The 144,179-nt window shown below is 35.7% G+C and overlaps 1 protein-coding gene across 2 annotated transcripts; it reads left to right on the top strand.

The window, feature by feature from the left end:
* Positions 1 to 21,948: 21,948 nt before the first annotated feature.
* Positions 21,949 to 109,707, top strand: SNX7 (sorting nexin 7). 2 transcript variants are annotated; one of them, XM_079117702.1, is made up of 9 exons: positions 21,951 to 22,186; positions 42,651 to 42,833; positions 47,199 to 47,309; positions 47,653 to 47,817; positions 49,611 to 49,809; positions 53,452 to 53,651; positions 55,936 to 56,022; positions 88,610 to 88,762; positions 106,419 to 109,707. In XM_079117702.1, the coding sequence occupies exons 1-9, from the start codon at positions 22,007 to 22,009 to the stop codon at positions 106,494 to 106,496; spliced, it is 1,356 nt and encodes a 451-aa protein (XP_078973828.1). In that variant the 5' UTR covers positions 21,951 to 22,006; the 3' UTR covers positions 106,497 to 109,707. The 2 variants fall into 2 exon arrangements, with proteins under 2 accessions (XP_078973829.1, XP_078973828.1); XM_079117703.1 differs by lacking the exon at positions 47,199 to 47,309 and having other exon boundaries at positions 21,949 to 22,186.
* The last annotated feature ends 34,472 nt before the right edge of the window (positions 109,708 to 144,179 follow it).

Genomic DNA, 144,179 nt, shown 5'->3' on the forward strand with positions numbered 1-144,179 from the left:
GCAGAAAATCATGAGTTTTCATGTCTATTTCATGTACATACGTACTTACCCACAGAAAATATATGTCATTGGTTTGTGTGTGTATACAAGGATAAGTAGATGTATATTTGATGTTTATAAATCATTGTGCCACTTGATTTTTCTCGTTTTGTAATATTTTATTTAATAAAATATATTTTATTTAATATATATTTTATATATTAATATAAATATATAAATATATATTTTATATATTAATATATATATTATATATAATATATAATATATATTTTATATATATTATATATAATATATATTATATATATTATAATCAGATATATATGATTATATCTGATGCTCTTGGATATGTGTAACAGTTGTTCATTTGTTAATTAACTAGATCATTTCATCACATGAATATCTGACATTTAATTTAGTTTTTTCCCTTTTTGGAGGTGTATCAATCAGGGTTCAATGAAAGAAACCAAGTAACTGTATGTATATTAAGTACATAGAGATAGAATAGGTCTTAGAAAATAATTGCAGAGGTTAAGGATGGAGGATTCTCAGCAGGTTCTTGAGAACGTCTTCCAAAACAATATGGAATTAACCAATGAAAGCATCTACTACTTCTGAGACCATCTTTAAAGCTGTGAAAAATCAAAACAATAATGTTCCTACTGCTTCCACCAAAACTGCCTCTCAACTCTGGGGAAACTGGAGATTGGATCCTGGCATGCTACTTCTGTGGGAAACATTCAATCAAATGATAGTAGTAGCAAAATCTGTACATTTCTACCACTTCACTTACCATATAAAAGCAGAAAGATTGTGTCCAATTCATTTTTGCACTATGAATTTTAAATTAATGCATGTGATTAATTCACCCTAATTTTACCTATAACCCTTTCTGCAATAGCCTCTGGGAAAATGAAGTTTTAACTTTCTAACTTCTAAGCATAGGAGGTAATATGAAATTTTGAGTGAGCTGATCTATAGTATCCAAAACCAAGTGAGGACATTTGCATTATTCCAAATTCTTTGCAATTACAAATATGTTGTAATGGGGATTCCCGTATGTGTTTATGAATCTGTCTTGCCTTCTGAAGAATTTTACCAAATTAAAACCTACATAACAAAATTTGGAAAAATTAACCTTGGCTTTTTGATTATTATATAGATAAAATGCTTGAATAAAATATATAGATAAATATATAGATAGAATGCTTTGAACTTTATGTTTTTGTATGTGTTTCAGAATTTTTTAACATACTTAAAATTCACTTACATTTATTTATTTTTTTTCTAACAGTATAAATGCCTGGCTGAGTTGAAGTAGTTAAGAAAGCAGAGTTAAAGAAAATAAGGAAAGTTGAGGTCATGATGATGAGTAGTTTCACTCAGAATGAGTGCAGGGTTTTGAGTTGAGGAACAGTGAACCTGATTACAAAAACATCAAATGTTAAGAAGGGTTACAGAGAGGTAATGAGATGGGGTACCAAGAACACGGAGCATATGCTATATGCAAATGAACTATGCCTCGAGGGGTTGTAGATATGTAAGTTCACACAATCAAGGAATTCCATCCGGGAAGGCAGTATGTGCTACCTTTGGGGGACACAAGGTCAGATGTTCATCAGCATTGTCATTAAGTCATTCTCTTCATAATGCCAATTTAAAAAGAAAGAAAAATCATTTTACCTATAAAATCCTTCCTGATATCTTTTAAGAAGAAAACAATAAAGTTCTACCTTGTAATATCAAACTTTTTTATGACATGCTTGTAGCAATAATCAATTCTGTGATAAGAACTATTATTCTTCCAAAAGCATAAAGTCAAGGTTAAAATTGATGTTGATTACCTATAAACATTCAAACTGCTGTCTCTCTTTTCAAAGTATGTTAATTTACTACAAATTTTGTCTTTTTTCAAGGATGTTTTGAATGTAGGAGTTTTAATATACTTACTTATCTCTCTTAGAGTTTTATTTTGAATCATCATTATTTACAGTCCAGAAGGAAATTTAGAAGTTGGTTTTCCAGAACTTTCCAATTTTCTTAAGCTATATCTAACATAAATTCTTTAAAATATTCCTACAGGCTGAAGTGTTGATACTGTTGGTAAGTTTTCTATTACTGTGACAAAATACCCAAGCTAAGAAACTTATAAGGAAAAAAGGTTTATTTTGGTTCACAGCTTTAGAGTTTTCAATCCATGGTCATTTGGATCTTTTGCTTAGGCCTATGGTAGCATAGCACATCATAGTGAGAACATTTGGTAGAGGAGGCTTGTCTTACATGTGACAGGCAGCAATACCATTGCCCAGATCACCCTCATGCTGCTCAGGCATGGGGCAGAATTTTTATACCACGAGGATAAAACCCTCATGATCAGGTCAATCCACAATAGGAAAAAATATTTTTTGAGAAAATCCCAATGATTTAAATAATCAGTAAACAATCTCAACCTTTTAAAGATATTCACGAATACCAACACAACTAACATTAAACTTAAAAGTGAAAATTAAAAGCTTACTGGGTAGAATCAAGATAGAGGTCCTAGTTACAAAGGGAGGAATGTCTCCACCAGGGAACACAAACGTCATTCCAGGACTCTGCCTCCTGCCTCCCCTGAGGCCACGGAGAGAGAAGGGTGCTCCTGTGTAGCCAGGTGACTGACGCTAAGGACAACCCATGTGGAACCCTCCGTTAATAGTCTTTATTTGACCATTACACTGTCATAGTAAACCATGGGCATATCAAAGAGGTTGTGGCAAGGGAACGTTTTTAAAAACAAAAATGAAGAGAGTTACAGCACATATTTTGAAATGATAATTTTTGGCCACAGTGATTAATAACAATAGTGGTGTGGATCTGAGGCTAGACAGTTGCAGGACAGATTGTCTTTGCAGTAGTCCTTTTTAGATAAGGTCCTGGTGGCCTCTGTGCAAGCTTGAGTTGCTGGCAGTCTTTGTGACAGTTGTTACCAGGCGATCATGTGTAAGTAAATGTCCTTCATAAAATCCTGGCTTGATTTACTACTTTTTGTTGTTGTTAGCATTGACACAAGTGACTCCATCTTGATGCTAACAGTTTTCACATTTTTTCACAACAACTACCAAGGGGAAATTAGGCTTCTGCTCCACAAGGAAAGTAAGGAAGAATAAGTCTGGAAGAGGAGAGACTCCCAGGGCCTGTATTGTTATTACTATGGCCAATGACTAGAGTCAATGCAAAACTGTAACAATTCAAACCAGATAAGAGCAGCAAGGGCCCAAAACCTTCATAAGTGAAGGATTCATTACCCCACCAGGCAAAGAACCACAACCAGCTGAGGTGCTTGCTTAAGGAAAACCAATACAAAACAGGAAGTGGAAGAGGGTAGTATAAATGTCAGCTTCAGCACTAGACCAGCTTCATAAATGTGGACTATATTATCATGAGATCTTTTTTACTCTTTATTTTGTGATGGAGTGTGTGTGTGTGTGTGTGTGTGTGTGTGTGTGTGTGTATCAAATATATTGGTTTTATTTCTCACACTTTTTTTCTTCATTTTTCTTTCTTTTAAAAAATCTATTCTAATTAGTTATACATGACCATATAACTGAATTCTGACACATCATACATAAATGGAGTATAACTTATCATTCTTCTGGTTGTACATGATGTACGATCACACCAGTCACACTGTCATGTATGCACATAGGGTATTAATGTACACTTCATCCTACTATGCTTCCTACTCCCAGATCCCCTCCCCTACCTTTAGTTCCCTCTGCCTAATCCAAAGTTCTTCTATTCTTCCCTAGCCCTGCCCCTTATTGTGAATTAGCATCGGCATATCAGAGAAAACATTTGGCATTTGATTTGGGGGGATTGACTTATTTCACTTAGCATATGTTCTCCAGCACCATTAATTTACCTGCAAATGCATAATTTCATTCTTCAAAGCTGAGTAATATTCCATTGTGTATATATATCACAGTTTCTTTATTCATTCATCTGTTGAAGAACACCTAGGTTGATTCCATAGTTAGCCATTGTGATTTGAGCTGCTATAAACATTAACGTGGCTGAGTTTAAGTCCTTTGTGTATAAACTGAGGTGTGGGATAGCTGAGTCAAATCGTGGTTCCATTTAAGTTTTCTTAGGGATCTCCATACTGCTTTCCATAATGGTTGCACCAATTTTCTGTACCACCAGCAATGTATGAGTGTATATTTTTCCCCACATCCTCACTAACATTTATTGTTGCTTGTATTCTTGATAATTACCATTCTGACTAGAGCAAGTGGAATCAGAGTAGTTTTGATTTTCATTTCCTTAATTGCTAGGAATGTTGAACAGTTTTTCTCATATATTTGTTGATGGATTGTATTTCTTCTTCTGTGAAGTGTCTGTTCAGATTCTTATCCCATTTATTGATTGGGTTATTTGCTTTTCTGGTGTTAAGTTTTTTGAGCTCTTTTTCAATCCTGGAGATTGATACTCTATCTGAGGTGTATTTAGTAAAGATTTTCTCCCTTTCTGTAGGCTCTCTCTTCATGTTATTGTTTCCTTTGTTGAAAAGAAACTTTTTAGTTTGATCCTTGATTTACTTTTTGCACTTTAGGAGTCTTGTTAAGGAAGTCAGTTCCTAAGTTGATATAAAGAGTTGGGTCTACTTTTTCCCCTATTAGGCGCTAGGTCTCTGTTCTAGTACCTAAATCTTTGATCTACTTTGGGTAGAGTTTCATGCAGGGGGAGAGATAGAAGTCTAATTTTATTTTGCTACATATGGATTTGCAGTTTTCCCAGCAAAATTTGTTGAAGAGGCTATCTTTTCTCCAGTGAATGTTTTTGCCTTCTTTGTCTAGTATGAGATAACTGTACGTATGTGGGTTTTTCTCTTTGTCTTTTATTCTGTACCATTGGTCTATGTGTCTGTTTTTGTGCTAATACCATGCCATTTTTGTTACTATGGCTCTGTAGAATAGTTTAAGATCTGGTATTGTGATGCCTTCTGCTTCACTCTTCCTGCCAAGGATTGCTTTGACTATTCTAGGTCTCTTTTTTTTCCAAATAAATTTCATGGTTGTTTTTTCTACTTCTGTGAGGAATGTAATTGGGATTTTAATGGGAATTGCATTGCATTATATCTGTATAATGTTTTTGGTAATATGACCATTTTGACAATATTAATTCTGCCTATACAAGAGCATGGGAGATCTTTCCATCTTCTAAGGTCTTCTTTAATTTCTTTCTTTAGTGTTTTGTAGTTTTTATTGTAAAAGTCTTTCACCTGATTGATTGTTAGATTGATTCCCAAGTATTTCATTTTTTTTTTTTTTTTTGAGGCTATTAAGAATGGGGTAGTTTTCCTGATTTCTCTTTTGGTGGATTCATCACTAATGTATAAGAATGTGTTAGATTTATGAGTGTTGATGTTATATCCTGATACTTTGCTGAATTATTTATTAGTTCTAGAAGTTTTCCAGTGGAGTTGATTGGACCTTCTAAATAAAGAATCATGTCATTGGCAAATAGTGATAGTTTGATTTCTTCTTTTCCTATTTGAATCCCTTTAATTTCTTTCTTCCATCTAATTGCTCTGTCTAGAGTTTTAAGGATGATGTTGAATAGAAATGGTGAAAGAGAACATCCTTGTTCCAGGTTTTAGAGGGAATGCTTTCAATTTCTTCTGATGATATTGGCCTGGGGTTTAGTATATATAGCTTTTACAATGTTGAGGTATGTTTTTACTATCACTAGTTTTTCTAGTGTCTTAAACATGAAGGGTGCTGTATTTTGTCAAGCACTTGTTCTGAATCTATTAAGATGATCATATGATCTTTGTCTTTAAGTCTACTGATGTGATAATTATGTTTATTGATTTCCTTATGTTGAACCAACCTTGCATTCCTGGGAACCCCACTTGATCATGGTGCACTATCTTTTTAATATGTTTTGTATGCAATTGCCAGAATTTATTGAGAATTTTTTTTTATCTCTGTTCATCAAGGATATTGGTCTGAAGTTTTCTTTCCTTGATGTGTCTTTGTCTGGTTTTGGTATCAGAGTGATACTAGCCCATAGAATGAATTTGGGAGGGTTCCCTCCTTCTCTATTTCATGGAATAAATTGAGGAGTATTGGTGTTATTTCTTCTCCTAAGATCTTGTAGAATCTGACTGAGAATCTGTCTGGTCCTGAACTTTTCTTAGTTGGTAGGCTTTTGATGGTATCTTCTATTTCATTGCTTGAAATTGATCTGTTCAAATTGTGTATGTCCTTCTGATTCAGTTTGCATAGGTCATATGTCTCTAGAATTTGTCCATGTCTTCAAGATTTTCTATTTATTTGAGTATAAATTTTCAAAATAGTTTCTAATTATCTTCTGTATTTCAGAAATGTATGTCTTGATGATATGTCTCATCAAAATTTTAGTAATTTGAATTTTCTCTCTCTTCATTAGCATGACTAAGGGTTTGTCAATTTTATTAATTTTACCAAAGAATTAACTTTTTCTTTTGTCAATTTTTTGAATTGTTTCTTTTGTTTCAATGTCATTGATTTCAGCTCTGATTTTAATTATTTCCTGTCTTTTATTGCTTTTGTTGTTGTTATGCTCTTCTTTTTTGAGGGCTTTGAGAGATAATGTTAGGTCATTTATTCCTTGAATTTCTGTTATTTAATGAATGAACTCAATGCAGTGAACTTTCCTCTTAGCACCACCTTCATAGTTTCCCAGAGGTTTTAATGCCTTGTGTCACTCTTCTCATTTACCTCTACTGCTATCCATTCATCATTCAATAATATATTATTTAGTCTCCACTGCTAGTTTCTATTTTTTATTGTATTATTGATTTCTAATTTCATTCCATTATGATCTGATACAATGCAATGTATTATTTCTATTTTTTTGTATTTGCTAAGACTTGCTTTGTGGCATAAGATATGGTCTATTTTAGAGAAGGATCCATGTGCTGCTGAGAAGAAAGTGTGTTCACTCATTGATGGATGAAATATTCTTTCAGTGTTCATTAAGTCTAAATTATTGATTGTATTGTGTAGTTTTATAGTTTTTAAAGTTAGCTTTAATTTGGAAGATCTATCCAAGAGTGAGAGAGGTATGTTCGTGTCACCCTGTATTTTTGTGTTGTGATCTATTTGATTGTTAAGAAGGTTTGTTTGATGCACATAGATGCTCCATTATTTTGGGCATAAATAGTTATGATTGTTATGTTTTGCTGATGTATCTTTCCCTTAAGCAATATGAAATGCCCTTCTTTGTCCCATCTGATTAGCTTTGGCTCCAAGTCCACTTTATCTGATATGAGGGTGGAAACCCCTGCTTGTTTAAGTGATCCATATGAATGATATGTTTTTTTCCATCCTTTCACCCTCAGTCTGTAGATTGTGTGGATGTCTTTATCTATGAGGTAAGTCTCTTGGAGACAGCATATTGTTGGGTCTTGTTTGTTAACCCAATCTGCCAGTCTATGCCTTTTGATTGATGAATTAGGCCACTGACATTCAGGATTATTACTGAGATGTGATTTTGTATTCCCAGTCATTTTGATTTATTTCTGATTTTTAATTGGACTTGGTTTCTCCTTTGATTGACTATTCCTTTAGTATAGTTTCTCCCTTTGCTGGTTTTCACCTTCTTTTTTTTTTTTTTCATTTTATACTCATGGAATATTTTGTTGAGAAAGTTCTGTAGTGCAGACTTTCTAGTTGTGAATTCTTTTAACTTTTGCTTATCATGGAAAGTTTTTATATCATTTTCAAATCTGAAGCTAAATTTTGCTAGATTTACTGGCATCCATTTTCTTCCGGAGTTGTTATATATTATTCTAGGACCCCCTAGGTTTGAGGGTCTGGGTTGAGAAATCAGCTGAGATCCAAATTGGTTTCCCTCTATATGTAATTTTATTTTATTTTTCTCTCTTATCCTTTAAAATTCTATCCTTATTCTGTATGTTAGTAGTACTCATTATAATGTGCCTTGGTGTGGATCTGCTGTAATTTTGTACATTTTGGATCCTATAAGCCTCTTATATTTGATTTTCCATTTCATTCTTTAGGTTCAATGATATTATTTCATTCAAAAGATTGTGCATTACTTTGGTTTTTATCCCCACACCTTCCTCTTTCCCAATGAATTTTAAATTTGATCTTTTCGTGTTATCCCATACCTCTTAGAAGTTCTGTTTATGTTTTTTTACCATCTTCTTTGCATGCTTTATCTTCAAGATTATATATTTTATCTTCATTGCCTGAGGTTCTGTCTTCTGAGTGGTCTAGCCTGTTGGTGATACTTTCCACTGAATTTTTAATTTGCTTTATTGATTCCTTCATTTCACGGATTTCTGCCTGATTTCTTTTCAAAATCTCTGTCTCTTTTATCAAAGTGATCTTTTACCCTCCTGAAAATTTATCTCTGATTTCACTCCTTACATGGTTCTTTATGTTGCTGACCAGTTTAACTATGGACATTCTAAACTTCTTCTCTGACATTACTTCTACTGTATTGTCAATGGATTCTGTTATTGGAACATCTTGATTTGCTTGGGGCACTTTTTTCCCTTGTTTCTTCATGTTGTTTGTGTGTCTTCCCATCTTGCAGTGTAAATCTGAAGCAGTACCATTTCTACACTATAGATCTATACTGTCCCTGTAGGTTTCTAGTAGCTTGCCTTTAAGGGGAAACCAATATTAACAGGACCCAGTGCAAACAGTATATAGCCTTAAACCAAATAAATTCTATTAAAATATCTACAGTTTTGTCACAATAAAAAGAAATGATGTGTTCAATTATTACCTACAACCTCAACAGTAAGTTTTCAATAGGGTTTACAACTTCTAATCATGGTCAAAAAGAGAACAGAAATGATATAGGATGTGATGTTTATGAAGAAAGAAGACAGAAATAAAAGATTATAGGAAGAGTAAAAGAGGAATCAAAAGTGGTTGGCTATTAGCAGGAGAAAAGAGAGAAAGAGAACCCATGGAAATGGATAAGTGAGAGGAATACATGTATATAAAATAAGAAGAGAAAAAAAAATTTTTAAAAAGTAAAAATAAGAGAATACACAACAAAATTGTAATATAACATTGAGACGTCCAAGTCCTCAATAAACTGATGCATGAAAAATATTTGGTTTCAAAAATGGTAGAGACATCAGTGACAGAAAAGAGAAAAAGGAAAAAAAAAAAAAGATGGAAAGTTGTACAATTGTTTCCATTGGGGTTCAAGAGTTCATCAGCTTCACTTCTCTGGTGTTGTCTGGAGTTTGATGGTAGCTCCACCCTCAGGATGGTGAGGGTTGGTATCATGGGAGGGTTAGTCCTGGAGGCAGAACTCCTGAAGGTGGGGTGTAGTAATTGCTGGTTCACATTGGAAGGCTGCACTCTGGGAATCTCCTTTGGATTCCATTCCCGTGATATAGGAACCTGAACTTAGCTCCTTACTTCACTTGCAGACTCCACAATTCCTGGTCTCTGATTTAGTCTCCAAACTGGATCTCTTCCCCCAAACCTTTCGAATTCCTGGTCAGGCACTTCTCTCCTAGGTTGTCCTAAAGGCTGAGTGCTGGGACCTGTGTGCCTGTCAAGAAGAGCTGTTTTGTATCAGGCAGATCAAAACCAGGGGTTGAGAGCTGTGGGCCCACCACATAGCTGCAAGTGCTGGACCTAGTTGGTGGCCAGGGAGGGGTTGAGAGACTGGAGATTGGGGAGCCTCAGGGCCCTGTTTGGGTGCCCAGACCTGGTGAGACAAGGGGCTAGGTGGGTGCTGGACTGGGGAGGAGGTTGGGGACCAGGCTAGTGCCAGGGCCCAGTAAATGCTGGCCAGAGTGGGCCTGGGGAACCCAGTGGATGTTAGACTGGCTAGCTGGGCAAGACTGAGAGCAAGATGCCCTCACACTTTCTTCCAACCTTCTGACCCACTGTAGCCAGCCCCATCTGTCTCCAGGCAATTCAGAACTCACAGAGCTGGGGAGAGCCGGACTCTCTCCATCCTCTCTAACCTGTGTTCTCCTGGGTAAAATGCTCCCAGTTTCTGATTTCCCACAGGATTGCTATGCTCAGATAGGCCCACGTAGACCTAGACAAACTTATGCATCTGGGTTTCAGTTTCCACAAGCTCCGGCATTTACAGGTCCAAGATTGCAATGTTGTTTTAATTCGCAATTAGAGAGACTACTAGGGATACGTTCACAAAAAGGAGTGACCATGTGAAGAAGTGGCAAGATGGTGGCTACTAGCACACCTAGCAGGAAGACCTCAGGTGTAAACAAACCTGTAGGCACCTGGCTAATGGACTTCTAGGCCCTGTCTTGTGTTCCAAGATAGAGACAGCCGTGTGGCGAGGGTGGCAGTGGTGGCAAACCAGCAGACACCTTGATATTGGACTTCCAGGCCCTGGCTAGTGTCTCAAGGTAGAGGCTGCCACCTCTTGAGATGGCAATTGTGGCAATGGTGGCAGTGTACCTCTGACACACTCTTAATCTGTGGCATAGATGTATTGAGTTTATATAAGAGCATTTAAAATTTGGTAATTTTATATCATACAGTTTATGCCATGGATTATTGCTATGGTTTGGATAAGTGGACCCCTAAAGCCTGTGAGTTAAAAACCTAGTGGCCTGGAGCACTGTTGGGAAGTGGTAGAACTCTTAAGAAGTAGAGCCTTGTGGGAGAAAGTTAGGACACTCTAGATATGCACTTAATGAGAGACTTGGGGATGTCAGCCCATTCCTGGCTCTCTTTTGCTTCCTGGCTGTCATGAAGTGAACAGCTTTTTCTACCATGTGTTCCCTGCCATGATATTCTGCCTGGTCACAGACCTGAAGGCAATGGGACCAAGAGAACATAGTTTGAAACCTTGAAACTGTGAGTCAAAACAAGCCTTTCTTCCTTGTAAGTCAATTATCTCAGGCTTTTTTGTCACGTGGTGGAAAGCTAGCACAGTTATCAAGGAGAATAGTAATGATCACCTGAGGAATTTTCTTCATCATCTGGAAAAGGATTATTACATTGACAGTTGTATTCAGGACAGTTGTAGCACATTCGGTAGAATTATGACCTTGTTATTGACTTTGTTTGTAGATTAAGCATAGTTTAAGGCGAAATAATGGATGTTAAAGGGAAAACCTCTCTGATTTCTTCAATACTTTCATGGCATGGTCAATACTTCTAACATAAAAAAAAAAAGAGTTGCATATACCCCACAGTTCAATTCAATTCAATTCTTAGATACCATCTCGCTGTCCTACACTTCAATTCTATTCTGATTCTACCCAGAGTTAGGATCAGACCCAGAGGTCAAGGGCTCAATCTCACAAGACTTTTCCCATCACTTCAGATGCCATTTGCAAGTAGTACATCTTAAGATTACTCAGAACATTTGCCAAACTTTGCTACAAATCTGAAGTTCCCATGACCCCTTCCTTAGTTTTGATAAGCTAAAAAGGCTCAGAGAAGTAAGGAAGTTTTTAACTTATTAGGTTATCAAGTTTACTATAAAATATACAACTCAGAAACATCCAGAGGGAAGGGGTGCCTAGGTAAGTGTATGGGGGAAGGAGTACAGAGCTTCCACACCCTACCCAGGAGTGGCATGCACACGACCCCTTGGCATGTTTACCAACCCAGAAACTCTCTGAATCTCAGCTTTTGTGGCTTTAATAGAGGTGTCATTATGTAAACATGGTCCCTTAAATCATTGGTTATTGGTAATTATGTTGATCTCTGGTTCCCACTTCCCTTCCTGGAGGTTAGGGAGTAGTGCTAAAAGTTTCAACTCTAATCATATCATTGATTTTTCAGGTAACCTTTCCCCCATCTTTAGGGGTTTTCCAAATTTACCTTATCAACATAAACTCAGGTGTGATTGAAAGGGGTTTATCTTTATCACCATTCTCATTCAGGAAATTAAAAGTGTTTTTAATTTCTGGAGGTCTAGCCAGAAATCATAAATGAAGAACAAATACACATTTATTTTTATATCACAATATCATGGATATCAAGTTGACAAGGATTTGCTTCTGATGGTTAATTATATGTATCAATTTGACTGAGACATAAAGTGCCTAGATACTGGGTCAGTCATACTAGGCATGTTTGTGAGGGTGTCTCTGGATAAGAATAACATTTGAATTGGTAGTCTGAGCAAACTGACTTGCTTTCTTTTTTTTGTGAGTGAGTCTTGTCACATCAGTTGAAGGTCTGAATAAAACCAAAAGGCTGCTAAATAAGAGAGAACTCTTTCTGCCTCTGAACTGGGAAATTGTCTTTTATTCTTGTTTTTTCCTATCTTTGGACTCAAAAGAAACATCAACTGCTACTGAGTGAAGAGACTGCAGTCCATCAGACAGGGATGACACCGTTGACTTTCCTTGTCTCTAACTTGTGAATATTGGGACTTGTAAATCTGTATAATCTTGTGGAGTCCATGTCTTAAAATTAATCTATTTACATATGTAGATAGATAGATTATATTTCTTCAAAGCACTCTCACTGATATAGCAAGAAAATAGAACAGAAATCACTTATTCTAATATAAGAGAAGATGGGAAAATATTACTGTTTTAAATTTAGTTGATTTTGTATATTTAAAATTCTAAAGAATCTTAAAAATACTATTAGAACTAATAATCAAGGGAAACAAGTCTAGAGGATACACTATTTTGAAAAATCATATTTCTATACATTAACCACAATTTGAAGATAAAATTAAGTATGTAACTATTTACGTGGCCTCAGAAAGAATAAAAACTCTCAGAATAAATTTAATAAAATAACTGAAAATTTATATGCTGCAAACCACTAGAAAATTTTAAAAGAAATTGAAGACCTAAATAAATTTAAAGATATTCAATTTTAATGGATAGAAAACAATTTTATTAAGATTTTTCCCCACAAGTTGAACAAAGGAGTCAATGAAATCTCTATCAAAATCTCAGATCTTTTTTTTGTTTTTAGAAATTGACAAGTTCTTTCTATACTTCATAGGGAAAACGTAAGCTTTTAAACCACAGCATTTCAACCCCATTCTCCCCAAATTTATGTTTTTCTTACATAAAAAAATGCATTAATTCCATCCAAATTGCCCCCAAAGTCTTAACTTGTTCCAGCAGTGACTCAAAAGCCTAAATTACAAAGACTCATATAAATCAGGTTTGGGGGTAGAATTATGGTATGATTCATTCTGAGGCAAAGTTCCTTCCAGTGATCAGCCTGTAGAGTCTTACAAATTGTATGCTTCTAAAATAAAATGGTGGGACAGGAAAATAACATGACAGACTTTCCCATTCCAAGAGGGAGAAATCTGAAGGAGTGAAAAACCTCAAGCAAGTACAAAATTTAACACAGCAAACAATATTAACTCCTAACATTTTACCTTATACTCTGCCCACCAGGTTCCACAGTTCTGGACAGCCCCACACCCATGGCTCTGCCCGTACCACAGCTCTCTTTAGTTGAAGTAAGGTTCCTGTTTTTATTTAAGCTATAGTGACAGGCTGGTAGTTATACCAGTTTGGGATCATGAAGTTGGCCAAGCTTTCAAGGCTCCACTTGACATTGTTTCAACTGTAGTCCTCTGTAGTGGCCTCATCCCTCTAGTGATTCTCTGTATGGGCCCAGTGGCTTTTGGAGGCATCCTTTGAAAATTAAGGTAGTCACTTTTTTGGGCATAAGTAGTCTGCACTTATCCTGACAGAGTTGCCCCTAAGGTGACTGCAGAGTGAGACCACAGAAGGCAGAGAACAGACCCTTCAATGTGGGGTAGACCCTTCAATGTGGTAGTAGTGGGAATCCCCCCTTTACAACAGTACTGCCCCTCATGGAGCTCTTAAACTCTGGCCTGATGTAGGGGGTCCAGCCCTCTTTGATCTCTAAAATGGCTTCAGGGTTTTCTATCATTGTCTTGGAGAATAGGTTCTGACTTTTGTTTAAATTACCAGCTAATTTCATTATTGTTTAAATGAATCACATCTAGTTTCCACTGAGGTGGCGAGTCCACACTAATATTATCAAATTGACCACATTCCTTTTATTTTTCTGGAATAGTCTTTCTAACTTTTTACTATATTGATAGGAATTTTCTAAATATTTAAGTGCAGTTTCCCTTTTGATTATTCCATCGTTCAGTCATCTTTCTTCTTACATTCCAGAGAAACCATATTGCTCTTTCACACTTTATTTGAAAACTGCTCCTGACAAATCTTCAAGTCCATTGCTTGCAAGCTTTGCCTTCCATAAAGAACTAGTGCATGAACATAATTTGGCCAAGACCTTTGCTACTTTTTAATTAAAATGACTTTTTCTCCTTTGTCCAATAATACGTTTCACATTTCTGTTTGAGATCTTATGAGACCAGACTTTAACATCCAAATTTCTACCTAGGTTCTGTTCACAGCGTGGGGTAATCTCTAAGAAGATGGAGGCCCTATCTATAGCTTTCCTCTTTGAGCCCGCACTAGGATCACTTCACCAGTATGTTCACAGCAATGTAGGCCTTTTCTAACTTGAACATAAAACTCTTCCAGTTTCTATCCATTACTTAATTTCAAAGCCACTTCCACATTTTTAAGTATTTGTTATAGCAGTACTCCCTCTTAGCAGTATGAATTTTTTGTTTTAGTCTATTCAGACTGCTATAACAAAATACCACTGACTGGAGACTAATAAGCAAAAATTTGTTATTCATAGTTCTGGGGCCTAGGAAGTCCAAGATCAAGGTGCTGGCTGTTTGGATATCTTAAAAAAAGCCTCTTACTAGTTCATAGACAACTGTCCTTTCACCATAAGATCACACTGCAGAAAAAATAAATCAGTAGTTTTCTGAGATCTGTTTTATAAGGCTACCAATCCTATTTTTAAGACTGTACCAGAATGATTCAGTCACCTATCAAAAGGCCCCAACTTCTAATACCATCACCTTGTGGGTTATGATTTCCACATGTCATTTTGGGGGAGGGGCCGCAAACATTTAGTTATAGCAATAATCAAGTACTAGGCAAAAACCTTACTATATATGACACAAAAATACAAGAGAGATGAAAACAAGTGAATTGAACTTCATCAAAATTAAACTGCTTCTTGATTCCAAGGATGTCATCAAGAAAGTGGGAAGAAACCTGCAGAATGTGAGACATATTTTCACATAATATATTTCATCAAAGACTTGCATTTAGAAATTTTAAGAACACTTACTACAGTAAAAGAGAGATAATTCAAAAATTAGGAAAAGGACCTGAATAGAGACCTGCATAGCAAAAAAATGGTCAACAATTGCATGAAAAGATAAATATCATTAACCATCAAAGTAATGCAAATCAAGGCTTCAGTGACATAAACCACTTTATACCATCTAATACCCAAAAAGAAAAAACTAAATTTTGTCAAGGATGTGGATAAGCTGAGAACTTCAGAAAAACTTGCATGTAATTGTACATAGCAACATTATTAATAATATCCTCAAAGTGGAAATGACTTATATGTCCACAAACTTATGATGAAAAAATAAAATATGGTATATCCACAAAATGGCATATTATTTGGTGGTAAAAAGAATGAAGTACTGATACACACTACAGAATGGATGAACCTTGAAAACATTTTGCTAAGTGAAAGAAGTCAGTCACAAAAGATCACATATCACATGATTCTGTTTATGTGCAGAATAGACAAATCTGTTGATATGAGATTTGTTATATCAGGGACTGGAGGCTGGGATTAAATGGGAGTGACAATGGGGTACAACTTCTTTTTGGGGTGATGAAATATTCTATGATTGATTTTGTCGATAGTTGCAATGTTCTGTGGATAGAATTGCATAGTATATGAATTATATCTCACTAAAGCTTTTTTTTTTCCTTTAGCAAAAAGGAAAGAAAACAAGCAGTAGAGTCTTTCTTTCATAATATGGTTTCTTTATATTCCATACTACCTTCATTTAAGACATGTATAATTTATGGGAACTAAACTTTCCTTAAAGAAAACATCTTCAAAAGAATTGCAGATAAATTCCACTTATACTGCACACCTAAAGTGAATTCCGTGATAGCAATTATTTGTTCAGTGGGTCTGATGATAGGATTGTAGGTCTGAGCAGCTTTAACAAATATCTGAAAGTTTGTTCAGTTAAAAACATCAAGAGTTTAGAAACAAGTTTGGTAATATTAAGCTGTTTTAAATCAATCCATTCATATAATTAACTAGGTAATATTTACTGAACAATGATCATATTGTGTGTTATGGTTTGGATCTGGAATGTCCCCAAAGGCTCATGTGAAGGAGGCTTAGTCTCCACTGCAACAATATCAGAGGTGGGGCATTTGGAATGTGATTGGATCATGAGAACTTCAAACTCATTGGTGGATTAATTCATTCTTGGATTAATAATTTGAGGAGTTTTGAGGAGACAGTGAAAACTGTAGGAGATGGGGCCTGTTTATAGGAAGTATGTCACTGGGGGCATGCCTTGGAAGAATCTGTATTGTCCTCTGGTCCTTCTTCTGTGTCTTTCTTCTTCCTGATTGCCATGAAGGGAGATTCTTTGCTCCACAATGCCCTCTCCACCATGATGCTCTGCCTCAACCAGGTCCATTGCAATGGAACCAGCCGAGTGTGGGCTGAACTTCTTATTGAGCCAGAATAAATCTCTAAGCTGTTTATGTTGGGCATTTTGGCCATACTGATGAAAAGCTGACTTACACAGTATGTCTAGAATTTACTTCTTTATTTCCAGTTATGTTAGATAATAAATTTGCCTCTTGTTTTGACTAATGATTATTCCTGAGTTCTTGCCTTGAAACAGGATTATTATATTGTGTTAAAGAGAAGAGGCCATTTTAGTTCTTGGAATTGCATGCATAGTCTCTTGTTCTTTGGGTTTTGCTGAGAGAAAGGTGTTTACAATCATGTCGCCTTATTATTCTAACACATTTATTTATTTGTGTGTACAATAAGTATCAGAAGACTTGAAATGGCCAGTGACCTATATAAGTGAGGGAAACCTTTTTAAAAACATATATTTTAGTTAAAACTGCAAGCATTACATTGCATTACAAGAACTAACCCCATCATTACTGTTTGGGAGTCTGAATGAAATTATGGGACAAATACGGCAAACGTAATTTAACTTAAATTAATAATATTAACAGTCATAGTAATAAAATGATTAAGATTTATATAGCTATTTAGTTCACAGATGAGTTCATGTATATTACTTTCTTTGATCCTCATAACCTTTGAAGTATCTGCTATTAATTACCCCAACTTTGTTGATGAGAAAATTGAAGCTAATAATTTGAAATACATGCCTGAGTTCTCAAAGCCAGAAAGAAATTTCATGTTAAAAAAACTGTACACTTGAAGATAATTGGGTATTAATCACAGGCTTGAGGTTATGGCCCTTCCATTAGCTCATCTTCGCTTCATGTTAATCACCTAGAATTAACTGTTTAAAGGTTACAACTGTCATTTGTACTATTCAAGTACTTTTGACCCTTTGTCTACTGAACACATGGTATGATTTTACTTCATGACCCCTGTTAGGTTGAGTGGAACCACACGATCAGTTCTGGGCGAACAATTAAGAGAAAAAAAAAAAAAAAAAGCAAAACAAGACAAAAACAAAAACAAATGATGAGTCACTTCTGGGACAGAGAGATGGGATAGAAAGCAAAAATTTTCCAAGTGAACTATTAGAGGTAACAGAGAGAGGTGTCACTCTCACTTCCACACCTTGATTCCTGGGACCATGTTTTCTGCTGATGGGGGATGCAAACTATATAATGGACTCTGATGCAAAGTATGTACTCTGAGACAGAACCCCATTATTTCAGTATGTTTTCTACCAAATGGCACTGTAACAGTCTTAGGTAAGCCATTCCATATTTCAGTTAAGCCAGTTATTTCCAAGTTACTAATATTTCATAAGAAGAGTTTATTCATGCACACGAGTCCACAATGACTTGCTTTGTTGTAAACTATATCTTTATCAGATGTAATACTAAGGAAACCCATGATTGTGAATAAGACATTCTGTGAATCTACTGATAGTGGTGTTGACAGGAAAGGTAAATTCATATCCAGCATACACACATTTCAATGAAGAGGAATCTCTACCCAGTTCATGTGCACAGAGGATTAGTGTAATTGGTCTGACACCAGATGGCTGGCTTGCCCCACATACACCAGGAATATTACTATATGAGTGCTCATTGTTGTTCTGTGCTATCGGTAGATTAGGTGCACAACAGGAGCACTAGTCAGGTCAACTTTGGTGAAAGAATATCATGTCATTGAGCCAATGTCTAGACTCTATTCCTGCCATCACAACCACTTAGTTCATGGATCCAGTAAACAATGGATTTGATGGGTAAAGAGAAAGACTATCATCCCAGAGTGCATGTTATGGTTTGAATATGAGGTGTCCCCCAAAAGCTCACGTGTGAGGCAATGCAAGAATGTTTAGAGGACAAATGATTGGGTTATTAGAGCCTTAACCCAATCCGTGAAATAATCCCCTGATGGGATTAACTGAGTGGTTACTGAAGGCAGGTAGAGATGGCTGGAGGAGGTGGGTCATTGGGGGCATGCCTTTGGGGAACATATTTTGTACAAGGTGAGAGGAGTCTCCCTTTCTGCTTCCTGATCATCATGTGAGCCCCTTCCATCCACCACACTCTGCCACCATGATGTTCTGCCTCACCTTAAGCCCTGAGGAATGGAGCCAGCCTTCTGTGGACTAAATCAACTTTTCCTCCTCTAAAATTGCTCTTATTAGTTCTTTTAGTCACAGAAGCAAAAAAACTGACTAAAACAGTGCATAATTCTGCCTACATACGTGATCATTAAGAGTCACCTCTGCAGTATTTGTCCTACAGTGGGTGTTTCACATTCATAAATATCTTAGTCTGTGATCATTATGAAAAATTCATCCATATACTTCTTTCAGTTCCCTTTTCATCAATTACCCAACACTATTCCTTCCAAGTGCTTGACCATCCAACCCAACCATATGTAACTTCTCATGAATTAATCCAGATCTGTATTTTTGACCATTTCTCTCCAGATGCTATGAATTAGATTTGGAAATGTCTCCTGCAACCAGAAGTTTGAGAAGTTATACTCCACTTATGTATGTGTCAAAAATAAATTCTACTGTCATGTATAGCTAATTAGAACAAATTTTTAAGAAAGTAAGAAGTATCTTCCAATAAGCTTATTTTTTGAAAGCATTATACCCAGCACAGAAAGATTCAGAGGTGGGTCCTTCAGGCATTGATGAGAGTTGTAATCTCTTGGTGGATTGATCATTTGAATTAACGATTGGTTAGTAACTGTAGGCAGGTGGAGTATGACTGGAGAAGTAGGTCACTGGAAGTGTGCCCTAGAGGACTGTCTTGTTTGTCCCTGACTTCTTTCTTTCACTCTCTGCTTTCTGGCTACCATGAGCTGAGCAGCTTTACTCCACCATGCCCTTCCTCCATGATGTTCTGCCTCACGTCTGTTTGGGGTCAGCTGAGAATGGACTGAACTACTGCAACTATGAGCCCCACATAAACTTTTCCTCTTCCAGGTTGTTTTTTGTCAGGCATTTTGTTAACAGTGATGAAGCTGACTAATACATAGGGTGTATAACAAATGTCATGCTGAAAATTTGGGGCACTGGGAGGATTTTTCCTTCATCAATGTCCTTCAGGTCTACCCTAGATTGTGATTGTATTGCTGTAGCTGCTTACTTTCAGAGGGTACTAGCATATGGTGAATAATGATTAGAATTAGAGTCCAGGAAACTTATACCTGCATTTGAAGTTTTGGACCTTACCTGTTTTTAAACTTCAGTTTATGAACAAGAATTCTTCCACTAATCCAGTGATAATCCTACTTAATGTGAAGCTAAGACTGCAGGAGTTATGCATATTAGAGTTGGAGTTGTACCAATTATGAATAGATTTGGGGTTTTCTTCCTTTAGGGTTCCGTGGACTGCAGTACCCAGATGCTTGAGGTTTAACCATACTACATGTACAGGGAGTGGCAGGGCACTGGGAGGTATGTGTAGAAAGGTTAGACTGCCAAAGGGGTGAATTTTAAGTAGGTACGTTTTTTCTCTTCTCCTCCTCCCCTTCCTCCTTCTCCTATTCATCCGTCTTATCTGTCTAGCATCAATATGCCCTTACTGTTTACGGAATTCTCTGCCTTTGGAATGTTCATGATACCTGGCCAAGTGGGCCAAGCCTACAAAACCTCCAGGCTTTTAAAACTAGGATTATCAACACAGAGAAATAAAACTGTGGGGACATTTTTTTTTTTTTTTTTTTTAAATGGCAGTAATAATGCAGCAGTTCTCAGAAATAGTGCAGTCCTGTAGTCAGAGACAGCACAGACTCCGGAGACATCAGGGTCAGTGGTAGTATGTGAAGTGGTATGGTATTTTGTGTAAGACAGTGGTGGCAACAGTGTCTTTCAGGAGTGGTTCTGTGCATGGTTTTGGCTGTGATCCAAGCTGTGTGGCCTTGGTTTGTTCTGCCTATTTTCTGAGCCTGTTCTCTATGCTCCCTGGGCAATTCTGGTGAGTCACAGTATCATTAAGAATTTCCTGGTTCAGAGATTGCAATTAGGAAACGTTGAATTTTCCTCACTAACCACAATGAATTTAGAGAAGGACAGTTAAAGTCTTATATTCCTTGTGGACTTTAGCAGAGAGACTTTTCTAGTGAGTACATCTGAGTAGGCATATCATGATTTCTATTCTAAAAATGTTATTGTTTTCTAAGGAATGTAAAACACTGTACATGAAAAAAATACAATCTATACAGTGGAATAAAATTAAAGGAGACATTTGGAACAGACTGTCATTTGGAAAGCTCGAAAGAGATGAGACTATAGCTATTCCTGAAAGATGAGCAGGGGATAGCATTTTGGGTACAGGAATCATAAACTCAGAAAGCTTACCTGTCAGTGACTAATCTGACTGAAATCAGTGGAAGGTATATTTGATTGGTTAAGAGGGGATTATTGAGGCTAACATCAGAAACAAAAATCAGACATAAAAATATTCCCTATTTCCATTTTTCTATAAATACAAAATGCTTACATATATCTTTGATTTACTTAAAAATTTAAACAGGGCCTACAGAGAAAAAGACTTCAGGCTTAGGGGAATAAAATAAAATCTGAAGGTCATACCAATTTGCTTTCAATTTCCATGATTTCTTGGAATTTTAAAAACTAATAAGCAGTGAACAAGTATCTAAATAATTACTGCTTTGCACTGGCAGCGCAAAGACTGAAGATAATTTCTGTCTAGTTCTGCTAGTTGTCCTTGGCACTAATATTCTTGCTCATTAACTTCAGGAAGACTTCCAGGAGTAAAGATACATTGGAAAGCGGCTGAAAATAGCTTTTAAATCTCAACTTCCTTGGTTTGACAGTGAAATAACCACAAAGTCCTGTTACTGGGTCAAAAATCAATGACAAAAACAGGGGAAGTTTTCACGTCTTCTATTTTTGCACCAGCCTTAGTAAAGATGGACTCAAAAATCACACCAAGAAAGGCAACCATTAAGGGCAGGAAATACAGTATTGGTTTTTGTTTCTCGGCGGGCTGGGTCGGCTGCCTTCCAGCCCGCTGAGGATCCCGCGAAGCCGACGGTTCCCTCCGAGGCTTCTTCCCAGACCCGGTCACCTTAGAAACCTTTCCTCAGTGGTCCCTGAGCTGCGTCAGCGCCCGCCGCTACTCTCGAGTCCCCCTTCTCCAGCGGGCAGCGGTCCTTCCCCCACCCGCTTGCCGGGTTCCGGGCGCCCCACTCCCGCGCCTCCAGCCGGCCCCAGGCCAGGTGGGGATGCGCCCCAGGCCGCGGCGGCCCTTCCCGGCTCGGCGCTTGTCCCGGCAGTTCCGCGTCTGCGCAGCGGGCGAGGGGCTGGAGCGGGGCCGGTCGGGGAGGTGCAGGATGCGCGGGAGCCAATGGGCACGCTCGGGGGAGCCGGGCAGGCGGCGGCGGCCCGTCGGGCGCGCACTCTCGGGATGGAGGGCGAGCACCGGGCATCTCAGGCGTGCTCCTCGCAACTCCCGTCCGGGGGCGCGGGTGGGGAGAGCCCGGGGGGCGGCGCCCCCTTCGCAGGCAGCAGCGGATCCTCCACCTTGCTGCAGGCCGACGTGCTCGATTTGGACGAGGACGAGGACGACCTGGAGGTGTTCAGTAAGGTGAGGGCGCGGCGGCGGCGGCGCGTCCCGGGAAAGTTCCAAAGCAACTCTGGGAGTTGCCACCGTTGATCCGGCGGCCGCCTGGAGCGCGCCTGCCCTCTCCGGTCAGAGGCTTGGAGCTGGAGGCGGGGAGGTCTCCCTACGCCGCTGGACCCCGGCGGCAGCTGTCCCGGCACTCTGGGCTGTGCCCTGGCGGGGTTCCGAACCGTTGCCGCTCCCTGCTCCGCACTTTGACCTTCCACTGGGCAGGGCCTTGGCTTCACGGAGTCTGAACAAAGTTGTGATCCGCCCCCCGCCTTTTATCTTTCTCTGCCACTGACATCTCCTCCAGTGTCTGAACCTCGGAGGCGGGTGGCCTGAAACTGGCCCTGCTCCTGCCAGCTGCTTTTCGGGCGCGGCCAGCTCTGAACTCGGGGAGGGAGATCACTTGAGTTTAGGGACATTATTTGTGATTCATTGTTGATGGTTGTGGATTTGAGAGTTGAGTGACACCCAAACCGAGTCTCGAATCCAGTGGGAATAGGTGCGAGGAAATCCCCTCAACGGGAGAAAACGGTCGTGTGTCTAACAGGAAGCTCCTCCGCTGCGGAGCTAAGAATATTTCAGAGTCAGCTACTGCCATCCAACCCACAGCCAGGAGCTTTCGTTTTTCCATTCCTCTTCCCTCTGGAAGAAATTTAGGACTAAAGGGTTTTTCTAATTTGTAATGTAATTGGAGGAAATTCTTGTGGGGGTCAGTAGTAGACTTTTGGTGCGTGTAGACTAGTACTTGATATTTCTTAAAGGTTTTGGAAAAGAAAAGAACTTTCTTTTAGAGCGATTGAAAGCCATTCTGGTTTCTCAAGTTGCTGCCAGTAGAAGGCTTGAGTTCAGATCAGAACCTTGTATTAATTACTAGGAAGCAATAGTTACATGTTACCATGAGATGTTCGTTAAAGCACCCAACCTACTTAACCATTGTCTTTATTCTGGGAGAGTAAACAGTAGTTAGAAAGTGAACCAGCATACTCTGACTCCAAAGAGGAATTTGCAAAATTCAGTTTTTTCTTGGTGTTAAATGGTGTGCTAGGCCCAGTTATATTCTAGATATTCAGACACAGAATCACAGTTTTGTGCTCTTTTCTTTTTGAATTGCAAGACAATGGAATTGTTTAGTTGTAAAAGGTTAATATTGTCTTTTTATTCAATTCAATCCCCAGTACAAAAATAAATAAATAAAATAAGGTATCCCTATAAACTGCATGAGCTTCAGGTCTGTGCACCTGGATCTGCTGTTTGTTAGAGTTGTGTATCTGCATTAAGTGCTTAGAGAGCGTTAAGAACCAAGCACTTCTGGAGAAACTGGCCACGTAGATTGAAGTGAAGGTATAAGATTGGTTAAAGTATAAACGAATCTATACTTGGAAAAATTTGAAATTAGCCACTGTGTTACATTTCATAAAGTTAAAAAAATTAACCATTAATTATAATTAGGCAAGCAAATTTAAGAAAGTCTCCATTTGGCTTACTCTTTCAACTACCCCTGTTAGCCTACTTCACTGCAGAGATCTACTATTATCTAACCTACCCTAGGATAGTATCTCCTAATTACTTATGAAGCAGGCTATCATTGCCCTTTAATATGTTAAGATTGGCTACAGTCACATCTGTAGTCTCCCAATTCCCTTAGATTGTTTGTGAATATAGCTCAGTGGTAGAGCACTTGCCTAGCATGTGTGAGGCCCTGGGTTTGATCCCTAGCATAGGATGTGGCAGGTTAGGTTTGGAAAAGGAATAGATTAGGAGGCTTAATTCCAGTCCCCAGCAAAGCTTTAAAGTGAACTATTTAGTGTTTTTAATAAATACATTGAAAAGAAAGAGGTGCTTAATAGAGGCTAACATGTTTTATAAGGGTAATGTAAAATTTAAGATTATTCTAGTAAATTAGAAATATAACAGACTATTTGAGCAGAGTTTTGAAAATAATTCATATTTTCATAGAAAAAGATACATTTGAAAGAATGATAGGTTATCATTATTGGGACATTCAGTTTTCCCATTACTTTAACAGTTCTAGAAGTTCAAGGGCATGGTGCTGGCATCAGCCCAGCTCTAAAGACCTCATGGGCGAGGGCATCGCAGTGGCAAGAGTGCACATGAGAGGAAACCATCCCATAGCCAGACAGGAAACCAGATTGGCTATGGAATGGCCAGGTTTGCTCTTTAATAACAGCCCTCTTGCAAGAACTAACTCATTGTGCCATGAGAACTCTTAATCCTTTCAGAGGTTAGTACCCCAGTGTCCTAAGAACCTCCCACTGGAGCCACCATGTAATGATCTACCACCTACCACTGTGGACATGTGAACCCTTGGAGGGCAATCTCACACCATATCTGACCATAGCAATCCAAACCATAGTGTCGGAGGGACATAACTATGCTCTTCAAAAATTCTGTCATGTTTTCAGAAGAAGATATGAGAAATCTACAGATTAATTTTTCACATTTGATTTCTCAGTGTTTCATTTTTATGATATATGTTTATCAGTCATCACTCTGATAAAAATCAGAATTCTCTCCAATGAGAAAATTTAAGTGAAGTTTTAATGCCTTCTTATAGAATTGTGGCCAGACTGAAGGAACAAGTAAGGGATATTGAGGCACTTAGCATTTTTTAGTAACAAAAAACCGTTAGCCCTAAAGGGACAAAGAATGCAAATAGTGTTGCTTGAACTCAGCGGGAGCTGGAGCTACAGAGAAGAGGCCCTTCTGCAGGAACTGTACTTACAGAGGGATATGGCTCCTGCCAGCAGTGTGGCATTGAAACCTTGAGTGAATAGGCAGCATGTTCTCAGAGCTTTTCTCCTCCTTCCCTCTCTCCCCCTGTCTGTGCCCTGCACTGATTGAGCTGCTAAGGATACATCTTCCTCAGGGATCAGACTCCTGGATGAGGGGGCTGAGGTGAAAACAAAGCATAACTAGCTTAGGACATGATACCAAAGGGTGAAGACTAGCTTTGGGTAAAGAAGACCACACTGGTATCTCCCATTCCACATGCTTTTCTGAAATGTAACCTCCTTCCCTCCTATACTGCAGTAGTGCAACCACATCAATGTTTATAACAGCTCAGTTCACAATAGCTAGATTGTGGAACCAACCTAGATGCCCTTCAACAGATGAATGGATAAAGAAACTGTAGTATATATACACAATGGAATATTATTCAGCCACAAAGAAGAATAATATTATGGCATTTGCAAATAAATGGATGGAATTGGAGATTATCATGCTATGTGAAGTAAGCCAATCCCAAAAAACCAAAGCCCAAATGTTTTCCCTGATATATAGTGGGGGTGGGAGGGTGGGGGTGAGAGAAGAATGGAGGAACTTTAGATTATGTAGAAGAAAATGAGATGGAGGGGGGTATGAAAAATGTTGGAATGAGGCAGACATAATTACCCTATGTATGTGTATGAGTACACGAATGGTATGAATTTACATTGTGCACAACCATAGAAACGAAATAATGTACCCCATTTGTGTACAATGAATCAAAATACAGTCTGTAAAAAATAAAAAAGTAAATAATTTTAAAAAAGACATACATAGATTAGAGTTAAATTCTGGCTAATCTTCAGTGATTCTGTTAGAAACATGTATGAAATATCTGCTGTTTGGGGGGCAATTTAGAACTTGGCTAAAATGTAAGAGATTCATGATCCTGTTAGGTAGTTGGATTTATGTGCAACATTTATATCCCATTCAATTGCTACTGAAAATGAATAGAAGCAGAAAAAAGAATGTATCCTGGTTGTGTATTTGACAAGGTCTGAAAGCATCCAAAATCTGTGTTTGAAAAAGCTTTTTCACATATTGAATAAAATTGACTTACCAAAAAAAAAAAAAAAAGAGGAGGTAGGATCTCCTTGAACCTCGGGTGGGATGGAGGGCCTTTGAGAGGTTAGGGAGTGGGCTTTAACTGTTTCTATTTATAAGGATTGTTGGAAATGATGCTGTGCAACCTCCAAGCCTAGATCCTTAAAGAAAATGTAGAATCCACTTTGTTCAATAGGACACTGCATTCTGAAGCTGCCATAGGAGAAATGCAACCAAAGGCCTTCATGCTGTGAAATTACTTTGAGATCATCTGTAAATGCTCCACCAGCAGCTCCATTCAAAGTCCCAGGCCTTATCTGTCATTAAGTTGAAGTCTGGAAGATGTCTATGATTTCAGTCCCCAGCATCTAGGTACCTCAGCCATCAAATCTTCACAGTGTAGGCCTCACATATGGTGGAGAAAAACCAAGCCGTTTCTGCTGTGTGCTATCAGAATTCCCAACTCAGAAAACCAGGAACTGTAATAAAATATAAAACACTGAAGTTGTTCTCTACCACTAAGTTTTGGGATGGTTTGCAGCATAGCAATAGTAACTATATAGCAATAGCTAGTAGTCTGTATGACTTAACCAGCCTCCCAAATCTTTTGATCAGTAAGAATAGTGGGTTGAGGGGAAGACTGAAATTTAATTGGGATAAATGTTAACTTCTGAAGAAATCAGTTAGTTGTTATAAATAAAAATACAACAAAGTTATAAGCTTAGTGGTTAGCAGAGATTCTGTAGCTACATTGTCAATATTTGAAATCCTGGTTCTATTGCTTGGTAACTTTGTTTTTTGGGCAAGTTATTCCATATGAATGCCTCATATTTTTCATTTGTAAAATGAGAATAAACAGTAAATATGAGGATTGAATGACTTACAAGATGTGTTCCCCTTTTCCTGAAATTTACATCTTGATTCTGGCTCAGTGGCTTTTATCATTTTGATTAAAACAAAACAGGCCTGAGCTAAGACCATTTATATTACACCTCCTGTGGAAATTCCACTCACTGGGATCATAGCTCTCTTAATATTAAGTACTCTTATGTTCCTTCCTATGTGAAATAGAGAAAAGATAAAAAATCCTCATGTTTTCTCTCTGAATTAGCATATGTAATCAATGATAAAATTAAAACATATGGAAATTCAGAATAAGTTTGAGGAGACGCTTCATAGGATCATATTATGTTTAAATATTCCTTGTGGTTTTTAGTACATGAAAAATGAAGATGTACAAATACATGATATTGAATCTAAACAAATGCTACTATTTTCAAGGTCACATGGTATAATAATTGTATTGTAATCTGACCTGTCCATGCTACTTCTAAAGATCCATTGGACCCTCTTTTTTAAAGGGAGTTGATAGTCTGTGTCAGAAATAGCAAAGAAAGAACTCATCTGGAGATGCCAGTGCTTTGTTATTGATTCTTTGGAACACTGTGTTCAGATGGAACCTGAGATGTTATCTGGGTGTATCTCGAATCCATTAGCATTGCCCTCCATTGCCAAAAGAAGGAGTAACACTTTTATTACACATTTCCTATCCATGAAGAAAAATACAGGGATTTATGTGATGGTATGTTTTGGTACCATGGCCTGGGAAGAAGTCAGGGGAAGAACCAAAGTGGTTCAGCTTGGAAAAGACTTGTATTAATTATTTTAACAACTCTTTATGAAGAATCATTGTAATTGAGGTGGACTTTAAATGTTTGTAGTTTTTGAAGGGCCAAAGGGGAAAACTAGGACCACCGGGTCAAAATTTTTTTTTCTTTTTTCTGAGTGCTGGGGATGGAACCTGTGGTCTTGTGCATGCTAGGCAGGAACTCTACCACTGACCTGAACTGGGTAAAAAGTATATGGAGACATTTCAAGTCAATTTTAAGAGAAGTTTTCTAATTGAAATTTCCAAAATGAAGAAGATTACCTTGTACAGTCATGAATTATGTCACTAAAAATGTATTAAAAAGCTGAATGACTAATTGTCCCAGAGGAGAAGATGATGTGACAGTTGAACTGTCCTTTTCCATAATTAAGAGGTAGTTACAATGGAATTTCAACTTACTAAATTTAACTGTAAGAGCAGTGGAAAATCTTAATTAGATGACCCTACTTATCCTTTCAACTTAATTCCCAAACTGAACTTATTCCACCATTTCCCAATTCTTAATATTTCCCATCCCAATCCTGTTGTCTTTTCCTTTTAATTTTCTGCTAATGATGTCATAATTCCTTAAGTGTCAAGGATGAAATGCTTAATGTTTCACTCACTCACTCTCCATGTCTGCCCACATATCTGAATGTTCCATCAGTTTTACCTTCTTGATATCTCTGGAATTGGTGCCGCCTTTATATGCTATAGCTGTAGTCAGAGCACATAGATGGTCACCTCTGAGCACCATTCGTATCGCCTCATGGACTTCAGTCTCCTGATCTCCTGCCTCTGGTCTATCCCATGTGCTCTTAGATCTCTGCTTAGATTCCTCTTCAAAGCTCTTGGTGATCAGACGCCACCCTGGCTCTTCTGTCTTCTCCCTCACTACTCTTTTTCCCTCTTCTAGAGCCTCACTGCTTAGTGTCCCATGACTCTATGATGTTACTACTTAGGAGCTGGTTAGAATGCAGTGTCAGAACCCACTCCAGACACAGTAAATCAGAGCAGGATTCCCTGGTGGGCGGTTTATTTTCACCTTACAATTTGCCAAGTGCTGGTCCAGAAGTTCTGATCTGGTGTGGTTTGTTTGCCACTGCATGAGTTTACTCCGTATTTGTCTATGTTTGTAATTATTGCTGGGTCAACAAAGCAAAGTCTTTTCTGTTATTTATGGCCCAGTATAAAACTACCTCTTCCCTGAAAACCTTCTTTCCTCCACAGACAGAATTAATTTCTTTCTATTCTGTGCTCTCCACAATAATGTTTTGAATATCATAATACATTTTGCCTTTTAAGTCAATATTTATTTTTCTTTAGTAAAACCATGATTGTCTAGTTCCAACAGACTAAACTCCTTGAAGGTAGGAAAGTGGGGACATTACATAATTATGGGATATTTAGATTGCATATTTATTATGTATTTACATTATTGAATGACACGGCCTCTGGCTTTTTTTTTTAGATTTATAGACCTAATTGTTATGGTAATTTGTCAATGATCTCAGAAAATGCAGTTTGTATTGTATATGTCTTTCCTATCAGGATACTATACTGAACAGAATTAAATTCTTAAGTGGTGAGTATGTTATTGCTAGATGGTGCAGAGCTATTTGGAGCCTCTACTCTGAAGAAGATCTCCTGCTTATATATATGAGAAGAAACAAACACAAATCATGTAAAGCCCAGGAAAATCATTCAGGAATATTTTTTACTTAGAACAATAAATTACTTTAAGCTAACAGCATCTGACTCAGGACCAAGCCATGGAAACCAACTTTGGCAGGAAAGGAGTGAATTGGTATTAGGCAGCTCATGGACTAGATCAAAAGGCTGGAAATGGAGGTGCAGAAAGGAACAGGGAACCTATAGGAAAGGCAACTACAGTGCTTTCTTGTAGAAACAACAGTGTTTTATTTGTTTTTTATATTTGTTAGGGGCCATGGAGGAAATTATTATGAATATTTTGGAATGATGTCAAAAGACTCCAGATTTAAATTTAATATACTCTATATGTAATATTTTATCCTATGAGCTTTAAAAATTGAGTTTCATATTTATACATAACCTTGAGGGTCCAAGCACAACTCTAATAGCCTTCTATAGTTTTATAAACAGCTAGTAAAAGAAACACATTTGATAGTTAATGAAGTTACAGTGTTAAAATCAATTTCATTCCTGTGCTTATTTATTTGTATTCCACACTTTCCAAAGAAGATATAAAACTAAAAGTTAAATATTCACAGTTAACCATCTTAAGTATATATTTTTAAGGTTTTTCTTATAGATAAGTGAAGAATTATGTGATTAAAAAGTTTTATTTATTTTTAAATAGAATGTTTGATTAACTCTGGGTTTATTTATATATTCTATATATAATATATATATATATATAATCAATCATACTTCAGAACAGTTACCTATAGCATTGACAAAGAGGGCAGTAAATATCACTAGCAAATATTGACATAAAAAATCATAAAACCCACTTAGAAGATGAAGCCAGTTCTTTTAAAACTTAAAACAGATAATTTTATTATAATTATTATTTTACTTGAGAAGTGTTTTTTATGGCATGTTTTCTGTTTATTTCTTTTTGAAGACAGCTTTGTGGAGGTATATTTTATATAACTTAAAATCCACCTATTTGGGTGAATGATTTAAGTAAGTAATCAAGTTATATGGTCATCATTGTAAGCCTGTTTTAAAACATTCTCATCTCCCTAGTAAGATCCATCATTGCCCTTTACAGTTAATCACTGTTTTCTACCCCACCATAGATACCCATTATTCTACTCTTTTCCACCCATCTGCATAGATTTTCTTCCTCACATCATTTCATATAAATAGAATTATTCAATATGTGACCTTTATGTCTGCTTTCTTTTGGTTAGCATTACATTTTTGAGGTTCATTTTTATTGTAATTTTTATTATAATTTTTAATTTTTTTATATAAGAAGGAAGAATTCTTATTTTTTTTAAATTGCTATATTGGGGATTGAACCCAGGGCCTTGCACATGCAAGGCAGTTACTCTGCCACTGAACTATGTCCCTAGCCCAAGAGTTCTTGTTTAAAAATGAGAAGTAGCTTTGTTAAAAATGAAATATGAAGGATAACAAGCCTGTTTAGAGTCAAATGAAAACCTTACTATGTGTGACATACATGTTAAATTATTGTCATATGAATTTTGAAAATTGGAAGAAAAAAATCCTGAATTTGTTCTATTCTACTATATCTGAGAAATCTTTTTAATTTGTTTAAACATTGAATAGTATCTTCATCAGCTTCGACTAAATTATCCAGCAGTATAACACCTGAAGATCTGGTGGCTTACCTTCAATAAAGATTGACTTCTTGGTTGTATGCCTTTTAGAACCATAATTCTGTTTGGACTTTAAGTCTGTTCCCCTTAGTCATCTACATTTCAGGAGCCAGACTAAGCAGTGACCCCTAACTAGTTCACCATTTCTATGGCAGAGGGAAAAGAATGCACTTGCTGGTGGAAACAGGCAGTGGCTCTCACATCTCCTACCGGATGCATGCATTCTCTAGAGCAAGTCACTGGCCAAACCTATTGGAGTCGGGGACTATTTTCATTCCCTTGGGAAGCACTGAAAATTGCCTGGCAATTAGCCAGCAGGTGTAATTCTCTCAAAAGAAGAACAATCTTGCTACCTCCAGCAATGGTTTTGAGACAAAGTTATAGGCAAATGGCTTGTTAGAGCTTTTTGAATAAAGAAAAGCACATTTTTAATAGAGTGTTAAACATAAAAAAGGAAATTTTCCATTAGGTAAGAGATTATCCAAGCGTAATTGGATAAGTGGAATTGTGTTAGTTATGATTAATAACCTCTAATAGGCTAATGCTCATAAATAGTCTGAATAAGACCATACAGATGCTGAGCAAGTTCTGGCTGGGCATGAAAGAAATATCTTCTTTTGGATGTTCAGGTGCAACATTCATCATGGAGTTCTTCCCTCACTCCTTGAAATACCTACCAGATAAAGACATGAATACTTGAAATTCTGACACAGTAAGTGTGACAATTAAGCTTTGTTGGTTATTCCCTCATCAAAGCCCATGTTGGAGCCCTGGGTCTTTTTTTCTTTCCTTGAGCATTTCAGTCCTTTTCTGCCATAGGGCTTGCTGGACTTGGACTGGGTTTCTCTTCCCTCAGTGTTTTACATAGCTGGCTGTTTCTCACATTACCTCCTTAAAGCCGCCCTGAATGGAGCTACCAACAGCATTCTTCCTGCTCCCAGTCTTAACCCTTTGCCCCAGTAAGGGCTCTCTGGAACTTACCCCCTTGTGTATCAACACTTAATCTCTAGTCTTACATTTTTATCTGGAATTATCTTGTTTATTGAGGTGTTGACTTGTTTACTGTCTATACCTTCTTTTTGTCAGTTTTTCATCCCTGTGAGTGTAATACCTGACATGAACAACTTAGAAGAGGAAAAGTTCATTTTGGCTCACAGTTTCTGAGATCTCAGTTCATGGTCAGCTGACTCCATCACTCTGGGCCTGAGATGAGGCAAAGCATCATGGCAGAAGGGCTTGGTGGAGGAAAGCTGCTCACCTCATGGTAGCTAGGAAGCAGAGAGAAAGCTGGAGGAGCCAGGGATCAAAATATATAATCCCTAAGGCACACCCTAGTGACCCACTTCCTCCAGCCATGCCTCATCTGCCTATAGTTTCTACTCAGTAATCCATTCAAATTCTTAACCCATTAAGAAAATTAATCCACTGATAAAGTTCTCTCTCATAATCTAATCCTCTCACCTCCTGCATTAACACAGAAGCTTTGGGAGACACCTCATATAAAAACTGTAACTCTTCTTCCCTCCCAACTCAAAGTATAAGCTTCACAAAAACAGGACCTCTGCCATACTTGGCTACTGTTTTGTCCCCTGCCCAGGGCCTTTGACATGACTGATCTTCAGGGAACATTTGCTAAAGGAAGCAAAATTACTATTTCAGGTGCTTTGTATGTGTGTTTATGAGTGGTGGTGATGGTCTAGTTGTAACTCTATAAATTAAAAGATTCGTGATTTTGTAAAAAATTATTAGCATCCCTAAATCACAAGTTTATTTAACTGTAAAATATGGATGATACAATCATACTTACTTTCATTGGGTTGTTCAAAGATTAAATAAAATAATGTACATGTTTACTGTTGCTAAGGCACAATTGCTTAGGGAACTGAGTATTCACGTATATGTTGAGTAAGATCAATGGTTTTGATTTAGGTAAGCTCCCACTTTGAATTTGTAGTGAGATCTTCAGAGGAACACAAAAATATATTTGTTTCTATCTTTGTATTTGTTTAAGTCAAATCAAGGGCTTGTATTTGTTTAAGTCAAATCAAGGGCTTGTATTTGTTTAAGTCAAGACATTGTGGTACTATATTGGTAGTCTCAATGGAGCTATATATATATTACAGCTTCTTAGATACATACAGAAAATATACAAAAGCCTTTCAGGTAGTCAGAGAAGACTCCATTGGGATAAAATTTAGGAGAACTCTTACTTTTTATTGAAGTAATTAGAGTGTGTTTTTCCATTTTTGAGAGTAACACCAAAATTCTGGTAATTGCTTCTTAAATGTATGTATGTAATTCCTTCTTGAATGAGTCATTGCCTGTATTTTCTGCTTGTCAATTTAGAATTACTAGGGTATAAGAGTATTTGATGCATCTGTTTTAATCACCAACTGGTTTTTTAGATATATATGTAAAATGTATAAGTACATATTAAGACTCTTCAGGAATTCCTAGTACATTTGTTACTGGAGATAGATATCAACGCAGTTCAACCTTTTCCTGGGGAATGTCTATAAAAGCCACCTTTTGGTTGAAGGGACTACTTTTAGTTTAATGCAGGCCAGGATCAGTTTTAGCCACATCTATTAAGTGCACAGATGACTGACTTTGCCCCTTAGGAACTTTTTCTAGGCACACTCCTGAGTCGAGTCTGTTGTGTTGTCTGTCTACAGCACACACCTTCAAGCTCTTCAGCAGTTCTGGTTAGAATATTTTTCCTGGCTTATTCTGCTCCATTCTGTCATTTCTGAATCCACTGTTGGCTGATTTTACATTTCCTGTGTGTATCCAGTACCCCAGGCTTGCTTTAAGGAAGGTTCTACCTTTTCCTTGGTAGACTCAACATTTATGGCTTTAAGGATCTTTGACTGGCAGCAGTGTGACCAACTGCTGAGGCACATGTGTGAGTACATCAGTGTGTTTGTGTACATACTTAGTGAGGGACTCTCACTTTCAGCCCTAAGGTTTTAGTTGTTCTTTATCTTTGCTTATATGTGTAGTAATCTTTATTGAAGTGAATAAAAACATTGATTTCTGAATATGTGTGTATGTGTGTGTACACTTGTGCATGTGTGTCTAAGTATAAAAAAGAAGAAAGAAAGAAAGAAGGAAAGAAAGAAAGAAAGAAAGAAAGAAAGAAAGAAAGAAAGAAAGAAAGAAAGAAAGAAAGAAAGAAAGACAGAACCTTAACAGAAATGCAAAGGCTAAAAGTTTGGAATTTACCTTCTGCCAACTTGCCAAGCATTAAACGACTTATATTTCTAAGTTCCATAAGAAAACTGGGCAAAGAAAATTAATGAATACTTTTTAGTAGTCAAGATCGTATCTTTGCTGGTGTGGTGGTGCACACCTATGACCCTAGCTGCTTGGGAGCCTCAGGCAGGAGGATTGCAAGTTCAAGGCCAGCCTAGGCAACTTAGGGAGACTTTGTCCCAAAATAAAAAAATAAAAAGCACTGAGTCTGTAACTCAGTGGTAGAGTATCCCTGGAGTCAATCCCCAGTATTGAAAAAAAAAAATTATTATTATCCTACTTAAAAATACCCTTTTTAAGCTTTCAAAATAATTCTTATTATGGACTATTCTGATGGTACATATAAAAGCATATAAATATCTGTATACATATTTTATAGTTATTTATATAGTATCTGTAGTATAAAGCAAGGGCAAACAACCTGTGGACCAAATGTGGTTGGACTCATTTGTAAACATTTTAAACATTTTCTTAGCACATAGCCACACCCATTCTTTTCTATTTTATATTAGGTACCAGGGATTTCACTCAGGGGCAATTTACCTGAGCTATGTCCCTAGCCCCTTTTCTAAAATCTTTTATTTTGAGACAGCGTCTTAGTAAGTTGCTCAAGGTCTTTCTGTGTACCCATTTGTGTACAATGAATCAAAATGCAGTCTGTAAAAATAAAAAAATAAAAAACATTCAAATATTTTAACATCTCTGTACAACCTCCCCCAAATGATTCTATTTAGTTAAACAACAACAAACAAACAAACAAACAAAAAAACCCCAGTAGTCTGAATTCCTTATTTGTCATTGATTTGTAATTGTATGTATCTTGAAGCAGTATATACAATATATCTTTTAAAAGATTTGTGTACTTTTGTATTTTGCATGTTTCAGAACTTTTAAAAATGATACTCTCCTGTGTGAAATCTTTTTTATGATTTACTATTCTTTTCTTTTCTCCTAATGCTTACTTTATGAGATTAATCCCTCTTGTTGCATGAGATTGTAGTTAATTTTCATTGTAGTGTAGTACACATACCCTTGTATGCATATACCACAATTTATATATCCATTTTTCTGTTTCTAGAATTTTTTTCTAGTTGCCAACAGTGCTTCCTTGAATGTACTTGTACTTCCTCAGATTTTGTATGCTACATAGATATATATGAATCATAGACATTGATTTACTTGTTTTAGATTACTATTTAATTTCATCAGAAACTGAAGCATAAATTCAGTGATGACTCCCAGGGATCAGTATATTTTGATGTAAGTTTGAAGGCCAAATCCTGGTTTTTTCACTTATTAGCAGTTAGAATTTGAAAAAGTAATTTAACCTATTTCTTCATCTGAAAACAAGGGGTCAAAAAGTTCTTGCCAACAGTATTTCTATCTGGTTAAGAAGGGAGAATAATGCTAAGTGTGGAAGTACCCACCGATAATCCAAGGTACTCAGGAGGCTGAGATAGGAGGATCTCAATGTTGAGGTGAGCCTTTGCAATTTAATGAGATCCTGTCTCAAAATAAAAACTAAAAAAAATAAAAAGGGCTGGAGATGTATCTCATTGATAGAGTGCCCTGGTTTCAATATCCAGTATCAAGGGACAGGGAGTGAAGTATAAAGGAAAGAAAAATGGGGGAAATATATTCCCTGGGATTGTGGTATGGTTTACATAATTCACATAAAGTTTTTAAGCAGGCATTGTGCACATCACTTTCATTATTCATTATTGTGCTCATTTTAATCTTCCTTAATCCAAGGCAAAGTATGACCTTTCTAAGGGGTTGAAAGTGTGAATCTGAACCTCAGAAAAGAAAAGTGACTTGGAGGGCTGGGGAGATAGCTCAGTTGGTAGAGTGCTTGCCTTGCCAGCATAAGGCCCTGGGTTAAATACCCACCACTGCAAAAAAAAAAAAAGTGACTTGGCCAAGTTCACACAACTGGTACATAATCTAAACTTAGATTAAAGTTAGCTCTTTCTCTCTTTCTCTTTTTTTTTTTTTTAATATACCATGCTTTACTTTGCTTTCTCTTGCTATAATAGAACACCTGAGAATGGCCAATTTATAGAGAAGAGATTTATTTTGGCTCATGGTTCTGGAGGCTGTAAAGTCCAACATTGACCACATCTGGTGAAGACTTCTTGCTACTTTAACTCAGTGGAGTGGGGCAGGACAAGTGGGCATGTTTAAAGAAAGGATGTGGGGAGCTGACCTGCTTTACAGCAACCCACTGTGGAGAAAAGTAACCAAGTCCTGTGGTTATTACACAAATCCTTTCATGTGGGCAATGCCTCCATGACCTAATCAACTTTTAAAGAACCCACTTCCATTCAATATTATTACACTGGCATGATAGTGGGGACAAAGCATAATCAAATCATAGTATGCCAGTTTTTATTTTATTTAATTGATTTTTTTTGTCAGAAGGAAAAATGATGTGCAAAATATTTTTGGTCAGGTATAGTTCTGTAGTGCATGAAACCAAAGAAAGCACAAGTATATTAAGTTAGTTAGCACTGTTAGAATGTTGAAGAAATAAGAAACTGAAGAATGGATAAAGAAACTGTGGTATGTGCATGCAAGGGTGTATATGCTACATGGCAATGGAAATTATGTCAAACAAGATTAGAGTGTTGTATCCCCTTTATAGAACATGACAGGCTGGCTTTTCCCCCAATCACATTTTCAGCAGTGTTCCACAGAAGGTCTTTCTCATTTATTATTATTATTATAAGCAGGCAGATTGGAAGGATTTGTAAACCAAAACACAGCTGGTAGGTCTAAATTTAGGCCTATCAAGATGAGTGTCCCTCTTCACAACATGGTTTCTCAAACTCCTTCCACTTTAAGTTGCTGTTTTACCAGATGTCTCTTGGTGTGCATGTTTCTTGTGCATCAGCAATTTTATTTGCATGGCCTTTTCATGCCAGTATTCTGATTTATCACACTTCTCACATTGATTTTTTTTCCCCCTTCTACTTGTAAAAAGAAAATAGCTGTTTGTGCACAGATGGTGGATGCAATTTAGTATTATCAGAGTAATTCATGTTATATTTATGAGATGTTCCTGAGTAACATTTTAGTGAGGGATGTTAAGGAAGAACATCTCTTGTAGAGGTCATATCTCACCTTTTAACCTGACTCTTTTGATGTTTATCTCCTGAGTGTTCAGATATTGACTAAATGTCATTTATCTTAAATTTCAGCTGTATCTTATTTATTTCAGTTGTAAAACTTTGGAAACATCTAATAGCATAAAACATGGGTGGCAAAAACCCTGTTTTAGAAATAGCTATAGTTGATTATTAGTCTGTAAAAATAAATGAATGAATAGAGCAAAGATGATATGTTTTAGGTGTGGTATCTCTCTTCCTTTCTACCCTTACCTCCATCTTCAGGTTTTGATTATGTACAGCTTCAGGTGCAGATATGTTGTTTTAGTTTGCTATAGCTGCTGTAAGGAAGTGCCAGAGACTGAGTACCTTAAACAACAAAAGTTAATTGACTTGCTCTTCTGGAGATTGGAAGTCCAAGATCAGAATGTCAGCAGGGTGGCTCCTCCTTTGAACTGTGAGGGAAGGATCTGTTCTGGGCCTCTCAACTTGGCTTGTATGTAGATGACTTTCTTCTCCCTGGTTTTCTTCACATCCTCATTCCTCTGTGCATGTTTCTGCATCCACATTTCCCCTTTTTGCAAAGATACCAGTTATAAAAAACTAGGGACCCCTTTAATGACCTCATTTTAATTTAATCTTATCTCTAAAGACCTTATTTCCAAATAAGGTCACATTCTGAGGTACAGTTGATTAGGACTTCAACATGAATTTTAGGGGAACACAATTTGGTCTGTAATAAGTGCTTATAATAAACCAAGAGTAACAACAGGAAAACTTACGCTTAATTTGTAAATCATTTTGCCAATAAATTCCAGTAGCACTATTCTAATCCATTTATTTCAGTAAGTTACTGAAATCGTTTCCCTTACAATGGATGTGTTGTGTTGGAGTAAGGATAAAAACAATGAATTCTTGCAACATACAGAGCTTTTTTCCTCTACTTTGCACATTCAGATCTCAGCCTGAAAGCATCCCAAGGTTTTCTTGGTTGTGTGTGTGTGCGTTTTCATGATAGTAGCTATAGGAACAGTATTAAATGGGATTTAAAAGGTAGAAATTTGTCATACAGATAATTTCCCTTTTGTGCCCATCTCTTGAAGAAAAAAATGAAAAGTTATGTTTTCATCATTTAAAAGACTCTAAGATAATGGGCATGTATCCAAATGTTGGAGGCGGTAGAAGCTGGGAGAGAGACAGAGAGTGATTGTGGAGGTGAGACCTGTGTTTAGAAAGAACAAATTTTGATGATCCATTTCTCCTGAAAAGAATCTACCACAAAAGGTTAAAAACAGCTCTTTTTGGTTAATTTCTTCTTTGCATCATCTCACACACTTATTTTCTTCGTTTATTCATGTCCAAATGTAAATTTTAAAAGTATTGTCTGTGTATTTTCTTTCCTTTTTTTTTTTCAGAGTGAACATAAAATACTTTGGATCGTCAGTTTTATTGAGGTTTTAGGAATGTTTGAGTGATTCATAGTAATTTAAATCCTTCTACTGAAATCTTAGATGTTGCTAAATTTCAGCCTGTAATTTTCCTCCTTTGCCAGATATCGAAGCATATTTTTGTGATACCACACTACACTCATTGGAATCGTGAGCCTTTGAAAATTCATGCAGATCTTTCCCACTCTACAAAAGGGTGCATTTTAAGCAGAAGAAATGGAATGCTAAATTATGTAGTAGGTAAAAGAAGTGGGCTGTGGTGAGTTGGGAGGGTGAGTGCAAAAAAATGCCAGAGCACATGGCAACATCAGTGAAATTGAAAGTACATGTGCCCATCAATTTGAAATATGTCAGCTTGAAAAAACTCCTGTTTTTTATGAAATAGTTTTTGAGAGAGTTTTTTGAACATGCTGATTGAACATTTATTTGGAAGTTCTGAATTCTGTTAATGGTTGCTTGTATTCCATTATGTTAGCATCCCATATGTTTATTGGGACAGTTTTATTTTCATTGGATTCTGATGTATTTTTGCATTTTGTTTAACTGTGCAACCTTGAGGAGTTAAGGAAGAATAATCAGATGTAATATGAAGTCTTCTGCCCCATTCAGCTCTTCTAACCTGTCACCATGGTTCTTCCTGTCTCTGAACACATCACAGGCAATGTTGACTCTAACAATTTTAACATTTTTTCTGATTACAAAATAATAAATGTTTGTTTTAGAATATTTGGAAAATGCAAAAAGTTGCATAGAAAAAATATTAAAATCAACAGCAGTCCTAGCATCTGGAATAACTTCTGTTAACATGTTAACATTTTTTTTTTCTGTATAGCTTCTAAGATCAACCCCTCTTTCCCTCCCTCTTCTCTCTCCCTTCTTCTTTCCCTCAGTCATACACATACTAATATGTATTGAAACCTGTGCTGTGCACAGATTTTTATCACCTGTTTTTGTTTAGTAGCATACAGTTGAGACAGGAGAGTTGGAATGGTTCTATAATCCCAGTGATTCAGGAGACTGAGGCAAAAGGATCACAAGTTCAAAGCCAGCCTCATCAAGTTAGTGAGGTCTTAAGCAACTTAGTGAGACCCTGTCTCCGAATAAAATATAAAAGGTGCCGCGGATGTGACTCCGCAGTGGTTAGGTGCCCCTGGGTTCAATCCCCAGTTCCCCCCAAACAAAAAACAATATATTATGAAACTTTTCTCAAGTTATTGTATTATTATTCTGAACATTACTTTTAATCACTTTATTATATTCTATCATATAGGTAGAATTTATTATATCCTGTCACCAGGATATAAAATGATATATTTCCTTAAACTTTAGTTGCAAACCATTTGTTGCCTCTGTATTTTTGTGTGTCTGATTAACCCAACTGAAATTTGTCCTCTACTCCTTGGCACAAATTATGACTAGATGTTTACCTTTCACTGATTTTTTTGATGATCACAACATCTTGAACCCTCTTATTCTTAGGGACACTTTAGTCTTGTCCCTTTGGTGTTCCATATTAATATATCTTCTGTTATTCCGCCAAAGAGCTCCCTAATTCACCACATTGGAGTTTGCATAGCTGAACTTTTTGTTGCAAGAGCCTTTAGAACAGCACTCTGGATATTACTGATGCCTCAAAAGCGTTTTTATTGATTTGGTTTGAGGGGAAAACAAATATATATTACGACTTTACTCTTTTTTTTCCACTCACAGTTCCACAAAAGTGCCTTTTCTTCAATTACCAAAATTTATTACGTTTTATTACTTTAGTGCATTTGTGGCTATGAAGAATTTTGGAGATCAAGTCCAACTTTATAATTTAGTGTAACCTAGAAAGGCTGCATTAATGGTTCAAGATTACCTACTTAGTCAGTGGCAGGTTTAGCAGCCATTTTTTACCTCTTTACTCAGAATTGACTAGTTTAGTTGCTAAACTGGTGGTTGTGTTGCAGATTTAATCTCTAGTTGTATCAGATAACTAGATTCTTTTTCATAACAGTATGCAAAACTTTTATTTCTAGCATCTATATTCTTACTTTTTGGGTAAATATATGTAATAGGATAGAGTTTAAGAACAAGTCATTATTTCTACTGCAGAAATAACTCAGGTATCCTGGTGAGAGTTAGCTTTATTTTTACCCATGAATGAGGTATTATTTGAATTTAAGATTGTATAGTACCTTTTGTTTCATTTAAAAATTTTTCATAAAAGATAACCTGTAGCCCTTCCTTACCCTTTCCTTGCCTTTCCTGTATTTAAATAAAATAAAAACAATTGAAGGCAAATGAGCAGAAGACCAGTGGACCAAATAGGACTGTGGTAGAGGAGGCATTCAACAAGTTTGGGATTGAAAACAAGGCTACCTTAGCCTGTGTGGTCAGAGCTAAGGGGCAACTGGTGTGTGTATGTGTGTGTGTGTGTGTGAGGTGGTGTAGAGGGACTGAGCAAATAAATTTATGCAGGATACTGGGAGCCAGGCTTTTTACTGCTGGGGAAAAGAGTTACAAATAGAGAAGGAAGAAGGCCAGAATAAACCATGTGGTATCAAGTTAGAATTGGAGATATCATTGTGAACTCCTAGAATTTCACTTCTATTTCTATTTATCTGTAGGTCCATATCTAAATGAAATGTGTGTGTGGTATACTATACATTTTATTTCTTAGCACTCATGCTTTATTTTATAAATACCGGTCTACTTTAAAAGGAATCAGAGCTCTTGGAAAAAAAGCAGCCCGAATGGATTAAAATAGTGGAGTTTCACATTTTCCTGCCAACATCCATGGGATCAACTAAAGAAAGGGGGGCAGATGTCTTTCTTCTGGTATGCAGGACTTTCATTTAATCTCTGCATTTTCATGGGCCGCTCCCCTTATTCTGATAACCTGAAGTTAGAGACCTTCCATAAAGTAATTCTGCAAAATTAGGTTAGGAAGGTCACTTGATTAAATGGGGTAGGAGAGGGAATCTCAAGTTCTAACTTTTGTTTGTTTGATTTGATTTTAGACCAATGTTCTCATTTGAACTCTACCACTGCCTCAGTGTCCACAAACTTTCCATGGCTCCAGTCCCTGAGCCCTTTTGGAATTCTGATTCATAAATATGCTTGCATCTTTCTAATTTACTTTTTTTTTTTTTTCTAGGTCACTTTTCATCTTTGCATTGATTAATCAGTTTCCCAATTTCTAAAACGTGGTCGATATATCTTGTTTGCTATAGGTTTTTATTTTAATCCTTTTCTTGGTCTTTCTGTGGTTTTATGAAAAATACCAGAGGATGGATAATTTACAAATAATAGGAGTTTATTTCTTATTGTTCCAGAGGCTGGGAAGTTCAAGAGCAAGGTTTGGTGTCTGGTGAGGGCTGCTCTCTGGTTCCAAGATGGAGCCTTGTTGCTGTGTCTTCACATGGTGGAAGGTAGAAGGGCAAAAAATTATCTAGTTTCTGCCCATTTATTAGGTCACCACTGCCATTTATGAAGTCTTCATGCTTGTGACTTAATCACCTTGGGAAGACCCTACCTTTTAGTGTCATTGCATTGAGCATTAAGTTTCTACTTGAATTTTGGAGGAAACACAAACATTTAAACCTTAGGGATCCTTGAGGGTGTGTGCATTTTATTTATTCCTATCATTTGGTTCAGGTGGGAGTTTTGGGGGTGCAGAAATAAAAAGAAGTGTTTAACATATCATGCACAATCAGATCTTCAATAGTACTTTTCGTTCTTAACTTATTTAGGTAATATTGTCTGCCTTTAAGAAATAGAGAATTTTAACTATTTTTCTTTCTTCCAATGTTCATGTTTGAATGTTCTGTTCCTTAGGATGCCTCATTAATGGACATGAACTCCTTCAGCCCTATGATGCCAACATCCCCTCTCTCAATGATAAACCAGATCAAGTTTGAAGATGAAGCAGATTTAAAGGATCTCTTCATTACGGTTGATGCACCTGAAAGCCATGTTACCACCATTGAAACTTTCATTACTTACAGGATTATAACTAAGGTACACATTGAATGAACATTTTCTTGAATGTCGCTGCTCTCTGAATATTTTGGCAGTGCTTCTTGGTTGTTATAACTCTTAATATGCAGAATATTATTCAAATTGACTTTTACTTTTTCAGTCATTTTGGGTAAGACATGATGTCTTATCTGCCCTTTACTTGTTCTGAATGAAGTTTGAAATTTGAATTGACTTAATAACTAGTCATGAATTTGGTTGTACCTCTTAGAATAAACACATTTAGGTTTTTACTTTAAAAATTTTAAAGAAATGCCTTTGGAAAAGAAAAGTCTAAGGTTGCTAATGAACATACTAAATGGTTAAAAACATGACATAAGATTTTGTCTTTACATTTCTTCTGAAGATTACAAAATGTAATATGCTGTTTTTCAGTAGCAGGTGGCCACTTTATATGTGAATTACTTTTACTTCTTCAATAATGCAAGGGCAGAAGTAGATTCAAAACCCAAGCCTTCTTTATCTTCTGCAAAAAAAGACAGTTTACCTCAACCAAATGGTATAATCTGTGTTTCATTAAGTCCTTTATTTAGAGCAGTCTTTGAGAATTCTATTTATAAGATAAATAATCTTGTTTATAAAGCCTCACCTTAGAACTGTGTGGTTCATAAATAACAAAAGATTCATCTCTTTTTTTTAGCTGAAAATGTTCTGAACTGTGTTCCTAATGATTATGTCTCCTAATGCAACTTTGAGTCTATAAACTTCTCAAGAGACTTGACTATATCTAAAGTTGTCAATAATTCCAAACACAATTTTTAGAATATAGTAAGTAAGTAATTTTTTGGTGAACTAGTGAAGGAATTTATAGTATCTTAGTTATATCAAAGGTGATAGGGCAAGATAACATGGAGTTAAATCTTGATTTTTCCCTTTCCTTATTATGTGTCTTGGGCAATTCAATTAACCTCTGTTTATTAGTATCCTCATTTGTTAATAGGGTAACAGTACTAATTATTTCATAGGGTCTTTATGAAAATTGAATATGTTAGTATAGACATGTTGCTAGGAGTAGAAGCAGGGTTCTCCTGTTACTACTGTTAAAATTATAAACTTTTGTTGTCATCATCCTTCCAAGCAGAAAATTTATGAAACAATTATTTTCCTATCATTCACATCTCTTAGAAAGGTACTCTTCGTAAGCCACCCAGTGGATTAAATTATGATCATAGTCATACAATGAGTTACTCATATTCCTATCACACTTTTAATGGACTGATTTTGTAGCAGTAGTAATAATAGTATTAAAATAAACCAGCTGACATTAATTGTGACTACTTTTATGTCAAGTAATGATCTAACCATTTTCTAAATGTTAACTTGTTTGTTTGTAAGAGTTCTAGGGCTTAGCTATTATGATTTAACTTCATTTCATTCTTGAGGACACCAAAACTTGGTAATTTGCTAAAGATTACACAGTGTAATAATTATCTGAGCTGGATTTAAACTCAGTTTACTTTCATACTATACATTTTTTCTATTATATATCTGTATATGATATGACAATCTTTCATTGTAACTATTATAAACTAAGTTTTTTTAAATTTTCCATTACTTTTACCAACATCTTAGTACATAGACTAAAACACTTTACAGATAAAAATTTATAAACATCTAGTGGATGTGTTACATTATCAAAGAATCTCTTCTTTATTTTTTACTTTATTCATTAAATAATTTATTCCATAAAGTTTATTGAGGGCCAATTGTGTCCCAGGTTACTGTGCTTGTATATTAAGACTATATCAGTCATCAGGACAGACCTGACAGAAAGAGCCTTCTGCCTTCCATGGATATTTTAGCCTGCAAGATGAATGGTGGAAAGGGTATGATATTAAATAATTAGATACTTATTTAATCATAGTTGTGTTATGAAGGAAAAATACAAGATATGAGCATTGAGTACCCCATCTAATAAGCACTCAGAGATACCTTCCCTGAGAAAGTTTTAGTTTTATAAGCACTTGTATTCATAGACTCTAAGGTTTAAGGATAAATGCACATGTACATATGTACATGAAACACTGATCATCTCCTGCTTAAGAATGCTTATGATCTTACTGTAAATAGTGAACACCAGGATGCCCATGTTCTTGGCATTAGTTCTCTTTATTGGAAATTACCCTTTCTTCTTCCATGTAGTATATCTGAGGTGACTGTTCTCAAGGAGTACTTTCTTGTTTGGAAAATTTAGGGATTACTTTCCCTTAGTACTTGTAGAAGCAAGGACTAAGAGATTCAACAATTGACTTTCTCCCACATCCTTATCATGAAGAAAAACCTAGAAATGCCTACCAGTGTACAGATAGGAGTTAAATTATATTGTTTATGGGATACATTTATTATTAGGATCATTTTATGTCAAAACAGTTTTCTAAATCTTCAGAGCTTAGTATAACTGTTGACACATGACTAAAGGTCAGCATTAGTTGAAGGAATGTGTTTTGGTTATAAGCTACATGAGTCTGTTGGTACGAAACTTCATATTCCTGAGCTAAAAACTCAGGCATAACAGGTCAGGCATAAAAAAAAACAAAACAAAAAAAAAACAAAAAAAACTGCCACCATTTAAGAGTTTAATAATGTATACCAATTTAACAATGCTGATTAGAGCTGATTGTCTTGTCATATTCCTTTCTGGAGTAGAATAACGTCTTATATTAGAATAAAAAAACATACTCTCCTTGATACTTGCTCTGTTTTCTCCCTCTGCATTTTCTTAGAGGATTCAAATCAATGACAAAGTGATGAAGACAGAATCAACCAATTATTTAACTTGATTTTTGCATCCTCTGCTAGTTGGAATTTATATCAGATTGCTTCATGTTGAGCTTAAGAGTTTCCAACGCAATGTACAACTCAATCTTATCTTGACTGCCCATTTTTAGAATGCATTCATTATTATTTATGGCAATTTATTTTCTTGGAAATTGGAAGTGAACCTGTATGTATATGCCTGGCACAGGGGATTCTCATTCTCATTAAGTGTTCCTTAATGAGTGACTCTGGACCATGTTTGTGTGTGTGTATGTATGTATGTATGCATGTGTATTTGCATATGTATGCACACATACCAACTAGTATGTATACATTGTTAAAGTTGTTTCTACTAGATTTAGTTTACCTATTTTTACCATTTTTATATATTTCACCATTTTGCAAAACAGTTAAGATTTTGTAGTGTTTCTTGAACGTTGAATTTCTTAGACTTCTGCTTCTCATTTACCCCCACTTTTTAAAAAGTGACTGTTTTACCAAGATATAGCATATGATATTCTAAACATTCTTTTTAAAAGAATAAACTTCGGAAAGCATAGCTTTCACATACTTTATTTCATGACAAGATTGCATCTTATTAAACCACTATATTTACAATTGGTTCATCTGAGAGGATGACTAATATTTTTGGTGAGAGTGGAATATATTTGAAATATGTTATTTGATTTTTACTCCCCCAGAAAATCTCAACCTAAATATTACTGAATTAATTTTTAATATGTAAAATTTAGTTAAATAAGGTATCAGTGGAATTGACTCCTATCTTATGAAAGATGAGTATGCCTTTGGAAGCCACAGTTTTGTTTTGACCTGGGATTCAGGTAATGGATGTCAGGTTAAAACTGGACCCATGTTCCTCTTGTCCTGTGTATTGGGCATAGATTCTTGGTTTGCTGGAAACAGATATTTTAATGTATTTGCTTAATTTTCAGGAGTTTAGGCTTGTAATTCAAAATAAAACTCCTTGAGAAATGACAGAAAATTTTCTTTTCATTGCAAATACCCATTAATTACATTTTCTTAAAACAGTAGTAAAAAATCACTCTGTAAAATGTTAGAATTTTTATATACTAAAAGCAAATTTTAGCAAAGCAATTCATTTGAGCAAATTCCAAGAAAACATTTTTCTCAGTTATATTCAGGTTATTTTCCAAATTGCAAAAATAGGACTTTCCTCAAATTCTGAATTAAAATCATCTTGAAAAAAGAAATATATTTGAAACCTAAATTCACAACACACTTTCTTCTTAAGCGAGAAAGTCTTGCCAAAGATAATAGTAGTTAAAATCTTGTGGAAGGCAGATGGTTGTTGTAAGACAGATTTTTCAGTTTGGACTTTAAATTTAAGCATGATGTTTGCTTTCTTTTTGGAAATACCGGAAAGTTTGCTTTATTTCATCTGCTACATGAATAGATGACTTAAAAAAATATAGGCTGACAAACACTGAATAATTAGGATTTGTTAATTTTTCGTAGAGCCCCATTTATTTCAGAATATCTGAAATCACATTAGGCAAATGTCTCCTGGCTTCTCTTGCATGTGCTGTTATTTTATCCTACTTTGTTCAGACGTCTCGTGGGGAATTTGACTCCAGTGAATTTGAAGTTAGGAGACGTTATCAAGATTTCCTTTGGTTGAAGGGAAAACTTGAAGAAGTACACCCTACTCTGATTATTCCAGTAAGTTTGCAAGTTTTTTCATGCTACTTTTTTCTTATTGAGTCTTTAGAATGCTTAAAACTTAACATCAGATCTTAAATTCATTGCAATCATTTATCTTAGAAACATTTATTTCTAAAGTTTTGAGTCTGAGTATAGGTTTTTAAAACAACTACTGTAATATGTAATGATTCTGTATTTTTTGGTTTTAGTGTTATGAATTTTTAAAAATCATTTTTATGAGAATCAGATATTCAACTAATCTTCCAAAAATAAAAAAAAAAAGTATATGCAGAATTCCTGGTAAACCTTTGCCACATAATTCTCAGATAGCTTTTTTCTGTTCGTTTTTTTTTGGTCTTAGCCATTGCCAGAAAAGTTCATAGTGAAAGGAATGGTGGACCGTTTTAACGATGACTTCATTGAGACCCGTAGGAAGGCATTGCATAAATTTTTGAATAGAATTGCTGATCATCCAACTTTAACATTTAATGAAGACTTCAAGATTTTTCTCACTGCACAAGCTTGGGTAAACAATTTTGATTTATACTCATATAATCATTTAGCTTTTATATGCTGCCTCTTATTTACCTATATACATCCAACAGTGGTATCCTTGAATTCAGATGGAGCTTCTTAAAAACACTTGAAGGTTATGCTTGAATGAAGTACATCCCTGTGTCAGATCTACATGTGATCATTGCAGAGATCTTTTATCTTCCGTACATTAATCCACTGTTATTTCATTTGGTTGTTGACTTGGTTTTCAAATGCCAGTGTGTCCATTGCACATATAGTTAATACTGAATATATAGAAATATACTTTTTTGACACTGTTTTGAGTAATAATGGGTCAGGATTTTTTAAGTTAGGATAAAATACATTATTAAATTCATAGATAGAGAAACACTCTCTTTTCCTTCAAATATCTACTTGGGGAAGTAACCTAATTTTTAATGTAGAAATCTTTATGCATTGTATAGACTGCATTTTGATTCATTGTACACAAATGAGGTACAACTTTTCATTTCCATGGTTGTACACAATGTAGATTCTCACCATTCATGTAATCGTACATGTACATAGGGTAATTATGGCTGTCTCAGTCCACTATCTTTCCTTCCCCCACCCCTTCCTGCCCATTTTCTGTCTACACAAAATCCAAAGTTTCTCCATTCTTCTCTTGTCTCCCCTGCCACCCCTGCCTCATTATGTATCATCATCCACTTAATAGAGAAAACATTTGACCTTCGGTGTTTTGGGCTTGGCTTATTTCACTTAGCATGATATTCTCCAACTCCATCCATTTACCAGCAAATGCCATAATTTTATTCTTTATGGCTGAGTAATATTCCATGTGTATATGTACAACAATTTCTTTATCCATTCATTTGTTGAATGGCATCTAGGTTGGTTCCACTATCTAGCTATTGTGAATTGAGCAGCTATGAACATTGATGTGGCTGCATCACTGTAGTATGCTGATTTTAAGTCCTTTTGGTATAAACTGAGGAGTGGCATAGCTGGGTCAAATGGTAGTTCCATTCCAAGTTTTCTCCATACTGCTTTCCAGAGTGGGTACACCAATTTTCAACTCCACTGGCAATGTAAAAATGTGCCCTTTCCCCACATCCATGCCAACACTAATTATTGCTTGTGTTCTTAATAATAGCCATTCTAATTGGAGTTAGATGAAATCTTAGGATGGTTTTAATTTGCATTTCTCTAATTACTAGGGATGAAGAGCACTTTTTCATATATTTGTTGATCACCTGTGTATCTTCTGTGACGTGTCCGCCCAGTTCTTTAGCCCACTTTTTGTTTGGGTTCTTTGTATTTTTGGTGTAAAGTTTTTTAAGTTCTGTATAAATTTATATACCAAAGAATTAAGGAAGTTTCCCATTTTTTTTTTTTCAGAAAGTAATGTAGGTCCTGAGAAATCTCTCAATCATTTTACCATTAAATACATATTATAAAACACAAATGGCATAGCATATCATCCTGTTATCTTCTGTGGTATCTCCTTGAGTACTATTCCCTGTTGCATTTTGTTCTTTTAAAGATTTACACTTTGAGAAAAGACTACATACCTGTTTTACATGAGTTCTTTGAAAATGAGCATTATCTAGGGGACTGAGACTTAGAGGAGAAACTGTACCATAATGAAACTAATCTGCTTCAGAGTAACATTAGGAAAAAAAAGAAGATGTATAAGAATTTTATTATTTTTATCTCATTCTGCTAATTAGGTTTTCTTTTTTATTGAGTCTTCGAATGCTACTACTGTTTCACCACAAATTTTTTTTTTTTTTTTTGTTCTAGGAACTCTCTTCTCATAAGAAGCAAGGGCCTGGATTGCTGAGCAGAATGGGCCAAACGGTTAGAGCTGTTGCATCCTCCATGAGAGGAGTTAAAAACCGCCCAGATGAATTCATGGAAATGAATAACTTTATTGAAATATTTAGCCAGAAAATTAACTTAATAGATAAAATATCTCAGAGGATTTACAAGGAAGAAAGGGGTAAGTAGAATCACTGCAGTGTGATTTCAAAGTTGTTTACTTTCTTTTTGGATCTTCACATTTGCTGATGTAGTAAGGTGATATTATATTAGATTTTATTATCACTTTCAAAGAGTGGCTTATGCACAGCAATGTAAGGAAAATTCTAGTTCCTAAATGATTTTGTAGGTAGTCGTGACTAGTCCCTATTTGCTTTATCAATCATGGGCCATTCCACTCCTATTTAGAGATAACAGTGGTAAAATGAGTCCTAAGCCTGAGATTTTGGATGTGGTTCTCTGAAGTTGCTATCAAATATTCAACATGGACCATACCTTAAAACCAAAAGAGTGATGTTTCATAAAATAGGTGTTTTTAGTTCCCTGTATATTTTCTAGTTACTTTTTGGTGATGGTTATATAGTATTATGTATTATGCCTATCCAAGTATAGTTGAAAGAATTATATTTTGGAAAATAGATCCTTTCCTTTTTTCTATCACTGTTCCTTTTCCTATTTTCTACTTTTTAATTTTATAAATTAGACTTGATTATATGATGATCTTCTGTAATTCCAGAATGACTTTTTTTCTAATTTTCTAATTACATTTACCTACATGAAAAATAAATGGCCAAGTCAACAAACTTATTTCCTAATGTTAGTCGATTTTAGAGATGAGAAACTGCGTACAGATAGAAGTCCCTATGTTGAAAGCTTATTTGTTGATTGTCCATATCCATCATTAAGTTATAAGATCTGTTAAGATAAGCATGGAAACGATTTATTTTTTAGAGTCTAATATCTAGATAGTACTCAGCACATAATGCTTGCCCAGTTAAAATTTTCTTAGTGTTTGAAAATAAATGACTGAATGTAGGATTGGAATAGTGACAGGAAATTTTGCTTTATCAAAAGTTAGTTGGTGAAACCAGGCACAATGGTGTACACTTGTGATCCCAGCAGCTTGGGAGATTTGGAAAAGAGGATAGTAAGTTCAAGGCCAGCCTCAGCAACTTAGCGGGACTTATTTCAAAATAAAAAACAAAAGAACCTACAGATGTAACTCAGTGGTAAAGTGCCCCTGAGTTCAATTCCTAATACTGGGGGGAAAAGGGAGATTGAATTGACTTTTAAAAGAAACATAGAAAAATCTCTTATTTAACTTAATGTACTTTGCCCTCTGTTTCCTTCTCTTCATGCACTTGATGAGATTATTGTGGTGACCGAATGCAGGTTTTTTTTTTTCTTAATATTTTTTGGTTGTCAATGGACCTTTTATTTATTTATTTATTTATTTATTTATTTATTTATTTATTTTTATGTGGTGCTGAGGATCAAACCCAGTGCCTCACACATGGCAGCAAGCGCTCTACCACTGAGCCATGACCCCAGCCCCCCGAATGCAGGTTAATAATTTGTTTTCATTCTTCTTGATTTGCTCTTGTTTTTACCATTTGCCATTTTTCTTAATCTCAAAAAGCTAATTCTTTTAACTGGGTTCTGTGATTCCACAACTGTTAAGCAGATTATGGATGCATAGTTAGGTTGGATAGCAATTCAAAGAAACCTCAGGAAACTTATCAACAGTTAAGAGCTTTATAGGATATCAGTATACTTTGTATTTGCTAGTGCAAGGACATAGTTTTAAAATCTTTGATAGACTCCAGGGTTTGTGAAATGTTCAGTGAGAAAGCTAGATTTTGATAGGTTTATAAATCTGAATTTGCATATTTTCAGTAGTGCTCTAGTCCCAAACTCGAGGAATTTCTTGGTCTTTAGAATGTGAAGCCTCCTTATCAAGGTTCCAAGCACAATAACGTAATGTTTTCTTCTGAAACTTTGTACATATGTATGGTGATTCATTCATACTCACATGATGAATAATTTGATAATCATAACTAGTGATTTCTCTTTTGAGATTTTTTGGTGTTTTTTTTTTGGTACTCAATTTTTTTCTTTTCATATTTTGTGTTTCCCGCTTTATTCAGATGAATCGTATTGACCATTTGTTGTATTGCTTCTCTGTGCTGGAGTTTAAAGATGGTACATATCCTTGAGCTGATATTAATTTTGGAAATAGACGTACTAACAGTATATTACAGTGTAAATCATTAAATGCTTGCATATAGCTGTGATTTGAGTCCTGTGTAATTTTAGGGAAGCTCTGTATGTAGAAATATTTACTAATTAAATGACACACATTGACATAGAGAAAACAAATGCAGAAAATTTTCTAGAATTCCAAGTTTAGTGTGGTCACTAACATAAACGATAGCCTAAAGCTCAGGAGAGTGGAGTCAGGAAAATCTTTAGAGGTCATTAATCCTTATATTTTCATTAGGTAACAACTAGTATTTCTATTATTTTTAAATTTAACTTTCTTCATTTTACTTGATTATATAGACTTATGAAGTCCCAGTAGTTTAATTTTACTAATATAATAGATTTCAGTGAATTATGATGAGAAGTAAGATGATTCAATATAGAGAACTTAAAAACAAGCTTTGTTTAGGATCTGTTGCCAATGAGGCCACTCAGATGTGGTGGGTGGTGGGCAGAAATTAATAAAAAACATATGAGGATCATATAACTTGTTTTCCAAGCTGGACACTTTAAAAAAAAGTTCTGATTAGTTATACATGATGGTAAAAAACATTTTGACACATTGTACACAAACGGAACACAAGTCCTCATTCCTCTGACTGTACATGGTACAGTCATACCAGTAGTGTAATCGTACATGTATATAGGGTAATAATGTCCATCTCATTCTACTGTCCCTTTGGTTTTTCGAGTTTACCTTATTTCACTTAGCATGATATTTATTCCCCAGCTCCATCCATTTAACTGCAAATGCCATAATTTCATTCTTCTTTAAGGCTGAATGATATTCCATTGTGTATATGTCCCACCTTTTTTTTATCCATCTGGCAAAGGTCATCTAGGTTGGTTCCACGATCTAGCTATTGTGAATTGAGCTGCTATAAACATTGATGTGGCTGCATCACTGTAGTATGCTGATTTTATGTCCTTTGGGTATAAACCAAGGAGTGGGATAGCTGGGTCAAATGGTGGGTTCATTCCAAGTTTTCTGCGGACTCTCCATACTGTCTTCTAGAGTGGCTAAACCAATTTGCAGTCACACCAGCAATATATGAGTGTACCTTTTTCCCCATATACTCGCCAACACTAATTATTGCTTGTATTGATAATTGCCATTCTGACTGGAGCAAGATGAAATCTTAGTGTTGATTTGCATTTCTTTAATTGCTAGAGATGATGAACACTTTTTTCCTATGTTTGTTGATTGATTATATTTCTTCTTCTCTAAAGTGTCTGTTCAGTTCCTTAGCCCATTTATTGATTGGGTTATTTGGTTTTTTTGGTGTTAAGTTTTTTGAGTTCTTTATATATCCTGGAGATTAGTCCAAGCAGGACACTTTTAATGGTGAAAAGGATGCTGTTATTCACTATACTTGGACAGTAGTCTTTCAAAGACCGACTTGAGCATACTGGGATGGCTGTTCAATTTAGTGAAGGAAGCTATCCTCCTTATATTCATATGTCAGAACATGTGGACGTGAGAGAAATCAAGTCTTTCCCCACTATGTATGATATAGAGATCTTAGAAATGGAAATTCAACAATTATGTCATTTTTTTTAGATTATTTTGATGAGATGAAGGAATATGGCCCAATTCATATTCTGTGGTCGGATTCAGAAGAAGATCTGGTTGATACCCTGAGAGGTGTTGCCAGCTGCATTGACAAATGTTGTAAGGCCACTGAAAAGCGCATGTCTGGACTCTCTGAGGCCTTGCTTCCTGTTGTACACGAATATGTGCTTTATAGTGAGATGTTAATGGTAAGAACACCTAATTATAATTTTACCACAGTCCCTTACCTGATTCTAAGCTCTATAAAGGCAATTGCTGTTTGTTTTTCACTACTTTTTTCCTGTCCTAGCAGGATTTTTTGCATATAGATTCTTCTAATAAATATTTGTTCACTGTGAACAGGAGTAGATGAATGGAAGAACTTTTAGAAGACAGGACTACTCAATAGCAACCCCAGCCATTTAGAAGATTAACAGATTCAAAACATCCCCAATTAACATTTACTTAGAAAATGATTGGTTTTTGTAACTTTTTTTTTGGGTGGTGCTGGGGATTGAACCCAGGGTCTTGTGCTTGCAAGGCAAGCACTCTACCAACTGAGCTATCATCACAGCCCCCAGTTTCTCTAACCTTTTAAAAATTTTACTTAAAAAAAATTTTAGTGCATTGGGAATTTCTTTTCATGACAGTTGGTTACCTGCTTCTGGGTACATTCATTTTAACAGTTACTCGGCACTATTACGTAGAAAGTACATGGTAAGATTTTGATGTTTTCTTTTGCCACTGGTTTCTTCTAAAAAGCAGTCCTTCAAGTTAAAATGGTTTTCTCCTACTATTTGTAAAGGATTTTATGCCTATTATATCTAAGTTTTGCATTTTGCCTCCTTGGTTCAAGTGAAGATTACTAGATATTTGGAATTTAACAGTGTTGTCTGCAAAGTTATGTTTTTCATCCAGTATTATTCTCTGCCTCCAGTACTTTGCAGTCAAACTGGCACCATCTCATCTCTATTTTTTTAGGGTGATGGTAGAGAAAGGAGTTCTCTTCCATTCTGACATTGTTCCTTCTACCATTTATGATTGGAACCTTGTCTGGTTTCTGGTGTTGTGTACCTTTGATTGCTAGGATTTGAGCTTTGCTAGGATTTTTAGCTTTGTCTCTGTCTTAATTAGAGAAGTTGTTTTGCCTTTCAGCATGAAATTGCTTTCCCCCATTTATCATATTTAATCTTCTTTTGAGAGAGTCATTAGCTGTTGCATGGACACTCCAGGTTTCTGCTGTTATCTGACTTTATTGTGGCCTTCTTATAAACAAACCTGGTTTCCCAAAGGCCTCTAATGCTTCCCTGCTGAGGAATCTCCTGTTTCTGAGTCAGTTTCCTTTTCCACATTTGGTTTTACTTCATTATTGATCATTCCGTTTGTGGCTCTGCAGAGAGAACCAATTTGTATATTCACTTCCGTTAATTAGTCTTCACTTATACTACGTCAAGATGGAAATTATGCAGGTGAAATCTTACGTTTTTAAAGGTGTAGAAAATCAAAGTAGTAACTGGAAATAATTATTTTATAAGTCCTTAATTAATAGAATTATTTTATAGACTACTATGATATAATCAGTATTGTTTATTTTTGCATTTCTGGTTCTGTTTTATATCAAAATATTTCCTTCGCTCCAAGCTTAAATAATGAACAATAATGCCTTGATAAAATGATTAAAGTTGTTTAATGTTTTTCACTAGTTAGAAGCAACCTCTTACAACATATCTGTGCATAGGAAGCCCAATACTTTATATTTATAGAAACAGACCTTAAATATATGGAACTAAATTATAGTTTGGGTCATTGGATTACAGAAAGGAAGGGGTTTCTTTACATTAATGATCTCTTAAGCACTGAAGTTAAAACACTGAAACATGGAATTAGGGTTATTCAAGGAGACAAGATGGAATTATCAACTTAGGGACCATGATTTCTCATCAGAAATTTTAATAATCAATAAATATTTATACATTTTGAGCTACAATGAAATGCTTAAGATAAGAATGCACCATTCAGTTTTCTGATTCCCACTGTGATTTCCTGTCTTTGTTAACTGCCCTTTTGAGGTCAGGTAAGGGGGCTTCCACTGATTTCCAGGTGAATGGCCCATGTGACTCCCGCTATACCTTGTATATCTATTGATTTTGTTTGTTTGTTTTATTATTTGCTCTTTTTGAAGAATGCTCCATCAAATGTTGGACATACATATAATGCTTTAATTTATAAAATGCATATTGGGAAAACTAATAAAATAATTATAATAAAATAATTTTCTTAAATACTTGTTTACAGTTAAGACTTGAAACATTAAAGAAATCAACTTTTTGAATGTATTATATCCTCAAACGAATGACAGCATGGGGAATATATTCCTGAGGGCTACTTATGTTCTGAATTGTATACTATTGTTGTAAAAAAATTATTAAAACCAAAAAAAAAATTATTAAAACCAAGTGCAAGTTATTTGTATCCTTATGTTTCAATATGAAGGGTGTTATGAAGAGAAGAGACCAAATACAAGCAGAACTGGATTCCAAAGTTGAAGCTTTGACCTATAAAAAGGGAGATACTGATCTGGTATGTTTTTAAGTTTCTTGATATGTTCATGTGGAATTCATTGTCTAAACTTTTTATTTGCCATGTAGAGCTTCATTTCATGATTGTTTCTAAGTATTCAACAAGTGATACTAAAATTTCTTCCAACATTGTTTTATATTAAGTACATGTGAGTCATCAAGCTTAATAAGGATGCTTTTCTGTCTTTCTTATATTGACTCGTTCTCTAAAGGAAGTATGAAGTTAATGTTTTAACAAGGACATTGATGTGTTAGAAGAAGGGGTGGTAAGTACCTGTCTTTGTTCCAGGTTCAGAAGTATTCAATAAATAAATTCACATTTTCCTCATTTTATAAGGTAGTTATTCAAAATAAGTTAATGTTGCTATATCTTTTTTCTAGTTAGTACAAAAATCTTCTTGAAAGTCTTTTTTTCAAATTTAATCCCTTCTTCAAAATTCTCTGATATGGAAAATATACAAAATTTACAAAAAATATACAAAATGTATAAATATTTTATATTCTTTCAAATATAAAATGAGATTGAATAATATAATGAGTTCTCATATACCCATCACAGGACTGTATTAATTCTGAGTGTTTTGCCCAATTTTTCATCTGTTCTTTTCCCATTTTTATGTTATTTTTTACGGAAGTATTTTAAAGCAAATTCCAGACAATACTTTGATCCACAGCATTTCAGTGCTTATGTTTTACTTGTGTGTAAATATTTCAGAGTAATGTTATCAGATCGGATTTGTTTATCAATGTGAAGTTGAGGAAGAGACATGGGGAGTGGAGAAATTTGCCTAACTCCACATTGCCCTTGAGACACAGACGTAGGACTGGAGGTGGTGGTGTCTCTTGGCTGCTGTAGACTGCTGCTTCTCACACAGCAAGCATAGAGGTGCAAGAGTTATCTTTCAGTCTAGTTAACATCTATTGCATACTCTCTGCAGGATGCTTTTTATATTTTTCTTAAGGATTTAGATTAGCATTAGGTATGCTTACATTAGGTGAGTGGGGAGTCCTTGAATCCTCAGACCCCTGCATTCACTTGTATTATTGGAGCCTCCCTCACCTTGATCTGCTCAGGAATTTTCATCCTTCCTGCCTTAATTTTCTCCCTAGCTTTAATCATTTTGTAATATATGATTTCCTAATTGATTTTCTTTACATTTCTCTTTCTCTGTCTCCCTGATCTAAACACTTTAGCAGCAGGAATCATTGATTTGTTCATTGAAGTATTCCCAGCTCCTAGACCACTGCCTGACGTGTGGTTCTCACTGAGTAGGCACTTAGTGAAGAAATGAAAATTGCAGCGACTCCTCCGTTTCAGGAGAACATATTGAAGGCTTGAAGCAAGATGTCTCAGTAAAACCAACTTTGTGCAAAGCACTGAGACTTCACTGAAAATTGACTATGAATTATACTCTTGTTTCTTGCTGCATTTTCCAAAGTGAGATTCTATTCTGCTAAGTGAAACGTGAGTGGGGAGTAGTGGGCTGCTATGGGCAGAGTAAGACATAGGAATCTCTGAGAGAGAAAAGCAGATAACCTAATACAGTATGGAGTAAATAGTACTCAAGGTAAAAATCATATTTATTTTTTTACCTTAAGATGAGAAAGAAGGACCCCAAGAAAAATAATTAACTTTTTTCGTGCAAGAGAAAACTTATGTATGTATATGGTGCTTTTTTATTTGATCAATTAGAAGGAAGAGTGTATATTTTTAACTTTCAGATTTGTTTTTTGTTAAAAAATTTAAAGAATTTGAAATTAGTGGTTAGATAAAAATTTGCTATTAGTGAAATACTAGAGAAAGTATTATAAAGTTTCAGAAGAATAATAATATGACTTAAAAACCAAGCATCTATTCAAAATGGCCTATGTTTATAGTTTTTAAATGAAATGAAAATAAGTTGGGATTGCTCCTACAAGAAAAGCACAGAAAAAATAACTTAGGTCCATATATAGATAGGTTTTCCCCACTCAATTAAAACAAAACAAACAAAACAAAACAAAAATATGTGTATTTTTTTTCATTTGGCTTGCAAAGATGTTTCTTTTTTGCCATATAAATTTTCCTTGATATCTCAATATATCCTACTGATCACTCTGTATGACTTTGTGTGTGCCTGTCGTGTCCACTGTGTTTACTATCTAAATAGCTACTATTGTAATGTGACATTTAAGGTAGAGGTGTTCAATATATAGCAGCTCTATTGTAAGACTGGAGGTTGGAAACTTGATTATCTGCATTATAGTCTACAAGATACTTTTCAGTAAATAAGGATTTGAAGCAGACACATTTAACAAAATCATTGCAATTATTTTTTGTTACCCATCAAAACAGATCCTTCCTAAAACATATAGGGACTGATTTAATGATTTGTGAATGTCACTGTTTACATTTTCAAATAGTTAATTTGTTTTCAAGCCTTGTCACTTACAAATCCCTATGTGATATGATGGTGTCTTTGGAAGAAACCTTCCAGAGTTAATATAAAAATGAACCTGCCATGAATGGTCACAGAACAACCAAAGGGAAGTTGCTTAGAAATATGCAGGATAGGGTCACCATGGAAACCCGCCCTTGTGAGGTCCTTCTAAGGAGCAGTCCTTTGCAATCACCATGGCGACCCTGGCAGAGAACTGAATATAGCAATCTGCCTGGTTGTTTACCATGGCAACTCAGACAGGGCCACTTTGGAGACAACCCTGAGGCCATTTCTAAGGAGATCTGCCAGGACTGCCTCCAGAGACTCCATCAAAGTCACCTTTGGGTGGGATGCAAAGCTAGTAAAGCAATTCATAATGAAAAAGTGAAATGAAGTTCTATCCTGAGGGACAAAGATTAGGAAGGCTATAATGATTGGGTAGAATGATTGTAGTGACAGAACATTCCAGAGGTTATGTTGAATGTATCAATTGACCCCTATGTGGGTTTCATGGTATGCAAATACAAGGCTCTTTTTTCCTTGCCTGTAACTTGGTATATTCCATAAATGAGCAATAATGGTATTTTGGTTACTTTTACTCATCATACAAATCTGACCACAGAAGTTACACGTTTTTTTACAAAAATGATGTTCACTAATGATTTCCTTGATTCTTTTCCTGGCTATTTAGAAGTGTCTGCTTCTTAGAGTTTGTGGTTTATAGTTCTTATCTCACAGCATAAAATTAATGGTTTTCAAATGACCTCTACTCAGTAAAGACATTTAAAATATTCTTTTGAAGGTCAGTTCAGCTGTTTATGTAGAGTTTTAGGTAGACTTTTGATTTAGATAGATCTAGGATTAAATCCTAGTTCTATCCTGGCTTATCTACTTATTAACTCTGTGACCCAGGAAAAGTTTCCTAAGTTCTTTTAGCCTCTTTTTATCTTCTTCCATTTGGGGAAGTTATCAGGTTCTTCCTAATAAGCTTTTTTAAGGATTACATGATAGAATGCAAAATAAATCACTTGGATTATAATAAGCACTCAGCAGTTGTTAGTGGCTATATTTTGATGACTATATAAAACTGATATTTGAGGTGAGTCTTGTAAGATGATTAAGAATTGTTAATTGAAGAGGGGAAAAGATATTTTAGGAGGATGGATATTATTAAAAGTAGTAGAAGTTCAGAAGCATGTTAAATTGGGGCAAAAAGATTGGTGTATGGGGAACAGGATACATGTGAGATGAGTTTGAGAGAGGAGTAGGTGGAAGATATCGACTTCTGTCTTTTAGAGAATGAGAGGCAGCACTAGTGACTGACATTTCTAGCTTGGAAGGTGGCAAATAGTGACTCCTCTAAACTGAACTATAGAATAAGAAAGGAAGAAAAAATTTGGAGATGTGCAACTTCATGTCATCATAATATGACATTTAAGGCAGAAGTTTTCGATGAAAACTTTAGAACAAAATTTATTGAATGCCTAGCATGAGAATCACTATTATAAGCCATGGGGTAACAGTTTTCAAGAATGTAGGTCTTTTTGAGGTTTCATTCTAGAGGGTGGAACAAAAACCAAAAAAGAATAAGTAATTAACTAAAATTTGTACTATATTGTTATATGATAAATATGGAGATTTGGTTGTGTAAAATTGGTGTGCCTACCAGATCTCCAGATGGAGACTTTAGAGAATTATATGCAAAACCTATGGGTTAGGGGAAGGATCCAGCTAGAGATGTACATTTGGACATTGTTAGTAATGTATGGTATTTAAATCCATGAGAGTAGTTGAGGTCAGTAAAGGAAGAATAAAAAGAGAAGAAGAAAGAAGTCCTAGATTTGTTGGCGTATTCCAACATTAAGAAGTTAATGATAATAGAAGAATCAGAGGAGAGGCTGATGAGAAGGAAAAGAAATTTATATAGCTGTGGCTACTGGTAGTTAATGAGTCAGTAAGGTGAATTAAGCAAATCTCATTAGGGTCATTCATTAGTTTATGATGCATTTAACAAAAACAATCTGATGCAGAATAATTAGCATGAATATAGATAAAAGATTTCCAGAGATTTCAAGAGTTGTATTATGTAATGGTAAACTAGTAAAGATGAAGATAGTCAATGAAACAGATATTGTTCATTGAAAGTAAGAGAATTTCTCCCTTGCAATAAAGGTATAACAACAACTGAGATTATGAGGAGAACTAAAATATTTGGAGGAACTTGTGGGTTTTGCAGTTTGGTTGTAAGTTTTCAGTCAGGGCTTCTGTTTGAAAATGCTTATTCATTTCACTACTTAACTGTAAAATAAATAAGGTTCATCTGTGGTGCTAAATAATACTGCATATCCATTTTATTTTTATTTTTATTTTTGAATGGATGATTTATAGTTTCCTACTCAAAGCAGCATTCAAATATAAATGAATATGAATACATTTGACATTTAGCAATATGTGCATAGATTCTGAAATTTGAATCTAGATATAATGCCATAGCTGTTTAGCAGTATATTTATGTGAGCAAAAAATGCATTTTCATAAGATCATTATAATGTGGATTTGCATATAGCCACATTCAGTAGATGCAAACAGACACCAAATTTATTCAGGCTGATCCTTGTTCTCTCTCTGATTTGCTATTTTTGAACCAGTGTTTTATTCTCAGCCTCAAATGGTGGTTATTAATTTTCAAATGATCTTGGTAGTACACTAAATACTGTGCAGAGCAAGGTTGCTTTCTTTCCAAGTCTAGGAAGTTTAAAGAAGGATAATACTGATTGATATAGGAAGCTTTTATCATGGTGGGAAGTGGAGGTTGTCTCTCTTAGATATTTGCTGGCTCAGCTCTCTTCCCTGACCTTTTTATGAAGTTATGATTTTTATTTGCCTCATTTTCTAATAAGGTCTGTTTTTCTCTCTTTTGGTGTATGCATGTATATGTGTCTCACACAGATATGTGGCCATGTACACATGTAAACATACACATGTTCACATGACTGTGAAGAATATGATGGTTCTTCTGGAAGGAGAAGAGGCTTTTTTTTGTCTATTTGCTTTCATCAGGTTAGCTTAAGGAGCATCCAGTAAACTTTTTCTCAGGTCTCTGGTCAGGATTATGAAAAGTCACAATCAAACCAGTCACTAGGAGTGGTAATGTTGTCATTGGAATTGACTTAGGTTAGCTACAATACATCCCCCATTTCAGACACCTGAAAACAAACAAATAAATAAACAAATAACAAATAGCTTTACCTTCAGAAAGTAAGAAGGGGAGTAGATGATTGATTTTGGTCTTAAAACAAAAAAGCAAATACCATACCCCCCACCCCTACACACACAACATGTAGCAGCATTTTGGATTCACATGCACACAGCTGGATGGGTATTTAGGATGGGTGGATGAGTGATTCCGTAATCCAGAAGACTCACAGTAGCATTCTTCCCCCCAGAGGAAAGTACCAGAGAGTGCTAGACTTCCTCCCCATCTGTGCCTTCTCTGGCTAGCCTGTCATTCAGGGCTTCAGGGCTTGTTTCATGGGGAAAATCCATGTGCTCCTATTTATATAAATTTGTAAACAATTAATTGTAATAAAAGGTAATAATAAGTGCTTGACTGAATAATGAAAAAGCCCTGTCTACCCAATGAACAATAATCTGTTGAGCCAGTAATCTCTAGCTGGAATTTCAGTATTCTGACTTTTTCTATTTGTTGTTTTTTCTGCCTATGGCATTTCCAAGTAGAGCAGTCCTTGAAAAAGGTATTTAATATAAGGTCTTAATTCCAATTGAAGGATTTTGCATGATTTAAACCACATCAGTATGTGGCAGAAAGGTCAATATTGCCTTTGTAGTTTTGAGCAAGTTAAAGTCTTCTTAATTTCCTCAGCTATGAAAGAGGTGGGTAAGATCTTCCTAGAGTGTTATTAAACCTGCATATGGAAACCCTGAGCCTAGTGCTTCAGCAAAGTTAGGTCATAAGTAATTTTTAAACAATCTTAAAGAAACTTTCTTTGGAGTATATATTGTGCATTTTCTTTTTCCAGATCAAAATTTGGAAAGTGGTAGCTGCAAAGTGGTAGTCCTCCTTTTTAGAACTTCATACTGTTTTAAGAAAGGAAGGAAACAAGAAAGGGTGAAAGGGAGGGAAGAAGGTAAGGAAGGAGGGGAGGGAGGAAGGGAGAGAAGCATCCCAAAAAGAAGGGAGGGAGCAATTTGCTTGAGCTACATGGGGTCCACCCCACCTGCCCTACTCCTCTCTCTAGGCCATTCACCAAATCCTTTAATGTATCTGAAATTATATATAGACTATCAAAACTTTGTGTTTTGGACTCCTTTGGAATTGTTTAAACTAAATTATGTTGGGTATTGTATCATTGATGTATAATGAAGAACATTTTTTTTTCAACCAATAGTTTACATTTATTTTAGATATAATATATATGTGTATATATATACATATTTACATAGATATAGATAGAGGGAGAGAGAGAGAGGCAAAGAGAGAGACAGAGATATTTTTGCAGGGGTTTGAGGTTTCATCTACAGCAGAAAGAAAAAGATATATAAAAAAATTGAACCTTATTGCAAGCACCAAGCAACTGTTGACATGTATCAAGCATTATCATCACTGTGCATGAAGCACATTTTAAGAAGAACCATAAATCCATTTATGAAAAGCATCAACCAGCACTGAATACTTTATACTTTTCCTCTATGAGGATTCATGAGAAAGGTTTTGTTTACATCTCAGCACCAGCAATGGAATTTTGTCTCTCTTGAGTAGTGGGTTCTCAGCTTGTTCATACCTAGGTTTGACACCCAATCCAATTCCACTTTGTAGCCCACTCCTCATAGCCATTCCAGTTCACATTAGTTGTTTCTTTTTGAATCTACAAACACTAACTTGTCTGTTGTGTACATAGACTTGAGGGTGGAATGAATCCTGTTAACTGTTACCCAGAAAACTATCAGGAGATATTTGAAAGTGATTCTACTTTGAAAATTTAACCAATGCAGTCTGATCAGAGAAGGAGCTGCTGATTAAGGTATACATTTAGAAAGAAGACTACATCATTGTACAGTCTTGAAGACAGCCTTTGTGTTGTGGTGGGAGAGTGTGGAAGAAGAGAGAAGACAAGCAATGACTAAGCAATGACTGTGGGGAGAGGTAGTGTAACATTGTTGTAAAAAAGTTCTAAAAAAGATTGGAAACTGTATCTTTCCCTGGAAACATTATTTTTTCTTCATTGTCTTCAGTGGAAAAGAACAAGAAACAGAGGGATAAGTAAAAGGAGTAGTTTAGAATCTTTGTCATTCTTTATCTGGATTTCAAGAAATTATACTTCTGGTGTCCTTTGGATTTGTGGTTTGCTTTGGGGGTTTGCCCACCATGAGTATAGTAGTTTTAACAGCTGTCCTATGTAGAAATCAAAATAGATTCTATTTCTTTTTAATTCAAACATTTTGTTAATAAGAATTGTGTCCTGAGGGTCTGTCTTACGTATCTTTTTCACTCTGGGCCCTGCCTGGGCACTCAATAAATATTTCATTATGCTTGGAGTAAGAACACACTGAGAGCCAGAAACCTGAAAAGGGCTCTGATTTGCTTTTATTTAACTTGTGACTTTAATCAGACATTAATTATACTTTATCCATGAACTTGAAGAAATAATACTTAAAGTTTTTCAAAGATGGAACATATGCTACTGATAATATTAGTTTGTTACAGTATGAAAATGTGAAATATTAAACAATACATAATGGCATCCTAAAACATAATTTTAAAGTATGAATAGTTTAAATAGTATTGAAAAATAAAAAAAATTATATTACTATGAAGAATAGAATCAGTAGTCTTATTTATTTTTTGCTAGTGTAGTGCCATATCACTACATTGAGTACATTGTGATTTATTTTTAGATTTCTAGACCTTGGAGACTCAGCTGTCTCTCTCTATTGAGTCTTTGCCATTTGGGGAGTCAAGGAAGAAAATGCACCAATCACATAACCATTCAATGTTTAAAGAAGCTCTAGGCCCAAACTAGTGCTTTCTTCTGTAGCCATATTTAACATCTTTTGACTCTTGCCAGGCAGTGTGCTAATTATTTGCCTATACCCTCTGGTAAGCAATCCTGTGAGGTAGATAGAAACTTACTCCTATTTTCATAGATGAGAAAATTGATATCTAGCAAGTCAGTCAGTGTTACTGGTTCCTTTAATGTCCAAGCATTGGGGGGAGGGAAGCAGCAGTGAGCCTGTAGGCCAGTGGGAGGAGACTGAAAATGAGCAGGAAAAATGTTAAACAAATATAATTTTAGATAGTGATTAGTGCTACCTTGAAGATAAAACAGGATAATGTGAGAGAGTACCAGGAGGGGAGGGGAACTTTAGCTAAAGTGATCAGGGAAGGCCTCTGCAGGTAGGCAACATTGACCATAAGGGGCAGCTGATGCCGATTCTGGAGCAGTACTGGAAATGATGAAGGATGCATGATAGAAATGAGAATAAGCTCAACCTGCTCTGGGAGCCTGGTTATATCCTGTGGTAGAGACAGAGGGGTCAGGGCTGCAGCAGGAACACTGAAAACAGTCAGAGGAATATGTAGGCTTTGGGTTTGGCACTGGTTGCAGTGGAAGGTTCCTGAGCAGTTTTAAATAGGGAAAGTTATGATTTGATATGCTATATGCTTTTGAAGTTCACATTGGAGTGACAGACTTCAAGTGCAGCTCAAAGATTATTTTCCGTGAACAACTGGAGATGATTTTAAACCTTATGCCGAGAACCCCCAAATGGTGTGCATTTCTCATTAACCAGGACAAACTCCTGTATAACCATAATACAGTCATCAACATCAGAAAGTTATCATTGATCCATTCCTTATATGTAATGCTCAGATCCCAATCAGGTTTTGCCAGGGTTCTGTATGTAATGCTCTTGACTGCATTTAGTTAGATGTCTTCTTTAGTCTAGACCAGTTTCTTTGTCTTTCCTTGATTTTCATGAACATTACAGCTTTGAAGATTATAGATGGATGATTTTGTATAATGCCTGCAATTTTAATTTGTTTGATATTTTCTTGTGATTAGATTTAAATTGTCAATCTTTGGGATCTGTTAAGCAATGCTGGAATCTTTTCATTGACTCCTGATAGACTATGGTGTTTAATTGCTCCGTGAATAATGGTATATTCTTTGGTCACTGATTAAGGTGATGTCTGCCAAGCTCTCTGTCATAAAATCATTCCTTTCCTTTGTTCTTAGCAAAGATTTTGTTGGGAGCAATTTTGAGACCTGGCAACTTTTCCATATCTTATCATACTTTTAAGCTTCCAATGTATTTGTGTTTGTGTATATTTGTGTTTACTTATTTCAGTAAGTAGATTTTAGTTCATTATTATCATTAATGATTTGCATACATGAATTGTCTCTAGTGTGGGCAGTGGGACCATCTTCAAGTTGGCTTCTAGCACCTTTTGACATGTTTCAGCATTTTGAACTCCTCTTTGCTTCTTAAATATTGTGGGCTCTTGTATTTACCTACATCAGCCATGAGATCAGCCATTCTCTAGTGAGCCCTGGTTCCTTTCAGTGAAAACATTCCATTTAGACTACAGTGCCTTGGCATTAGATGTCTTCATTGCTATTGAGGTAGCACCATCCAAGACCTGAGTAGACAGAGCCAGGGAATGTATTCACATGTAGTCACAGCTCCCCTATTTTTATATCTATGTTTGTTTTTCTGTTTATATGAACTCATCCCTTGTGTCTTCAGGGCATTGGTTCCAGGATCCTCCTTGGATACCCAAATCTTCAGATGCTCAAGTTTCTACTATAAAATGGTGTAGTATTTGAAGATAACCTACATACAACCTCCTATATAATTTAAATCATCTCTAGATTACTAGTAATACTTAATACAATTTAAATAATGTGTAACCAGTTGTTATACCATGTTGTTTTGGGGAATAACAACAAGAAAAATGTCTGCACATATTCAGTACAGATACAATTTAGCTTTATTTACAAACATTTTTGATCTGTGGTTGGTTGAATTCAATGTGGTAGAACCCCATGGATACAAGGGACTGTGTATTTAAAAAGGGAGTTTACACCAGTGCCTTCTGTTTTAATGCAGTGATGAGGAGTAATCTAGATTTCTTTTCCATTTGTAGTTCTCTTCCTGATTGAGAAGTAGGGTTCCATTTTCCTTTATGTGTCTGATTATCTTATCAGTTCCCCAAAATATAAACTGTCTTGTGTCATCTCCTTTCCTAAGTAGAGGCACTCCTCATTCCACTTGGCCTTTATTACCCTGAACTGGGTCACACCCATCTGAGAGTCTCCACCTTACCACTCTGGGGTTCTGTTTCCCCAGTCAGTGTTGCTGCCCCTACCCCACCCCCACCGCCATGCAGTCCCTTCCCCACCCCTAGGCCCCTTCTGCAAGTACTGTCTCCTTATCTTGCCGCTTTGCCTCCTGCTTGAGGCCGTCACAAGGTTGCCTCCCTTCTTTACTAATAGGGACACCATCCTTGCTTTGCACCCCCTGAATTGTGTTAGGACTAAGTTGTTCAGAAAGGGAAAAGGAAGAGCTGATACTTGTTTTCAAATGCTCAGTGTGTTTCTTGATTGAGAAATGGAAACTTGTGTTCAGAGTCCAGTGCAATGGGAAGAAGGTGATGCTAGCTCAAACATGGGAGGCAGTAGTAGATATTTTCAGAAGAAAGATTAAGTGCTTGGCCCAGCTATGTAGCTAGTTAAAAGGCAAACCTAGAACTATGATCTAATCTTGTACTCCCTGATCACTTATAAATGCTTTCTTTTCCCCTGGTGGATAGTTTCAAGTGAAGGAACAAGAAGAATTGAAGGCAAGTGACATTTAACTGTTACTAAAATCAAAACAAAAAGAAATTTTAAGGATTTAATGTTTTCTTCTTTTGTCGCTCTGATCCCCCCAAAAGTGAAAAACTTGGAATTCATAATAAATTGGAAATTACAACTTGGGAACCTGTAGAGTTATGATGACCTCAGGAAGTAGAAACACTTTTTTTTTCTTTCAAGGAATTATTAATACTTTAAATTTAACAGTTTAATCGAGTAAGAAAAGGTTTATGAATTTGGTAGCACTGAGGACAAAACTGGTTCAAAGTACTCCCTCAAGGAATTATCATAAGAGCTGTATTCTAACCAGGTCAACAAGTCATGCTAAAATTAATGATAATAATAGCTCACGTTTCTGAACAATTATTATATGCCAAGAAAAGTTTGAATCTACATGTATTGTGTCATTTACAGCTCACAAAATATAAAGCACTGTTATTTTTATTTTATAAATGTGTTAATTGAGTCATGGAGAAATAGTTACTGGGTCAGCATTGTACTTGTAGGAATTACTCTGGAAATTGTGCTGTTAACTGTATTTGAAAACAGTCCACCTCAACTTTTGTGAGTAGGCTGCTGCCCTTCTACCCATGGCAGAAACCACAGATCCATCATAGCACTTTATAACTGAGCCCAGAAAGATCCTCAAAAATATGTATCCGTGTTCTTCAGCTAACTGATGCCAATTAGCATTTGCATATGTGATAAAATCTGCTTGCCATTCTTGTTGCAGAGCATTATTGGTTACTTCAAATATTCTCTCACAACACAATGGCATTTTTAATGAGTACAATTGTACTTAGTGTCCATGGAATTGGTTCAAGGACCCCTGCACATGCCAAAATGTGCAGATGCTCAAGTTCCTTATATAAAATAGCATATCATATGCTAATAACCTAAACATCTCTGCCCATGTACTTTTAAATAATCTCTGGATCACTTACAATTCCTAATATAATGAAAATATTATGTGAAGAGTGGTTACACTATATTGCTTAGTCAATAATGGCAAAGAAATGTCTGTACATGTTCAGTATGAATCCAATTTCTTTTTCTTGAATATTTTCAGTCCTTGGTTGAACACCGGACTCTTGGATAAGGTGGGGTGACTCTATTTACTTTAGATTAAATTGACTCTGCATTTTTCTTCCTCATTCAAAAAGAGGACTGGAAATGAGTTTGGGAGATCCAGTATTTTTCTCTTAATATATCAGTGGTTGTCATAAACTATGTCTTGTAAGAGATACTTTCAAATACAAACTCACAAAGATTCTGTTCTTCCCAGGAGGCCCTCTGATTTAGAAACTTTTAATCTAAAATTAGTTAGCAGGTGGGCAGAGATATCAAGGAAATTCATTTAAAATAAAATCTTAACATAGTAAAGAACTTGTGGCAGAGTCTTACACCAGAAAATGCTGTGCGTATTATGGGTATTATGTAAATGAGGGAATGAAAGGGGCATATACATAAAATAGATAGCAGGAAAAGTGGCAGGTGTGATAATCACCTATCATACATAAAAGTGTAAATACAAGGCTACCCTGACACAAGTTTTACAAGATTCTATGTCAAAGGTGTGTGTGTTGTCCAATCTCCAATTTTTAATTATAGTTTTTGTATTAGCTTAATTATGCATATTTAAGATCACACATATGAACACATCACTATTTAATGTACATCACCCCAATTAGAATGGCGATTATCAAGAATACGAGCAACAACAGGTGTTGGCGAGGATGTGGGGAGAAAGGTACTCTCATACATTGCTGGTGGGGCTGCAAATTAGTGCAGCCACTCTGGAAAGCAGTGTGGAGATTCCTTAGAAAACTTGGAATGAACCCTCCATTTGACCCAGCTATCCCACTCCTTGGCCTATACCCAAAGGACTTAAAATTAGCATTCTACAGAGATACAGCCACATCAATGTTCATAGCTGCTCAATTCACAATAACCAGACTGTGGAACCAACCTAGATGCCCTTCAATTGATGAGTGGATAAAGAAACTGTGGTATATATGTACAATGGAATATTACTCAGCCATAAAGAATGATAAAATTATGGCATTTGCAGGCAAATGGATGAAATTGGAGAATATCATGCTAAGTGAGATAAGCCAATCTCAAAAAGCCAAAGGACGAATGATATCGCTAATAAGTGGAGGATGACACATAATGGGGGGGAGGGAAGGGTTAGTGTTAGGGTTAGAGTTAGGGTTAGGGAGGGGGGCAAGTATGGAGGAAGGAAGTACTGTATAGAGGGTAAAGAGGGGTGGGAGGGGTGGGGGGAAGGGAAAAAATAACAGAATGAATCAAACAACATTACTCTATGTAAATTTATGATTACACAAATGGTATGCCTTTACGCCATGTACAAACAGAGAAACAACATGTATCCCATTTGTTTACAATAAAAAAATATATTAATGTAAAAATATCATCTTTCTCAAGTCTCATGTGTATTCTCAACACTTCTTTTGGGTCATTTAACATTCTCTTATACTGGAAGAGGAAATACACACAGGCAGTTCAACAATCAGGAAAAAGGAGCTCAGAATCTCTCTTTCTGTACCTCATATTTTGAGTCCAGATGTAATGTGTCCCAACAGGTTTACCCCCAGCCACCACTACTCATTTTTATAATATTAGGAACTTTAGCATTTTATTTGTCCCATGAGATATTTACTCTCTTTTTTTTTTTTGCAGTGCTAAGGATTTGAACCCAGGGCCTTGTGCTTGCAAGGCAAGCACTTTATCAACTGAGCTATCTCCCCAGCCTGAGATATTTACTCTTGATCCCTAACATAACTAATAGGTATTATTTTTGCTTAAAAAAATATTTGAATAGGTAATATATTCACATGGTTGAGAATTCTTAAATTTAAAAATATTCATTTGATGGTATTTCCTCCCTGTCTTCATAGCCTTCACTGCTCCTGCTCCAATCACATTGCCAGTTGCTTCTGTAAGCCTTCCAGGTTCTTTACAGATATACAACAAATACAAATGCATGCTCTAATTTGTCTTGTCCTATGCATGTGGTAATATGCTATAATGATTCTGCATTTGACTTTTTAAATATAATAACATACCTTGGAGATTATCCCATTTATTTGGCCTGTTACAGTTACATGATAACTTCATTATATGGATGTTCTACAATTCATTTAAACCTGATTCCTGCTAGTAAATATTTATTTCCAATCTTTTCTTCTATAAACAGTGCTTCAGTGAAGAACCAATCTTGTACATATATTATTTTGTAAATGTACCAGTAAATCTGAAAAATGAATGCCTAATGAAATTTCTGAGACAAAGGATATTTAACTGTGATAGCACTTTTACTAAATGTATTTTCTTGGCCAAGTTAACTTCTCAATTACTGGATTTCTTAATTTGTGGAATAGAAATAATAGTACCTAGCTTGTACGTTAATCCATATAAGGTGCTTGGAATAGTGTCTGGCCCTTGGGAAGAGCTAAAATAATTAACTGTTGTTACCACCAAATTGTTCTCCAAAGGCAGAGCTATTTACATTCTCCACTGCTTGCTTATTTTTGCACCCAGCCTTGTCACTGCTTATCAGACTGTAGATTTGTTACCATCTGAAATGTGAAAAATGTCATTCCATTGTAGGTTTTGTTTGCGTGTCTCTTATGAAGAGTAGCATAAGGATTGTTTTTCATGTCAAGTAAAATTTGTATTTCTCATTTTCTGATTGTTTTTGCTCATGAGATCCTATGAATTCTTGCTCCTGCTTTATTTTTAAGGGCTTCTTTTTAGGGAAATTAGTTTTTTTGTCATTCATATTTTAATTTTTATACTGATTTTTGCCATGAAGATTCCTAAGTTTCATAAAGTCATATTCATATTAAGTCATATTCATATACATATTTTGTTTTAAGACTGAGTTAGCAAGTAGATAGGAAGTCTTCTACTTCACATGAGAAACTTGTTTCATGGTTTCTTACATTAACTTTTTGGGTTTCCTTTTTTATATTTGAAACTTCGAGTCATTGGGAATTAATTCTAGCTATAAATATGAGGTTTTGATTTAAGTATAATACATATTTAAAGGTAACTATCTAGTTTTGCCAAAGCTAGTTATTGAATAATGGCATTTTCCATAGTGATTTTTGATGCTACCTTTGAAATATACACAATTTTTGTTTTTTCATACATACCTATTTTAAGACTTTCCATATGTTCCCTTCATCTGACTGTTGGGAAATGCTCCAGGACCATACTGTTGAGGTTTTAGAATATGTTTATATGGGCAGGAAGATTTGTCTACCCCAGCTTATTACTCTTCTTGTTTGTTTATAATGCTTTTAGAAGTAAACATTAAAATATTTATAAAGCTAATAAAACCTTTGAATTATGAGGTCATTTTTAGAAATAATTACTCTGTTGTTTCTTATCAACTAATTCCACCAGTAGACTTAGTGTATGTATCTGAAATTACTATTAATTGAGTTTGCTTATTTCTTCTAAAGTATTAAGGTTTTTTTTTCAGAATAAGGTAATTTGAAGTAATACTCAATAATATTAGAAAATTACTATAAAAATAAATAAAAGCAATAAATAAAATGAAAGCAACTTAAGTAAAGGACACTTTTGGGGGAGACTACAAACTCATGTACTAGAGCACAGATGCTATTCAGATCTGTGGTCTCAGCTTTCGAGAGCTGTCTTGCTGCAAGTGAATAGAGGTGGTTTTATATTTAATGTGTTTGATTGAATCAAAGAGGTGAGGTCATTTCTCATGGAAGTTTTAGCTCTGGTAGGGATTCAAATAGAAAATAAATGAATATCTGAAAGAAACATTAAGGGAATTTGCCTGACTAAAAATGTAGGGTGCATAGTACTAGGTGTAAGGTGCAAAGGTAACATGGTATTAACTAGACTTTTTTGATCATATATTGTGTCAGCTTATTGTCACTGACGAAATACCTGAGCTTATAAGGAAGAAAGGATTATTTTTGGCTCAGTTTTGAAGGTTTTAATCCATGGTTGGTTAGCCCTATTGCCTTGAGGCCTGTGATGAGGCAGTACATTGTGGTAGAAGCATGTGGCAGCTGACCTCGTGAAGACTGGAAGCAAATAAAGAGAGGAATGGGAAGCATCCCACAATTCCCTTCGAACCCACACCCCAGTCATGTAGTATCTCCCACTTAGCCTGACATCCACTAACATCTGCCAGTAGTGCCATGGACTGGGGACCAGCCTTTAACACAGTGGCCTTTGGGGGACACTCATCCAAACTGTAGCATTTATGTATCATCTAAATACTTTTAAGCATATCTCCCAATATATATATACATTTTTTTTCTCTTTGAAAATGACTTATTTATACTATTTTTTAACTTATTGTATTTATAATAAGTAAATACTTATTATAATACTTATTGTACTTATTTACTTAAACTACTATATTCATATATTCATATAAATTCTTCATGTAAATAGGTAGTAAAATATCTGGATAAGAGTTAAACATAAATGAAATTTCCTTTAGGCAGCACTGTTAGCTATCTTATGCATACCCTGAAGTTTATTCTATTTGGGAGTTATATAGTAAAGTGTGGTTTGTATCACAAATTAGAGAACATGGATTCTAGGCAGCAGTTTCCAAATAAATCATTTCAACCTCAGTAAGCATTGTCAATAAACTGGGGAAAATAATATTTACCTTATAGAGGTGTATTGAGAATTAAAATCTTAATATGTGAGGTATTATTTGGTTAAGAAGTGAGTGAAATAAAAATAATTCATGACCTAAAATTGTATGACCTGAGCTGGGTGTGGTGGCACATGCCTGTAATTTCAGCTACTAAATAGGCTGAAGCAGGTTCAAGACCAGCCTGGGCAACTTAGGAAGACCATATCTCAAAATAGAACAGTAAGAAGGACTGGGGATATAGCTCAGTGGTAAAGTGCTCTTGGGTTCAATTTCTAGTACTGAAAAAAAAATTATGACTTAAAGGTCTTGAAAATGAATTAGTTTTAGATTTTGGCTTTGAAATAATTTTTGACCTCAGGAAAATCTAATGATAATAAGGCATAGTGTTATAACTTAAAATAGAACATTACTTTTTTATGTTCTTCAGAAAGAAATACAGAAAATTACCATGTTGAAAGATGTAAAAGACCTTGAAGTTTGTGGTTCTTATTGTTTTATTTTTAAGGAGCCACATCATTTTTTATTTGGGGGCGGGTACCAGGAATTGAACTCAGGGACACTCAACCACTGAGTCACATCCCCAGTCCCATTTTGTATTTTATTTAGAGACAGGGTCTCACTGAGTTGCTTAGGGTCTCACTAAGTTGCTGAGGCTGGCTTCGAACTTGCCATCCTCCCGTCAGCTTTCTGAGCTGCTGGAATTACAATCGTGTGCCACTGCGCCCAGCACATAATTTTTTTAAAAAAGTTTTTTATTAATGGTACTCCTGGAAGCACCCAGAAAGAAACAGATCCTCTTTATTCCAGTGTATACTTAGTGTGCTTCCCTTGTGCAGGAAATTCAAGGGAGATCTCTTCATTTCCTGGAATGCTACCATTTTAAATAACTGCCTTTCTGTGCCTACAGTATAACAAGAAATCATAATTATCATTCGTGAGCTGTTAACGCTTTTGGAGGGGCTGGCTTGAAAGATGATGCATCAACTACATTTGTGGGTGTTTTATGACTCAATGTGTCATTTTTAGAAAATGCTTTTGTGTTTTACTGAACAAGTTACATTTGGATAACAAAATTGGCAATGAGTTTCAGAGAAAGAGGTTTCCACTTTTTGAGAAAAATGTGTATTATAAAGCATATAAAGAAGGTACTACTTAGTAATCACATGTATGCCTGAGCAGCATTGTATAATCAAGCATCTGATTTCTTCAGACACATCTTACCTCTCTCACGAATCAGAAAATAATACAATTTTATTGTTAAGAGCCCTCTTATCTCTCCCCTGCAATTTAATTAATGCTTGTTAAGAAGAGGTAGCTGTCAGATTAAAATGGAATTTTTGAATTTTCTATTGTCTTCTGACGGAGTGGCAATCTAAATCTTTTTATTTAGGTATGTTATTTTCAAGAACTTTTCAAAATGATAATTTCCTAGCGTTTCTGATTGTGAAGAGAAATTTTTAGCATTTGAATAAATAGATTGAATGGTTGAGGGTTTTTTTCCATAAAAGGAAATAATAGAGAAACCATTTAAAAAGGAAAACAATAATGATAATTTAAGTAAGAATAACTATCATTCTCAAGTTGTACTATTTTGCTCATAAGTTTTGCTGTTATATACCTTTATGGTAGGTACCTGCGTAGTTAAATTTTTTGTGGTATTTGCAAATGTAAAGAAATAATTCTTGGAAAACTAGTAGGAGAACAAGTCTACCTTCATCAGTAACATTTTATTTTCCTAACATTATTTGTTCAATCTACAAGTCTTTATCTAATTCCCATGTAGTATAAACACTGGGGATAGTGGTGAAAAGATACATGTGTGGTCTCTCATGGCAGCGTTTACCTTCCAATGGGAAAGTATAAGACAAAGTAATTGCTATTTGTAATGAATGTTAAGGTGAACAGTGGTCTGAGCTAGTGTACATCCAAAAGAAGAGGGAAAACCCCATTTTCTAGATAAATATCGTTCTGGGTGGGATTATCTGAGGACTGTTGTTTAAGCTGAATTAAGAGAAAGAGTCCTTGACCCACAACGCTGACCCATGCCCTTGCTTGCAAAATGTAACTTGAAGGCAGTCTTCAAGTGCTGGAAAAACTGGTGTGAAGCTGTTACTCTGCCCTGATTCCCCCTCTAGTCCTGCTCCTGACTACTGTCCCTCTGTAATTATTAACATGCATACCAAGGGTTGCTGTCTGTCTCTCTGCATATGGCCTGCATTCCTTTGAATGTATATTTCTCACCCCAAAAGATGTTTCTTCCTTGAGAGAGCCTACATTCTCCCTTGAATATGTATGAGCTTTCCCAATTAAATATGTCTCTAAAATAAATAAATAACAAAAGAGAATTAACTAGAAGATTTTTTAAAATTACAGCATTATTGTTATATAGTAGTTGGGTTCATTCCAACAGAATCATACATGTATGGAATTTGATTTCAGTTCATGTTTCTCCACCCTTTCCTCCCCTTTTCCTTCCCCCCATTTTCCTTCCTCTACTTTACTAGTCTTCCTTACATTCATCTATTTATTTAGTTTTTATTGGTTCTTTTTACTTGCACATAAAGGTGAAATTCTGTGTGCATATTTATATATGCACATACAATGATGTTTTTTAAAGTCATTCCTCATTTACTCCCCTTTCCTATCCCTCCTCTCTCCCTCGAGAGAATAGATCTTCTAATCTGCTGATCTTCCCTGTATCTTTATGATCTCCAATCCTCCCTTTTCCTTTTCTTTATTTTGCTCTAGCTTTCACATATGAGAGAGAACATCTGACCCTTGATTTTCTGAGTCTGGCTTATTTTACTTAACATGATGTTTTCCATTTCCATCCATCTACCTGCAAACACAGGTAAACTGCATATGTATATATACCAAAATGTCTTATTTTAAAATAGATTTAAAGTAGAATAATTATTTAAATACTTCCCCATTAAGTGTCCTTTAATATCTCTCAATGAAGATTTAAATTTTTTCCTATAAGATCTTCTATATCTTCTTTGTTTTATTTTATGTAATTTCCTTTTGTTTTGTATTTACCATAAATTTTATACATCAAAACATTTTATTGCCTAACTTTTTTTTTTTTTACTTAGGTACAGAAATGTAACTTTTTTGCTAATTTATCTTATATTTGGTGATTTTCTAAATAATAATAATTATTATTATTAAATAATACATAATAATAATAATTATTATTGTACAGGGAATTGATACATGCTAGGGCCTTATACATGCTAGGCAAGCACTCTACCACCAAGCTCTTTCTCCAGGCCTTTTTCTTTTATTTTGAAAATTGCTCAGGTTTGTCTTGAATTTGAGCTCCTTCTGCCTCAGCCTTCTGAGTAGCTGGTATTAGAGGCATGTGCCATTAAGTCTGGAATCTTAATTATTTTTAATGTTTGTAGAGACTCATTTTCTGTGTAGTCAATACTATTGTGAGTGCATATTGGTCATTTTGTCTAATTTATCCAATAATTATATCTTAGTGATTTTTTTCACTTGTTATTAAGCTAGTGAAAAAAGAGGTGATAGTGTTATTAGTTATAGAAAATACTTGTATTTCTCCTAATTCTAAAGTAAATGATTTCAATATTCTTTCCATTTGTAATGATGTATGTTACAATTTTTTTCTTATATATAGTATTTTAAGCAGATTAGGACATTTCTTATCTACTCCTACTTGACAAGAGATTGATTTACATAAGTAGGTGTTAAATTATATTGAGTGGCGTTTGGTACCTGCCCAGGTAATTTTCTGTTTTCTCTGTATTACTCTCTCATTGTGCTGATTTAACCTAATTGAATTTCTCATATTAGCCATACTTTGATGACTGGAGGAGACCCAAACTGGTCACTGCTGGATTTGACTTGATCAGTTTTTTTTTTTGTTTTTTTAGAAATTTTGAATTTTGAATTTTTATGCTTGAATACAAATTTTAATTATTGTTCCTTGTACCAGAAATGTCAGTACTTATATCAAGGTTATTCTAGTCTCATATATATCTATACAGTAGATTAATTTGTGTGAGATTGTCATTATTGTTAATGAAGAGATAACTCATGATTCTGCATAGGAATAGCTCTCAAGCTGGTTATATGTTAGGGAGTCAGTCATAATATTGGAGAAATCCTCAATATTAATCATGTTTCCCATATGCCCTTATAAATTTACTTGTAAATAAAGAACTTTTAGGGTGAGGATAAGGGTTGCTTATTTGCCACTTATTCTAGATTTTAATATCAGGGATAAAGGATGAAGGATTAATGATTGAATATTCAGCAAAGATGATTCTCTCTAAGGGAGATAGGTTAAATCCCCCATAGATTGCTTTTTAGTAGTGAGAGATCACAGGGATTGAGAAAAATTTTGAGTTGACATTTTCATCTGTCATCTGGCAACTGTTCCTAGAGAAATAAACTATAGGGAAACTTCTTTCTCTACCCATACTCTTTATACTTGGTACCTTGACAACTAGTTGTTTTATTCAGCTTTTTTGCCACTATTTCCAAAAAGACCTGACAAGAACAATTTTAGAGGAGGAAAAGTTTATTTGGGGGTCACCATTTCAGAGGTCTCAGTCCAATGATGGCTGACTCCATTCTTTGAAGCTTAAAGAGAGGTAGAAGATTATGGCAGAAGATTGTAGAGGAGGAAAGCAGCTGGGAACATGGCACCAGGAAGCAGAGAGAGAGAGCTCTGTTCAAAAAGGACGAAATATAGACTCAAAAGGCAAGTCCCCAGGGAGCTACCTCCTCCAGCCACATCTGAGCTGCCTATAGCTACTACCCAGTTAATCCTTATCAAGGAATTAATGTACGATTAGGTTAAAGCTCCCATAACCCAATCATTTCACCTGTAAACTTTGTTGCATTGTGTCACACATGAGCTTTTGGGGGATACCTCATATCTAAACTATAACATTAATCATGGTCGTTAATGCCTCTATAATTATCATGCCAAAGTATACTAATTATTTATTAAATATGTAGTTCAGAAGTCAGACAAATTTACTTCTAACATATTTTAATGGGGTATATAGTTCAAACATTTTTCTGAAACAGTTTAGTTTCTAGAATATGGGGAAGTTGGAATACATGCACATGATAAATGTTAGACCCAATAATTCAAGTTTAAAATTTCTTTAAGATCTTTTATAGTTTCATGTGAGTACTACTATTCCATATTTATGTTAATTTAAAAGTATTTTTCTCTCTCTTTGCAAAATATTGACAAGATTATGCCATGTTTATTCATGGCTTTGCCGATCCTCTGAGCCATTGCTGAGTATTGATGTGGGAATAAGAATCCCAATTTGAGAAACACACATTGAAGCCTTCCATGTTGGTCTCATTTGTGAAGCTATCAGCATTGGGAGGACTTTTTGATGTTAAGTAAAGATATGCCTCTATGAAGGAAGCGTTTCAGAAATTGAACGAGAAAGGAAGGAAAACATTTCACATAGGGGCACTGTGCCTAGCATGGTACTTGGCACATAGTAAGTACTCAGCAGATAGTTGTTGGATGAATTAATATGTTTTCTAAAAACTGAACTGTGGTAAACAAGAAAAGCTAAAGGCTGACAGATATGTTTGGAAGTATAGAGGGTCTTTGCTTTTATTTTTCTTACTTTGCTAGACAGAATTTTTTAGTTACTAGGATATATAAAATACTTGCTGAATCAGGGATAGTGTTCATTTGCATATTTTGTCTGAGGGCTTTAATATTTTGTAATTTTCATGGTATTAATGCTTCTTGGATTAGAGAGGAATGATTTATTACGATGAAATGGCTGTTCAGTTCTTTATATCTGCACTACTTTGGAGAAGGGCCTTATAGAATACCTTTACTTAGACTTTTGGGCCTACAATATTATCCAGCTGAGCCACCAACATCCTCAGGCATATTGGAGCTTTGGGGGAGCTTCCTGAGGTTTTTAATAAAGTAGTATATTGTGTTCACTATGACTCTTGTTCCTTTCTTATACAGGTCTTCTTTAGGGATTCCATAACAGGACAAGTGAATGAGACAGCCGATTCTGTCAGGACATTTCTGATACCCTAATGATATCCTCTCATAATCACCTGGAACCACTCTAAACTTCACATGTTAAAAATGCCTGAGTTCCAGATACACTTCTAACTTAGTATGCAAGATAATGCTGTAAAGTGAGTGCTCTCTTATGCAGACAGTCCAATGAAGTGAGTGCTTTCTATTTTACAAATGAGGAAACCATACTCTGTGGAGGATTTGACTTTGGTTGAGGTCTCAATCCAGAATTTGGAACACTGGACTTCAAAGCCCATGTTTTGTAACAATGACCTATGTGAGTGACTTAGGAAAATATTAAACAAAAAGAGAGAGGAGGAAGCAAAACTAACTTAATACCCCAAGGCAGCTAAGATGAAATGTTGTTCATCTTAGTTGAATAACAAGATGGAGCTGCCTGAGTGGCAGCTTAGTGGAATCTAAGTCTTGATCTAGAGCCAAAGCCCTTCTCAGTAGGAAGCAGGGATATTGCACCGAGTCAGGACTGCACCCTTCCTTTTAGCAGGTATACATCTTGTTCCCCGCATACATGACAGCACTGGACATGTGTCCTGGAAATGAGGATGCCACCCCATTTATTACATTTGATTGCTTACTTATCTGTATCAATGTATACCTTAATTTCATCAATGGAGTATTTAGTGAAATAATAAATATTTATTGGATATAAAGATAAGTGATGACAATTTCTGCATCTAGATATGATGGATTTCATAAAATTTAATTTGGAGAGTACTTCTTTATTTCCATAAAAAAAAGAAAACTCACTGATAGACTCTAAATCAACTATTAAGATGAAATAAGAGGAAATGCCCAAAGCAATGTGGATCCTAAGTCCCTGCCAGACTTTAAGCTCCCTGTGGAAGGGGCTTCCCTTCTCTGTTTATTCTTTAGCCCTTATTCGTATTCCTGGGTCAATGACAGGCTCATAGTAGGCATTTCAAAATAGATTCATTAACCAAATGAATATTTTTCACAAAATATATTTTTTTTCCTTATTGAAGATAATAAGAAATTGCATTTTGGTTGGAGAATAGATTGTGATAGAGCATGAATAAATAAAATTAAAAGTTTTATGTAGAAAATAATCCTTAGATTCAGCTTGCCAAACAATTTGGAAGAAGAAAAACATCGTTGAGAACTATTCTGCAGTGTAAGTGTAGTTACAGGGACCTGTGTCTCATGCCAAATCTTACTTTTGTGTTACTGAAAGTTGGGCCAGCTGGATTGAGGGGAAAGAGTTATAGAGACAGTTAAGTGAGATACCATATGTGACTCACAGGGCAGGACTGATCATAATAGTTCTTCAGAAACGGTAACTTAGCAGGCATATGTTAAGAATCTGCTGTGTGCTACAGACATGCTGGATCATAGCTCCCTCAGCTAACTCTACCCTTCTCCATAACCTCCAGACATCTCTTGTGAATTCCATATTCCTTATTATTACCAAGCTGTCTTTAACATGTTAGAGACAGAAAACAAAGACATTAAGAAGCTCAAAAAGACTTCAAGCAAGAATGTAAAATTGATTAGGGCAGTTTGTCATCTTAATAACAAAGGTGATATCATTCATCTGACTGGGTAGATGTGTCCTCTTTTTTTTGGACATATCCCTCCAAAACAAATCACTCTCTATCTTTGCCAGATCCAGAGCTATTCTAAAGTAATTACTGAATAGTTGTATATTCTGCTAGAAAATCCAAATAATCTCTCAAAATCCACTTGTAAAATAGCTTAGCAAATTAAATGTTATTTTTATTGGTAAATTTGAAAGTCCTTGCCTCTGTAATGGAAACACTGTAGAGAAATGGCAACAAAAGGTAAAACTCAAGAACAAAAGACTTAATTGTTTTTAAGCACATTTTAATCTCTATGAAGAAACTTCCAATTTTCAAATGTCTAATGTTATGCACACTGTATACTTTGAATTTATGTCTTCTTTAGTTATGAGTATACAAGTAATCCAATTTTGCATTTGTTTCCAAAATTAGTTATAAAATGTTTTTAGAGATTTATATTTGTGAAGAATATGGTTTTTAACCATTTTAAAAGTCTTTTCTATATTGTGTTTACTACCCTACCTGTGTGAAAATATAATTCACATCTGTAAATTTTAATGATAAATTAATAGATATATGTGATATGACTTCAAAGATAACATTTTGTCAGAAAAAAAATTCTCTTAAAAGTTTCTAAAATGTTCTGTCACTTTAACCTTTTCTGTAAATTAGTAGAGACTGTTTTTAAAGACCCTTTGGGAAAAACATTTTTTACTTTTCATATTTGGGTTAATTTGGTTAAAAAAAGCAGTAAATTAATAATATTTACCTATATTTATGTAACTTTTCTCTAATGTTGGATCTACTTCTAATGGTTGAATTTATGTGAAAATTTTCTTGCAAATTTAAAATTATAAAAGTAGTAGAAAATTAAAATCTTATATAAGCCATTTATGAATATTATCAAAATCCTGTAGAGTTTTGGATTGGTTTCATCTCAAGCTAGTGTTGAGGGTTTGTAAGGAGGAAAACTGCAGTGTGACTGAAGGGGCTTGAGAGGTTGAGTGTACCTATGGTGTTATTAGCAGCCATATGTACCTCACAATTAAAAGCTGTTAAATATAGCAAAACGGTCTACAGTGATGAAAATGTTCCCGCGAGACTATGCAACTAGAAGGTAGCTTTCATTTTCTCGTAATAATGAATGATCTGCTTGGATTCACCCACATTAATTTCCTTATTTTCCATGTGACCTACAGACATTCACAATATGAGGATCAGGATTCAGAGTTGTATCTGGTGTTTATGGAACCTTTGCATCTGCTCTTGGGCCTCTTAATTATAGGATGATTCTCCACCCAATCTTGAACAGAATTAAAGAAACAAAACAAGTCCAATCTGACAAGTAGTAATGGACCCCCTGCACATAACCTGGGACATTTTCAGTTGATGGGTTATAAAATAAAGCTCATGGATATTTTGTTCTTCTGTTGACACCCCACTTCTTGGAGTGTACGTTCCATGGATGAGAAATAATGAAATACAGTAACTATAAATACTACTTTTAATATTTAATGTAGTAGATTTGTTTTGGGTGTGGTGTTTTGTTTTTTTTTTGGGGGGGTTTGTTTGCTTAATTATTTCCTTTAATTTCTTTCTTTAAGACTTTTTACTTTTTCAGGCTTCAACAAATTTTGTTCTCACTTTGTTTTACCCTTATTCAATTGTAGGAATTTTTAGTGACATACGTTACAAGATTACCAGTTTGATCATGTTCCCGTCTCAGGAACAATAGTGTTTCACAAATCAAACAAAAAAACAACAAAAAAAGTTTAATCTTACTTCTTTTTCTAGAATAAAGGAAAAACATCAAATTTAAGAATCCTAGTTTTTGTTTTGTTTTTTTTCTTTTTAAATAACATTTAGCCCCAAGTGCCTCGAGAATCTATGTGCATATTAGGTTGTATTATCTTTGATCTGCCATTAGCCTTGCCCATTGCAAACAGGAATAAACATTCATTAATTAAGGAAATAAAGTCCATTATCATTCAGTATACAGTAATCCTAAGTTGGTTTTCTTGATCGGCAGGTACTGCCTCTAAATTCTACAATGCTGCCTTTTTTTCTTTGAGCTTTTAGTAGAAAAAAAATCAGTTACTTTTCAGGTCAGATTTCCCCAAATCTAATCATGATACATACAAACTTTATTGAATTTGTTTACATTTCTTATTATGATTTGATTCTATTATAGTTATGTCAAACTTAAAGCTTCTATTTGAATGTGAATAACAGGCCAATTACTTAGAACTAGTAAAATGTTTTATAGTTTTCACATAACTCCAAAAGCTTAGCACTTCAAAATAAGTGGTTATATTAAAAAAGGTCACAGGTAACAAATAGAACCAGGTATATATCTTTGTGTATTTTACTGAGGTGGATCATTAATTTTACAGGACCCCCCCAAAAAAAATCTGGAAGAAATTATAAAACAATTTAAGCACTAAAATATCAAGTTAAAACCTTACATATTAGTTTTATGTCACTATGACAAAATACCTGAGAGAATCGGTTTTTAAGGAAGAAAGGTTCATTTTGACTCACAGTTTTAGAGGTTTTACTCCATGGTCACTCTGCCCTGTTGCTTTGGCCCTGTGAGAGTATAGTACATTGTAACATGATGAAGAGGCCAGTTTACCTTGTAGCAGCCAGGAAGCAAAAGGAGAGAGGAGAAGGGACATCAATATCTGCTTCAAGGGCACACCCCAACAATATAACTACCTTCCACTACACCCCACCTTCTAAGGGTCCCACCATATCCCAGCAGTGCTATAGGCTAGAAACTAAGCCTTTAACACACCCGCCTTTGGGGGACATCTGAGATGGAAACTAAAGCACCTTGATAATGGAGAAAAGTCCCTCCAAAAAAGAGACAAAAGGGATGTGCAGCTTTGCATATCAGCTGTGCTGAGATGCCATTAACACTTCTTCAGGTGATTTTCTTAGCATTTGACTTCTCTTCCTCAGGCATATGACTCAATTTCTATTATTTAAAATATTAGTTTTGCTTGGGTGCAATTGGTGTGTTCATTGGTATATCTGTCTCGCGTCTTAATTTGTCCAAAGCACCTAAATTAGTATAGCAAAGTCACTTTGGAAAGTTCAAAATAAAAATGTGATCCAGGCTCCTGCTGGTGTCCCAGAATTGAAATTTGATGTCCTGTATGTAACTGAATGGGTTTTAATGTTTGTATAACACTGTGCCTCAGCAGACAAGACAGGGCAATTTGGGACAAGAGGTGTCTGTTTTACTGCTGTTGCCTTCAGGCCTTCATCTCCTACCCTACCCCTTCTTCCAGTTCACCTTATCAGCAACACAGACTATTTTCCCCCGGTGCCCACATCTAGCCAGGCACCAGATTCTCCTGATTCTGCCTCCCAGAATTTCAGTCTCATCAGTTTCCCTGATAATCACGAATCTGATTGTTGTTACTGCCCCCATTCCCTTTTCTTAAACTCCTTCAGGGCTCCATTTATCTTCTTTAAATCCAAAGCCTGCAGGAAAGCACCTCTAGGACCTGACAGTCACCTGCCTGTCTGTCTTCATCATTCATTATTCCCCTTCTCATACTCTGAGTACAAGCCCTAATGAGCCACCTGCAATTCTTTGAAAACTCAAAAGTAAACATGCCTCTGTGCATTTACACCTGTCATTTGATTTGCATAAAATACCCTGCATGTTTTCTTTATCCTATCACTTTCATATTTCTCTGTGTCAGCAGGAGTTCATAAGGGCAAAGTCCATTTCTTCTCCCTCTATTTTAGTTCTTAACAGAGCCTCTTAGATGAATGCTGAGCAAATGTTACAGGGTGAGTTGAGTGAGTGGGAGCAAACCAAATCCTTATTGGCATTCCTGGTTATCTTCTTGGTGCCAATTTAGTTAAAAAGGTTTTGGTCCTTCCCCCTCTTCCTTTGTCCTTTAACCATCTAGCCATACCTCTGTCTCAGGAATCTATCTGACTCTGTCCTGGTCGAAACCTTCAGTGGTTTACATTTCCTGCAGAATCCATTTCATGCTCCATATCATTTCTACCCTCTAGTGGTCAATCTTCAATCTGCCTTTCTACTTGGATTTCCTAGGTTTCCCTCACCCACTCCAGACTTCAAACTAGGTTCTGTCTGCTCTTTTGTCCCATGATGTAGCATACCGCCTCTGTGGTTGTGTTCATACCATTCTCTGAGACAGGTGTTTCCTTGCTTCAGTCTCTGCCATGTGAATTAACAAAATACCCCACAATCAGAATTAATCTTCTTTCCTCTATTTTTATGCACCACTTTAATTTTTTCCTCCATGAAGATATGTTATCACATTTTGCTTTTTATTATGATTTTTGGTTTTTGTTTACTTTTACATATTTTTATTTTAATAGATTACAAACTCTTTGAGATAGCTGAATTAGTTCAACCTTGAAAATCACAGGCAAGCTAGCCCTGTTCCTTGTCCGCTCCATTCATTATAGATAGAACATGTATTAGGCAGACCCAGATTTGAATCCCTGATATGCCACAAACAACTGTAAGCTGTCAGTTCTTTCTCCCAGTTTTCCAGCTTAAAATAGGAAGATAACAATATCCAATTTACAACATACTTATGCAAAGTAGATGAAATAATGTTTGAAAACGTATAGCTTAAAACAATGACCCACTGCAGAAATGCAATAAATGGTTCTTATTACTTCTGTTGATACTATAGATATGAAGTATTGGAGAACGATATTGTTTTGAGTTCTTAGTATTAATAACTTTATTTTAATTGTGTGACTAAAGCTAGAAATTACCCATTAGCCTTCCTATTAAATACAAACCCTTTTTTATTATCTTACAATCTTTTATTGTTACTTAATTCTGGTATTATGACATTTTGTTGGCAAAAAGCATTGCTTGCTTCAATTTTTCCAACAGAGGGCCCAATCGCTGCCAGTATCTGTGAAAAGAAGAATTATGCAAACTTTAAATCCTCTTTATCCCAACCTTTTCCATGCCATTTTATGGTGGAGACTATGAGTTGGATTTCCCATGGTTAGAGTTATTGAACCCTACTGTGTGGTGTCAGAGGAGACACTGGAACAATAGAGGGGCTCCTTTGTCCTGGAAGGTATCTTAACACATTTCGTTCTCCCGCTTTGGTTAACTTTGGCTGTGCTCTTTGAGAACCTGGACAGACGGCAGAGTCAGAATACATAATCCTTGTACCAAAGAAATGGCTAAAATTTAAATTAATCGAGTGGAAGGACATCTAATTATATTATGCCTTTATAAATTGTTAGGCAAGATGTAGTCCAGATCATTCTTTGAGTTAGATACCCCATGCTCATTATCAACTAGTGCTTCTTAGAACTGAAATTATGGAAGATGATTCAGTGTAAGGAAATTCCTGTCATGTTTCTCCTTCCCCAGTTGAAATAATAAAGAAAGAAATATTTATAGAAATCAACTCAGGTCTGGCAGAAGAATGACATATTGCCAGAAGAGAAAGAAAAGAAGAGAAGTGTCAGTTTTGCCAACTAATACTGATGATGATAATGGTGATGGTCATAGATATAGTAGGCAAATTGTCAGGCATGATGTGAAACAATGTTTTTTTATTTCGTGCAGTTTTCTTAAAAATCCCTATGAAGTGAAGGTTATCATTTTTATGTTCATTTTCTATATGAAGAAAATAGAACTTCAGTAGGTAGTATTACCCAATGTCACATGACTTATGAAAGGTAGAAGCAGGACTTCAACTGATAGTGACCTAACCCATAGCCAATCCTCTTCATCTCAGTCCTCTTTGGAGGTGAGTGAGTCTAGGAAGACCTCTTCTCTAGGAGTGCAGAATCCACCCACCAACCTGACCACCACACCTGAGGTCTTCAACAAAAGGAATTTACATATTTACAAGGGAAAACCCTTATTACAGTAACCCCATTTTAAGCTTTCACAGGAAGGGGGAGGAAGAGAAAATATATGATTCTGATGCTGTGTTTCCTAAAGCCAATTCCTATGGGACGACTTCTTTTATCAATCTCACTCCAATACATTATAACTTTAGACTGCAAAGCCTAACTATAGAAGAATAACAGTGTTGGTTAGGGCTGCTGTGTGTGCCTCTTGACCCTTCGTGGAGGAGGAGAAACTTGGAGTTACTACTTAATATTTGAATATCAAAACTCCATCTGACCCAGAGGAGTGAGGCTCCAGTAGCCCTTGTGCTTTTTCTATTGGACCCAGATGTTATTTGAGTTTGACCTTTTAACAGTTTTACTTTTAGCTTATCCCTTAGCACCTGCAGCCTTTCATTAATAGTTATTCAATTAATATCCCATCAGAGAGGTTCTTAAGTTAGCAAAATAATTGCCCCAAAGAATACACATACCCGTAAAGTACTGAACAGTCTCACCAAGATGGTTCTTTTCAGCAAACTCAAGAAAGTTAAAACTAACTCTCTCTCTCTCTCTCTCTCTCTCTCTCTCTCTCTCTCTGTCACACACACACACACACACACACACACACACACACACACACACACACACACACACACACATATCCAGGAAACTCAATGTTACCACCTATTTCAGGTTTTCCATACCATATATATCAAACTTTACATTTTATTGAGTCTAAAATATTTTCACATTATAACATGTTTGAGATAGAAATTCTTACACAGTGACCTTTTACAAATATATTCAGTCATGAAATGGTTGTAATGTCTAAAGCTCCTTTTAAAACGTGAGAAGGAAGATGTCATTTCTCCTTAAATCTTCATGACTTTGGATCTCATGCAATAAAACCCTAGAGCCATCCCACAGACTACATGGCTCACTATGGCCCCATCACCCACCACCTGCTGACCCCCTATCTTGAGACTTCCCTGTTCCCTCTCACTGTGCCGAAGCTGTGCTGGTCCCCTTGTTCTAGAACAGCTAGTCATGCTTCCACCTCCTGTCACCTCCTTTCTTGTTTCTTGTGCCAGGACCACTTTTCTCACCGAGAATGCCATGGTCCACTCACATCTCCTTAAATCTTTATTCAAATGATAATTTCTTATTTAGGTTTTCTTTGGTCACGTTATCCGAAGTTTGAGTATTCTCACTTTTCCTATCCCAAATTTATATTTTATATTGCTTATAGATTATCTTTCCCCTGGAGAGTATAAACTCTACTAAAAGTGGGAATTTTTGCCTTTTATCTCCACTACTCATTTCCCAAGTCCACTACTCATTTTCCAAGTCCTAGATGAATGCTTGGTACAGTCAAGAAATCATACACACACACACACACACCTGCATGTATAATACATATATATATACACACACACAGTGTGAATAAATATATAAGTATGTAAACTATATGGGTCTGCCAAATAAAGAATAAGTCAGTGGACTGCATGCTCAAAGTTTGGTGGGTAAGAGAGGGAGGGGTGTAATATCATACTAAGACTGTCTTATGGAGCTTAGACTAGAGGTCAGCATCTTCAGATATAAACCTGTCTCTGTTACCAGTTATCTGAGTGAAATTGTGCAAGTTAGTCTCTGGGCCTCCAAATTGGACAACATAATCTGTGTGGATGCTATAACATGTCAGTTAATTGAGCTTTCTTCAAAGCAGTTGAGGACTGGGAAACTGAAATGAATGAAACCACATCTTTTAACAAATAATTATCATCACCATAATAGTTATTATTGTCACCCTAATGAGAGTGTTAGTATAAAAAAAATTATTATTTGTTAAATTTGTTATTCAATTTCCTTCTTTTTATAATTAGTAAAACTGAAGCCGAGGGTTTGAAAGACTTAGCCAAGGTTAAATGCTACTTGGTAGCAGATCTTAGAACTCTGCTCAGTAGCCCTGACCAAATTCAGTGTTCTTTTTACTTTAACTAGTACATGTGATAATTACTGGTAACTTTTAAAAAAGTTATTCTCAAACTGTTTTGATACCATGTTCTACTTAAATTCAATGAATTCACCTTATGGCAAGACTACATAGATCAATTTCTCTCTCTTTGTGGTTTACTTCAGCTTACAGAAGAGATTGGAAAACTTGAAGATAAAGTAGAATGTGCTAATAATGCCCTGAAAGCAGATTGGGAAAGATGGAAACTAAATATGCAAAATGATATCAAGTCAGCATTTACAGATATGGCTGAGGAGAATATCCACTATTATGAACAGGTAAGTGGTGATACTTCATACTGATTTGTTTTTAATAAAGGTTATATTCTCTTTCACTCTCTACTATCCTATGTTGAAAGAATCAATTTAAAGAACCGATTTTCACACTGGAAGACTTCTTTGGCAACTCAGTTTCATTGGAGTTGCTGGTTATCATTTTGTGTGTTTTTCCCTTGGTTTCTTGTTTTGGAAGGATTTGAAATCTTCTAAAACATTTGCTAATGCTTCCTGATGATTCTCCTGTCTCATTCCCCCTCCTTTCTCTCTCTCTTTCTTATATTGTAAAGTGCAGAAGGAAAAGAACAGAGGTTGGATAAACAGAAAATCGATTTAGAGCCTGTATCTTTAATTCTATATCCCTGCTATCTCCAGCTTAGATAGCTGTTCAAAAACAACCACAAAGGAATATACTATTCTATTAGTGAAATAGGAACATTTTTTGAAGAGGCAAAGAGGTTCAGAGAAGAACCTAGTCATCATTTTTCTTTTCAAATGATTATTTTTCACTATATAACTGTTTCTCAAATTACTTTCTCAAATGAATTTTAGAATACTGTTGCTTTTCTCTACCCAGCATATTCTAAACATTCTTCTATAAATATTCTTTTTTAAAATATGTCTTTAACCTTATCTTTTGTTGAATTAATAAATAACATGAAATTGATAAATTAAGGAAATCACATTTTAGTCTAGAGTGATTTTCAGTTTAGGGTATTTTAAATTGAAATGTTTGTTTTGAAAGATTAACTGATATTAAAATTTTCATATTAACGAGTTAATTGGGCACCTCCTATCACCAGATACTGTGTGGGCACCTGGAATGTGCAAGGCAAACATAATCACAATTCGTTTCTCATGTAGTTAGAGTCAAAGATGAAAAGAGGTAATAAAGAGATCATAATAAAGTACTGTAAATTTCAGTGTAGAAAGACATTGCAGAAACATCTCACCTAATGTAAAAGGAATAAGGAAGTTGCCTCAAAAAATGTTTGAACTGAGACCCAAATGATGAGTAACAGGTTGCAAGACAGAGAGATGTGAGAGAGTGTTGCAGGGCAGGAAAAAAAAAAAAAAAAAAAAATATATATATATATATATGGACCAAAGCACAGAAGTGAGAGAACACATTCACCTAACAGGCTTGTTTGTGGAGGAAGGAAAGGTAGTGTTCAGTTGAAAGATGAGGCTGAGGATGACATTATGAATTTTTAGTCTTTTTTCATTCATTCGAAGGGAAATGGAAATCCTTAAAGAGTTTTTAGGAGGCAGGACTTGACTTGTCCAAGAATCACTCTGGCTATATGTGGGTCAGGGTGAGCAAGTACTGAGCCTGTTTGGAGGAGGCTGCTGCAGCATCTCAGACAGAGATGTGAGCTGACCTGGGGTTTCATGGTAGTGGACTAGACGTTAGTGAACAGTGTTAAGGGACTTTTTTTTTTTTTTTTTTTTTTTTTTTCACAAAAGGGTAGAATTGGAAAGATAATTTTCAGTCTTCCTCTTTAGACTTGTATTCTGCATTAAATTCAGTTGTCTAAAGGAATTCCCATAAATCTCTCATTTTTGAGTGATTTTAAGATATTTCTCTTTAATAAAGCATAATTTATCAACATATGGCTTCATTTTCACCTGTTTAAATCCACTACTTCTTTATGGTAAAACCTGCATGTACTTAAATGACAATCAGCAAGATAATTCATAAAAAAAATTCTCCAAATTAGAATATGCAATACATTATACATGATTATTATTATAACACATAAGTATATTAAGGTGTAAAAATTACTTGATAAATACAACTAATGTGTTTTTCTTTAAATGATAATTTCTGCCAGACTTTTCAAATTTGGATGCTTTAAAAAAAAAAGTTCAGACATTTTCATCAGACTGACTAAAATGTTTGGGTTTTGACTATACTTCTTATATAAGTATGCGTTTTGTCATTCTCATAGATTAAATTCAGTTTATACAAAACACAGTTTCTTAGAAACAATTAAATTAGCATCACTGTGTCATGTTGCAAATTTTATTCTTCACAGCAGTTTGTGTTCTTAACATTTTCCCCCAAGTGAATTATACTTCTGAATGTAACTAAAAATGTCTCAGGTGCACTACATCTTGGATGTATAATTTTGGTGGTATCATTGATTTTCTTTAGTGTAACTCAAAAGATTCTTGCTGCTCCAGTTATTTGTTGTTGGATTTTTTTTCATGAGTTAAAAAAAAAAAAATTTAACATGTTTGGCACATCAGTCCACCAAAGCATAATCAGGAAGTTGGAGTCCTTAAATAATCAAGGATTCTTAATTAGCAGAAAGAATGCAAGGCCTAAACAGCAACAATCTGCTGTTATTAACTTTAAAATGTGTCAGATATGCAGGGAAGTAAAATGTTTCACATCTTGCCATTTCTTGCTTAATTTAATCATATTCTAATGGAAGTACTTCCTTTTTCATCAACATTTACATAGCTAAATCCCCAAAGGGATCTGCTCTTAGTATAATAGGTAAATGGGGCATATCATTTGCCTTTGGATTTGCTTGTGTAAAGTAAAATGGTCACAGCTTGTTTACAACTTAAAATTTCTATATCAAAGGAAAAAATGGAAATTGGATTATAAATATAAGGTATGGATCTGTTTCAGATTCCAATTTTTGTCATATTGAAATGCTGTACTTAGACATGGATTTATTGGTAGATAGTTGACTCCAAATACAAAAGTGGTGTCTCTGACTAAACTTTGAATAGGTCAAGTATTATTCCCATTCTGTTCTCTATGACTAATAATTAAGAGTAAAATCATTGAATCTTTAGAAAAACAAGAATAACAACACAGTGAAATCCAAAATCTAACTCAACAGGGTGAATAATTTCAAAGTATAGTCATGTGGCATTTAGCAGTAGGGAGCCATTCTGAGAAATGTGTCCTTAGGTGATTTCATAGTTGTGCAGATATCGTAGAGTGTACTTCACTAAGATGACTGATATCATTAGGCACTATAATTCTATAGGGCCATGATTATATGTGTTCTGTCATTAATTGGAATATTATGCAATACAATGGCACCCAGATAGCCAAAGAAAATGATTTCCTGCTCATGTGAAAGGAACAGTGAAACAATAAAATGAGACACATTGGATAAAGTACATGGATATTTTTAATTGTTCAATTGGGTACAAAAGAGAATTTGTTGTTATTATAGGTGTGATTATGCTAACAGTGAAGAAGGCTTCAGAGGATGTGATCCTTGGTAGATAAAATGAATTCTAGAAGAATGAGTTCTTATGGAAGCTCAACTTTAATGTCATTGAATTTACTTAACTATCCTGTGTCCTCTTACAAATGGATGTTGAGTGCTTATTTGGGATTTCTGGCTGGAAAGTACAGCTGATTAAGAATTGCTCTAGAATACTGCTGGGTTTGGCAACATTGGCACAAAAAATAGGAAACTGTCTACCTATCCAGTGGCATCCCTTTTGCTATTAAGAAGATGGCAAACAGTCCCAATTTCCTTTACATTCTTGCTTAAGTCTTTTCAGTTCATCTTAATATCCTTATTTTTTGTTTTTTTGTTTTTTTGTCTCTAACACTTTGAGGACAACTTGATATTAATAAAGAATAGAGAATTCACAGAGGTAGCTTAAAGTTATGGTAAAGGCAACTATGATGCAGAATCCAGCACTTCTTTAGCACATGAAAGTTTTTTTTTTTTTAAATGGTACTGGAAATTGAACCCAAGGGTGCTAAGTTATATCCTCAGCCTGTTGTTTGTTTTTATTTTTGATACAGAGTCTTACTAAGTTGTCACAGTTGGACTTGAACTTGTGATCCTCCTGCCTGAGCCTCCTGAGTAGTTGGAATTTAAAAAAAGGTGCTGCTATACCTGGTTCAGATTCTTAACACATGTCTGCCAAGTTATCGTTTCTTAGTAGCTAGTGTGATTGTTCCAGCCCTATGTATCACATATAGCAACTCACTTAACTTTCTAAGCCCCAACCCCACCCCATCTTGTCCAAGTTTCCAGTAATATAAACTTGTTAATGATGATTTTGACAAATTAAGGAATTTGTATCCAAGTGAATGTAACGAAGGATAACACCTTAGTCCTTTACATAGTTTATTTTAGAATCATTAGTAGATGTTTGGGAGTTCTTGTTTTGTAGTATATTGTTCTGGTTATACATGCTCACCAGAAATGACAAAAACTAAGTAGGTATAATAATGAATGAAGAAGAAATACAGAATGTTCATAATCCTGTTTCTTAGAGAATGGTACTTAAATAGAACTACAAAAACTTACCATTTAAGATGAAAATATTAATTCAAACTTTTCTGTATGGCCCTTCTAAATGTGTCAACATATAAACACATTAATTTTGTCACGATGATTGAAGTGAATAGATTATTTTGACTTCCATATTTTCCATTCTTTTTGCATACTTTTTCACATGGCCACAATCTTCATATGATACACTGTATTGCTATATCTTCATTAGTTTAGGTAATTACTAATAGAGGAACATTTATATCTATTCTCTCCTTTTTTTAAAATCATAAGTAATACTAGTAAGCTGAGTGTGATGACAGATACCTGTAGTCCCAGGTACTCAGGAGGTTGAAGCACAAGGATCACTTGAGCCCACAAGTCCAGGAACAGCCTGGACAACATAGATCACATCTTAGAAACAAAACAAAACAAAACAAAAAAGATTATGAATAACGATCAATATTAGCTTTTTAGAAACTTGCTTGGCATGCTTGGCAAGAATATCAAGAAATAACCTGACCAATGGGTATGACATTTCAAATGCTACCAGTCTTATTTTAAATGTCATTTACTTTATGCAAAACATTTATTTAAGGTTCATTTATCATCAAAGCACTATGAGGTATCCAAATTCAAGCTTCTATCTTGCCCATAGTAAGTTAAAGTATAGTAGGAATGAATGATATATACTTTCACTTGATTAATAGGGTTTACAATGTGTTAATTTTTTTAATGGAGGAATATTTGAATGTGTTTCATTTGCTTTAATTGTAACAGACAGATCTACTAGAAGGGTTTGTCCTTAGTGGATGACCAAAATATTTATATGGACATCTAGAAAGCAGAAAAGCAATTATAGTGAAGTACATTTTCTAGAAGAAAAATGAAGAAAGAAAAGAATCATTACAAGGGCATACCTCTAGCCAAATGAATACTTGGGCTAACACTTCTCTAAAATCTAAGTACAGTTATTTATGGGTCATTTAAAATAACAGAAATTTTTAAAAAGTAGATCTTATAGCATTCCTTCAACTAAGTAATGGATGAACATTGAATGCCCAAATGTTTCTTTAAGTATAATTGTATTTATTTAGAAATTTATTCCTTATTATTTTGGGAGAAAGGTAAATTCTAGCAAAAAGGTAGTTTGTTTTTTAAAATTCAGTATTATCCTACATACTTTGGAACATTTTTCAGGTTTTGTAAATATTTACTAGAAAACAAGCATTCTGATTGTATGAGGTTAATCTATATTGATAACAATTATAAAATTGTTACCTAAGGACGATTCTGATGGGTGGCTTTTAGAATTTGTCAGACATGTCATTCTTTTAGATGTAGAAAATCAGAAAATTAACTTTTTGAAAAGAACCATCAGCAGATCAGCTTCTAGTCTAGTTAATTTGCTAGTTAATTCTAACTAGCAAAGCAGAAACTTTACCTTACCATGTCATTAACCAAGGGAGAAAATCCCTTTTTTCAAAATCTTAGAGGTGAAAGCAAAGGAAAGAAACCTTGGCCATTCTCAGTCATATTTCCTAGAATTTAGTGTAGCGACTTTAAAAATTATAGAAAAGCTAGTTATACTTTCAAAGTCATGGACTTTAAAAGACAGCATAACTTAAGAGACATGAGCAGTTCTGAAACGTGAAGAGTGAGCCAGATAAAGAATCAGCTCTGATTACACCTGTGGACCATGGACTGCGACTGTGAAGATGAAAGAGGGGGTGCAGTCCAGGATGAATACAGAGAAGAACAGGAAGTGTCAGGGAGGGCAGTTCAGGAGGAAGTGAGGTTTGTGGGGAAATAGTGAAGAACTTCCCAAGAGTACCAGAGTCAAATGAGAGTGGTTGTGAGGAACCCTTTGGAAGCAAAAAACTTCTGTCATAAACTATAATAAAATTAATAAAATAAGTCCCTTATGGAAACTAAGCCAGCAGAGTTGCCTCATGTCTGTTTCACTCTTTTCTCCATTAAGGGGAATGCAAGTGTAAGTTGATAGGGTTCAGCAAACACAAAAAAGAGGTAAGTAAAATCTAGTGTATTTGAAGACATAAAACAAAAAATGTGTATTTTCACAAAAAGAGCAGGCTGGGTATACTGTTTATTTATTTTTTTCAATGAGTGGTACAATAATCCTTCCTTTACTATCTGGAAAGCAGTCTTTCCAGAGCCCCAGCTGAAACCCTTCATTCTACACTGACTCCTGGAGGGAAGATTGACAGGCCTCCATGTAATAGGCCAAGGTTTTCTCCTAGGTAATACTAAATATAGCTGCAGAATGGTGGAAATACTGGAATAATGACACCTGTTTCCAGAGTAGCTAACTTCCTCTGTAATTTCTGATGCACCTTGTACCCAATCACCTGATAATGCTCAATGCTTTGTGAACAAACAGCCTGTCTTGGAGAGAGAGGATGAAGTGGCAGAGGATTTACTCAGAGTTTAGTTCTGAGCCAAAGGAATGACAGGTAGTATCTAAGTTTTCTTTTAAAATTTGGGAAAGTGGCATAATAGATAGTCTGTATTAAATCATTAATTTTTTTATATTAGCCATCTCTTATGTTGACTCTGAGTAAAGAGGCATCTTCTTTAAACTCCCTTTACTAATCATACAACCAAGGTTAACTAGAGATGGAATAATCTAGAATTATCTAGGACAGGGATTTTTGGATCCATATTAGGGTGCTTTTCTTTTTACAGTGATGACTTAAAACAGGTACAAAAGCCTAACTTAAACCCTTGGACCAGGGAACAGAAATTTCCTGATGATGCTAAAAACAGTCCTTCAAAAAAGAGCAGTTAGTATCTTTGGTACCATATGAAGAATGTCTGAGAACTACCTTATACAACCTAAGGTTGAAGAGAGTCTGCTCATGTGTGGGTTAGATTTCCTGCAAAGCAAACATACCTGCTTGAGAGGCTCAGAGCTTACAAGTTTTCCAGTCTGTTACCTTCTCTGTTACCTCCTCACATTAGTTAGACTTATCTGCTGGAGGCACTCATTAGAAGCCTCAATGTCTGGGTTAGGAGATTCAGACTGTGTCACACTATTTCTGTAAAGACCACTAGTTCATTCAATTGTCATTTTCTTCATCAAAAGAGAAACACCCACTTTATATCCTCTTGATGCCATTAAATAGCAATCCATTGATAGCTAAGAGCTTTCTCCTTGTGTTTCTCCTAAAGAAATCAACAATGATTTGTCTTGTCCTCCTTTTTACCATCTATATCATAGACATCATTTTTTTTCAAGCAAGTCATTCTTATTTCAAATAGAATCTAATGTGGGATAAAAATGAACAGAGCAAGAGAATGAGAGATAAAATAGCCTCATATGATCTTAGGACTTTAAAATTTGGTTTTCTTACTGAGGAGAGACTTCACCATTGACTGTGGATCCAGAATCATCAATGGACAATACTTTATTTTAAACCTTTTTGGACTGCTCATAGTAGGATATTGAGGTCTTCTGTTACTGGTTGACTGTGGTGGTGGTGGGGAGGTATCTTTGAGATAAGTTGCCTCAGAGAGCAGGAAACTGCCTTTTAGTTTGACAGATTGTTACCAGGAATTTTGGATAATGAGGAAGCAAGATTTATAATCTGAACTCAAGGATATCTGCAATTAAGATTAGATGATGATTTTTGTTCTAAATTAGATATTCGAAAGTCATAACTTTAGCTCTACATAACTTTGTCTTTTATTATGTCTCATATAAGTCTGGAATAGTTTGGTTTGTAGGTTTCTAATTTCTTAAAAACTTCTATTAAAATATTCTTACCATTTCCCTGTTTTCTATAATATAATTATTTCTCAATTATCTATACAAATGTAATTGAGCATAGGTGTAAAGTGCAGAGTTACATCATAGCACTGACAGTCTACCCATCCTTTGGACTAAATGTATTTTTTGTGAAGTTAAATCAATCAGAGTTCTGAATAGCAGAGGATTAGAAAAGAAAATGATTTAACACATGCTCATGATACAATGCGTGATACAGCATCTTGAATAAAGAGGATGAGTTTACCCTCTTTAGAATTGTGTATCATGATGCCATTGGCTAATCATGTCTTAACCGTGTGCTCTCTGCCCATTTGAATCTATCAGATAAGGTATTAACACTTTTTCTTTTGTCCCTCACCATGACCCCATACATACATATACCCTTCACAAGTCTTTAGAACAATGAATTAGAACACTTAAGTGAAATGCTTTAAAATAATACGCTTCAACATCAATGTTGATAAATTTTCCAATAATCTAAAGATAAATGTGCTCTCTTTATAGTTCATTGTATTTCAGTGAATGGTTGAATAAAAACACATATATCCAATATTTGAAGTATTCATTATTAAATTGGACAAATTCCATGCAACTGATGTTTTAAGTCCAAAAGAGTGATGCTAAAATATACAGAAAGCATGAGTTGAAAGGAATTCAAATTTAGGCTTTTATATGAATCCCTCCTACAAAGATTTTCCACATTTTAGATCTTTTGGGAGCACCAGTATATCCATGTGTAAAAATTAGAGGAAATGGAATAAATTATATCTAGGGCTCTTTCTGTCTTTATCAGATCTTAGAGTAGACATCTTTAGAGCAATACTACAGAATAATAAATAAATGGACCACAAGATGGCGTTTGTAGCTAATGAGTCCTGCATTCTCTGTTGTGGTCATTTTGAGTATTATTGTAGTGTTTACAAGTGTTTCTCACATTCTTGAGAGATGTATAAAAGTAATTTTAGCAAAATATGCAAATTACGATATTTTAAAGTTACAGATACTTCTAAAATTATAAATTGGCAAATGATTCTCAGAAGTTGAATTTAGACTTTTCCAAAAATGAAAATCAGTGGATAATTTTAGGCTATTGCAAAATAATTGAAATTTCTTTTCTCTATCAGAATCATCTCTGATTTCTTCCTGGGTTTATTATAGTTCAGAGTTTCAAAATACGCAACTCCTGAAAGTTTTTCATTAGTGTTTCACATCTTAAGTTTAGGTGATAAAAGGCAATTACTGAGATCTTACACTCTCTATTGCCCTTATTTTAGATATGATCTATAATTTTTAGGTAAGCTAAGTAACTTTGTAATGATAGTAACCTATTGTAAATATAATTATGAATTAGAACTTCACCATTCCCTCAAATGTAGATAATATCTGTTCCCAAATTCATTTAAATCGACATAAAAATACTTACGGGACACTTTATCATTTTTTAACTATCATTAGTTTATTGAGAAGGATGAAATTATTGTGGTACTCTCAAAATTAGTGGGGGAAAATAGAAACACAACAACTTTTGGCTTAAAATGGTTTTAATAGAAATACCTAGTAAGATTTGGCTTTTATCATTTTATAGTGATAAGTATCATTGTTATTATTTTAGGCAGATATTTAGTTTATTAACATAGCTATACATAGATAATACTTTACCAATTTTGACTCATATGATAATTTGGATGGAACCAAGTTTTCCAGTAGCTATTTCCATGAACAGGTTGAACTTTGCCTGTGGAAATATCACGTTATGTTGGCATTTGCACATGGTGGCTAAGAGCATGGGTTTTGGGTAGGCATAGCTTGTGACTTTGAGCATAGTGACCTTTAGGACTTTATTTCTTTCAGTGATCTTCAATATCCTCTTCTATAAAGTGAACTTAGCAGTATGTACCTCATCATAGATTCACCGGGTATTAAAATACACTTATATGTGTGTATGTGTGTAGTGGGATGTGTGGAGATGAAAGAAAACTTTTAGAAGCAAAGTTTAATATTCCCAGTGAGTCACCAAACATAAGTTGTTTTTAAGCTTTCCTGTTCATAAATATCTTTCCAGGAGTCTCAACTAGCATATATCTCAAGTCACTAATTTTATGTGAGCCTGAAATTGCCAATATGGAAAACAGATTTTAAAACTGCTAAATGAATGAATGAAAAGCATCTCACTTGGTGTCTTGTCCATAATAAGCATTCAGTCAATGCAAGCTAGTATAGTAGTGATAGCTCTAGTGTTGATTGAGAATATTTGTCTTATTTATCATGCTTATCTTTAGAAACTATTTATAATAATTATTTTACGAATACCAGTAGTTGGGGGGAGATACAATTTAATGCTTACCATATTCCATGCTGAGTCCAACTAAGTATGTTATTCAGCTTTTTGTCTCTGTGACTAAAATACTAAGTTTAGAGGAGGATGCATTTCAGAGGATTCAATCTATGTGGCTGGCTCAAAGACAGAAGCATCATGGTGGAAGGGCCTGGCAGAAGAAAGCTGCTCAGCTCCTGGAAGACAGGGCTGGGGAAGATACACCCTTCCAATTCATGCCCCTCTGACCTGCTTCCTCAATCTCAGTCCCACCTCCCAGTAGTTCATTCAGCTATCAGCAGATTAATCTATGAAAGTGAGTAATCCACTGATGAGGTCAGAGTCCTTATGGGCCAACCAGTGTCCAAAAGCCCCACATCTGAACCTTGTTGCACTGGGGACCATACTTTCAGCACATGAGCCTTTGGGGACATTTAAGATATCCAAACCATAACACTAATCCTATAGAGGCCTATTAATAAATTGTACGTGGTCTCATTTGTTGCCTTCTTGTTGATCGCAGGTTAGCTCTGGAAACTTTCCACTTTAGTTTTGGGAAGAAACTTAATGGACACACATAGTCTAAGCCCCTTATTCTGTGAGTAGGTAAATAGGCCTAGAGAAGTAGATTTGCCTGAAATCACAGTATGGGATAGAACTTCTTCATACCCCATGACTTGAGAAAATATCAGTATTGATTCTTAAATGTGGTTGCACCATAGGAAGTTGTATCTAGAGTAACATCGTTGATGTGGCCATTTTTTTTTTTCAATTTTTAAAAAAATGTATTTTTAACAATTATATACTGTTATAAGAAATCCCCCAGGACACAATTTCAAGGATAAAATAACAAAAAAATAAAAAATAAAAAACCATGAATTTCAAAACACTTTAAGTATTGTATCATAAAATATTTTGTTAAGTTCAAAGTTTATTGCTGGAAGTTACTCTAACATCTCATTGAACTTTTAGTTACAAAACTAAGCTAACCATCACAGAACATAGAATGAACAGCAAACTTGTATAGACTAGAAGTTCTTGGAAAAGTGGTGGGAAAGTTCATTTCATATAAAGAGACATCAGTACTTCTGCAGTGAATAGGTGGGTCCCTTTACTTAACACAGTTGTTCTGTTAGCCTGTCAGCTAGAATTGTAAAACAAAGTTCTGGTTTTGGTGATACGACACTGAAAATAAGCATAGTAGCTGCCTTGAGGGGATTTCATGTGTCACGTGCAACCTGAGAAATACAGATTAAGCTTGTTACCACTAAAATAGACAATTAATAGTCTTTGCAAAAGTGCGTCGAGTGAAAAGGAGAGTCATGCTTGTTCTCCCTCACAGTAGAACCTTTGGAAACCCTGACCCAACCTGCCTTGTGGTATGAGAAAAGGAAAGACCCAGGCCTGTAAGAGCAAAGATGGCCCAGTACTACCTTAGTCAGTATCTGTTGGCTTCTGCAGCCTGAAGAGAAAGTTGGCCTTTTATCCTCCAGGATTAAAAAACAATTTCAAGCAACCGGGCACAGTGACAGTGGAGCAGGACTGTACTCCCAGCTACTCAGGAGGCTGAGGCAGGAGAGGACCAAAAGTTCAAGACCAGTCTGGGCAACTTAGTGAGAACCTATCTCAAAATTTAAAAAAGAGGCTGGTGATATAACTAGGTAGTAGAGCATTAGCTTAGCATGTGCAAGGCCCTTGGTTTAATCCCTAGTACCAGAAAAAAGATTTTTTTAAGGAGGAAAGAAAGAAAGGAGAGAAGGAAGAAAGTTAATATCTCTCTGATAAGGAACTAGTACAAGTACAAAGGGTAAGTTGAGTCAAAACTGAGTCTTTGGAAAAGCACGCATACAATGTGCATGAGGGCATGTGTACACACACACACACACACACACACACACTCACACACTCTACTGCAGAGCAGTCCTTGGGTCCCCTTCTGGCCACATTCTTCTACCCCTGGTGGGATGGGCAAATCACTCTCCCCTAGGCTCCATTAACACCATCCTGACATTTTGCAGAGTGGGGAGTGAGCTGAGCAAGGAAATATCTCCTATTCAGACTTTTGGCCCTGGTTTCCCAAAGGCAAGAGATGCCATTTATTCTTAAGAAAACTTAATCACATCTTGTGGGACCACTACCCGTTTATAAAACTGAAGAGACATTTACTCCTTCTGATGGCAAAACATCATCAACACCTCTGCTGAAGTAAAGAGATTTGTTTCCAGAACTAAGTTTGTCTTAGAATTAAAGGTTCATTTTCTAAGTGTTCCATCTTTGTGTTTGAGATGGTTTTAAGTGCATATAGGAGCTTAAGGCTTTGCTTCCCATGGGTGTGTTCCCTGCCCTTCTGGCCTGCTGGTTCTCCTTGGATTCCCTCCTCATAGAGAAGCTGTAGTGTTAGCCTTTGGCTACATGCTGGAGCCATCTGGGGAAAACATGCACTGGATTCTCATTTAAGGGGCATTTGAGATAAATTTGTTTTCTAGTCACCCCACACCCTGGCTAACAGCAGGCATGGCATGATAAAGTTAGTTATCCACTAACTTTACCTGGACTGAGGAGGAGCATTCCCTGTGGTTTCATATAGGGAACCAAGGGGAACATAGTACCGTACTCTGAGAATCAGTTCTTAACTAAAATTGGAATGACTTGATTTCATCAGAGCATTCTTACATCAAATGGAATAATATGAATGGAAAATGACAATGTCTTATTCAAATGAATGTGAACACTTGTTGATTTTCCTATGATAATATGAGAATCTTAACTAGACTAAGTGGACCGGTAAACTAGTAAAGGTCAGGCCAGCGCCGATGCTGGATATTTTCACTTGTCACTTTGATTTTGACTGATGTTAACTAGCTTCATAGATTGTAATGATTTTAAAATGGGAAAAAGTGTTTAATAGTAATACAAAACCAAATTGTCACAAATGACTCTTTAAAAACTGTAACTTGCAAATGAAGGCCAGTCTCACTCTTGCTTTTGAGATTTTTTGTTGTTGTTGTTGATTTAATGAGTCTTTATGCCACAAAGCCAAGCATGGTAGTAGGTACTCACTGAATTGAGCTGTTGAACTGCATGGTATAAATCATCCATGTCTTGAGCTTTTACTTAGGTTTTCATACTCAAAAGAAAACAAGACAGAATAAAGAGAATTGAGTTTAGAGTTCATTGCTTATTATTTCTAAAAGATGTATATAAATTGACACATGTGCAAGATATCAGGTAACTCAGCTGATTATTAAACACTGGTTGGAAGGAGCAATCAAAAATATGATTTTTTATTTAGTAAAACATCTGCTGCAAAGATTCCAGAAGCTTGATCGATCCCATTGCATCAGGAGCGACATAGTTCAGGGTCAAATCCTCATTTTGCAGGCCCAGAACTTCTGTGATCAGCATCCTGAGTACAGATCAGGCTTGTATGGAAAAACTTAGCATTAATAAGTTTAGAGAGCCACAGAAATCAGAATGTCAGTTTATTAGTGTTCAGATAGAATGCAGCTTTTGTGATGACCAGCATTTTAGCATCAGTCATTCAATACATTCCTTCTCTGCTGTCACATGACTTCATTTAATTAGCCCCTGCCACATACCTGGCATATGTTAACACAGTTAGTTGTCTTCAATGGCTATATGTGCTCCTGGAAAGAAGTGATTTCCAAGAGATGTAGGGAATCAATTTCCATACTTACAACCTTTGTATATATATATCTTGCCTAAATTTAATCAGCCTATTGCCTCTGAAGTCATACATTTTCTTACCTACCTCTCCTTCCAAATTGTCCTCCTTCCACTATGTAGAAGAGAGATATCTTGTCCTTCTTGCCAGTGACTTATTAAGTATATCCTGGTGGTAGTCCAGACATTTCCATTTATTTTCGACTATATTATGTATTTGTACTTAACATCATAAACGTACTTAAATCATTTGAGCCTTGGCTATCTTATCTGTAAAATAAGATTCATAATAGTTATCATATTTAAGAAAGTGGCATGTAAAGCAACCATTATAATGCGTGACCAAGTTTTCATGTTGATATGTCAGTTGTAATATTATTTCTATTGTTATTACCTGTTAATTGTTCTATCCATTTAGTATTTCAAAATACATAAATCTTCCTGACTCTAGTATGGAGGATGGTAAAGGGACAGTTCTGTACCTATTTTGTCTCTTTTACCAGGTATCACTGTCCTTTTCAGTACTTACTTTAGAAATGAAAATATTCATCCACAACATTAGTAGACATGGATAGCTAATGAAATTTGCATAGTTGAACCAGAATCTGACGACAACGGATGTGTGTTCCCTTGAGATGAGTAGTATCATCTTTGGTGAAATTTGGATTGTTTATTTGACAGGAATTCTAAAGAGAACAGACGTCTCTGAATTTTGTTTTGAATTTTACCATTGAGAACATTCAGAAGTTTGTTTAAACTTTTGACAGTTATCAAAAAGATATGAGATCTTCTGAGCAGTTATTGCTTTGGGCTGCCCTGCAGGGTTAATGACTACTAGATCATGTTTGGATTTGCAGAGAGACCAGAAAACTGCAGCAGAAAGAAGGGGGAAGGGGCTTCTCAGATGTGAATTATGGCTCATCTCTCCATCAGCCCTCCCAACCCACTTAATAGTTTTCTTTGTTTTATAAGCAGGATAGATTTTTAAGTTATACTTTGGTATTTTTACATTTTCTTTTTTTTATAGTACAACTTTGGTAAAGGAGATTTCTGTTTGTAAAACTGAGTTTTAATTTCTCTTTTTCTTGACATTGAAAGTAAAAAAAATACCAATAACAGCTAATACTTATTGCATGTCTGCATGTAACATTAACTGTAGGAATTTTATAGATGTTCTTCCTCAGTATGTGGAATTTCTATTCCTAATTTGTTGAGAATTTTTTTTTTTTTAAATCAGGAGTAGATATTGGAATTTGGAAATGTTTCTCCTGTGTCTGTTGAGATGATATTGCATTTAATATAGTCAGTTATGTTGATCAGTAGTTGATGATTAATCCAACCATATATTCTGAGGAAAGCCCCCATTGGTTGTGATATGTATTTACTTAGATAGATTAAGGGATTTGATTTGCTAAAATCTTGTTGAGAATTTTTGCATTTATGATTATGAGTAAACTTGGTTGCTACTTTTCTTTCCTTGTAATGACTTTGGTTTTGTTAATTTGGAAAGCTTTCCTGTATTTTGGTTTTCTGGAAGAGTTTGTATAGGATTAGTACTATTTCTTCCTTAAGGGAGTCATAGAAGTCACCAGAGAAGAATTCTGAGCCTGAAGTTGTCTTTGTGGAAAGATATTTATTACAAATTCAAATTCATGTGGGTTATCTTTTTCTTTTAGAATGAGTATGGTAGTCTTTGCCTATCGAACATTGGTCAACTTCATCTATATTTTCAAATGTGTAGGCAGGAAGTTCTTCAAAATATTTCCTTTCTCCTTCAGTAGAGTGTGAACTGATGTTATGTCTTTCATTCCTCAACATTGATAATTTGTACCATCTATTTTTATGATCAGTATGGCTAAAAATTTATCAATTATATTAATATTCTCAAGCATTCAACATTTAGTTTCATTGATTTTTCCTTTCTCTTTTATTGATTTCCACTCTGATCTTTTCTGGGGTTTTCCATTTTTGTTTTGGTTTGGGGTTTTGTTGTGATTTTTTTAAATTTTCAAATTAGAAATTGAAGTTATCAGCCTAAGACCATTCTTTTCTGTATGTAGGTGATTAGGGCTATTTCTATATGTACTAATTTAGTGAACTATTACAGTTTTTGATATGTTGACACAGGGGATTATTTATAATTGTTCTATTTGAATTTTGAATATTTGATGTTTTCCATATAGCTATTACCAATTTCTAATTTAAATCCATTGTTTACAAAGAACAATTCATACTACTTGAATCTTTTTAAATTCATTAAGATTTCTTATATGATTCAGAGTATGGTCTGCCTTGGTAAATATTACATGTGCACATTAAAGAAAAATGTATATTCCGTTTTTGTTCTATTGATTCCAGTTAGGACAACTTGATTGACAGTGTGATTCAAATCTATATCATTCCTTTTTTTGGTCCATATATTCTATCAAACATGAGGGGGTATGAAAAATCAATGATAATTATTTGCCTTTCTCCTTGCATTTGTGTCAAATTTTGTTTCATACATTTTCAAATTTTCTAATTTTGTGTGTAAACATTTGAATTATGTCTGCTAGATAAATTAGCCCTTTTATCATTATGAAATCATTATTTTTATCTTTGATAATTATCTTTGCTCTAAAATCTAGTTTTCTGACATTAATATAGCCATTCTAGTTTCTCTTTTGACATGTGTTGCGTGGTATGTACTTTTTCATCCTTTTAATTTTAACCTATTTGTGTCCTTATATTTAAAATGTTTGTAAGCAATTTAAACAAAATTAAGGTGGATCTTTTTTTCATTCCATAGACCATCTGGCTCTTTTCTGGGTATCTGGTTGATTTAACTGATTGATTATTGATTATGATTAGGTTTGAGTCTTTTATCTTGCTTATATTTTTTGTCCCATCTGTTCATTGTTCCCATATTCCTCTTTCTGCCTTCTTTTAATAGACAGTTTCCATATATTCATTTTATATCTTCTGTTGATGTATTAGCTGTAACTTATTTTATTATTTTAGTAGTAAGATAACCTAGCACATTAATGATCAAATCTTACCACCCAGGCCCAGCAGATCATCATAATATAATAATTGCTAACTTTTTGAACTCTTACTTTTTGCTAGGCATTCTGCACAGAGGCTTATATAATTTAATTTTCACAATTGCCTTATCAGGACGTACTGTTTTTACCCTGATTTATAGTTAATGAAATGACAATTAAAGTTAATCATCTTTTCCAAATCTTCCCCTAACATGGTGGGATCTGCCTACGCAGGGCATGCTTGCATTTCTGCTCTGTCTAGCTGTCTTAAGTGCCTCCTCACTTCCAAGCAGGTCCACCTTTTCATCTGTAATTTTGAATTCTGTTTTCTCTCTTGATGATGGGGTAGTAGTGCGTTATTTTAGCAAAGTAACCCATGCTTATCGTTTAACTGTTAATATGTTTTCCTCTTATTTAGCAATAGCCTCCCTCGTTAAGAATTAAAATATGTGGGAAATGGCAAGGATTCTGGTAGGCTGATTGGAGAGAGGAGTAGGGAAGATTGCTATATGAGTCAGGGTTTATGGTCCTTTTCCCTCTGAAAGTGAACTTCTGTTGATCTCATCATGTTTCCGTTATCCAGTGCCTTGCTACATGGGAGTCATTCCTTACATCACAGACTGACCTCCACTTGGGAGAAGACTCTGAAGATAAACTATAATCCCATAGAGAACTTCCCTTTGATCTTTGGGAGACAACATCTATCAACCAAAGTTATTCTTTAAGGATTGGCTGTGTCCTGTATAAAGTGGATGAAAAATGTTTCTCACTATCTGGAAAACCAACGACTTGAAAACTCAGGTATTCCAGGCCATTGACATGAATTGGATGTATATATATGGAAATCTATCTATATAGATATATGGATTTATCTATATATCTATGTTGAGAGAGATAGTTTTAGCTTAATTTTAATTATGTTCTTAAATTTATGTGCCAATAATTGCATATAGAGATTTTTTTCTTAAATATTTGACTGTGGAATATGTCATTTTAAATATGTTGTATAGACTCAATTTTAATAAAAGGTTTAATATGAAACGACTGGCTGTGTTCTTTTCCAACTGGCAGCTCAAACCTCTAAAATGGATTCTAATATGAATTCAACTATGTTAACAGGTATGCTGTGCATTCACTTTAATTATAATTTTTTCTCAAATACTATTTACTTTTATATTAAGAATTTGAAGTAAATATCAAAAATTGCTTAACATGAAAAGTGAGTAATAGCTGTTAAAATAAATGATTTATTACAAGTTAAGTACTTTTTTCTACAGTTAAAAAAAATAGTGTCCAAAAAATAAATTTCAGTTATTATTTAAAGTTAGAAACCTTGATATAGTCTTATTCCTGCCCATACATATATTCTCTTTCTTTTGGTATATTTTATATACTCTTCACAACTGATATCTAGCCTTGATTTTTTAAGGTATACAGGGTTTATCAGGATTATTATCCCATTCTTTTATCCAGGGTCTCTCCTTTGCAAGGTGTTATAGGTACTTGTGATTCAGAGTGATGAGAAAGAACCACTTTACTCTCAGGTCTTAGGTTCTAGGATATTGATTGTACAGAGTGATTTCATGTTAACTTTGTGGGTGTAGATTTTCATTTTTCTTGAACCTATACCCAAGTGAAATTTCTGGGTCATGTCATAACTAAATTTAACCATTTCAGAAGCTGCCAGACTATTTTCCAAATTGGCTGCACCATCTGACATCCTCCCAGCAGTGTATGAGAATTTCAGTTTCTTCACAACCTCAGCGATACTTGATAGTATCAGATTTCTTCTGACCATAGCCATCCTAGTGGTATGAAGTGGTACCTCATTATTGTTTTGATTTGCATTTTCACAATGTATTTTTCATGTGTTTATTGGCCATATGTAAATATTCTTCGGGAAAATGTCCTTTCATATATTCAGCCACTTTAAGAATTAGATTTTTTTGTCTTTTTACTGCTGAGTTGTAAGTCTTCTTTATATATTCCAGATATAAGTCCCTATCAGAGTGTGATTTTTCATTTACTTGATTATGCCCTTTAAACTAAAGAAGCTTTTAATTTTGGTGAAATCAAAGGTAACTATATTTTCTTTTGTTGCTTCTACTTTTTGAGTCATATCTGAGAATCCATTGCCAAGTCCACGGTTATACAGATTTTTACTCTTATGTTTCCGTGTATGAGTTGAACTCTTAGATTTAGAGCTTTGTTCCATTTTGTGTTAACTTTGCATATGGTGTGAGGAAAGGTGCCAGTTTCATTCCTTACATGTGGTATGCCTTTGTCTTAGCTCAGTTTGTTGAGAGACACTTAGAATTTTCACATGGGGTTCCATGTCTACAGGGATTGTCTTTCTGTTGTGCTAGTAGTGGAATCCTGGCATAACTTTCTTGTACTTATTGTTCTGATGTGTGTTCTGTGTGGTTGTTGTAATTTGTAAGTGTGGTTACTGGATACCTCATCATAAACAGCTTTTAAGTAACAATAGCACTGTAGATTTTTACTTAAAAGTCTACCCTAATGTTTACATGTACTTTTCATTCAACGTTTGAGTAAATACTTCCCAAAACACAAGTTTCTTGTTGTTCAGTTACTTTTTCTACAAGTATACAGCCTTACAAAATAAATAAATAAATAAAAAATAATGATTTTAAAAGGGACTTTTAATAGCTTTTATATGGACATGATAATAGACTTAGTACATCTTGACAATAGCTGTCTATGAAAAGACGAGTACTTGTGTAACTGTTCTTCCTAATAAGTCTACTCCCTCCTTTCATTCTAGTTACCTGGAGGGAAAAAATAAAAACATTATTACCTTAACTGATTTTCAAACCAGAGCTTTGATGATTAACCAAGTTATTTGACATGAAATCCAAAGGAGAAAGAAACATTTTCTGTGTCTATGTGAAGTGAGTCTGTGCTTGAATAGAAGATATCACCAGAGAATATGCCTCCCATGAACCGAGGAACTGCAGGCCTAGGCTCTGCATCTAACAGAAACTTTACTCAACTCATCTGGTTCACAGATGCTGAAGCTCCTATTCAAACTTAAAATTTTCTTTCTCTTTTTCCTGGAAAAAGAGAAATTCCTGGAAGTTGATTCAGTAAGAAACATTATTTGCCCCATTTCTCAAGAAATAGAAAAGCCCAAACACATACCAAGGTACATACACTTTGAACAGAAAATCATTTCTTGACATGTGTACTCCCAAGAAGACACAAAAACACAAACAAAAATCTGGGCCTCTTTTTTTTTTTAATTTTTAAAAAATTTTTTGCCTCCTTCTTATGCCTCATTCCAAGATTACCTCGAGTATAATTTTATATCTTTTTGGGATTTGCCTTGTGCTATCGAGCATCCATTTTATAATTAACTCCTTCCTCTGTTCTGCTGTAAATAGTTGTTTTGTAATTTTTCAAAACTCAGTCAGATCTATGCTTTAATCAAGCCCTATTGATTGATTTTTTTTAACTTCTCATTGGTCTGTCTTCAAAATTTTGTTTCAGAATTCTTAATATTGCACTTGATAAGTGAACAAATCAAATTACTTAAGAAAAAAGACAATGGATCAGCTGATATAACCAAAATGAAGCAGAAAATTTGGGCACAACTGGTTCTCTTTCTGTCCTTGTCTCCTACTTCACTTGAACAGGTTGCCTCCATTCCTCCTCTTGCTTCCCTTCCATGAGGCTAAATCAGTGATTCTCAACTGGTGTCATTTTGATCCCCAGGGAATATTTAGCAGAGGCTGGAAATATCTTGGGTTGTCATACTAGGAAAAGTAGGGTACTATTGGTATTTAGTAGATCAAAGCCAGGGATGCTGTTAAATATCCCATAATGCACATGGCAACCCTGACAATAAAGAATTTTCTGAATGAAATTTCAATACTGCTAGGTTGAAAAGTTTGGGGGTTAATGTGCACAAGTAGCTCCTGTCTCAAAAGTGCCCAACTTTAAGTGAAATAAGCCACTCCCAAAGAACCAAAAGCAAAATATTTTCTCTCATATTTGTATGCTGACTCCCAACAGGTGGTTGGGGGAGGGGTGTTCACTGGATTGGACTGGGTGGAGAGAGGGGAAGGGAGGGAGGATGGGAATGGAAAAGACAGTAGAATGAATCAGACATTACTGTGTTCATATGTGAATACATGACCAGTGTAACTCCACATCATGCACAATCACAAAAATGAGAAGTTATACTGCATGTATGTATGATATGTCAGAGTACATCCTACTGTCATGTATAACTAAAAAGAACAAATAAAAAAAAAAGGTGTTAAAAAAAAAAAAAAAAGTGTTCTCCTTTGCCACAGAAAGGGAAAGAACTTTTCTTTCAGCTTCAATTCAGCTAAAAATCTCCTGGGGAAAAAATTGGATTTATTTACAACTGAGCCCCCTTTTATCCTCACCTCCTCATTTCTGTCCCAAGTCAATTTTTGTGGATAAGAGTTGAGGTTAGTTTCCCCACAGATTATAGCAGGCAGAGAGGTTAGGCCAAAGAAAGATGGCAGCCTTAATTCAGATCACCTGTTAGATGTTACTGTTCAACAGAAAGCACCGCTTTACCCAGAAGAAAAAAGAGTACCTGGCAAGACAAAATAACACATGACATGTCCACAACTATAATTTTAAATGAATATGCATTTTATCCATTGAGTATTTTATTAGCTCTATACATTTGCATAATTAATACTACTCTTATGCCTAAAATTCTTCAATAAGCAAGGACTAATGTAAAATAACTCTTCAAAGAACATGTATTGGAGATTATAAGCGTAAATAATCAGTTGGCCCAGCACATATAATTGCATAGAAAGTCAGTCATAATTTTGTTGGCTAAGAAATAGCACAAGACTGTGGAATTAGTTGTTAGTGCACTCATCTGTATTAAAAACACCTTTAAGTTTGATAGAATAATGAGCACAGTATATAAAATGTATTACTGTGCTGAAATACTGAATTGAGATTCCTTTGAAACACACGGATATGAGGAATGCATTGAATGACAAAGATGTGACCCATTTATTTATTTATTTACCTATTTATTTATTTATGAGAAAAGGGACAAAGAAGTTCTATTGATTTGCTAGCAGAGGGGAAAGACAGGAGACTCCTGTCCCAGAGGCTGTGATTCTGCCCATCAGCAGTGACCCTTTCTTTTACAAATATGTTCAACTACATGATTATCATAACATTGAATGGAATAATGAGGAACTGACTCTGCAAATATTACTAAAGATGAAGTTCATTGCAGGATGATTTGAAAGTTAAGAATAATGAATTTTATCTATTATGTGGAGATTTCTTTTCTAGGTCTCTTAAGCCAGGTTAGTGCCTGAAAAATGGCATTTAAATGTCTTCAATTTAAGTGACTATACACCTGCAATTGATCTTGTAATTAATCAGTCCTTTGCTGAACTCCTTTACTGTCTTATGTTTGGATCCCCTTTAGCAGCACACCTCTTAATTCTGGCAATCTGGAATAGTTTTTTTTTTTTTTTAATTTTATAAGTAGCTAATTTTTCATAATATCTCAGATGAAATTTTCACAAATACTAGTGTGTAAAAAACCTCTCACAGCTAAAGCAGTAATGCTGTACCTATGCATTTCCTTCTCTACAGGTGTTTTGTAAAGGATGTATAATTTTATTTTCTTTTGCTCTATTTTTAAATAGGAGTAAACATTTCTTTCTCTTCTGAAAATAAAAGGGACAATCATAAGAATTCTTTTACAGCTACGGAGTGACAAGAGCCACACTGATACAACTTCCAAATTTTTTGTCCAAAGTACTCTGTTCACCAGGCCTGAGGCTAAAGCTCTTGAAGATTAGCTCTGCTCTGTCATCTCACAGATCTGCTTAGTGTGACCATTCTCAGATCATGGTGTTTAGAAGCCAGACCCTCATATTATTTCAGTCAACCTTTACCATATAAGAAAAGCTCAGAGGAGCACAGTGGCTCCCAGATGGTTGCCCTTTCTGTTTCATTATTGCTTTCACACACTCTCGCAGCACCACAAAGCCGGGTCTGGCTCACATCGTCCTTCCTTTGCAGCAGAGAGGCCTCTCAGTATATTACTCCCTGGCAGGCTCTCTGACATCTATTTCAGTCATCTTCAAACCACAATCTTCTGACTGGTTTCATCTTCACAGAGTTTTTTTTGGTCCACAGTACAATGAGAAAGTTAAGGACAATATCCTATAGTTTTCATATAGCCAAACTCAAGTTCTTTTTATATCCATTTTAAAGTTAATATGCTTATCTTATGGTATAATGATGTACAGTGTCCTTACCTGTATAAACAAAAAGAAAACCATTTGTGATGATTAATTTCATGGATCAATGTGACTAAGCCATGGCGTGCCCAGACAGTTGGTCAGATACTATGAGTGTTTCCATAATGATGTTTTGGGATGAATTTAACATTTAAATTCATGGACTGAGTAAAACAGTTTGCCTTCCCTAATTTGAGTGGGCCTTATCTAGTCAGTTGAATGCTGAATAAATTCTAAATTGTAAGAGCAAATCCTGCTTGCTTATCTCCCTCTGAGCTGGGACATTGGCTTTTTTCCTGACTTTGAGTTCAAGTCATTAGCTTTTCTTGGGTCTCAAGCCTGTCAGCCATTAGACTGGATCTAACGCATTGGCTCTCCTGGGTCTTGAACTTGCTGATTGCAAATCATGGTCTGTCAGCCTCCATGATCCTGTGAGCCAGTTCCTCACAATAAATCCCTTTCTCTCTCTCTCCTACTTCTCTGTTTCTCTGAAGAACACTGATTAATACTTCATGTTTGTCTCCCCACATCTCTTTAGAAACTATACTTGTTGTGAAATCCCAAAGTTCAGAATCTGAACTCTTCACCACCCTGCTTGATCAATCTGATTCTATTTCTCTAAGTCTATTGTTTCTGCATTAAGCTCCTGAGGGTATTAGCTTATAAAACACAGGGTTTTCTCTTCCTGCCTACTGTACAGTCTCACTCCTGAGGCTATCAGTGCCTCTAACCTCTGAATGAACGGTGGGAAGAAGCTGAAGACTACAGGATAAAGGGATTATTTTGATTTATAGTTTAATATTTTGTCCCATAAAATTATTATTTTTAAAAGAGAGGTATGTCCTTGTCAGATATTCCAAGCCTCTCAGAAGCATAAATTCAATAAAATTTTTAGAGATAGCACCTAATTTCTGCAATCATATCTATCAATTATTGAGTCCTTTTTATGTGTCATTCCTGCTGGTTGTGATTTTCTTGCCTGTCCTCACTTCAAATTTCTAGCAATATAAAAACAGAGGAACCATTATCTCTATCATTTCTAAGGAAACTAGAACTTATAAGTTATCTTGTCTAAGCTGACCAAATTAGAAAATAATGGGTCAAGGACAATGGAGATCTCTTTCCAGCATCCATGTTGCCTGTATCACTGTTTCTCAGCATGCACCTGCATCACTTAGGCATCTTGTTAACATGCAGATTCTGATTCAGTAGGTCTGGGTGGGTCTGGGGTTCTACAATTCTAACAAGCTTCCAGGAGCTGTCGATGTTTCTACTCCAAAGGTGACTTGTTAAATAGCAATGTGATTCATTATAGGGAGGTAGACCCTGTGAGAATGTATTAAATGATGGATATAAAATCCTTTGTTTACTTGACCTGGAGAGTCACACTTTGGTTTTGTGTTTAGGCTCTTTCACTTTATAGTTCTGTGAGCCTAGGAAAATCACTTAATTTTCTTTTACCAGTTCTATAGAAAAGGCAACTAATAGTAACTAATATGATTATTGCATAAAATATGTGTGAAAATGTCTGTACATATTAACAACACAGGCTGTACATTAAAAATATGGAAACTTAGGAGGACATAATTGTTCTCCTAGAAAGACCTACCTTATAGCATAGATTCTTCCAGAATGGGAAAATAAGAAATACAGTTGTTAGCTACTGATAAACTCATTGGTAGTAAACTGATCAAGAAATTTTTTCCAAGTTCAGCCATTTGTAATCATTTGTAGGGTGACAGTACCCTGGGCCTTGGGCACCCTACATGCAGAGAGAGATGAGGCTATCTGGTAAACCATTCTGGTATGTATCCTATAAAAGTAGAAATATTGTTCCTGTGTGTTTAATAATGGCTTTGGATGAACTCAGAGAGTTGAGAGAGCTAGAATTAAATTCTGAACACACTGTTAAAAAAAAAAAAAAAAAAACAGGCATTTTAGCATTAGAATTAAATTGTAAGTTCTTGAGTTAACTATTCTAAGCCCCAATTCCCCATCTATGAAAAGGGGAAATTAATCTGCCAGATCTACATTATTGGGAAGTATAAGAATAAATTAAACACAGCTGACTTTGACTACTTTACTAAGGAAAGAGAATTTTAAGATTTGCATCAACTTCCTTTTGTTACCCACTAAATACTTGAATCTTCCAATCCCTCCATGAGTGAATCCTGAGATAAGTAAAAATTCAGAATGTGATAAACGTTTGTGAGATACATAGCTATATAATGCATGTTGAAGTTCATATTTATTTCCGTGGGCAGAGCGGAATGTATGCATGTGTGGTATATGAAAATGTATAGTAAATTTCTGGAAATACATAAGTTAAATTTACATGAGCAGGAAGCATGCATACTCTTGCTTACCTCTCTCTCCTCTTATCAGGTACCATAATTCTCTCAGGTTTGAAAATGCATCCATGTCCATGTTTATAAGGTTATTGAGGAAGGAGATCCTTTAAAATGAGGCAGCTATTTACATGTGTTTGTCTACTTTAGCTTGTGTAATTATTTAGGCTATAATTAAGTGTGTTCAAAAGAGAAAATTTGAACTTCCACAATTCCTGTTTATGTTTCTCTTAATGTAAGTCATAGAGATTGAAGAGATTGTTTTGTTTTTTAATTCTAAAACATGACAGTGTACTCTTAGTAAGATCAGAAGAAAATGCTTTCTCATTTTAAGGGGATTCATCCCAGAACATTCAATTGAATAACAAATCAGAGTTGATTAAATAAGGCATTTGATAAATGTGCATCAAAAATGTTTTCTTCTTACTTGAATATTATTATTGACTTTAAAATTGAATTATTATCTATTTGAACAATCCAATATTCCAAATCTTTTGAAGCAGTTCACATTAAAATATCATATGTGCACCCACTCATTTAGTAATTCATTAGTTCCACAGATATTCCACTAATGAATTCCAGAAACCATTATCTGTGCTATTGTAAACAATAATGATAAATAAAGCAGACATACTCCACTCTAAGGAAATCAAAAGTCTAATGAGGAGACAGACATTATGCAGTAAGTAATGATAAATCTCAATTAATGCATTTATCAGCTCTAAGACTGCCTTTAAAAATAAGCCAATTCCAAAAAACCAAAGGCCCAATGTTTTCCCTTATATGGGGATGATGATATATAATGGGGGCAGTGGGTGGGAAGTGAGATAAGTATGGAGGAACTTTAGATTATGTAGAGGAAAATGAGGGGGGTGGTGACAAACAGTGGAATGAGACAGACGTCATTACCCTACGTACATGTATGTTTACGCGAATGGTATGAATCTATATCGTGCACAACCATAGAAATGAAATGATGTACCCCATTTGTGTACAGTGAATCAAAATGCGGTCTCCAAAAAAAAAAAAAAAAGAAGAAAAAAGAAAAAAAAAAAAACCAAACCAAAGTTCAAAAATTTGAGTGGCTTCAAGCAATAGAAACCTACTTGTCTTACAGTTTGAGGCTAGAAGTGGTGAAATCAAGGTGCCTGCAGCGCCCTGTCTGCCCCAATGGCACTAGGAGAGAATCCCTCCTTGTCTCTTCTAGCTTCTGTTGCTGGCTGGCAATCCTCATTGTTCCCTGATGTATAGATGCATCTCTCCAGTCACCTGGCTGCCTTCTCCCTGTGTGTTTTCTTCCCTCTGCAGGTATCTCTGTGCCTAATTCCCTTTGTAACAAGAACCCTAGTCATAGTAGAATAAGGCTCACCGTAATGACCTCATTTTAACATGGTTATCTCTAAATACCTAACATTGAAATAAGTTCACATTCTGAGGCTTCATGTGTTAGGACTTTAACATGCTTATTTTCAAAGGAGACATCACCCATAACAGTGCATGATTTCAAATTATGTATGGCAAGTGCCATGACATAATCAGAGGAAGTATTATAAAAGGGAGAATAACATTGATATCTGTATTATTATTATTATTATTATTACTATTATTTTTTTATGCTGGGGATTTAACCCAGGGGTGCTTTACTACTGAGTTATATCTCCATCCCATTTTTATTTCTATTTGGGGGCAGGGTCTTGCTAAGTTGCTTAGAGTATCATTAAGTTGCTGAGGCTGACCTCAAATTTGTGATCCTCCTGTCTCAGCCTCCCAAGTCATTGGGATTACAGGCATGTGCCACCATGTCAGGCTGAAAGACCTTTTAAAATTGAGTAGACATGAAAGGACTACTGAAGGCCTGGCAAATAATAACCAACCAAATAAGCAAAAGGGAGGATATTGGGTCTGAGCAAAACAGCATATTCAAAAGCCCTGAGGGGGGAAAAGTTTGATGTGTAGAAGGATGTAGAAAAAATCCAGAGTTTCTGGAGCATTGTAAATGAGAAAGACAGGCCCCAAGAGGAGTTGCTTAAACTAACTGGAATTTTTATTTATTTATTTATTTTAGGAAATGTGCACAATTATCAGAACTTGGCTACGGATAGTATGAACTTATAAAGGACCCAATTAGTATGGTTTTATAACTTCCTTTATAATAAGTGAAAAGGTCAGGAACACTGGAAGAAATAAGCAAGCTAGGAACAGCAGATCAGGGAGAAGGCTGAACAAAGAACGAGTGCCTGCAGAACTCATAAACCAAATTGTCGTAAACTGTGTTGATACTCAGGGAGGTTTGTACTACTGCAGCCATACTGTCACTAAAACATTTAAATGTCATAGTAATTAAAAGCAATTGAGGCTATTTACCCTCTGCCATGGGCTTCCAATCACCCCAATGGCCCATCTCCTATAACTGTCCTTAGAGGGCCCTCAAGTTTCAAAACTGAGAACATCTCTTGATTGTGAGCCCAGAATACCCCTCCTTCGGCTCTATCGCTAGCATTTATGTACATGTATACACAACTACATGTATGCAAATGTCTTCATTACACATGCATGTATTGGTAAAAATTAACTAGCAAAATGAGCTTAAAAGATAGTTGTTTATATACTTGCCTTGAACATAATGTCTGAAATCTTCACCATCCACTGAGAATCTAAATCATTGACTGATGGGGAGGTGTGGAGGCTAGAGACAGGCATGTGATTGGGGAAGTGAACTTAGAAAATCCAACAATCAAGTTGGCCTTGATTCAAGTTGGTGCCTGTATCCAAATTGGTCCCTTCCACAGTGAAAGTAGTTAAATGAGAGATCCACGCAGAGGCAATGCCTGAAGTCCAGAGAAATAACTGCATACCAGTTTCAGGAGACCTGGAGGATGAGGGACAGGATCCACTTCTGGGAGAGAACTGGTCCCAGTTGGGTATAGGACAGCTTCCAATATTAGTGAAGGAAGGGAAGCTAACATTGTCAAAGTGGGATACAAACGGAAAGATTTAAATGCCCCCTCATTTAACCAGGAAGTCCACAGGTAGAGTGTCTTTAAGATTAACTTAATCTGGGTGCTCTACCTCTTGTCTGCAGTTGCTGCCGCCAGTATTTTGCTTCTTGGCTTCCATCTCTCTGCTTCCTTTCCTGACTGTAAGGAATGAACTGGTGGCCTTTGGTTTCATATTCACATACACAATATCAAGATAAAGCAAAAAATTGTCTCTTCCAATGATTTTCTATTGTTTAAGAATAGGTCTGTCTCGGACAATACCTAGCAAAATTGTGTGCCTTGTTTCTAAATTAAAATCCACACCCACTTTGAACCAATTCTTGTGACTGCTTTGTCACACAGCAGTTGGCCCAGACCTGAGCTTCTAAGCCAATCCCAAGCAAGGAGAATGAGATTACTCATTCCATTTAGTCCACTCCTGGATTTATTATCATGTTTTTATCATTTAGCAGTGGAAAATTTCATTAGATTCTTTTTCAATTTTGTTGAAAGCACAAAGTCAGAGAAGGATTTGATGCCCTAGTATTAGTGTCTCTGATATGGACGCACACACCAAGACAAAATTAGAAACATCAAAGATTTGTAGAGGTATACCTGTGAGTAATAAAGACAAGAGGAGCTGAGGAAGGCTGCAGGCTGCAGTAGAGTGTGAAACTAGGAGAGAGAGGTGCAAGGAGACAACACTGGGTTTGAAGGATCTTGGGAGACAGCACAGTCCTAGGAGGCCTTGGACCAGAAGAGAATCTAGGATAAGCATTTTCTGTTATAAGAATCCCAGGTGGGCAACTATAGCCCAGGTCTAGTAGGTCCATTAGCTCAGCCACTGTGAGTAGTCTGAGGATATGACTACTCATGTAGTCATTGTAAGGACATTGTGATAAGTGGGTCTGCACAGCAGGCAGCTCTAGGTACCCACTGACCATGCCTCACACCACAGGTTTCCTTTTAGGGAGCTACACTGTCAGCCTAGCTGCCTAGGGCCTGTCAGAGTCAGCCCTCTCCTCTCAGTTTCCAGAAAGTACAGAAAGTAGATTTCACCAAAACTTACTCAACCACAATTACCAATTCTTCTACTCTTTCACTTAGAAACTTACCTTCTTAGAAAGATTGAGGAGCATGTATGCATTGCTAATGTTAATGAACCTTACAATTACAACAAGTTCTGATAGAGTACTTGAATCTTCAAATTTTAAATATATATTTGTTAAAACTGGGAGTTTTGAGAAAAATGTATTTAGAGAGCATTCCTATTCTTAAAAATAGAATGAGACTTAGCTCGTTCAATTGATAGAAAATGTCTACCATATGAACTAGTCGGTAAAGCCAGTCCTCATTGTAAATCTGTCATTATTTTTCAATTAAAATAAACATGAAATTTGAGCTTCTATCAGAATAACCTCCTCTCTGAGTTTTAAGATATATAATTACATGGAAAGATAGGTGATAGATGGGAGGATGGGTGCATACGTTAGCAAACAGATCAGTCTTGCTACTAATGTGTCATTTGGATAAAATAAAACATTAAGACTCACTATTTCTTGTAATAGATCCATTTTGCTCTATTGATACAGTCACTCGAGCCATACATTTTTTGATGATCATCCAGAGATAGATGAGACCATTCCATAAAAAATTAAATAAAAATCTGTCTCACCACAAATTGTTTTGAATGCCCAGTATTGAGAATACAGCAGACTGTAATGATACACACACACACACACACACACACACACACACACACACACACACACACAATATGTGTTTGCAGAATATTTTAATTGTATCTTTGGTTAGTGGCCAGGACAATTGCACATCTAGGTGATTTCAGCTATAACTGAATTCCAGGTATCTTTTTTCAAAGAGAAAGGAAAGTGAAAAGGAAATTTGGCCACGACATCTAAAAAGCAAGGACATTCTGTTTTAGAAAATAATATAGTTAGTATCTAGAAATTGATTGCCACAAAGACTACCCAGACCACAATACTTCTTGGAGATGTTTCTCCTGCAGCCCCAGCTTGTTGGAAGACTGCTGTCATGTATGCTTCTCTTCCTGTCCACTTTAAATTCCAGTCACATGGACTTACAAAGCATTCTTCAGACACGTGGAAGTGTCTTCTGTCATTTTGCTTGTTTTTCCTTGTATTGATGATTTCTTCCCTCCTGACTTTCAAACTCCCGCTCATCCTTTAAGGCTCACCTGGTGTCACCCGATTTTGACGCATTTTCCTGTTAGGAGTCACCCTTCTCCCATCCTCTCATGGCACTTAAGAGCTAGATTTAGGGCTGGGGTTGTGGCTCAGTGTTAGAGCACTTGGCCTAGCACATGTGAGGCACTGGGTTGATTCTTAGAACCACATAAAAAAATAAATAAAAATCTCATGTCCATCTATAACAAAAATATATATGTATAAAAAAGAGCTAGATTTATGTATTACGGCATGACCCCACTGTTCCTGAAGCTTGCTTGCTGAAATCATGTAGGGAATAATACAATCATTGGAATAATACTTACTTTCTAATTTTCAGTCTCATATTCACAGTCTCAAACTGTGCTTGTTCAAGGTATTAGAGAAAATACGAAAATATTCACTGTAGAACAAACTGAAAAGCTACATTTGAATCGGAGGCTGGGAAGTTAAGAATTTGTTGCGGTAGCCCAGATTACAGATCAATGAGATCTTCCCTAAAGGAATATTTAAATATTTTGAAGGAGATATCAAAATTTTTAAGGGGAAAATATGAGAAATTCATCTTGTAAACAGAGAGTTTCAAGGTAAATAAAAACAAAGTAAAGTGAATTCTTCAGAGAGAACATATAAGAAGTGGACCTACTGAGCTTGGCAATTAGGAAACTAACCATAATAAATTGTTTTGTTTGTAATTCAATGACCAGAATTTACCACAAGTCAATGACTATTCATTACTACATTTAACTTCAAGGCAGACTGGAGAATTAAATAGTTGTGCACACAGCTTCCACCAAATAAAATAAGATCTCCATTATTAAGGAAAAGTGAAGTCTAGGTAGAGCTCAATAACTACCAGTATCTGTGGTCCATCTGTATCTGTGATGGATGGCATACAGTTCCACTTCTCACCATTGTGACTCAGCTGCAGTGTACTGCAAACCCAGAGACTGAGCATTGTGTGGCAACTTCCACCAGAGCTCAGGTTTCCTGCCTTTCCGAGGACTCCTCTTGAAGGACTTAGAGGTTTTTTAGTTCTTGTTGTTTTGCTTTTGTCCATTTTTTGTTCCATTTAAATTGTCATTAAAGTCACTTAATTTTGCTTTTGTAAATTTATTAATATAAAATATGAATATTCCTCAGAGGAGCATCATAGTGAGCATTATTTCCTTTCCTTCTTCCTCTTCCCCCTTTATTTTCTTTCTTATACTCATTCTTTATCTTAGTGTTGTATACTCTTTCTTTCTTTCTTTTTTTTTCCTTTCTGGTATTGGGGGTTGAACCCAGGGGTGCTTTACCACTGATCTCCATCCCAAACCCTTTTTATTTTTTATTTTGAGACAGGGTCTCACTACATCTTAGAGGCTAGACTTGAACTTGAGGTCCTTCTGCTTAACTGTCTAGAGTCACTGGTTTACAGGTGTGCATCATCACACTCAGCTAGCTTTTGTACATTTCTGTCCTGTAGCAATGCATTACATCTTAGGGAATTGAGATTTTGACATGTCAAGAAAGGAAGAAATGTGCTAAAATCAACATTTTTTGGAATTTTTGTTATTGTTTAATTATATCACAAAAGCATAAAGAACTCAAATGGCTTGATGGCCTAATTGGCATACTTTGGTGAGCTGTAAAATAATAAAATAGAAAATGCAACCAAAGAACTGTAATTATTCACTTCTAAACTTAAGACAAAAAAACATGTATTAGCTGTATTTTATTTTTCTTTTCAAAAATTGTTTTGCAGATCCTTTCTCTCTAACATGTTGGATTAGTCAAATGTTCCTTTGAAAATATGTGATAGAAATCATCAAATATTCCATTTATGAGGTTAGCATTTTTCTCCTGTAAGGCAAGGATGTTATAAATACTGGAAGATATTTTGGTGAGTCATTCACTTTTAGGAGAAGAAAAAATAAAATTCTGCCATAACAAGTGAACATTATAATCTTTTTCATCTTAGAAAAAGATCAGGTATTAAAGTCATGACACAGAGTTCAAAGTTCTGTATGGAACCATGGAGCTAAGCTAGCTTATAGCTTAGTCCCTGAATTTTCAAGAAATTGTTTGCCAGAGTCTTTGGATAGTCTTCCCAGTATGCAACTTGTGTGGTCATATAAGATGCTATACTTAAAAGGGCCCAATGTGTTTTGGCACATGCCTATAATCCCAGTGGCTCAGGAGGCTGAGGCAGGAGGATTGCAAGTTCAAGGCCAGCCTCAGCAACTTCACCAGGCTGTAAGCAACTTAGTGAGACCCTGTCTCAAAAAAATAAAATAAAATAAAAATGGCTGGGGATGTGACTCAGTTGTTAAGTGTCCCTGGGTTCAATCCCTGATACCAAAACAAGAACAACAACAAAAAATATCCAGTGCTTGTTTTAATGCTCTGCTGTAGCCATCTAGGAAATCCTAATCATTTTTCAACAAAGGGCCTCATGTTTTCATTTGTACTGAGCCCCACAAATTATGCAATAGGTCCTGGTGTCAGGCACTTAAAACAGAGTCTGAATTAGAGCTATTTTTCCCATCTCCCTCTTTCAGATGCTTAGTCATCATGATTTTAAATGAATTAATTTGATAGATTCCTTTTTAACATGCACTAAGGATAGTGACCAAATGTCACTATCCTTAGTTACCTTAAGTAAGTGATTGACCAAGCAGTGTTTTCATGACAGTTCTTTGGTGTACAGAGGAGGAGACACCATCCTTAGGCACCTTTGGTCCTTGTTCCTTAACACAAATTCAGTTCAAAAATACCCATTCAAACAAAACAAAATATTTTAAAATTAAGGACAGTGAGCTTGACAGTAAATAGGAAGCTTGATTTTTTTTTAAGTGGTTAATATTTTTATGATTTTTAAAACAATTCTGACTCTCACCTTGATCTACATATATTAGATGGGGAGGGAGAAGAAATAAAAAAAGTTGAAATTATTTGAATATTCAAAAATATATATATATATACATATATATGTTTGTGTGTGTTTATATATAGAATTAATAGAATATGTTATATATAATATAATATTTTAGGAAAGGTTAATGCTTAACTATTATTTTCTTACATAAATGTTCCCTCCTTTCCATTCTGTATCTACTGTGTTTTACATCTCACATTCTAAATGAAGATGCTTCTCTCCTTAGTTAGCTGCTTTCTGTTCAAGTAAATTGCAGCCCCTGCCATTACTACACTGAAGAATTTTCCAAGGAAATATCTGTTGAATCTTCTGAATAGAATCCTTTTCTCAGATAAACCCAAGTTTTAAGTTTCCCTGATCTAAGTTAAGAACTCTGACCACACTGTACCTGAAATTATTTAACACCACTTTCAGATTCTGTGCTTGTTTTGTCCACTGGCGACCAGCAGGTAAACCTCAGCACATAGACCAGTTTGGGCTATTAAGTAACTGGAAGTTCTCAGAATTTCTCATAAAAATTTTCTCAAAGATGGTTTAAATCTTTTTGTCATTCAAGAAATTATTGCCCCATATCATTCTTCCTTTTTAAAACAGACCTAATATTTCACTCAGAGGCCTGGTACCTCAAAAATGTTAATTTGTTGAACAATCCCTGAACAGATTGATCAATAAATATGTTATCAATTGTTTATCAAAAACTACAGAAGTACTTAGAATCTACTTATGCAGTTAAGATAACCAGGTGCTCTGTTACATCATGGTTAAGAATGGAGGACTCTGAGTTAAGACCGGATTCAAATCAGTCATATATTACCTTGTGAATTTGGCCAGATATATTAACTCCCCTGACATGTTTTTTTTTTTGTTGTTTTTTTTTTTTTGAGTTACTATTTTTTCTTTTCTTTAAACATAGTGTCTTAGTTTACTATGAATGTCATAACAAAATGTGACAATTCTGGGGGTTGGAAGTCCAAGATCAGGTGTCAGTAGGTTCGAATTGCTCTAGGCCACTCAGTTTGACCTCTGCCTTTCACTGCCTTCTCATGTGGTACCTGTTCTCTTCTAATCTCAAGCAACGGGCTTGACAGAAGAGTAGAATGGAAGACTCAGCTATAGCACCATCCAAGTGGCAGTGCCTTGCAGGACTGTGTCAGGGTTCTCCAGAAGGCTATATATTCTCTGAATCAGTATCCAGTATTAGGTGCTGTTTCTCATCTAGCTAGGATTCACGGGTCCAGGAGTTAAGTGGTAGAAATGGGAGTGGCAGTCCTAGTGAGAAACTAGCAGAATGTTAGTTCTGTCCCTGTGACCTTATTCTCTGCTGGTCTAGAAGTTTTAGATCCATCAGGACATATAACAATGGTTTCATTGAACCAGAAGTTAAGACTGCCACCCATCCACTTCTGGCTCTTCATGACTCTAAATCAGTTGTCAACCAAGGGGCATTGCTGTGCTACTGATGGGGGCAATTGATTCTGACTAACAAGAGGAAAGTGGGCTGCTGCTCTGTAGGGGACATAAGGAAGGGCGTGTCTGGGATGCAGAAGCTCCCTTCCACCATTATCATTGCTGTGATTACAAGCAACAGAAAACGACAACAACCAATCCAAGAAGGGCTGTTGGTGGCCCAGAAACTTCAGGAGGTGGTTTGTGCCACCCTGTCAACGACAGAACCATGACCAGCTGCAAGGCTTACTGAAGGCAAAAGGAACACAAAATGGATAGTAGAAGAAGGTAATGATAGACATTAACTACAACCATATGGTCAGTTTACATGATCAGAAATTGCCATGAGTTTTTCTTCATTATTTTTTAATATGTCTGTATTTGTATGAATACACACACACACACACACACACACACAATGTTTAATTTATTTTGTATAATACATGATACATACATTTTTCCCTCTCTACTTCATATCTTGTGTCATAAGATATATTGATTTTGTATCATGTCATTTAAATATTGTTATCCATTTTGCCATAGAATTTAAAATACAAGAAGAAGATGTTTACAAGAATGAACATCATCCAAGACTCTGGGGTAGCTGTGTGACACAGGACTACCTCATTGATAAGATGGGTATGTAAATAGAGATCCAATAGAGTGAGGAAGCTCACCTCGAAGGTACAGGGGAAGGAGCATTCCGAGAGAAAGACTAAGCATTAACACAAATGCTCTGAGCTGAAACTTGCAATTGATATTTTTAAGAATAGTGAGAAAGACAATTTGACTGTAGCACAATGGCAGTGGGGGCGGGCTGAGGATGGATTGGGGGCATCAGACTGGAGGCAGGTAACACATCATCTGATGCAGCCTCTACTTTCCTACACAAATTATGTTAAACAAAATTATTTTTAAATTGGAATTTAGAATTAAAAGATGCTTTAAAAGCCTGCTTATCCTCAAAGCAATCATAAAAACATGCTCGCATATATTTTTGACTTTGGAAAGACATATATTGAAGCAGCCTGTCATGTTGAGACTACTCCAAAAATCATGGCTATTATTTTTATTTAAGATACACATTAGTTTCCATATTTCACAGTTTCTGATTTATGTACTATTTTATTCAATAATAGGCAAGTGTCTTTTGAGTATGTGTCTGTGCCAGCTACTCTCATCGATGGCAGAATTAATGGTAGAAAGAGGGACATCTCTGTTCACAAGCCATCACCAGCCAACACATTTCTACGAAGCATGGGAAAAGGAATGTGAGCACTAAAATAGCACTTAGAGGAAAACTTAGGTGTCAGATCATTAAAATATAAAAAATTTACATAAAATGGTTATATTTGATTTTACAGTCCTGGTTTGCAAATACTTTACATTCAAGAAGGGTTATTTTACAGCTTGCTTTTGGGCATGATTATGATATTAAATCTAGAGCAAATGTGACCATAAATCTTCAGGAATCAAAAGTATGTTATGCAACTTAGAGTGTCCTTCTTTTAGGATAATGTAAATGGTTTTGTCCTTGGTGGGGATTATTGCATAATAATGAAGATATTAACAATCAGAGAGAGACAGAAACTTTTTAAACAGATTTGGCAGAGTTAATTTATTCCTTTTAGCATTCAGAAATCTTTCATAAAACTAGATAACAAAGAGTCTAATGTATAATCTTGTTGTGAGTGGGTGGTTATACATTGAGATATCTGACACCCAGTTGTTAGAAGATCAGAAAAATGCAAAGCCCAACTGAAAGGCTAATTGTATTTTGTGTCACATGTGGCACAGCAGTAAAAGAGAGGCACACTGTGCAGGAGTGCTCTTTCTGAAAGCTGAGAGCCATACATTTTGCAACATGTCCAAACAAGTCTTACGGAGAAGAATAAATTTATTTCCATCTTCCTCGCCTTCATTCATCAATGTAATAATCCGTTTACCAACAATCTTTAAAAATAAATAAGAAGAAAATAATTTATTTATATACTATTCCAACATACATTGCCTCTGGCTCTAGTACAGAAGCAAAGAGACATTTGACATTGAACTGATCTAGTGATTCTCAAACTTTTCTCTCTTATCACTTCATTATCACCCATCCAACTGCTGTACTGAGTTTTGGAGAGAAGCCATATCACCCAGGTTCAGATAGTTATGGGACATTGTCAATGCCACCACACTGGCATTGACGTTCCACTGACACTTTATTTTTCAAGCCCACAATCCTTTGAAGAAGCCCATAACTTGGTAACAATGTGGTCTCGATTGCAATATGACATGTTTACAATTCTTCAAACTGTGACAATTCTTCTATAGTTGCCTCAATAAATTTGTAAGTTATAAAAATATCATTTCCTCCATTGTGAATTTAGAGTAAAATAAGATGCTAGCAGACAGCAGTTCTGGGAAAATAAACACAGTGGACAGGCAATTCTATTTTATCTTTTAGTAACAATGGTTACTATTTTTTAGCAGATACTATTTCAAGCACTTACCTGTGATTAGTCCTTACTCTGTACAATGAAACAGGCACAATTGTTACATTTTCTCTGATAAGGAAAGTAAAGTCTGGTGAATTGAAGTAGCTTGTTTGATTTCACATAAAACCAATGTGATCATACCTTAGTCTCTGCTCTTAAAACTACACTGAGTTACCTCCCCTGATTGAAGTATTCAAGGACATTTTTTGGTTTGTTTGTAATAAGCATAAGTCATTTTGCATTTCATTGTAATATTAGATCCACAGTGTTGGGGAGTAGAGGAAATTTCCCAGCAAGTCCCTTGGAAAAGGGCAAGAGTTTCAACCCTTCTATGTGAAGGGAGGAAGAGGCACTGTTTACTGCAATGATAGTCAGTGTCTCCCACTGTTGAACCCTGGAGAGCTGCAAAGAGAGGGAACTATCAGTGTCAACAGATGTGGTGACCTATCAGGTAGGACTCTCAGAACTACTAACAAGAGACCAGCTTGGATGGTGTTTTATTTTGTCCCTCTTCCTACAGTATTTGCAAAACTAGGGAATATAGTATCTGACTGTTAAAGTATTTTCCAACTAAACTTACATAGGGGTATAGCTATTGCATTTGTATTTTTGCACTCACCCATATCCCAGCCTGCATCTTATACCCTGATATTTCCTTTCTAATGCTCAGTCCACACTGCATTGTTTCTTTGCAAAAACAGAGTTAGGAAAGAAACTAAAATAATGAATGTACAACTTTCAATGTATCTTTAAACCACATGATTTTGAGGAAGTAGTGCTGTTCTTCCAAGTTAAGCTTTGTCTAGTCTCTCAATCCCCCAGAAGAATATTCTAGGCAAAACTCTCCATTGTTCCAAGTTTTAAGCAGGTAAGTTGGTGGTGCAATGGTTACTGATATTTCAAGGATAACAAGTGCAAAGGTATACTTTGTAGATCTGGCATAAATATCCTGATCTATTTATTGAATACCATTTGATAATTCTGTTTTAGATTACAGTGGTCATTGGATAACTTTTAGGTTAGTTTCTTGCTTGTGTGTGTTTTATTTAGTTAATATGAATGTTTGATTTATGATGCATATGGGGTAATTCTGAGGTCTAGTTGTGATTTTGTCTTGTTTACCATTATCCATATAATATATGCTCTGGAAAATTTGGAAGTGCAGCTATCTTTCCTCAAACAAAATAAATATCTTAAATCTAAGGAGCTCTAATGTCACCATAATTTCAAAGGACTTTGAGGAAAGATGTTACAGGAAAATAAAGATTCACCAATGTTCCCTCACTGCTCTGAAGAGCTTATAACAACCAAACTGCGAGTGCTATTGCAAGATTTGTATAATGGCTCTGTACACAGCGCAACCATTTATAGTGATGTTGGGAACCATTCAGTAATCTGCAAGCTTAGAACTTTATAATGATCCAATGGATTTAGTTGAATTTCCAGGGAGTTTGAAATCATCTCTCAATTCAGGTCAAACAGCTAATTTTACCTACTGGTACATTCTTGGTGATTGATGTGAAGTTCCATAAATTGGTGTGTTTTATCCATACAAATTTTATGTTTTCTTTATGAAATATTTCTATTATTTGATTGTGCTTTAGTCTTTTAAAATTAGTTTAAAAGGGAAAGATCTTGCATTTTAAGCAAAGATATAAAATGAGTGATTTCTGGATTTATCTTCATTGAGAAGAACTTTAAGAAGGCAGAGAAAATCAAAACTAATATGCAGCACTTTAACAAAGACAGATACTCATGAATAGTATGAAAGTGTTAATTTCAAAAAGGCCCTTTTAAAAAGATAAAGTGAGGAATATGTACTGAAGGCAAATCCCTCTGAACAATAACAAAAATAATTGATTTATATCGCCTTCTGTTGTTGTTTTGCTTTCTTTTTATATGAAGTGTTTTACAGAGGAACATTTGAGTCTCCATGATTATATAGACATAATAGTTGCTGTGAGAATATTTTATTCATCATTCAGAATCCTAAAGCTTTCTAGTGTCATTCAGAATGAAAATGAATGCATTTAGGAATATCCACTGCCAACCAAGACAAGTAACAAGGAACAGAATTATCACCCAACCTGAAAAATAACCACATGAATGAAGTATATGAAATAAGTATATGAATAACTGGCATCCAATATTGTAGGCCCATGGTCCATGGGAGATGGGTGAAATTTATGTGAGCCCTGTGGTTTTCTCATAGTTTCCAGGAAACACATATGGAGGCAGAAACCAGGCTGAGCCTACCTAATTTCTTGAGTTAAAGTGACAAAGTGGAGGGTTTGCACTACAGTATGGTGGAGAAGAACACAGAAAGGGAACTCCAGAGATCTGCTGCAAGTCCCTCATGTCTTTAACAGAATATTAAGTGCATGTGTGCAAAATACTACAAAAGGCAATGGAAAGAACTACCTAAACAGATTAAAGGTGTTGGTGTTTGACTGGACATAGTATCTTCTCACCAGCTAAACTGGGAAGCCTCATGATTCATGGAACATCTGGTAAAGCACCCTGAAATATCTTCGCCAGTAGTAGGAAATCATCAGTTTGAATCACTTCTCCTGTCTTGCCTGAGAAATCTTGAAAGCACGATTAAACAGGATCCAAGTAAATTAATGATCTGCAGTGGTGTACCCTTATCTATGACTTTATTTCCATGGTTTCAGTTATCCATGATCGATCATGATTTAAAAATATTTAATGAAAAATTCCTGAAATAAACAATTCAAAATTTTAAATTGTCTGCCATACCGAGAAGGGTGATGAAATCTTAAAACATCTTGCTCAGTCCCACTAGGAATGTGAATCAGCCATTTGTCCATCTTACACATGCTGTGTATACTACTTGCACCTTAATCATTTAGTAGCTGAACAGGTATCAGATTGACTATCTACAGTATCCCAATGTTTACGTTCCTATGATCCTAAGGTAGCAGCCTAACCCTGTAACCCAATGCCTGCATCATTAGCTTCACTTTATCTCTCATGTAGACTCTGTCATCCCACCTTATCACAAGAAGGGAAAGGGCAAGTATAGCATGATAAGCTATTTTGAGGAAAAAGAGACACATATTCACAAAACTTTTATTAGGTCATTATAATTATTTTCTTTTACTACTAATTACTGTTCTTAACTGGTTACTGTGCCTAATTTATACATTAAACTCTAGCATAGGCATGGGTCTATAACTATCCATGGTTCCAGGAATCCACTGAGGCCCTTGGAATGCATCCCTCTAGGGGAAGGCAGGACTACTATACCAAGAACAAAGCTCCAGAATACGTATGAGAATCCAAAGATATTCAGAACTGCTCCCACCAAAATAAAGTTCACAATGTCTAGACTAGTATAAAAAATTATCAAATGGACAAAACATTAGGAAAAAATATGATTCAATTGAAAGACAGAATTGGCAGAGATGTTAGACTAGCAAATAAAAACATTAACTGGCTGGGTATTATGGTGCACACCTGTAATCCCAATGGCTTGGGAGATTGAGGCAGGAGGATCCCAAGTTCAAAACCAGCCTCAGTAACTTAGACCCTATCTCTATAAAACATAAAAAGTGCTGGGGCTGTGATTCAGCCATTAAGAGCCCCTAGGTTCAATCCCCAGTACAAAACAAAACAAAACAAAACAAAAAAAACAGCCAAACAACAACAAAAAAACTTTAGTTATATCACTATTCTATGTGTTCAAAAATTAAGTTTAGACACGAAATACATAAAAAAGATAGAAATTAATATCGGAAATTTCAGAAGTAAAAACAAATGTGTGCAGTAAACAAAACAGTGGATGGGATTCATGACAAATGCACATCATAGCTGTAAAGATCAGTCAATATGTGAACATGGAAATAGAAGGTATCTAGATGAAACACATAAATAAAGGAGGATTTACAAAAGATGAATGGAGTACTAGAGATAAGGGACAATTTCAAGTGGCCTATTTTACTTCTAATTTAAGTGCTACCAGTTGATGAAAGAAAGGCTTAAAAATTTCCAAATCTGACGAAAACTATAGATCCACAGACCCAAGAAGCTTAATGAACTCCAAGTACAAGAAACAAGACAACTACATCATTGTTCATCTTAATCCTGCTGTTAAAACCACTGATAAACAGAAAAAAAAATTAAATCATTCATATTTTGAAGGACTTCATCTATCCTCTCTTTCCAAAACTTATAAAAGAAAAATAATGTTTATAGAAAGTGGTCAAAAGATTTAAATAGATAATTTACACACAAAAATACCCCAATGGAAAATAAGCAAATGAAATAATAAGCACCTTCCTTAGGCATTAAGAAATGCAAATTAGGCCAAGTATGGTGGCCAGACCTATAAACCTGGGGACTTGGGAGGTGGAGGAAGGAGGTTGCAAATCCTGAGGTCTCAGGAACTTAGCAAGATTTTATTTCAATTTAAAAAACAATAAAAAGGACTAGGGATGTAGCTCGTGTTAACATGCCCCTGGTTTTGAGCCCCAGTAACACAAATAAATAAATAAAACTTAAAATAAGTCAAAAAAATTTTTAGAAAAGAAATACGAAATAAAAGCACAATAGGATACCACCACATACCCATTTGAATGCTAAAATTTAAAAGACTCAGCATGCCAAGTGCTGGCAAGAATGTGGAGGAACTAGAACCCTCATACACTGCTAGTGAGAATATCAAATAGTACAATCACTTTGGTTGACAGTTTCTTAAAATGTTAGATCAACCATATGGTCTATCTTTTCAACTCTTAGGCCATCTACTATATTATACTCAAGAGAAAAGAAAATCTCTGTCTTTACAATGACTTGTAAAAGAATGTTATTAAAAGCTTTATTTTTAGTATATAAAATCTCTAAATAATCCAAATATCTATCAACTGGTGAATGTGCCGAGGTTACCAGCACCCTGTAGGGCAGATTCCTGTTCAGAGGTGTGAGCCGCCTGGGTAAAGAAAAAAAAAAAAGTCTGAAATTTATCAGTAGCAGTAAAAGACAAAGCACAAGTTAGATATTAAGGGGGACACCTGATGGGTCTTTCAACCCTAATAGGACCTGGAACTGAACAATTGAATCCTTTATTGAACAATCCTTTATTTAAGGAAAAGTAGATCAAAGGTTTCCATGTGTCAGGGAACTTGAAGTACACAGATTGTTTGGTGCTTGGCAGGTTATGCCCATCTCCAGCCGCTGTGTTCGATCCTAAAGCTATGATTTAAGGCAGGTGCCAGCATGATCTGGGCTTTCTGGAACGGGGGAATTTCACCCAGGACTTCCCAGAAAAGCAACTTCCCAGCTTATGTTGGCTCAAACAAACCCATAATTTATATACAGCTTCTGACATGAATGGATAGACAAATTGTTGTATATGTATACAATGGAATATTGCTTAATGACTAAAATGAGCACATCATCAATATATTTTACAGCATGTGTTACTCTCCAAGTAATTATACTGGGTCAATGGAACAAATGAAAATAGAGAACTATAAAACTGTAGAAAATGCAAACCAATCCATAGTGACAGATTAGTCCAATCTATAGTGATAAACTAATTTGTGGATAGGAAAGGTGGGTAGAGTGGCAAGAGGTAAGCAGCAGGATTTATAAAATGGTACCAGAAAGTCTGGGGGTGATGAATATGTTCATTACCTTGATTGTGGTAATGGTCTCATAGGTATATACATATGTCATTTAAAATATGTAGCTTATTGTTGCTTATTGTACATCACTGAGTCACTTAAGATACTAAATACACTTAGGAATGCATAGAAATTTGTATCCCTCTCCATTTCTGTTTACACCCTAACTTGGAAAGTATGCTCACTCAGAGATGAACTGTGCACTTTCACGGTGGCAAATTTTTAAGGAATGTGTATTTTCTTTTGATACCACTATTATTTTATTCTTTGATGCAAATGACAGACCATCTCTGTACACAAATATTTAATCATTTTGGAAACCTTCTTTAATGCAGTGTACATGTTGAGGTTGCTGTGTTACTAGTAGCTAGATATGTGGCCCTTTTTGGTCTCAGCTGGCATGGCTCACAGAAGAAAAGCTCACTTTTGATAATGACTCCTACATAAACATTTCATTGTGTAACTCATTCATCAATACTGGCATCATTCAAGTTGTGCTGCCCATTGAAGAAATTATTCCTAAGTTTAAACTTTAAAACTTTTGTGGAAGTGATTGTTTTCTCATAAAAAGTAACATTTCTTACAGAAATATTAAAAAATGCCAAATCAATCAGTCCATCTAACATTGACATAACTAACATTTGACATAATGTGCCTGTATTTGTCTATGCATTTCTATTTATTTTATTTATATTACTATATAAAATTGTGAATCTTGTTTTTTCACTTGATATTAAAGAATTTTCTTTAATAAATATTGTCTTTAATGTCCACTATAAATTTAATCTTTTAGACATGACATAATTGTTTACCAGTCTCCTGTTTTTATACATTTACATAGTTTTAAATAGTTCACTATCATAAATAATTGCATAGAGCAAGCAATCGTGAAATTCATCTGGAAGAATAAGAAACCCAGAATAGCTAAAGCAATCCTTAGCAGGAAGAATGAAACAGGGGGTATTGCAATACCAGAACTTCAACTAGACTACAAAGCAATAGTAACCAAAACAGCATGGTATTGGCACCAAAATAGACAGGAAGATCAATGGTACAGAATATAGGACACGGACACAAACCCAAATAAATACAATTTTTTCATACTAGACAAAGGTGCCAAAAATAGGCAATGGAGAAAAGACAGCCTGTTCAACAAATGGTGCTGGGAAAACTGGAAATCCATATGCAACAGAATGAAATTAAACCCCTATCTCTCACCCTGCACAAAAATCAATGCACAATGGATCAAGGACCTTGAAATCAGACCAGAGACCCTGCATCTTATAGAAGAAAAAGTAGGTCCAAATCTTCAACTTGTTGGCTTAGGATCAGACTTCCTTAACAGGACTCCCACAGCACAAGAAATAAAAGCAAGAATTAATAACTGGGACAAATTCAAACTAAATAGCTTTCTCTCAGCAAAGGAAACTATCAAAAATGGGAAGAGAGAGCCTACAGAGTGGGAGAATATCTTTGCCACTCATACTTCAGATAGAACACTAATTTCCAGAATATATAAAGAACTCAAAAAAATCTACACCAAGAATACAAATAACACAATCAACAAATGGTCTAAGGATATGAACAGATGCTTCACAGAAGAAGATCTACAAGCAATCAACAAACATATGAAAAAATGTTCACCATCTTTAGTAACAAGAGAAATGCAAATCAAAATTACACTAAGATTCCATCTCACCCCAATTAGAATGGTGATTATCAAGAATACAAGCAACAAAAGGTGTTGGAGAGGATGTGGGGAAAAAGGTACACTCATACATTGCTGGTGGGGCTGCAAATTAGTGCAGCCACTCTGGAAAGCAGTGTGGAGATTCCTTAGAAAACTTGGAATGGACCCACCATTTGACCCAGCTATCCCACTCCTTGGCCTATACCCAAAGGACTTAAAATCAGCATACTACAGAGATACAGCCACATCAATGTTCATAGCTGCTCAATTCACAATAGCCAGACTGTGGAATCAACCTAGATGTCCTTCAATTGATAAATGGATAAAGAAACTGTGGTATATATGTACAATGGAATATTACTCAGCTATAAAGAATAATAAAATTATGGCATTTGCAGGCAAATGGATGAAATTGGAGAATATCATGCTAAGTGAGATAAGCCAATCTCAACAAAGGAAGAATGATCTCACTGATAAGCGGATGATGACACTTATCATGGGGGGTAGGAGGGGGGCAGTATTGGAGGAAGGAGGGACTGTATAGAGGGAAAAGAGTGGTGGGAGGGGTGGGGGGAAGGAAAAAATAACAGAATGAATCAAACATCATTACCCTCTGTAAATGTATGATTACACAAATGGTATGCTGTTACTCCATGTACAAACAGAAACAAAGTGTATCCCATTTGTTTACAATAAAAATATATTAAAAAAAATAAATAATTGCAATGTTCACCTTGGATAAATTTCTCCAAATAAGAAATGTATATTTAAGAAAGTCCTCTATGTATTTCAAGAATTAATTTTATAATGAGCAGTTACTATGCCAGATACTGAATAATAGAAAAATGGAGATGTAAATATATACCTTGAGTGCTACAGAGGTTTAAAAGGAGGGAGAAATGATCATAGGAGTTCCAGAATGATCAGTTTAAATTTTAGTTTGAAAGATTTAAATAATATTTTTAAAATATTGAAATGATATTGGGAGTATATTAACTTTCCATTAGTATAATAAAATACCTGAGGTAATCAAATTTTTTAAAGGAAGGTTTTGGAGGTTCTAATCTATGGTCAATTGACCCCATTGCTTTTGGACCAATGGGGAGGCACCACATAATGGTGTGCGTGGTGCTTGGCAGAGGAAGCGCTCGCCTTATGGTGGTGAGCAAAGAGAGAGACAGAAGGGGCCAGGATCCCTATATCTCCTGTTACGGTTTGGATATGAAATGTCCTCCAAAAGCTCCTGTGTTAAGGCAGAAATGTTCAGAAATGAAATGATCAGATTCTGAAAGCTGTAATCTAATCGTTGGATTAATATATTTGATGGATTAATAATGTAAATGTACTAACTGTGTGGATAACTGTAGGTAGGTGAGCCATGACTATAGGAAGTAGGTCACTGGGAGGGAACCCGCCTTTGGGGTTTATATTTTGTTTTTCAGGCCTTGCTATCAGTCTACTTCCTGACTATCATGAGCTGAGCAGCTGTCTTCCATGTTCTGTCTCACCTTGGTCCCAGAGCAACAGAATCTACCAACCATGGACTGAACTTCTGAAACCTGGAGTCCAAAATAAACTTTTTGTCCCCTGTGTGTTTTTTGTTTGCTTGCCTGCCTGTCTGCCTTCTTTCTCTCTCTCTCCCTCCCTCCTCTTTTTTTTTCTTTCCTCCCTCCCTCCCTCCCTCCCTCCCTCCCTCCCTCCCTCCCTCCCTCCCTTCCTTCCTTCCTTCCTTCCTTCCTTCCTTCCTTCCTTCCTTCCTTCCTTCCTTCCTTCCTTCCTTCCTTCCTTCCCAGTGCTATGAATTGAACCCAGGGCATCACACATGCCAGACAAGCACTCTACCACTGAGAACATCCCAAGCCTTCTGAGATGTTTTTGTCAGATATTTTTGTCACAGTGACAGAAGCTGGACTAATGTATTCCCTTCCTGTGACCTAAGACTTCCTACTTGGCCCCACCTTTTAAAGTTCACACTATCTCCTAATAGGGCCATGAACTGGGGACCAAACACATGAAACTACGGGAAATAGTTTCACAAACTACAGCAGAGAGAAGACATGGAAAGGAATTATATTGTGTGTGTTTGCCTGTAGGCAGCTTCCAGGCTCTGGGTTTATGGTTTCTCAGCAGTGATCCACACCAAATTGTACCATATGTGCAATAGTAAATGATTACTATTTAGCATATGCTAAATAGTAATCATTTGTTGGCATGGTAGAAATGTCCAAATGCCCACTTTGCTGATTTTAAGATGTTTACTGAGGTGAAACCAAGTTGACAATTTGTTTTCTACTATTAGTATGCAAATAAAATATCCACATAGTATATTTAAAAGAAAATAAGATATCATAAAATAAAAATGGCATTGATATTTTTATTTTTAAAATGCATTGAATTTTTTCTTCCAAAGAAAAATAGGAACCCTGAAAAAAAGATAAAAGAGAGAGTAGAAGCGTGGTCAGAGGCAAATTAAAAAACACACTATTGGTACTAATGTATTGATATCAACAAAAAAGACAAGTAAATCTCATTTACATTAAGCCTTCTTTGTTCCACAGTTGATTTAAAAACGCTTAAAGGATCATATACTCTTACGAACTCATAGAATTAGGATACCACTATGGACCTAATGAAATAATGTATGATTATTTAGAGAAGGGCATGATGCAACTGAGAAATTCTGGAACTTACTCTGGACAGGAGCAAAACCTTATCTAGATGAAGAGACATAAGAACACTTAATGATTCAGTATTCAGAATGTAGCATGAAAGCACTACCAAGTCATTAATGTCATTAGTTTTTCAAAAGAAGTTGTGAATAGGATTGGGAAAGGTCAGAAAATAGAAGACACTCATGCTGACCCTTCCTTTCCTCTTTGCCACAACAAACATTTTCAAGTAATTGTGGCACTCTTTCCTATTAGATCTTGACATGAGCTTGGAATTCTCTTAACATAACACATTGTGTGTCCAAAACCAACAGTTGGACCTCAAAACTCTAAAACATGGGTTAGTGTTAGGGTTAGAGTTAGGGTTAGGGAGGGGGGCAAGTATGGAGGAAGAAAGTACTGTATAGAGGGTAAAGAGGGGTGGGAGGGGTGGGGGGAAGGGGAAAAAATAACAGAATGAATCAAACAACATTACTGTATGTGGATTTATGATTACACAAATGGTATGCCTTTGCGCCATGTACAAACAGAGAGGCAACATGTATCCCATTTGTTTACAATTAAAAAAAAAAAAAAAAAACTCTAAAACATGATAGTCAAATGTGAAATACATTAATACTTCAGTTTTCCTATCTTTATTTATTTCATAGAACTGTTGTGAAGATGACATAAAATGGTTCATGTTAAAGCAATTTTTTAATATAATGTTAAGCATTATTACATGCAAAGATGATTTATTTATCTGTGGTCATAAAAATGCTACAAAGAAATAATAGGTTGAAATTCCTTGCACATAACCTAGATGTTCTTATGGGATACAGAATTTTTTGTTAGAGTTGTAGTCTTCATGGTCATTCCTCAAAATGATCCCTAATGTTGAAATGAAATCAATTTTTCCTAAAACTTCCCTCCATACTTTATCAATAACATTTGTTCCAGGTAGCCTCCATACATAGTGAACTACACCCTAGCTTGATGTGCAAGCACACTGCAACCTAACGTAAATGTGCATCCCCTTGTGTCCAAGAAACTGAATTGCATCCAATCATAGCAGCCAAGCCCTCCAGCAATCCCATGATGAAGATTGTCATATTTTTCCCCAAGAAGGTAAAAACTGAAATGCACAAATCAGGTGATCTTAGTGTGTCATTTTCTTTTGTTTTGTTTTGTTTGCTGGTTACAGACACAGCTCACTACTCTTGGGTGCATTCTGAATAGTGTTTTGTTCTAGAACTTTTTCTTGCTCACCACCTCATCCTGACACCAAACCTCCAATGATCAGTGTAGTCAGTAGGATCTGAAGTAGAGTTTACAGCAACCCCAAGAGCAGTAAGTGATCATGAAGATACCTACTAAGGTCTCTTGAGTTTAGTGATCTCATATAGCAACTGGAAGATGTGCTGAAGTCTTGAGTTTGAGCTCCACTTGCTTTGTGTTTTGAGCTCTCTGAGTTTATTTAAGCAACTATTGTTTTCCTCAATTTTTCTTATTTTTTTTCCTACTTCACTAAATTCAAGTCAGTTAAGAGATTTAGGTATATAACTTGGTTGGACAGAATCTGAACTGAATTCAGAGTCAAATTAAAATTAACAATTCAGCCAGGCTCACATTTGTAATCCCAACATTTTGGGAGGCTGAAGCAGGATGATTGCAAGTTCAAAGCCAGCTTGAGCAAAAATGAGGAGCTAAGCTCAGTGAGACCCCGTTTCTAAATTTAAAAAATACAAAATAGGCCTGGGGATGTGGCTCAGTAGTTGAGTACCACTGAATTCAATCCCTGACACTCTCCCCCACCCCACCCCCAAAAAGACAATTCATTGGCTTGGATACTGTTAAGGACCTTGGGTAGGTATATTTGATTTTTGATTTTCAGGTATTTTTGGATTTGTATGTTTTTGTTTTTGTTTTGTGGTGCTGGTAGTCAAATCCAGGGCCTTGTGCATGCTAAACAAATACTGTACAACTAAGCTACGTAGACAGCCCCCTTTTAAATCTCTTTTTCTTCAGTATTTTTTGTTGGTGCATTATAACGATATGTAATAGTGGGATTCATTATTACATATTTGTACTTGCATAGGATATTACAATGTAGTTTGACCAACATCCCACTTTTAAATGTCCCCCTTTAAATTTTTGATAAAGGAGTTATCACAATCCAAGGAGTCTAGGACTCCACCTTGGATATCAGTTAGGGTAATATATCAAAATTCTGAGCTCAGAACATGCACATTTTTGGGAAGATGGGTCAACCCAACAAGAAAAGGCTGAAAAAGTAATGACGACAATGGGGCAATTTTGATTTGGATATTACTATTTATTTATGAGGAATATTACAAACACATGGATCAAAAACCCCTGCAGAAACAGTGGTATTTGTTTTTTAGCTGTATGTGGAGGTATCTAAAAGGTTAAATGAACCAAAAATTGCCACCTTAGGGCTGGGAATGTGGCTTGGTGGGAGAGCACTTGCCTAGATAAGATCTTGGATTTGATCCCTCGCACCTCAAAACACAGTTTCTTTAAAAGCCAACACAAAGCTTAAGCAACAGACTAAGAACACGATGAAACAGCACTGTTCTTAGAACTTACTGCAATTGTTTCTTCTCTATATTCATCTTAAATAAATACTCTAAGTCTACTAACCTTTGGTCCAATAGAATATTTCACTTAACAATACTGAAAAAGAGGAACTTAGATACTTTATGAAGTGAGATCTGACCATCCAACATTGTTTGTCATAACAATTTTTACTTAGTCTAAGGTATCTTTTAGAAAAAATTCCAAATCCAAACAAAAATCCTCAGTCACTGAGAAACTTAGAATTTTCATAGAAGCTTATGATCCCGGTTTCCTTGATCTCTACCTATTTATGCACATGATATTGGAACTCAGTGAAGCTTGAAAGTGGGCGGCACAAGCAGAATGGTAGGAACCTAAGGAGGATATTAAAGACTTTTCCAAAGTTTCTTTAAGGGGGGAGGGGACTGAGGAGAGATAGGAAAATTGCTGAAAACCTTTTAAATTCAATCCCTAAGGTTTTCCACAGAAGACTGATGGGTCTATTATACAGTCTTGCAGGCAGAAGAAGAATGAACCAGTTTCAGATTACAGAGTTCACTTAGAAACACTGTGAAGCATTTTGGGCCTGAAAAACATTAAGGGATATTTCCTGTGGGGACTGAGATGTCAATAACTGCTTTATTTGTAAATGGATTTTTGTCCTGAACTTAGCAGTCTAATTAAAAAAAAAAAAAAAAAAACATAAACTGGGGTGGCAGATTACAGATATGGTTGAATTGGTGGCTTTCACTGAGTATCTTGAGAGGACTCTAAAATGATGTCAGGGGGTGAACACCCCCAAAGGCTAACAAACTTATGCCTCTCTCACTACAACAAACAAAGGGACTCAGAAGACCAAAATAACTTTCCTGTCCTTATTTTAATCCACAAGGAAAGAATCTAGAAAAAGGAATTCTATACCTTCAGTTGTCTGCCCTTATTGCAAAGAATCAGGACTCTGGAGGAGAAATTGTCTGCTTTTATGACTGTCTGGAAATGAATGTTATTCTTTGGGCTGACTTTTCCCACTGGAGGGAGCTCACAGGAATATAATCGCCATAGATGGGGTTCTGAGGGAGTTTCTAGTAAAATGTTCCCCATAATACCTTTGAATAAAAAGGGGTAAAAGAAGTTAGAACAAGTGGGGAATCCTGCACCATTCTGGTAGATACTATACTATAGCCACCCTATCTACCATAAATCCCATTGTAATAAATCAACAAATTTTCTGGAATAGAACGTCATGTCTGTGGTGGGAATTCCAAATCAGGTATAAGAGGTCCCTATATTTGAACATGACCAGTTGACACTGGGGCCATTTTCAGAAAAGTATGCCTTTTTAAAGTGTGATACTGTGCCAATGAATCCGCTAGTATGAGATTTTTCAAACTAAAGGAACACATAAATTTCTCTTCAGAGGAAGAAATGATTTTAGAGTTTTCTCACTCCCCTGGACCAGAATTGTTGTTCCCTGTAAGCAGAAATTACTGATCTTTTGCGATATCACTGATGTGCGATATCACTGATGTGCGATATCACTGATCTTTTCAATATACCCTAATATTTGTGGGTTACTGCTTCAACTGACAGAAAGAATTAAAATTGAGGAGTCCATAAAAGTCCAAATAAGATCTTTCTAAATCTTTACCTAAATTGCCCCCCAATATCCATTGAAATCTGAAGCAATTCTAGTACTCATTAGTCATAGAAATATTACTTAAACAATGACTTACAATTCCATACACCAGACCATGTGACACTTCAATACCACCAAGTTAAGAAATCAAACAGATGAGGGCTACTGCCTTCATTTATTAATGATCTATGAATACTTAATAGTATTGTGATAATGAGGTTTCCTATGGTTCCAAATCCAAATACTTTATTGTCCAATGCACCCACTGAGTGAAAATAGCCATTTGTTTAGCCTTCTTTAGCATTCTACTTGAGAAAAAAAATGTCAATATTTGTATGCCTTTCTTGGAAACATCAACAGTACACCGGAACTGTAATGTCAAAAGGATCTACTGAAACCCCCTTTTAATGTCTTCCGGGCATTGCATCAGAATTGGCAGCCTTGTAGTCCCCTCAGAATCCTGCCTGCATTCAGCATGTGGATGTTCTGTTACTATGGTCTTCCACTCGATGGTGCTCTGAAACTGGCTCAATCTACATTTGCCTCTTAATAGCAACTTACACATGAAGGTCACAAGGTTTCAATGGAAGAGCCTCAATTTTTGAGGAAAAAGGTCCACATTTAGGACATGATCTGACTATTGAAGGGATTTCTCTTTCTTTTATTTGAGAGAATAAAAGCTATTTGAAATCTTCCCCAGCCTGCAATTGTCGGTTGAGAGACTTTCTTGAACTGCTGATCCTGGGTTACTCATTTTTCCACAGTGGCCCACCATTATGTGAGTTCGTGAAGGATGTAGTGACAGAGCCTTTTCCTTGGGAACGCAGTCTTAAACAAGCCTTTAGCTAGATAAAGCAAATTACAACAGCCCCTGGCTCTAGGACTTCCAAATTATACTAAACCATTCACTTTATTTATGTACAAGTATAAATATCAGGCACTAGGAGTTTTATCGAAGAACTTGAGGGAAAACATAGGCCCAATACATATTAAAGCCTACAGTTAGATCCATTAGTTAAGTTATATCCTGTTTAAAGGCAATAATGGGAGCAGCCAGATTAGTAGAAGTATCATCTGAGTTAGGGTTAGGGAAGATTGCTTGCAAGTTCCACGTGTGAAAGGTCTGTTAAAGTGTGTTCAAAATCAACATCTTTCAATAAGTAGAAATTATGAAATTCTAGTCTTCTTCTAATCTCTGTCTAAAATACCACTTAATCCTGCTTCTTCACTATCTTTACTGGATGATGGTGAAGACATAACTATTCGAGGATTTTACCAGATTTAGTGACCCTTCATATTGATTTATGGGATACTCCATTGGATAATTCTGAATTGGTACTTTTTGTTGATGGATCTTATGCCAAAAACTCAGCAGAAGAATTTCAAGCAGGGTATGTTGTTACAACCCCAATGGAGTTAATAAAGAAAGAAACTCTTCCTGAATTTAAGTCAGCTCAACCTGCAGAGCTTTTTACTCTCACTCGAGCTCGTCACATAGGTAAAGGCAAATCAGTAAATATTTACACACATAGCAGATACACATTTGGAGATGTTCATTATTTTTGCATGTTGTGGAAAAAGAGAGGGTTTCTCACATCTACTAAAACTCCTATTAAAATCAGACACCAAGCTAGGCGAGGTGGCACATGCCTGTAATCCCAGTGACTCAGGAGGCTGAGACAGGAGGATTGCGAGTTCAAATCCAGCCTCAGCAAAAGTGAGGCACTAAGCAACTCAGTGAGCCCTGTCTCTAAATAAAATACAAAATAGTTCTGGGGATGTGGTTCAGTGGTTGAGTGCCCCTGAGTTTAATCCCTGGAACCACCCTCCAAAATAAAACAGACATCAAGTAGATTAATTCCTTTCTGCTATTCTGTTGCCATCACAAATTGCCTTTATTGAGTCTATGCTTGTAAAACAGAACCTGAACATCAAGGGGATGCACTGGCAAACTTCTATGCCAAGTCAGCCAGCGCTGAAATAGTAAGAATGTGCAATTTGAATTAATTCCACAGATTGGGCCAAGTCAACTTCCTGTGAGGATCTATTTAATAGCACAATGCAATTAAAAAGAGCAAAATTGGTATCTGAAGGGATATAAATTCAATAGTATGCAAGGACTCACAGATGGCTTAAGTAGCTACCTGGTTCTCCCCAACTCTTGGAGGCTTCCGTTGTTATAAGTCTTACATTCCACATTCATTATGGAACAAGAAATAAATTCAAATTATGAGAAAATATTGGTGGAGTGGCTGTTCTAAAATTTCAAAAAAATGTTTTATAGTCAATATGTGATGTATTCAACTCATAATCCTGGGAAGACAGTGACAATTTCAGATGATGTATTTCTACCAACTGATGGACAACCTGCATGTTTCCAGGAGGACTTCATCCAAAATTTGCATTCAATGGAGGATGGGTATGTTCTTGTATTAGTGTGTATGTTTTGGGTTTGGATAGGAATTTCCCATGTAGAAAAGTTGATACTATGACAGTAGCTGGGAAGTTACTTTTTACAGGAATCCCTAGAGAAATTTCCAGTGATAGAAGAATTCCGTTTACTGGGGAAATTTTACGACTTTAATGCATTTTGACAGAAGGATTGTTTAGCAAGTAAACAAAGCTCTTCCTGAACCACTAACCGATGACAAACAGACCTCTCATATCTAGAACCTGGAGTCTGGGTCTCTTAGAAATAACACCAGAGAAAGATAGTCCTTGACTTGCACTGAAAACGATCCTACCAAGTTCTTCTCACCACTCATACTGCAGCAAAGCTTTAGGATCTTGAAACTTCAGTCTACACCTCACAATTTAAGAGGGACCCTTTGAGGCCCTGAAACTGTATACCTGTTAGAAACTTTAAGTTAAAGCTAAAAGGAGAAATTCTGCCCCAGAAGGGGGTGGCATTGTAAGATGTGGACAGCTTTCTCAATATCTTGGATCAACAACTCTCTATCATCCTAAAGGCTTTATCTTTTCTCCTACCATACTAATCCTTTCCCTTTCTACATAGAAGAATCCATGGAACAATAATTGGCAGATGACTTTAGTTAAAGCTTATGTTGATACTTTAGCAAGAAACCATAATAATTATTACATCTATGGGCTGATGCCCCAAATACCAGGAACCTCTTCTCAATAAGAGACATCCAGAAACCTCAAGTGGAAAGTTATCATTGATGTGTAAAACATCATTACAATTTTCTTGCCCATACTCACTGAAAGTGATACTTTGACCTTTATTTTTCTTTTTTTCCCCCCATATTTTCATTAGTACATTATAGTTGCCTATAATGATGGCATTTGTTGCATATTCCTACATGCCACAATATAACATGATTTGTCCATATTGCTCCCAGCACTTCCCTCTACCACCATCCCCCCACACCACTTCGTCCCTTTCCTCTACTGATTTCCCTTTGATTTTCATGAGATCGTACCTATGACCTTTCTTTTCCTTTTTCCTCTCTAGC

This window comes from Sciurus vulgaris (genome assembly GCF_902686455.1).
Source record: "Sciurus vulgaris genome assembly, chromosome: 1".
NCBI lineage: Eukaryota > Metazoa > Chordata > Mammalia > Rodentia > Sciuridae > Sciurus > Sciurus vulgaris.

Coding starts and splice junctions, on each gene's coding strand:
- SNX7 (XM_079117702.1), top strand. CDS start 22,007: ATGGAGGGCGAGCACCGGGCATCTCAGGCGTGCTCCTCGCAACTCCCG. Junction 42,834..47,198: donor CTTACAGGATTATAACTAAG/GTACACATTGAA, acceptor TACTTTGTTCAG/ACGTCTCGTGGGGAATTTGA. Junction 53,652..55,935: donor TTTATAGTGAGATGTTAATG/GTAAGAACACCT, acceptor TTCAATATGAAG/GGTGTTATGAAGAGAAGAGA.